Consider the following 144,179-nt stretch of genomic DNA (forward strand, 5'->3'; position numbering starts at 1 on the left):
TTAGAATGCTCAAGATAGGAAAAGGCTTTTCTTAAAAGTTAGAAATTTTTATTGGGATGATTCATATCTTTTCAAATATTGGCCATACCAAATCCTTAGATGGTGTTTACTAGAAGAGGAAATTCCTAGTGTGCTTACCTTTTGCCATGAGGAAGCTTGTGGGGGAACATTTCTCTTCTAAGAAAATGGAGGCTAAAATCTTTCAATGAGGGTTTTATTAGACAATCTTTAAGGATGCTCACAATCATTGTAGGGCTTGCTATCGTTGCCAAATGCTAGGGAGTGTTTCAAGGAGGGACATGATACCTTTGAGCAACATCTTGGTAGTAAGGATTTTTTACTTATGGGGTATTAACTTTCTAAGGCCTTTTCCCCTATCTTTTGGCTACCAATATATACTTGTTGATGTATAGAATACTTGACTAAGTGTGTTGAAGCCATACCAACTAGAGTCAACGACCATATGATTGTGTTAAAGTTCTAGAAAGAGCATGTGTTTGCTAGATTAGGTTTTCCTTGTGCCATTATTAGTGATAGAAGTACCCATTTTTGCAATAAACCTGTTAAGACCCTCATGAAGAAATATGGAATTACACATAAGGTTGCCTCTCCATATCAACACCAAACAAATGGTCAAGTAGAGTTGGCCAATAGGGAGATCAAGAACATCCTAACCAAGGTTGTTAACACAAATAGAGAGGATTGGTTTGATGTGTTTTGATCAAGAACATCCTAGCTTGTTTTGATGTGTTTCCTTAACTTTTCATTACTTTATATTCACATTAAGGATAATGTTGAGGTGGGTTGGGGGTAGGAAAATTTTGATATTGAAGGTTGACATCTATGGAAATTTGCATGTTGAATGTTGGTATAATGAGTGTTTGGAAATTTGTGGCATATAGAGTTAAGATATAGAGTGGTGTGTGTCGTGTGGATGCATTTTTGCAAAGGTAATGAGTTGAGTTTGGTTCCTATTAAAATCCAAAGTGAAGAATCTAACAGGATAAGAGCTTGGAATCTAATTTAACCTTAGGTTCAATTGTCACTCAACCTAGGAATCATTCCTCACTATGATTAGTCTGCACACACTACACTTAGCACGCAGGTGAATGGGGAAGGCTAAGAGGTCTAAGACCATAACACAATGGATAAAAGGGTGAAATTAATATATGCAAGTTGTGTCTACCTTAGAAATTTTAGCCTAATCATGTTTTTGCTATTAAAGAAAACAAAAAGTATATAAAAACTAAAAAAGAAAAATGAAAGTTGAATCCCAAGTTTTGTATTAATTAAGTAACTCGACCTCTTTTCCTAAGGCTACAGTTGAGATTCATATAAAAAGGCATGAGATTTTAGGTGTTAGTGATAAGGTGACTGAGCTTATGCAAGCTTGGAAACTCGGGTATATACTCAAAGCAGGCTTTCAATCCCTAGTGCCTTAAATCAATTGGTTGAGAATCCCTGACCTCAAGGCCTGCTATATGGGTAAGAAGGACTTAGCATCATGTATTGCACTACCCACTAGAAAAAAATAATGAGAATTGAATAAAATAATTGCAGCTAAAGTTAAAAGTCAAGTGTGGTGCTCCAAACATCCATAAGCTTCTTGACGTAAAGTGTGAAATCTAAGAACTTAATGGCAAAAACTTTTACATCTAGGTACTAATGAACCCTTCACCAAGGGTGGTAAGGAAGGTCTTTTAGTAGGGGTGATTTTTAGAGTTTTTTAGGGGAAATTTTGGGCCTTATACCTTGGAATGTTGGATTTTGAACAAATGACTGATGACGGAACTTGGACAAGGCAAATTTCCTAATCAAATATGTTTTTATAAGTTGAGCATCGTTAGTGTCAATGAGTAGGTTTGTTACGTGTAATCGGAGAAGGCATTCGGTTGATGAGATAAACTGCAACTTTAAAGGCTGAGGACCAATATTTGAGTGGCCTGAAAGCATGATGAAGCAAAGTAAGAGCATTTTTAACAATATGAAAATGTTTGCACTCAGTTGTACCAACATGTTCAGGAGTATGAGGACGGGATTTGAAGTGTTGTATTCCAACTCAAGAGAGGAAATGGCTAAGACCAGTGGCTTCGCCACTTCCATACATATAGATGGTTTGAATCGTTGTATAAAAGTAACGTTCAACAAGAGATTGAAACTGTTAAAAAACATGAGTGACATAAAGTTTATTTTTGAGCAAATAAAGCCATGTATATTTTGTAAAGTAATCCACAAAAATGACATACTAATGATAATTATCAAAAGAAACAAGAGGAGCAGGTTCCCAAACATCCATAAAGAGAGTTTCTAGAGGTCTAGAACAATTTAACAAAGAGATGCCAAAAGGGAGTTTATGGCTTTTATTACAAAAACATGCATTACAAGAATTAGGAGAAAAACTAGATTTAGACAATGATAGTTTATAAGAAGCAATGATCAGATGAAGAATTTTGGAGGATGGGTGGCCAAGACAACCATGCTAGAGGTTAACATTTGGAGAGAGAGGATTTGTCATGGTTGTCGAGTGAGCTGAGGGTTGTGGTAAGAGATTGATTCGCTCACTAAAGTTTGCCATTCATACATGTTTCCTCTACTTTGACCTTACACCAAGGATGCCCCCACAGTTAGATCCTTCACAAGTAAGAAATTAGGGAAAAATTCAATTGAGGTGTTATTATGAGAGCAAAATTGAGAAACAGAAAGAAGATTTTTCTTGACGTTAGGAGCACACAAAACATTATTCAGTTTGAAAGTGGAGTCACAAGATTTAAGAGTAGTGAATCCTATATGAGTAATAGGGATGTTATTACCATCTCCAACCATAATATCTTCATTACCACAGTACTCAGAGTGAATTGAAAGGTTCTATAAGTCTTAGGTGATATGGTGAGAGGCCCCTGAGTCAACTATCCAGCCTGCTTGATTACCCGGATTCTCATGAGTTGTGTAGTTGACTTGTGGTCAGGTGAAAGGTGGGGGGTGTGATCGGCACACTTTGGCAACATGACCAAGTTTGTCACATAACTGGAAACCCACTCGAGAGTCCTTGTTGAAGGGAGGTCACCAATTCTGATTTGACTAGTCGGACGAGAATCCTTGACCATATGAGTTGTTGGAGTAATTTTTGTTTCCACGGTTTCCATAAGAATTCTGTTGAAATTAATTGTTGTTGTTCCAATTGTAGCCATTGTTGTTTCTATATATATTGAGTCGTGATGAGGGTGTCAACTTTTGTTGGATTTCGACGCTTAAGACTAAATTCATAGTCTAAAAGCTTCTCTACTAATCCTTCAAATGAGATGGGTGACTCTCTGGCATGTAAGGCGGCTTTATGCTCTTTGTAGTGATTAGTGAGACCATTGAGCGTGCGAACCACGATTTCTCTATCACACAAATTATGCCCAATCATAGCAAGATCATCAATAATGGTTTTAATGGATTGCATGAACTCATAAATGCTTTTACCTTCTTGACTAACCTTGGTGAGAGAGTCAATCAGACCAACCATCTGAGTATTGAATTTGTTGGCATATATAGGTAGTTTTGAGTTTGTTCCAGACCTCCTCAACGTTTCTGTACCGTGACACAAGTGGCCCCATTGGTCCAATAACAACAATCTGGATGACAAAGAGTAGTAGTCAATCTTGACGAATCCAATTTTTGTACTTTGGATCATCAGCTAGTGGGCATCGATAAGTTCCATCCACAAATCCCATGAAATCATATCCGAGGAAGAGATTTGTCATTTGCGAGCTCAACATTGAATAGTGTCCTCCTTCTATAGTTTTTGAGGAATGAGTGTGACTGTATTGATTGAAATAACTTGTGAAGAGAAATGGGTTGAAGAAGGATTTGTACTACTAGACATAATCGTCGCTTTACTTGATTCAGTCATGATTGAGAGTTTAGACGAGATGAGGATGGAGCTCTGATACCATAAACAAACAAAGCAAGTTGAATGCAATGTTGTGTATTTGATTTTAAGTGATACAAGGCTTTATACAGTTGAAGTGCCTAATTAGATAAAAGGAAATTTATCCTAGAGATTGACTAAATATACACGTAATTGAATAGTGAATATTATATACTAATTACAAAATAAATTACAGAATAAGTATGAGATTATTTCCGTATATTCAATGAGGAGATTATGACTTAACAGAAGGAGAAATGAACGGTGTTGACCTATCCGAGTCAATATTGGTACTAAATGCTATATTATATATAAAATAAAATGTGTGAATAGCTGTATCGACAAGGTCAGTTAACTAATTTGTATTATGTGGCAGACATTGGATTTGAGTTTCTATAGAATGCCAAGCATCATGTTAGACGTGACACACAAAGCCAAGGAGAAGAAGAAGCAAGCACCAGAGAACCAGTTATGGATATCAATGTGTTGAGTTTATGTCCACAAATTCGATTAATTTGTACTAGCTGTGTATGATTATGTGGCTAGCATTGGATTTGACTTTGTATAAAATTCCAAGTATGAGATTACACATGCCACATACAAAGCCAAAGGGGAGAAGAACCAAGCACTAGAGAAACAGATTGTAACAACATGTTCTCAACTGTATAAAAATTGTCCGTTTTGGACTCAAAGGGACCCTCACAACTTTAAAATACATATATAGGGTTACGAGGAATCTATACTTATATATATAGCGCCAAGAACTTTTCTTTTTATCCGTTGTATTCCACGGGATTGTGGGGCTAAACAGACGAACACCTCTACGGGACCAAACAAACCCTTACATTGAGTTCAAAGATCGGTTCTGATACCATTTGTAACGACTCGCTCTCAACCATGCCTCTGATATCATTTGTAACGATCCGCTCCCAATCATATAGATTGAACAATATTTACACGGTTGGAGCGGGTCGTTACACTAATAATGACTGATGATCAAAAGTATATATATATCTCATGCTCCTTTAACAACAAGGATAATAGACAAAAACCCCTTTGCAACAGGCTTCCTTTAATTGGTAGCTCCTCAAATTTAGGTGGCAACATGCAGTAATTAAGGAGCTTTGGCGGGTGGCTTCGCCATAGAATTTTTTTTTTTTATTCCTTTATCTCGAATTTCATGAAGAAACTAACTATAATCTATTATTATAAATATCGGGCACCATAATTTGGTGCTGCGTAGGCATAGAAAGCATAAGCCTGGCCTTTCCGAGAAAAGATTAGATACTTTGTTACAGTGCTAAAATTTTACCTTTTGCTACATAGATGAAGGGATACCTTCTTTTTTTCCATTAGGACTTGAGTCTGGAACTTCCCACATCCCCTCCTAATCCTTTACCATCTAACTCACGGCTGAATTGCAACCACTTTGTTACAGCAAAGCTACAAGTGCTTGCACTTCACCACTAGTTATATATATTAAGTGGTTTCAATCAACTACTATTTTGTTTTTATTTTTATCATTGAGACTCCAAAATGGAACTTTTCACATACCCACCTACGGGACAAAACAGGTTAATTTTGTAAAAAGTTTTCATGGTACTCTCAAAACCTCCTTTTTCCTTTTCTTTTTTCCAAAAAATAAGGCTATATTTGTAAAGAACTCAAGGATGTCCTCATTTGAGTTTATCTAGAAATGAATTACAGGTATGAAAAAATTTTAAAACCCATGTTAAAAATCTAAGGTTGTGTTTACAGAAAATGTGAAAGAAAGAAAACAGAGAGAAAAAATAAAAAGTGAAGGAAAATAGAAAAATATAGGTTTAAAATCTACAAATTATTTTTATGTACTCTTTAAACTAATTTTACTTATTTCATTTTATTATATAAAGATTAAATCATTTGAATATATATAATTTTTTGATAAATTTTAATTATATTTAATTTTTTTCTATTTATGACGAAATCAAACACAAAAAAACTATTTTTGAAATATTTTTTTATTTAGTATTTCTTTGGAACCAAATATAATCTAAAAAATTAGACTTACACTTTAGGTGTTTTGTTCATGAATGACCTTTTTTTCACCGAAAAGACTTTTCAAATACTTATTTTAGTTTCTGTTTAAATAGTAGTTGATTCTTCATAGAAGTGCTTCTGATAAAAATTAAGATTATGGATAAAAAAGCTAGAAGCTAATTGAAATCCTATGATTTATTATGGATAAAAGACTTTTCAAAGCGATTGATTATATGATTTATTTATTAATGACATGGCTGCAATAATCGAAATCCTTGGAAATAAATATGCTAAGCCAAAGATACTATCGCGATAAGCATAATCCATGTAAAAGAAACTAAAAACAATACCAAGGACGTGATCACAATGATCAAAATCCATGGAACTAGAGAAAGAAAACTAAAGATGCGGTCGGTATTATTGAAATCCATAAAACTGAATAAGGAAAAAAGCCAAGAACACAGTCACAATGACCAGAATCCATGGAAATGAAAAGGAAAGCCAGAAGGGTAGTTGGAATGATCAAAATCCATGGAACTGAGAAAGGAAGGCCGTGGACATAGTATGACCGAAATCCATGAAAATAAAAAATGAATGTCAACGACACGATCGCGATAACACAAATCCATGAAACTAAAAAAGAAAAGAAAAACACAAGGACATAGTCATGATTATTAGAATTCATGGAACCAAAAAAGGAAGGCTAAGAATGTGGTCACAAGGATTGAAATCTATGGAAGTAGAAAAAAAAAGGACGAAGAACACGGTCAGAATGAATGAACTCTATGGAACTAAGAAAGTACACCCAAAAAAGTGATCCTAATGACTAACTAGGATTCGTGGAAATGTAAAGGGAATTTTTAGAAAAAGCATTTGTAAAGTATCAATCTATGAATAAAAATCTAGTGATTCTCTAAATTATTAAATTTGAAACTTTGCCAAACTTTTAATTTTTACTTCCAAGTGTTAGCTAACTCTACTAATCTTCTCAGAATTACTCCCATGCATGTACTTTCAAAGGAAGAATAAACTTATTTGTTGTACATAATCGCTTCTACCAGTTCACACTGTCCTTTTCTTTTCGAACTTTAAATCGCCATCAAACTCACTTGGAGTCAATATCGGTACTAAATGCTATATTGAATAGCTGTATCCACAAGATCAGTTGATTAATTTGTATTATGTGGCAGGCATTGGATTTGAGTTTCTAATGAATGCCAAGCATCGTGTTACGCATATATGACATACAAAGCCATGAAGGAGAAGAAGAAGCAAGCACCAGTCAACCAGCTATGGATGACAAATCCAAGAAGAAGCAGGAAGCACCAGACAACCAGTTATGGATATCAACGTGTTGAGTTTATGCCCACAAATTCGAGTAATTTGTACTGGTTGTGTATGATTATGTGGCTAGCATTGGATTTGAATTTCTACAAAATCCCAAGCATGAAGCTACACATGCCACATACAAAGCCAAGGAGGAGAAGAACCAAGCACCAGAGAACCAGAAAATGCCTGGTGATCAACAGTATGTATCTCTCTCTCTCTCTCTCATGTTCTTTTATCTAAAATTTTAGTATTACACACTTAATTCTTTTTTTCCATGCATGTACTCTTAATGTTTTCAAGGATAACAGACAAAACCCCTTTGCTTCAGGCAATCTTTAATTGTTGGCTCCTCAGGTTCAGGTGGCAACGAGAAGTAAGGAGCTTTGGGGGGTGGCCTTGCCATAGAAAATTTTACCTTTTTTTATTCCCTTTATCTTGAACTTCATGAAGAAACTAATTATAATCTATTATTATAAACATCAGGCACCATAGTTTGGTGCTGCGTAGGCATAGAAAGCATAAGCCTCTCACCTTAAGCAGACCAGAGCAAGGAGTAGGCCTTTCCGAAAAAAGATTAGATACTTTTTTAGAGTACTAAAATCCTACCTTTTGCTACATAGATCAAGGGATACCTTCTTTTTTTCCATTAGGACTTGAGTCTGGAACTTCCCACATAGAAGTATTGCAAGCACTTTGTTAAGGAAACTTCCCACATCCCCTCCTAACCCTTTACCATCTAACTTACAGCTGAATTGCAACCACTTTGTTTTTATTTTTATTCTACTCTCTTTATCATAGAGACTCCAAAATGGAACTTTCCACATGCCCACCCATGGGACAAAACAGGTTAATTTTTTAAAAATCCCTTCATATTACTCCCAAAACCTCTTTTTTTTTCCCCCCAAAAAATAAGGCTATTTTTGTAAAGAACTCAACGGTGTCGTCACTTGAGTTTATCTAGGAATGGCTCTTAAAGGGTTAGAAGAGCTTCTTAATTCTTCAAAATAACCTTTCTTAGCAAATAAAAGGTTTGACAAAATTTTGAAACCACTACTACATAAAGTTATGTTTGGTCCCTAGACAATTTGAGAAAAAATCTATAAAAAAATAAAAAGGAAAATATAGAAAAAAAATGAAAAAAAATAAAAAATAAGTTTTAACTTAATAAATTATTTTTATATACTTTTTTAAACTCATTTTACTTATTTCCTTTTATTATATAAAAATTAAATAATTTAAATATATATAATTTTTTCATGACGAAACCAAACATGAGTAAACCATTTTTTTTCTTTTCTTAATACTTTTCAAAAACCAAATATGACCTAAAGAATGTGACTTACACTTGTAGGTGTTTTTTTTTCATGAATGACCTTTTTTCCACCAAAAAGACTTTTCAAATACTTATTTTAATTTTTATTTAAATAGTAATTGATTCTTCATAGAAGTACTTCTTGATAAAAATTAATATTAGGGATATAATCACTTTAACAACTTTGTTGTAGTATGTGGCTCATATTTGAGCGAAAAGATATATGGAGAAAAAGGGGCGAAATGTCGGAGCGAAGTGGAGTGGAACGAGAGTATAGTGAAGTGGAATGGAGCGGAATTGTTCAAGGGTATTGTTGTGGGGTAAACGATAGGTTGGGGGGGTGCGGGGGGCAACACCCCCCACAGTATGGTTCAGGGGTATTTTTGGAATTTCATTCATAAGGGTTAGTATAAATACCCTTTTATGTAACCCTAATTTTAATATTGTGAATATCCTCTTTCCTTGTTCCCGTAGACGTAGGCAATTAACCAAATCATGTTAAATCTCCGTGTTCTTTCTTTTTTTTCTATTTTTTGCCATTAATCATTGCACCAATTCCAACAAACTTCTTCCAATTAGCTCCCTTTATACCTTCCTTCCAAAACTTTATATGAGCCTTGAGCTTTTACAAAATCCTCTCACTGGGTATCTCCACTTGTACTGAATGCATATATGCCAGAAACACCAACCCAAAACAACTACCTCCATGAGTATAGTTTACTAGCGGTGTACCATGGTGGTGGACATTGGATTTGAATCTTTTTATAATTCAAAATCTGGTGCTAGACACACATGCCAGTGTACTTAGCCAAGAGAAAAAGAATAATCACCATAATATCAGCCAAGGAAGGATAAGCTCTCTCTCTCTCTCTCGTATTTTTTCTTCTACACATTTCTGAGTTTTATAATGTTAGGCACTGATCCTTCCCATGTAACCGGTAGGTCATCAGAGATATCAAATATTACAAAAAGTTTCAAGGATGGATTAGACGATGTTATTCATGTGAACGCACTCTTCACCTCAGCAGTCTTCACTGGATTATCATTTTCCAGCTCAACTCCAACCCTTGAGACCAGAGAGGAGTGTAAGCCGGGCGTGGGGATTGAAAAATGGCTGGTGATATTCGAAATTATACCATTTGGCTTTTTCCTTGTATCCAGCCTGCTAGGCAAGGCACTGAAGATTCAGCTCCATATCATTAAGAACTCCAACTTCATACAAAATATATGCCGTGCGATGATGGTATTATGCGCTGCTTGTAGTATTCTTGGCTCTGTCTTCCTATTCCTTGCAATGATCAATGTCCTCCAGATGAGGTTAGGGAAGTTAACCTGCAAGGGGAATGTGTGGATTGGAGCTGGTTCACTGATTATTCTTTACTTTCTTGCTCTGGTGTTCTGGGTACCCTCGCTTGTATATGTTCAAATCATTTCCTGGGATATAGAATTCTAAACCCTCCGATAAAAAGGATGTGACCCTGCTTCCAAAGTCGTGGACTAAGCTCAAGAGTAGTAATTTGTAATACACCTAGTAGTAGTCCTCAACTGGTGAGACTCCGGTGATTAATAGTGCTATCAGCTTGTCTATGTTTGCTATGTTTTGTATGCTTGGAATCCTTGAAGTATGGTTTGAAAGTGACAGTCCATGTCTTAGCCTAATTCCAATGCTTGGAAATTCATGGACTAAGCTAAAGAGTAGTTATTTGTAATACACCTAGTAGTAGTCCTCAACTGGTGAGACTCCGGTGATTATTAGTGCTATGTGGAGGCTTCAATATATTCATAAATTACTACAAAATATAAAGAGAACAAAATTACAGAGTCACACACATAAGATTTTAATGTATCACATAGACACGTAAGATTTTAATGTGTCACTCAATCATGTCTACATCTACGAATGATAGATAATTATTTCACTGTGGATCAAGAAATATTATAGAGAATGAAAGAAAAAAAGACATTGAACTCTAAAATATCTCATATTTCACTAATTCTTAGCTAATATAAATAGAGAAATATTATAGAACAAAAAAGAAATATAATTATTTAACTCTAAACTCTAATCCTTATTCCACTCAGTGTTTCTTTCTCTTCCCCGTCTCTTTATTTACTACAAATTGCCTTCATTATAATCTGTTTCATTTCATAACTTTTTACTTTTATGACTAAAGCATTAATAGCTAGAGTGTAATTTTCTTATTTAATATGTTTTTTTTTTATTTTTAAAAGGAAATGTCAATGTATAAAATACTATAGTACTCTTTATAGAAAGGGATGCATGTCAGATAGGAACTGAAGATACTTTTCAATGAGATTGTACAACTTTGTTTACATGAACTCGGTCTTTATATGAGCATTTCTCTCAATGCCAAAGAGGAGTGTAAGCCAAGCATCAAGGTTGCAAAGAGGTTGATGATATTTGGAGTGTGTTTGACAATGATTTTAAGGAATGTTTTTAATATTTTTTAATACTTGAAACATAAAAATTTTTAAATATTAAAAAAATTAGAAACACTTCTTAAAATAATTGTCAAACTCGTATTCTTGATATTACATCATTAAGTGTCATTTGAATGTACTTGTTTTTTCTTTCTAAAAAACAGAAAAGGGTAAGTGTAGACCCCCATGTGGGGCTCATTTTCATGCGGCTTGTTTTGCCAGGTGGAGGGCTCTTTTGAGAGCCACCTGCTGCCTCAAGATTGGTCTTCATAGAATCACAATAGTGGATTTGAGATGCAATAAAATTGTGACATCTGTCAAGGAAAATCAGGGGAGCGTGTTTTCGGTTATAGGCAATAGGCTGTTGTCTGGAGAAGGGGGTGATGAGGAGGGAAGTTAGCTTGGGAGGCAAGTTTGGCTAGGGACGGAAGCAGACTGGAGGGGTGAGGTTTTTCTGGGGGGGGAAAGTTTGAGAGAAAGAGGCAAAGTTGCAGAGCATTTTTTTTTAAGAAGAGATAGCTTAATGAGAAAGACTAAAGGGAACAGAGTTTAAGCTTGAGAGGGGGGAGGCAACTAAGCTAAAAAGGCGGAGAGGTAAGCTGTGAGCAGAAAAAAACCAGAGGGAGAAGACAGGAAAGGTATGACTGCCATGGATCCTTCGATTTTCTTTATCAGTAAACAGTCTCATTCCCTTTTCTTGATATTTTCTGTGGATTGCTCGATTATACGTTCAGTTTATGGTTCATGTTTGATTCATGGATTTATTGTGGCTATCTCGTCTATTTTCCTTGGGATGATTTGAGAATAACATAGCTCTGTTTTAGTTTCACTATGCATCATATAGGAGTCTTGTTTTGTTCTTATCTCCATGGGACGCATTCTAGTTCACTCACCTACAGCCAAGCCTGTTGATCTAAACATGAAACATGGTTTTGGGTTGTCTTATTTGTTTCATTGGTGTGTGCTCTGTTTCGTTTTCCCATTCCCCTGTTCTTGGTATCCTACCTTCTTGTACATCAGGTTGTACATCCCTACCTGAGGGAGCCAGGTAATGCTATCACAGAACGTAGCTCGTGAATGTTGAGGATCAATAAAGCTCCTCCAGATGGTTTGGGTTTGCGCAAAGATCTTGGATAGGAAAGAAGCAGGGTAATGCTGAAGCTGTATCTTGTGAAAATACTACAGTTATGGTTGATCTGGATCAGTTTGTTACTAAGGATGTTATACCGATCAATGAGAAAGAAGTTGGTGCTCTTCCAGTCATGGCAATGAAGCTCTCTGTCACACCTATTGTTCACACTGCAGCGCAATGCACGATCGTATCTGACCATCTTACACTTGTTGAAGATTTGGAGCATTCTGTTACGCAGATTCTTGGTGGTCTATGCTATTGATGGATCTGGAGTTGCTCTAGTTGTTGCTTGAATATCTAAGGAAGCGAGTCGTTCACTTTGTTCGATCCATCTCGTGCGCTAAGCCGAAGCAATAAGCGACGGCGAAGACACTGATCTTTGTAGTCATGGCTTTTATACTGGTTTCGTCGACGCTCGGGAGCTCAGATGTTCCGTTCATTGTGACCCACAAGAAGGCCTCTCTCACCAGGCTCAAGTCCGGTGACAAGCGAGTCTCTGTGTCCATCGACATCTGCAATCAAGGACCCACGACCGCGTATGATGTAAGTCTCACTGATGATAGCTGGTCACAAGATGTATTTAATGTTGTCAGTGGCAACACTTCAACATCATGGGAAAGGCTTGATGTCGGTGGTCTTCTATCACATGCTTTTGAATTGGAGTCCAAAATGGAAGGAATGTTTTATGGTGCACCAGCAGTCATTACGTTCCACATCCCTACCACGGCTGCTCTGCAGGAGGCATATTCAACTCCAATATTGCCTTCAGATATCCTTGCAGTGAGACCTCCAGAGAAGAAGTTTGAGTGGGCTAAGAGGTTGTTGGCAAAATATGGGTCCCAAATCTCTGTGATCTCCATTGTGTATCTGGTCGCTAGTCCATCAAAATCCGGTGCTGGGAAAGGAAGCAAGAAGAAGAGTTAACCATTCAAGCTGGAAAACAAAACAATTGGGTAGCATATATGTGATTGGGTTGGGCAAAAAGTATCCCCTATCATGACTGTTGTCGCCTCGCGTATCCTGTGGTCCACATTGCTGCTAGATGGATGGACACGCGATTCTCAACACACAAAGGGTTCTTGATTCAGTGGTTGTACCTGCAAAAGGCATCCGGACAGGGTGTCCGGACACACCCTCCGATGGTTTTGTTAGCCATGGTAAGAGAGAGATATAAATCAGTTGGCCTTTTACTAGGTCTCAAGAGGTTACCAGGGGATCTCCCTTCTTCATGTGAAGGCATATATATATATACAGCTTCAGGGGTACTGTTCCTCTTGATTCATTCCCAGCAGCGGCAGTGGCAATGGCACCATTTGATTCGGGGTTCGATCCCCGGCAACGGCGCCATTTGATTCGTGCCCACTTGGTGTCTCAGCTGATTCGTGTCCAGCTGGTGTTCCTTGATTGAGGGAGTAATCAACAAAATTTATAACCTATTACACCATATACTAGGGTAGCAAAGACAAAGCTACTATAGCATAGTGGCTCTAGGATCGTTCACTGGGATGGGTTTTCACTTTGCAAATGATATTAATTCAAAGCTGAATTGGTGTCTTTTCATTTCAAGGTTAGCTTTAAAAGAAAACATAAATATGTTTGAAAAAGGATTGGTTTTAAGCTAACCAAAAATAGTAACTGATTTTAACTACAAAGAAAAGATGTTTCTTGGAGTTCAGATCACTAGGCTCAGATTCCTCATACAAAAAGGGAGTTCCGGTCACTTGTTTCTTTTCCTCGCATTAGAGAATTAACATATAGTTAATTCTCTAACCGGTGTTGTACAGATGCTTTCCATTAATGGGTTCAAACATTAAATCCCTCTCACTGATGCACTTTGCACTGGCTCATACCTCTCACCTAGCACTTGCCATTCAAGGTGATCTTTAACCTTGGACTTCCCTTCTCAAGCTCGCAAGAGATAACTAATGGATGTCTCCTTGGAGTCCAAAAGCTTACCAAGTGTTGGCTATTGTAGAAAATCCTACCTTCAAACCACCTACCAAAGGCTCGCAAGGGGTAAACTAGTGCATCTTCATGGACGGAGATCACTTGCCTTACCAAGTGTTGGCCCAGGTGATTTAAAGGCGTTTTAAGTTAACTAAAAACATAGAAATCACTAACGGGTTACACTTTCTCTTCATTAAAAACTAAAACAACAAAACTTCCCAATTATGCATGTGGAAACTTACCCGGCTTTCCTCACTCCAAGAGACAAAAAGCTTAGCCTCTCATCCTCTGTGGAAAAATCCTCAGAGTTTGGTTGGCTAGAAAATGAAAAGAAATGAAAAATGAAAAATGAAAGAGAAGGAAAAACAGAGCAAGGCTCTGTATATTCTATATATTGATCGATGGATTACATATTACATATATGATGATGATACAGTGGATGCAAGGGAGTTTATATAGGAAGGTAATTTACCCTTCCTTGGATACTTTCTAGCTAAGGAATTACATGAGTGGTTGAATACAAGGAGAAAATGGAAATTTAGACAAAAATATCTGAAGAAAAATATCCAAAAGAGTCGGTGCAAAAATATCGGGAAGCTCCAGGAACATTTCGCAGGTGAAAAATGGTGTCTGCGAGATTTCGCAGACACTCAAGAGGGCTGCGAAATATTTTCGCAACAACAAGTTAAACTCGCAGGGCTGCGAAATTGGCTTCCACCTTGAGGTTCTCAGAGTTCCATCTTGCGGCATGTATCGGGTAGCTTCAAGAGGAATTCCATAGCACTGTACAAAAAGGCTGCGAAATTCTCGCAACAAAAGGCTGATTTCGCAACACTTTGGAGTGATCTGCTTGCAATGGCTGTAACTCCTTCGTTTCAACTCCGAATTGCGCACCGTTTGAAGCATTGGATTCTTGACTTCCTGAGCTTTGAAATGGTATATAGAATGTAGAAAATAGACTTCGGGAAGTGCTCCAAAAGTGCGCATGAAGACTGCAGCTAGCTTTCCTCTGTTTTCTTCACTCTGTTTTTCCTCTCTCCTTGCTTCTCTCCTTGCATACTTTGAACGACTTTGGCAAAGGGCTATGGAGCTCCAAAGCTTGGTTCTTCATGAATTTGAGCTCTTCATTGCTTTGCCATGAACTATATACAATTCTCCCTCATTCTTGGATTGTTTTGGTGATCAAATTACTAACAAAAACACCAAAACTTACACAATTTGATTAGAAATGATTGCAAGGGTCCTTAACATGTTAATTGGGTTAAAAGGCAATAACTACTACTCAAAAGTGTTTAAAAGAGTTAATTACAAGCTATCAAATAGCATTTTTTGAGTAGTAATCACCTCTCATTAATGGCGAGGAGATATTTTATGTTTGTCATGATGACATTCGGAGGCAGTATGGCCATCACCACCCTACTGGCGGCTGTCAGAAACCGTGGTAGGTGATGCTGCTGTCTAGATATCGTAGGAAGTGAGTATGTAGAATGATCATGGGAAGTGACTAGTTGTCACTTCGACCCGTCCTTTCACTCTGCAGATGATGGGACGTGGGCCATGGCTGATTGTCGTGATAGCGTGTAAGACTCGCTTTACTTTAATTGATGATCCGGACGATTATGTCCGGGTGGTACGTACTAATTGCCCGGATGCATTGTGGAGCGGATGCATCATGAAGGTTGTCCAGATGTCTGTGTTTTGCCAGCGACGTTTGCTCTTCCTTGGATAGGAGAAGTTGAAACGTCATTTGCCTTTCCTTGAGGCGGTCCGGATGGGAGAACTGCCTCACGCATATCTTTAGGGGAATCCGGATGGTGGTGGTTTGGATGATGATGTGTGCCACGTGTCACTGTGAGGTGCGTGCCACGTGTTTCCCAGAGGGAGGGGTCCCTACATTGCCCCCCTTTTTAACTTGCCTATTTTACCAAAAAATGGGCGGGTTAAAAAAAAATAACTGTCTTTTTGAAATTTGAAGAGGTCTCTTCGTCTGACTGGGCCACGTGGCGAGTGGGGGTGCGGAGGCCAAAAAAGGTCTTTATGACGAGCCGCCGACTCTGGGTATTCCCAGGCAGCATGTCATTTCAATGATAACTTGTTTGGACGCTTGGCTTTCCGAGGGCCTGTCCCCCTATAAATAGCGTACTGTTCCTTCTTTTTCATTTTTTCTACTGCATTTTCCTGAGAGCCTTTCTTCTTCTTGCTTTTGTTGCGTCATTTGCTTTTTCTGAGTAAAGAAACTCGAAAACACTTTTGTACCGGTGATTTTGTGTCGCGATACTCGTTTGCTGCTGGTGTTCTTATATCGAAACAACGATCTTTTTTCTTCAGAGCTTCATTTGGTACGTGTACTTTTGCTATTGCTGTTCCTTTTGTTGCGTTTTGTTGGTTCTTTGGTTTTGGTTTCTGATTTGTTTGGGTTAGGGTTTGTGTATTTTCTGGGTTACTTGTGTTTTACCCATTGCATTTCTTGTGTGTAGGTTTGGGTTTGTGGTAAGAAATGGCTACAAAAAAGGCTGTTTCATCTTCCCGGGCTAGCGAAGTTCGTGGAAAGGCGATAGATAAGCTAGATGCGCAGGAATTCCGGGAACGGTTCTGTATCCCGGATAACGTGGCTATCGAACTGCTGAATGGGAGGGTGCTTGTGCCCTCCGAGAAAGCAGAAGAAAAAACTATCATCTTCTCGAAGGAACAATTCAATGTGGGGCTTCGGTTCCCTTTGCCAGCGTTGTTCAAGGAGTTCCTCCACTTCACCAAGATTCCGCCCGTCTTCATTCACCCCAACACTGTCCGGGTGCTGATGGGATGCAGCATCATAAACATGCTGTACAACCTCGATCTCACGCTGTTGGAGGTGTTTTTTGTGTATTCTTTGAAGAAGGTAAAAAATGACATCTTCAGCATGTCCGCACACCTGCCCTCCCTCCAAATGGTGACGGAGCTGCCAGATTCGACAAAGGGAGGGGCGACGGGACACGTGGTGGTCCGGGGTGCATGGGCAGGGCTTTTGGAGCATCCGACGAGGCCTTTCTCTCCCAACTACTCCTTGGTGGTTCCAGGTAGGTTTGCTTTGTGACTATTGTCCGGATTTTACTTTGTTGATTTTTTGTTGACTCTTTCGAATGATATTCTCATCTTTTTGTTGTTGTTAATATAGGTCCGGAATTGAGGGGCCACCTTGTGGATTGGGTGGAAAAGGCGTCTTTTAACCATCTCAGCAAACTTTTTGAGGTAGACGCCAAGGAGAGGCGATGTAAGACGCTGCTAACTGCGCAGAACCTAATGGCAATCGTCCGGGAGCCCCAAGAGTACATCATCAATATTCTCCCCAGGAAGATGCCGAAGGAGGTAGTGCCTAGGGAACATTATATTGTGAAGGACCTCCCAATTTACGAGGCGTCAAAAGAGGCTGATGCTGAAAAACGCCGACTTCTCCTGGAGGATCGGGAGAAGAAGAAGAACGAAGGGACCCTTCGGAAGGCTCCCGGACAAAAACGCGACGCAGATTCTCCTTCAAATAAAACTCCAGCGAAAAGGAGGAAGCTGGTGAAGAAGCATGGGAAGGATGTGAAGGAGCCCACTCCTCCCAAGGAATTTGCTCCTCCGCCCATCATTCATGAGGCGGAGGTAATGATAGAGGAGCCAGTGAACCCTGCCCCTCATTCCATCTCCAGCGGATCCGGACACCTTGCGGGGCTGAACCACTCAAGCACCTCCTTGGCAGCGGTTGCGCATCTAGTGAATTTGGCTGAGGAAGCTGCGTCTGTTAACCATCCGGACTCCCGCAACCCGGATGCTGATGCAGCTGAGGCCGTTTATGCAACCCCTATGGAGGAAGCGGGAGCAGAAAGTCAGAGTCAGCCCTCTGACGATCCGGACAAGCTGGCTCTTGTTCTGGTGACGGGGCCATTCTCAAAGAAGCCTCGCTCGGTGCGTAATTTGAGGTTCGGACTCGTCGGGCGGCTTCAAGAGTGGCAGCAAGAGATTGAAGTCAGTTGCTCAACCGCCCACGACGCTCATCCGGAGGGGGGTGAAGTGGGGATGCAAACTGAGACTGCAGCTGTCCCGGAGGTGATCCCGACTGAGGTTGCACCCGGGGAGGACGATCCGGACGTAAATGTTGAGGTTCTAAATCCAGAACAAGAGTCATCTTCTCGTGCCTCATCGGAGGGGAATCCTGTTAATGACGCATCTTGCACTTCTGCTAGCCCTTTTAGCTATGCAGAGTTGGAAGAGAAGCTAAAACAGATTCCACCCGGATTGCCCCTTGTCAAGCCTTCAGCCCAGATGTTCGAGATGGTGGAAACGGTAAAACTGTTTTTGTGCTTTTTGATTGTCATTCTGATGTGTGATTTCTAACTTTGCTTTTCTTGCTTGGCTATTTGTTTGCAGCTGGTGAGTGGTCTCCGTGGCATGGCAAATCAATATGATCTTTTCACTGACCTGCTGCGGACCACTGATTATATGAGGGTCTTCGCCGCTCGGCGCAAAGATGCTGAAGATCAGTTGCGCCTGAGACTGGCGGAGGCTGAAGCCAGCGTATCCGCCGCCCGGAAGGAGAATGAGTCCCTCCGGGCAGATTTGGCTGACGCAAAGGTCCGGGAGGAATCAATGGATGCCCGTCTGCTTGAGGCAGCAGATGAGATGGCTGGTCTGAGGGGGGAGGTGAGGCAACTTCGGACAGAAGTTTCTATCGAAAAGAAACAGAGGGAAGATTTGCAGCTGCGCTTGGTTGCACAAAAAGAGGAGCTAGAACGGGAGTTTGCTGCAGAGAAGGAGGAAATTGAAGCAGAATATCAAAAACAAGTGGATGATACGTTCATCTTTGGGTATCGGTGCTGCATGAAGAAGAACGGTATCAAGCGGGACGTGCCTTCAATTCCTCCGGGTGAAGAAAAGAAACTTTATGACAAGCCTGCTCCCTGATAGTTTATCTCTTTTTGTAACTTTTTCTGTAATCTTCCTTCTGTATTTTTTGTGGTCCGGAGACCTCCTTGTACATATTTTTAGCTATATCAATAAAAATATTTCTTTTTTCATCTGAACTTGTCTTGGCTTTCTTATTGATAATACTGCTTTAAATTCGACACATTCCACGGTCTAAGTAACGGAGTTCCGTCTAGCTTTTGCAAATGATAGGCTCCATTTTCGCTTGCCTTAGACACTATGTAGGGTCCTTCCCAATTGGCTTGGAACTTCCCTGCGCCTACTTCAACAGTATTTTCAAAAACTTTTCTAAGTACTAGCGTACCATTTTTGAAGTTTCTGGGCCTGACTTTTCGATTGTAATATGTTGATGCCCTTTGTTGATAATCTGCCATCCGGATGGCCGCGCTTTCTCTGACTTCGTCTGCCCAGTCCAAATTTCTTCCTAGTTCCGTGTTGGCATCTTCTTGTTTTGCTGCATCGGTCCGGATAGTAGGAAGACCTATCTCAGTGGGAATGACTGCGTCCATTCCATATGTGAGGGCGAAAGGAGTGTTTCCTGTCGGCCGTCCGGGTGTGGTTCGATAGGCCCACAGGACGCCGGGTAGCTCCTCCACCCACTTCCCTTTGGCTTGTTCAAGCCTTTTCTTTAAGGCATTAATTAGAGTTTTGTTTGTGGCTTCCGCCTGCCCATTGCTTTGAGGATAACGCGACGTGGAGTATGAATTCCGGATGTTCAGTTCCGAACAGAAATTCCTGAATGCAATGCTGTCAAATTGTGGACCATTGTCAGCTATGATGATTTGGGGAATTCCAAAGCGGCAAACAATGTTCTTCCATACAAATTTGGTGACATCTTTATCCTTGATGCTTGCATATGCTTCAGCTTCTACCCATTTACTGAAGTAATCAGTGGCGACAATGAGGAATTTCTTCTGGGCAGGTGCTGCTGGGAGGGGTCCTACTACGTCCATGCCCCACTGCGCGAAAGGCCATGGTCCTGAGACCGATTTCAATGGTGCTGATGGCATATGTGGAATGGGAGCGTATCTTTGACATTTATCACACTTTTGGACATATGCTGCCGCGTCTTTCTTCATTGTTGGCCAATAGTACCCTTGTGAATGAGCTCTATGTGCCAGGGATCGTCCTCCCATATGATTTCCGCATATTCCTTCATGTAATTCAGCTAGCACATATTGGGCCTCTGAATGCCCAAGACAGCGAAGATAAGGCCTTGTGAAGGATCGCTTGTACAGGTGCCCCCCAATCAGGGTGAAACGGGCAGCTTGCACCCGGATTTTGTGCGCTTGTTTAGGATCTTCGGGTAAAGTGCCTGTCCGGATATATTCTGCAATATCATGCGTCCATTCTTGATCATTCGTTTGGTTTGCCTCAATGGTGTTGCAAGTGGAATTTTCTGCGACAGAGGGATTGGCTTGCACATGTATGGGCAGTAGAATGGCTTCGTTGATAGGGAGGGAGGCAGCTATGCCGGCCAAAGCGTCAGCGTGCCTATTGTCAGCTCGCTTAATTTTTTCGATTGTCCACTCGGTGAATTGCTGTAAGGTGCTTCTTACTTTGGCCAAGTATCGCGCCATGCGTGAGTCCTTAGCCTCATATTCTTTCTGGACATGTCTTACCACTAGCTGTGAGTCGCTGTAGATCCGGAGTTTGGAGACGGATAGAGCAAGGGCGAGGTCCAATCCGGACAGGATGGCCTCGTATTCTGCTTCATTGTTAGACGCGGAGAATCCCAGCCGGATGGCTTGCTCCAGATGTTCCCCAGTTGGGGACTGTAGTAAGAGCCCAACTCCAGAGCCTGATGAGCGTGAGGCTCCGTCAACTCGTAGTGTCCACCACTCTTGTTCACTTGATTCGTGGTGCTGGTTGGGTCTTCATGAATATTCGAGCACGAAGTCGGCCATTACTTGGCCTTTTTTGGATAATCTGGGTTGGAATTCGATTCCAAATTCGCTCAATTCGATGGCCCATTGTAGCATTCACCCAGTTAAATCTGGTTTGTGCAGAATGCTACGAAGAGGTTGGTCGGTCAGTACAATCACTGGGTGGGCTTGAAAATAGGGCCGGAGTTTTTGGGCAGCGCTTCGAAGGGCTAAGGCTGTTAGCTCCATTTTTGAATACCTGGTTTCTACATCTGCCAATGCCCTGCTGACATAGTAGACAGGTTTCTGCTCCTTTGGTGAAGGGCGGCGGAATAGAACAGCGCTGATTGCCCATTCTGAGACAGCCAGATACATGTATAGCTTCTCCTTTGGGATGGGGCTGCTCAAGATGGGTGGATTCATAAGACAATGTTTAATTCTTTCCAACGCGTTTTGGCAATTGTCCGTCCACCCATGCGTTCCAGCTTTTCGTATCGCCAAGAAGAAGGGTCGCAACTCATCAGTGAAGCGGGCTATGAAACGTCCTAACGCAACGAGCTTGCCTGTGAGGCGTTGTAACTCCTTTTTGTTCCTGGGAGGAGGTGTCTCCATGACTGCTTTGACTTGATCCGGGCTGACTTCTATGCCTCTTTGGCTGACCATAAATCCCAGAAATTTGCCAGCACTCACGCCAAAGGCACATTTGGAAGGATTTAGCTTCATGCCATACTTTCGTAAGAGATAAAAAACTTCTTGTAAATGGAGGATATGCTGCTCTCGAGTTTTGCTTTTAACTACGATATCGTCAATGTATACTTCGACCGAGCGGCCTATCAGAGGTTTGAAGATTTTAGTCATCAATCTTTGATACGTGGCACCAGCGTTTTTGAGTCCGAATGGCATGACTTTGTAGCAATAGAGGCCGTGTGGCGTTATGAATGCTGTTTTTTCTTCGTCGTCCGGGGACATGGGGATTTGATGATATCCGGAGAAGGCATCCAAGAAAGAGAGCATCCCCTGCCCGGAAGTGGAATCCACAATCTGATCTATTCGCGGTAAGGGGAAACTGTCTTTTGGACACGCACTATTGAGATTGGTGTAATCTACACAAACTCGCCATTTTCCTTCTTTTTTGGGTACCACAACTACGTTTGCCAGCCAATCCGGATAAGAAACTTCTCTGATGAATCCGACTTCGAGCAATTTATCAATCTCGTTCCGGATGATTCTTTGTCTATCCGGGTGGAAGCGTCTGATCCTCTGTCGGACGGGTCTGGTAGTCGAAAAAACGTTAAGCCTGTGAGATGCAATGGAGGGATGAATTCCCTTCATGTCAGAATGTGCCCACGCGAAGATGTCATGGTTATGTCTGAGGATTTTTTGCATGCCCTGAGTTTCTTCTTGTGTCATGAGGGAACTGATGTTCGTGAGGTGATCATTTTCTTCTGAGATTTGGATTGTTTGTAAGGGATCTGCTGTCGGGGGATCCTTGTCCGCCGGACCCAATAATTGCTATTGGTCATGCGTATGGCTGGGCTCAGGGGGAGATGCATCCTCCTGGCTAGTTCCCGCTTCTCGTGCTATTTGATAGCACTGTCGAGCGGCCAACTGGCTGCCATATAAGTCAGTTTGCCCTTCGTTGGTGAGGAAACTCACCATTTGATGATATGTGGAAGGGATGGCTTTCATGTAATGAAGCCATGTGCGTCCCAAGATAACATTGAAGGGTGATAACTCTTGTACCACTGAGAATTGCACGTTGAGAGTGACTGGGCCAGCTTGGACCAGCAGTATAATGTCTCCTAAGGATGTGGTTGATGACCCGTTGAATCCGGATAAGATTCGTCCGGGGTTTTTGAGACCCGCGAGACTATGTCCCATATGGCCAACGACTGATGCTTGCACCAGATCAGCTGAACTGCCTGGGTCGACCAAGATACGTCTTACATCGAAATCTCCTATTTCTAGGGAGAGGATGAGGGCGTCGCGATGTGGCTGTAGCGTCCGGGTGGGATCTACTGGTGGGAAAATGATTGTCCCATCTATGGGGCGAGGGCCCTCTCCAGTGAGACCCGGCCGGATGGAATTAATGCGTTCGCGTATTGACGCGGCTCGCAGCAATTTCTGTCTTTTCCGCCTGGAATCGTATTCCTTGTCAGATGGGCCCCCGTTGATATAGTTTATGACAGCCTTGGGGGCGACTGGGGCCCTCGGGGCCCCAGAGTTATGATGTTGAGATGCGTCCCTTCCTCCAGTATCTGAGCGGAGGTACTGTTTTAAATGTCCTGCTTTGATGAGCCTTTCAACTAGATACTGGAGGGACCGACATGTCTCTGTTGTATGACCATGGTCTTTGTGGAAGGCGCATTTCTTGTTGCGGTCTCTCATGGATGGGTCCGTTTCGAGGGGTCTAGGCCACCTGAAGTCGGACAACCCTTGGATCATTGGGAGAAGTTTTTCGTATGATACGGATAGGGGTGTGATGGGCGGCCTATTCGGACGACTCGGCCCGTCCTGCTTCCGGTCAACTGGTTTTGGCCGGTCCGGAGGTTTGGCATGTCTGTCCGCGTCGTCTCTAGAAGCCCGTCCGGCAACCAAAACTTACTGAGTGGCTGCACATACGTCATCTTCGAGCATTGAATATTTGTTAGCACGCCTGAACAAATCGTCCATCGTTGTAGGGGGCTTTTTGGCCAGCGATTCGAAAAATGGAGTGCCTGGACAGATGCTTCTCTTGAAGATCTGTAGGACAGCATCCATGCTACAAGCCTCTATTTGAAGTACGGCTTGGCCAAATCGTTTCACAAATTCCCTCAAGGACTCGTTGTCTCTCATTTTTATATTCTGGAGGGTGCTGATATTCTGCTTGTGTCGAGCAGAGCATAAGTACTGTCCCACGAAGGCTTCAAAGAGGTCCCTGAAATTGCTAACAGAGTTAGGAGGTAGGCGATGAAACCATGAGAGGGCCTGCCCTTGAAGGCTGGCGGGAAATACTTTGCATAGCAATGCATCGTTGCCAATATCGAGCGTCATAAGTTGTCGATAGTGCATGATGTGATCGAAGGGATCGTTGGTCCCATCGTATGTGGAAAACTTTGGTACGAGGAATCCCCTTGGGGGCTCGTAATGGGTGATATGAGAGCAAAAGGGCATGGAGAGCATGTCATCCAGCCTTTTGCTGATGGAGCCAATGGGTGGCTCGTTTGGGAGGTTTCTCCCAGCTGGTCGTCCCGCTAGGTGTGAGTGAACGTTCCGCATCGCTGGAGTGACCATGGGGTCACGATACGGAGGTACGTTCTGTACCATGGGAGCGATCATCGAATCAGGGCGTGGCGCCCGGGTTGTGGCTGCTGGTGGCCTTGATCTCCTAGGCTCTTGTGGGCCTAGTCTTGCGCGCATAGAACTTGACAACTGTGATTTTCTATCACGTTGTCTTTTTGCTGAAAAATGAGTGGAATCTGAGCTTTCTTCACGGGGAGCTCAAGGCATAGGTGTATGTGGCTCATGGGGCCTTGCGTTGTATGCTCCTGGGACAGTTCCTATTGACCCAGGATATATTGATTCTGGCTCTGGCCTTGAGTTTGCCACCTGGCCTCTTGAACGCTGACGACAAGGAGGACCTAACGTTGAGGCTTGAACGCGTAACACAGCGTTTTCTTCCCTTAACCTCTCCGTCTCCTGGAGGAGAGTTCTTAGCTGTTTTTCGCTCGCCAACTGTCTTTTTTCGATGGCCTGACGCCATTCGAGATTATCTTCCTCCCCTCTACCAGATGATTGACTTTGGGAAGGTGTGGCCATCTTCGCTAGTGACTGAATCAAAATAAAAAGTAAAGTTTTCCCACAGACGGCGCCAATGTTGTCGCCTCGCGTATCCTGTGGTCCACGTTGCTGCTAGATGGATGGACACGCGATTCTCAACACACAAAGGGTTCTTGATTCAACGGTTGTACCTGCAAAAGGCATCCGGACACACCCTCCGATGGTTTTGTTAGCCATGGTAAGAGAGAGATATAAATCAGTTGGCCTTTTACTAGGTCTCAAGAGGTTACCAGGGGATATCCCTTCTTCATGTGAAGGCATATATATATATACAGCTTCAGGGGTACTGTTCCTCTCATTAATGGCGAGGAGATATTTTATGTTTGTCATGATGACATTCGGAGGCAGTATGGCCATCACCACCCTACTGGCGACTGTCAGAAACCGTGGTAGGTGATGCTGCTGTCTAGATATCGTAGGAAGTGAGTATGTAGAATAATCGTGGGAAGTGACTAGTTGTCACTTCGACCCGTCCTTTCACTCTGCAGATGATGGGACGTGGGCCATGGCTGATTGTCGTGATAGCGTGTAAGACTCGCTTTACTTTAATTGATGATCCGGACGATTATGTCCGGGTGGTACGTACTAATTGCCCGGATGCATTGTGGAGCGGATGCATCATGAAGGTTGTCCGGATGTCTGTGTTTTGCCAGCGACGTTTGCTCTTCCTTGGATAGGAGAAGTTGAAACGTCATTTGCCTTTCCTTGAGGCGGTCCGAATGGGAGAACTGCCTCACGCATATCTTTAGGGGAATCCGGATGGTGGTGGTTTGGATGATGATGTGTGCCACGTGTCACTGTGAGGTGCGTGCCACGTGTTTCCCAGAGGGAGGGGTCCCTACAATGACCTGTCACAGTCGCCGGAAAATGTATGTCAATTCCACCAACTATTTCACCAACCAACTGCTCCTATTCTCAGAAATGATCACAGTGAGTTTCGAAGCCATGAAAACTCAGTAAGAAAAGCTGGAATATCTAAGATATTGGATGGCGACATGCTTGCTCAGTTCTTAGAGTTCATGAGTATGCAACAAGATTCCCTCTTGAATCACTAGAAACGGTTACATCAGACTCAAAGCAGATTTTGCTTTCTACAATCTCTGTCAATTGTGTTGCAAAACTGCTTGTGCGGGTTTATTATGCGTTGAATTGAATATCCGTCTTACACTCCCAGGAGGTGTTGTTCCTTGATGACGTGGCAAGAAGAGGTCTTACCCTCTCCCCAAGAGACATGGGAAGATTAGGTGCAAGACTTATGATGTTGATCTCTCTGACCTAAAATGGACAGAAGTGGTTGATAAAGTCCATGAGAATGAAGAAATTGTTTGGCCCCAGGAACCCAAACCAGTGTCAGAATAATGCAAATTGATAACTGAGAAAATCCCTACTATGAAAGATGAGGATGACCCCTCTCCCTTGTTGGATGAATAGGCAGATTGGAAGGCTTGAGGAGCCAGGGTTTCCAATCGGACACGAAGGACTGCCGACAGCCTGAGAAAGTTGATCTTAATGGAATCCACTCAGCTCCACGTGGGAAATGAAATCGAGGTCACATTTGAAGTCTTCAAGGCACCTCATCTTAGTGCACCAGAAATGAGTTTTCTGAAGCACGTGGAAGCAATAATGTTCTCTTGATATCGGGTCTTCAAAAAAATAATGGGATTTGTCTGTCAAAGACTTTTCCTATTAATACAGCTCAACACAGTTGCACCCCTGGACCCCATCTTGCATGGTTTGCAAGCCACCTTTGGACCACGTGTCATCTTTTTTTTTTTTTTTTTTTTTTTTTTTTTTTCACAGACCACTTTTTTCGGAATAAGGAGTCATACTTATAGTTTTCTTTCTTATTTTGTTTACCCTTTAAAAATAAAATAAAAATAAGTGGCAATTCCAAATCATTTTTCTAAAAAAAAATAATCAATAAATCATTTTTTTCAAATAAAAATCGAGTTCGCCATCGAGTGGAAGCGCATGAGCCGAAATACGGGGTCCACAGTAAAACCTCCATTGTAAAATGTAAGAATTTTTTAATACCTATTACAAAAATAATAATAATAACTTTTAAAAACTATTTAAAAATGTGAAGAGTTAAAAAATTTACAATCTCAAATGTTAAAATTTTAAAAGTAATTTTAAAGACAAAAAAATAGAAAATATATTCAAACAAAATCTCAATTAATTAATTTCTTCCTTTAATTTTATCCTGCGTGCTGGTGAAACAACTACATCTTGACCCTACAAATCATTAAGAATGACTACAACAACATTGGCTTTTGTTTTGTTTTGTGTCTTTTTCAACTATGTTTGATTTGTGAGAAATATTAAGAAAAAAAAAATCTAAAAAGAGAATGGAAAATGCTTTGGAAGAGGGGCGAAAGTTGAGAGAAAATACATTCTTCATTAATAATTTTATTTTTTTCCATTTTGTTTTTCATTGACAACAAAACAATGGAGATTATTGTTGTTTTTCTTTCCTCTGGATTCTTTTTCTTTTCTTTTCTTTTTCCTTTCCTCAAATTCTTTAAAACCAACCATAATACTCTTGTTTTTTTGTTGTAAATGGACCAAATGAATTGGAAAACAAAAAATGCATCCAAAAAAAAGGCCGCCGAGTAGCGTAGCTAACAAAGAAGGCAGTAACAACGCCGAGAAAAACTTGATTTATATCAGCCGCCAGCTATCAGTCAAACCTAATTGTCAAACCATGAGCCAAAGAAATATTTAGTGTCTTTCATGTTTCAAAAGTAAACAAAATTGTTGTTATTTGGATACAATGGATGTTTTCTATCTACTACTACTATTACTATTACTAATAATAATAATAATAATAATAATGAGACATGTTTAATTAAAAATGTTTTTTAAAAAAACTTTTTTGTTTTAACTTGAAAAACATTTTTGGTAAATATTAATTGAAAATAAGTTTTTGAGAGTGTATTACAAAAACATATATTTTTTAATATAATGTTTTTAGAATAAATTTGAGATGTTTTAGGTTTTTTTTTTAAATATTATGTGTGTGTGGGGGGGTTAGTTATAGACAAAAGTGCAAAATGCCTTGAAAGAAAATAAACCAAAAAAACTATATTTCATATTTGAGTCCTAAGTTTTATCTTGTTTCTAAAAATAAATTAAAATTATTTTTGAAAAAGTTGTAAAATAAACCTATATATAGTTACTCCCATATAAAATATGGACACTACTCCTATACAAAGAGGGTGACTTACCTTATATTTTTTAAAATGTTTTCAAAGCTCTTAAATTTAAGGTAGTAAAAAAAATATTTTTAATACCTCTATTTTTTAAAAGTTTTTAATTTCTTTATTTTTTTAAAATAATTTTCTACTATTTGTATAAGTATTCCTGTTGGATTAATGGGCGTAAAACACACACAAACAATTATGTAAAGAAAGATAATAATTGAAAAAATTTAAGAAAAACTTATTATCTTACAGCCCTCTTATTTAACTATTACACAACCTCTCATTTATTAATATTCACCTAACAAAATTGAAACTCCTAACAACAACAAAAATATAAAAACATTTTGTATTATTCAACTACTTACATATAAAAATTAAGAATGTGTTCAACGATGTTTCTATTAGAAGTATTTTTAGTTGAAGTATTTTCTTACAAAATATTTTTAGGAATTATTTATAATTTTTCTAATACTTGAAAGATCAAAATAGAAATGTTAAAAACATTTTTTAGAATCATTGTCAAAAGCATTCTAAGTGTTTTTCAAAAAAAAATATTACAAGTGATTTTTTATATTTTTAAAAGTGTTTCCTAAATTTTGTCAAATACTTAATTTTCTTTTTCTTTTTTTTTCAAAAACACTTTTTAGGTTAAAAACACTTCTTAGAATCAATTCGAAATGAACTCTAAATCAATTGCTTTAAATGAAAATATTCTAATTAACTTTTTAAAAAAAACAAATTAAATTTTAACTTTTAAAAACTTCCTAAAATTAAGTTTACTTCCTAACATGCCCTTCGAAGTTGATTTGTAACTCTAAGTAATATCCTTAATCTTCTAAAATCTTTAAACGGGAGAAACTTTATAAAAATATCAATAATTTGATTGTGAAGATTACAAATTTTAATTACACTTCCATTTATAATGGACTCTCTAGTAAAATGATATATTATATTGACATACGTACTTGTTTCAATAATGGAAAAGTATATTTTGATAATTCAATCATTAATTCATCATAAACATAGATATTTGCTGGCTCATCTGGTATAAATTAAGCTTCTTCAACAAATTTTTGAATCAAACTACATAACATATACATGATGTTGTCAAAACAAATTTTGTTTCACAGGTTGAAAATGTCACAGTTATTGGTTATTTTTTTAAAGTCTAAGGTGGTGTTTGTTTTTTTACTTAATTCTAAATAGAATTTTAATACTTAATAGTATTAAATATTAAATTGTTTGTTTTTATAGTATTTTATTTTTATTAAGTATTAAAAAGTAAAGAAAAACCAATATATTTTTTTTTTTATTTAGAAAAAGCTACATATTTTGGTTTTTTCTATTCAGTAAAAAGTTTATAATAAGTCATGAAAAAATAGAAAAACAAACAACTTAAATTCTGAAAACAAATAGATTTCAGTAAAAAACCAAAAAAACAAACACCCTCTAAGTGAATACAATATCTCCCATAAAAGACACAAAGTTATTGGTGCTCTTTTGATAATCTATGTATTCAGCCTAATCACCATCTTTAAATCCAAAAAGCCTAAAATTGTTGGAAGTTGAGTAATATAAACCATAATTAAGTTACCTTAATTTGATGTGATGAAGAACTCATTTGATGCCCTTCATGTAAGTCATTATTCGTGTTTCTATATATAACAAGTCTAACTCTAAAAAGAATGTTCGGCCTTACACAAGTCAAGTAGAGTAGACTTCCAACTAAATTTTTACATTATATTAAATCCACTTTTTCTCACTTTTCATGTGTTAACTACTTAACTTCACTTTTTCTTTGTATGTTTACCGAATTGTACATATTCATATTATACTTCTTCAAAATTTCTTTTGCATAGCCTTATGGAGAAATAAAAATACCTTATTTTACTTTGTTTGATTTCTATGCCAAAATAATATGACAAGAGATAAATGTCAACCATCTCAAACTCTCTAGTCATTGCTTTTTTAAACTCATCAAACATGGTAGTTCATTTCTAGTAAAGATCAAATCATATACATATAAATAAGTAATAAATCTCTCTTATCATTCATATGTAGAGAGTGTGTTCATGAGGGCATTTAGGAAATTATTCTCTTGAAATATTTGTCAATATTACTATTCCATGATCTAGGTGCCTGTATGGTCCATACAAAGCTTTTTCCAATTTTAGAACCTTTTCTCCATGTCCTTAAACCACATAACCCATGGGTTGCTCCACATGACCTTCTTCTTCAAGACGCTTATTAAAAAAAACCAGGTCTTACATCCATTTGAAAAATTCTTTAATTGTTTTGAGCTACCACAGCGATTATTATTAGTCTTGTAGCTTCTAAATGAACAACAAATGCAAATGTCTTATTAGAGTCATTAACTTATTGCTTGTACTCCTTAGCCACTAGTCTTGTTTTGTTTTCTACGTCTCTTTTTGCATTCTCTTTATCTTGTGTGGATATCTTACTCCAATTGTTTTTTTTCCATTTTGGAAGAGTTTAATTTTCATTTGTTGTTCGTCCTTATTGCTTTTATTTCCTTATCCATAGCATCTTTTTTGTTTTATCTTATAATGTTTTTTCAAAATCTATTTATTCACAATTTACAAAAAGACAAAAAAGCGAGGGTTAAATCATTTTGATTTTCTATTGCTTCATAAATTTCTTGTGAACTTCTAAAACATGGTGTCCTTTTGCTTAAACTTGCTTAAACTTTCTAATAAAGATGATGTTATTGGAACTTTAAGAGTTGAAGGAGGTGATGATGAAGGTGCAGTAGGGATCTCTTGTAAGGTTTCTCTTATTTATTATTTTTCTTCATAGAAGGGAGGAGTATCATGATTGTCTTGTTGAGCACCCCAATCTCATGCATCTTCTTCATTAAACTTAATATTTCTACTAATGATGATATTTCCATTGTTTTTAAATCAATCCACCCTTGAAATGAGTTTCAAATGTCTTTGTGTGTACTTTGTTCACGGGTACCAATGATTTGGATGGTGCTTAGTTTGTCAACTCTATCACAACAAAGAAAGAATCGCTTAATAGATCACGGATCGAATAGATATCATGATCTAGACTATAAAAAATGATCTCGTTATACCTACTATCCATGAAGAAACCTTATCTTAACCTTCTAATCCTAATTGGCTCGAGTAAGGCACACTACTTCTTAACATTCTTTTGCACCAAATAGAAGTTGCCATTAATATAAGATCCCACATTTCTTGCTACCCAAGGTTTCGATATATTTTAGAATGGAATATTGATCACTTTTGATATGAAACATGAGCATATAAAATTCTTCCAATACTTACAGACATAAAATACTTATCTTTCTTCTATTCCAAGCTTGTTGTGGTGTTTTATTCTACACACTTTGATTAGGAGAATGATTTGACAAGTAAATCACACAATCAATAGCTTCAACTCAAATTTCTTTAGGCATTTTCTTACTTTTCAACATACTTCGAGGGTAGGCTTTGAGACCATGAAAATATTCTCTACCGTGCAGTTAGAAAGAAAAACTTTCATATTCTGTTATTGATTCTTTATGTATTTATACAAGTGAATTCCAATGCTAACAACTTCTAAACTAACAGTCAACAGTTGAAACCTCTCAACTGTTAAACACTCTAGGAGCTTATCTGGTGAGAGTTTGTTGCTGGGATTCTTGATGGTTATCATTTTCTCTTAGGACTTGCAGCTATGACTTCCCACATGCCTATCTAACTCGCAGCTGAATTGCAGACACTTAATAACTGGAACTTCCCCATTAATTCCCACCTAACTTATAGCTGAATTGCAATAACTTCGTTACAGTAAAACCAACAAGTGCTTGCAGTTCACTAATTAGTTATATTGTGTATGACTATCAAAAACAATTTTTTAATTTATATTCAAATATTGATTGATTCTTGTAAAAGTGCTTTTGATAAAACTTTTATGGACAGACATATTATGTCCTAAAAGCGCTTTTAGGATAATAAACCCGAAACGGTACACTTCATAATCACTTTACCAACTTCACCCACTCCCTAATTGTTCTCTTCATAATGACTTTACCAACTTCACCCTTCCCTTATCTCCCAAACCTTTACAGTGTCCTTTAAGAATTTTACAAAATACTCTCGCTGGATGTCACCATTAATTTGAACTGAATGCATATATGCCAGAAACATCTCTGTCCAAGACAACTATATCCACGAGGTTGGTTTAATATTATTACAAGACTATATATGTGGTGGACATTGGACTTAAATCTCTTTATAATCCAGGACCGGCTGCTGCACACACCTTACACTGAAGCAATAGAAGAAGAAGAAGAAGAAGAAGAAGAAGCAGAAGAAGCATCAGAATGTCAGTCACGGAGGATAAGTATGTCTCTCTTCTCTCTCCTTTGTTTTTCTTCTGACATATCTCGGAGCTTTATTAGGCACTGATCTTCTTCACCTGTTACTCTGCGTGTGTTCAAGGGCATTATCAAGTACTACAATGCTAAGCATTTACAAGGAAGGATTAGACGACATTATCAACATAAACACGCTCTTCACATCAGCAGTCTTCATCGGATTATCCTTTTCCAATACAACTGAAACCCTCGAGTCCAGAGAGGAATGTAAGCCGGATACGGGGATTGCAAAGAGGCTGGTGATATTTGAAGTTTTATCATTCAGTTTCTTCCTTCTGTCCACCCTGCTAGCCAAGACACTGAAGCTTCACCTCTATATCATTAAGAATAAGAACAACTCCAATTTTCTACTAATGACCAGGCGCCTGATGTTGGTAACAGCTGCAGTAGGTACTATTGCCGGCTGTGTCTTCCTAACGTTGTCATTGATAGATGTCGTTCAGATAAGGTTAGGGAAGTTAACATGCACTGGGAGCGCATGGATTGCGTCTGGATTTCTGGTTGCAATTTTCGCTCTTGCTTTGATCTTCTGGCTACCCTCGCTTTTATATTCTCAGTGCATCGCGTGGAAACTGGGCTAAACTGGAGAACAAGAAGGAAGTGATTGTGCTTCATATTCATGGGATAAGCTAAAGAGTGATAACCTAGAAGCTATTAGTCCTGAACTGGTGAAACACCTGTAATTAATTTTGAACTCAGCTTGTGTTTGCTAAGTTTTGTATGCTTGGATGGTATGAAAGTTCTGGTTAATGTGTGATTTGTCTGCAGTTACTGTTGCTTATGCATTTGTGCTTGATACCATCTCTATGGGGGACAGCATGTAAGGGTTATTAGAACATGATACATATTATGGGCTTGGCTAATTCCAATTTTTGTAGTTGAATTGACATTATTTGGTACGTACCTAAGTTAGGAAATTTTGTAGTTCTATTCATTAGCTTAAATCTGATGCTCAGCTAACCCAACTTGATGTCATTCAATATTTCCCCCTATATAGAATAGTTTTGCTGATCAATGATATATTTTCTTTATAGATGTGTTGTTCTTGAAAATTTGAGACAACTTCGTAAACTTTCCTTCACCAGTGCTAATGATCCAAGTTCGCGAAAGGCTAATTAGTTAAAATTAGGACTCATGGACAGTGATTTAAGCAAACAACCATTGTATGACTTGCAGTAGTAGCTCTGGTTTAAGTCTGGTTAAGTCTCAACTTTAGGTCTCTCTGTGTAGGTTATAGTTTTCCTATTTGTTGATCTGTAATATTTCAAAATCTATCTATATTAATGTTTCATCTCTGCAAACCTTTCAAGTGAAACCGGTAGTTTAACAAGAGTCATATTCCCATATATTTGTTTTAGAAAAGTTACTGATTTGACCACTCTAATAGACAAAAAGAACATTACAACCCACTAGTCTATTGTCAACTTGAGTCTTTCATTTTGTACCCAAACCTTTGTATGGTCTTCAAATTTCTAAGCATTGGATTTCAATTTCTTTAAAACCAAAGTGTACATAAAATCATGTAAAGCCAAAGAAGATGAAGAAGCACCAAAATATCAACAATGGAGGATAAGAAATGCCTCTTGAGTCATAGATACGGGTAACTAAATTCAAGTCGTTGAATAAAGATACAAATAAATAAATTAAGTTACAAAGAAAAAAATTTGCTTAGGTGGTGTTTGTTTTTTTACTTAATTCTAAATAGAACCTTAATACTTAATAGTGTTAAATATTATATTGTTTGTTTTTGTAGTATTTTATTTCTATTAAGTATTAAAAAGTAAAGAAAAACCAATATGTTATTTTTTCTATTTAGAAAAAGCCACATATTTTGGCTTTTTCTATTTAGTAAAAAGTTTATAATAAGTCATGAAAAAGTAGAAAAACAAATAACCTAAATTCTGAAAACAAATTGCTTTCAGCAAAAAGTCAAAAAAACAAATACCACCTTAGATACAAGCAAATAGAACTTCATACAAAATAGCACCTAGACGAAAATTAAGTAAAAAGGCATTTTGGAAGGAGGACTTGAGGGCCTTTAGGAAGAGCGGAGCGCACCATTGGGTGAGTCTCGAAGAGATAATGCAGTATTAAAAGAAGTAACTTTTTGGTACCATAGAATGACTTATAGCTCTATCTTATATCTTTGGTGTTCAAGAGAAGAGAAAGAGGCCCTCTTTCCAATCATTTGTTTATATAAACTCACTCTTGACATCAGGGGTCTTCATTTGATCAATATTTTCCAATCCAGGCCATAGAGGGATGCAAGCCAGACCTGCATACAGTTTCTTCCTTCTATCTAGCCTGCTAGCCAAGGCTCAAAAGCTTCACCTCGAAGTCTTTGAAAGTGTCAAAAATGTCAATATGAAAATATTATGAGAAAATTATCAGTATTTGAAAAAAGTGTCAAATTTCGCTTTCATTTTTGGTTGCAAATGAACTGAAAAACAAAGAATAGACCAAAAGAAAAGTCTCACTAGGACCCCACAAGGAGCTGGCAAACAAATAAAGCAGCTAGCACAGAGGCAGCAAGAAACTTATACAATATCAGCAACCAGCTAACAGTCAAACCAGCAAACCCAGAAACAAATCAAACAAAAATCAACACAAAACTAATCCTGGTGTTGAAATTACTAAAGAAAAGAATAAAATTAGAGAAAAAAGAAAAAAAAAACACTCAGAATAAAAAATAATCAAATATTAATAAGATTTGATTCTCTAAATTTAAAAAATAATTTTTTTTTTCTTAATTTTAAGATATTTATTATTCTCTCCCCCGTATTCATAGTACAAATTTATGAAAAGAAATAAATTGTCAAATTATCAAATGATTGGTGCATTTGATGGGTTAATTACTTAGAGGAGAAAATGAGTAGGAAATTAATGATGGGAGGAGAAAGAGTGAGAGGAAATAGTGGGTTCACATGAGGGGAAGATGAAGATGATGGGAGGAGAAAATGAAAGGAAAATGATGGAAGATGGAAAGAAAAGAAAAGGATGACCTTTTCTCTTACATTTAAAGGACAGAAGCCATTAATGGTGGGCTCTACTGAGGAGAAGATGAGAGAAAAAGCGCAAGAAGAAAAGTCTTTGGGCTTTGTCCTCTTTCACAGCTGGGAAAGGAGATACAGCATAAGATGATTGCTTTCATGGACCAAACTAGCATCCATCTTTTATCAAAAAAAAAAAGTATCTAATAACATATCCCATGGATTTTTCAGATATTATCAGAAAAGTATTTTGTAAAATATTTCATGGATTTTGATGGATTTTTGGGTATCCATCTTTTATCCAAAAAGCATCTTGTAAAATATCCATAGATTTTTCGGGTATCCACCCGTCACACAAATTTGGGGAAGGATAAATGGTTTTTGGTGCTGTGAGAATTTTATTTTATTTATTATTTTTTTAATATAGATTTGGGATTTTTTTTTAGAATTAATTAATTAAAAATGATGAAAATAATCATCATATATGTGAATTTAATTTCTTTTATATTTTTATTGGAAGAATAACTCATTTTTTACATAAATATCCTTAACTATTTCAAGTATTTATATATAGGTTTTAAAAGAAATGGTTATTTTTATAAGAAAATAATAGAGACACTTTTATCAAATATGACCAAAAAAATAATGGATGATTAAATTTCCAAAATTGGGTTTCTAATGGTCCTTTTAATTGAATAACCATTTTTTTAATCCAAGTTATTTTCGGTTATTGTCTTATTTCATTTTGATTATACATGTATATAATTTAATTTTTAATTTATTTTCTTTTGAACACATAAAAAAAATTCTACTTCTCAAAAAAATAAATGATAAAAAATTTATAAATTATATTTATTTTTAATATAATTAAATTTTAAAAAATAAAAAAGTGGATATTTAATGATAAAAAAATTAATTGGAGGAAATTCTCATAAATGTGTGTTTTAAATTTTTTTTTTTTTTAAATAAGGATGATAATTGGTGTAAATAGTCTGAAAAGGATAAGGTGGGGACCATACTAAACCTCCACATGGACCACATTGCCATCCTTGGAGGAAGTTCAAAAAATAAGACTAACAACAATATTATCATTAGCCTTCTTAAACTTAAGTCTAAAAACACTAATATCATAATATTTTTAAAAGTTTTATAGGGAAAAAAAAAAAAAAAGTTTAAAAACACTATCATTGGCATGTTCAATTTTTCAATGTTTGGCCACAAACTTCATCCCAAGACTTAAAAGTGCTCCATTATATCAATGATCCTTCGAATCAAAGAATTCTTCGATGCACATTTGGTTTTTCGTGTCCAATATACCTTTACAAGTACACATCCAAAATTTAAAATCACTCCATCACTAAATACAATAAATATGGAATTAAAACAACACAAAAACTAGCTTAGCAAGTAGTAATACAATGAAAACATAGCTAATCTCAAGATGTAATGAATAAGGCATATTTTATATGAGATTTTTACACAATATAAATGTGAGGCATATTTTTTCGTTGGACCGATCAATTGGGCCAGCTATTTTGTATGCATTAATTATACATGTGACTATTAGAAAGTTCTAGGTCAATCAACTATAGTATCGAAACCAATCAAGGCTCACCCCAATCAATTGAGCAACTGATAGCAATAATTTATGGTGTCTTATAAAATTAACAAAATAGTAATAATTATTTAAAGTGTTTGTTTAGAAAAATCACCATATCCAAATGCATATTCTAATTTTCCAAACATTTAAAAATCAAAATATAAAAAAAATAAGAGAATAAACATCTTAAAGAAGCTTTAAACACCACCATCATAGTCATCATAAAAATTAAAATTATCATCACTTCCATCAAAACTAGATTGATAACTCTCCATCTCATTATCATTTTGATTAATAAAATAATAATGCACCTTACACTTTGTTTAATTTAATGTTATATTGAATTAAATTACAATTTAAGTAAATTTAATGAAATATTTGGTTAAAATGAATGAAATAATCCCCTATGAATTTAACTATTTTTATATTTTTTCTTAAAAAGTAACTCATTTTTTACTTAAATGTCATTTTTCATTTCAAGTATTTACATATAGGTTTTAAAAGAGATACATTTTTATAAGAAAATAATAAAGGTATTTTTGTCTAAGTGAAACCAAATAAGGATAAGAGGTTAAACTTCAAAATTTGGGTTTTTAAATACCTTTTTAATCAAATAACCCAAATTTAATCTTAATCCATGGTTAAAGGCAACAACCCCTATGTCTTGCACCTTATCCTGAGACAATCGCCTAAGTGTTGCTGCTTTGAATCTACCTTGCATGGGTCTTCAAGAAACAACTTTTATCTACCCCGCCTAGGCGATCCAAGTGATTGCCTTTGATAACACTGCCAAAGACTAGGATTGGCAACACGTGAGTTTGGGATTAGACGCTCATCCCTATTATATAATTGTTTCTCATTCCCTGCCCTATCAATGCAAACCCAAACACCAGATTTTTCATGGATTTTAACCTTTTTCATGGTCAATCCTTGAACCAAGACCTCTTCAAATCTTCTGCTTCATCTTCGAGTTCAAGGCTTTCGAGGTCTTCCCAAGTTGTACCTTTGGACAAAGACTCTTATTTCTTTTACAATTATGAAGAGTTCAATGCAACCATGAAGGAAATTGCAACCACAAGAGCAACGCTCCAGATGATTAGGTCATCTAAGCATATTTGCGATAGGGAAATGGTGTACCTTGAAGACACCAATGACAAGTACGATTGGGTGGTGGATGGTAACGATGAGGCCTAGGATTAGTACAGTGCTGTTGCAGAGGAGTTTCAGTTGCTAAAGCTAAAGCAAGAGCAATATGGAATGAGGTTTCAATTAGTCGGTGGGAGGAAGAAGAAATGGGGGAAGAAGTGGGTCCATATTCCAAAATGAGGCCCGGCTTTTTGTGGGTTTTAAAATGTATTTGACAATGATTCTAAAAAGTGTTTCTAACATCTTTAATATTTAAAGATAAAAATTTTAAAGTATTAGAAAAATTAAAAACACTTTCTAAAATCACTACCAAACACACTCTTAATAGCTCTTTACATGCGATATGTTTCATCAATGTTAAGGGGAGTTTTTTGGTATTTTCACATTCAGCAAGTTCTGTTTAGCTACCAGAAAAACAGAGGAAAAGAAAAGAAGAGAAAGGAAAACCTGGGAAACTTACATCTTGGAAGTAAAGGTGTGACAAATCGGATGATATTACTCTACCCGCAACCCTACAAAACTCAAACAGCTAATGCATAATAAAACCCAATAACAGTTTTTATCAGTGAAGTCTTATGGACATTGTCAACTGCAACCATGTATCAGACAGTTCAAATAGAAAGTTTACAGGTATGAAATTATTCCAAACCTAAGTACAGCAGCAGGGGATGGGGTCTGTTGTGCACTATTTGTCAAAGGAGAGAAAAACAAGAACCTAATGCAAAGTATAAAGTCAATCCAAGCGCAAAAGTCTCATGTCAGAAAAAGTTTATGATGCTATCTTTTCTAAAAGGGGGATAACATAGAAAATCCCCAATTACTCAGCCTACAGACTTCTCAATATAGTTCATGATAGCAAAATGGCAATCACGCTTGATCACTAACATTTTCTGCCATTCCAAGAACCATTTGATCTGTCTCAAAATTTCCGTTCTGCAAAGAATGATACAAATAGAGAGAATGAGTTAGAATGAGAAGAATGCAAACCATGTTCATACATGATATAGACAGTTGACAGGTTTCTCACTTCTCCAGTCTGGTTCAAGGAAGGACTTTGTCCAGCCTCTGGTGCTGCCTTTGAGAGGTCCCTGAGGGTACCCTGCAGTTCATAGACATTAGAGACCGAATAGATATTCACACCAACATGAATCCCCGATTTGGATCAGGTTTCCTTCCATGTCATACATTTTCCTTTATTGAAATAAATAAGTAACAACTCATAAGAAAATCTGCAATGATGATACTAACAGAAAGGTAACTGAAAACCAAGTGGGAAAGGGGGAGATTACATTAAAAGTCAACAAAAGAAATCACCAAGCTTTTATCAATGTGCATATATGAATCTTTTTTATCCAATATTACTTTCTGATTACATGTGTAAGAACACTCAAAAGGGAGCAATACACCATATTTCTCTGTTGCTGTTCTAAAGTGGGGCTTCAAAGCAAAATTATGAATAAAATATTGGAAACAGAAATTGTTTCAGATTTTTTTTTAAATGTAAAAATTAGAAAACAAAAGCACAACCAAATGGCACCAAAGGATGTCAACTTTTCCCCCATTTCAATTTATCTCCAGATATGACTTGTGATATACAGAAGCCCAGGGGAGTAAGGTTCGTGTCACCTATCCCTGACATTTAGCTATAGTTCCCATATTCAAAGGTAAAAAAGATCCATACCATATGATATCCAAAAACAGGCTTCAATACACTCCCCATTCCTTTCCTATATATTCTACGGATTATTTGCATGACCCATGCAACTACACCCAACATCACCACCACCTATGTTCCCCCCACTGCCACCACACTGCAACCCCCACACCCACCACAACATTTGTTCACAAGCATTGCATGTGCCCAACCATCAACAATAATTGCTACACCATCCTTGCACAAGCATGGCAACCAACATCCTATTGTCCTCTGAAAACACTTCATTGAGTTTGAGGTGCAAAGAAGCATTTTGCTTCCTAATTCCTTTAGAGTGCGTTTGGTAGTGATTCTGAGAAGTGTTTTTAGCATTTTTAAAACTTGAAAATATTTATTTTTCAAGTATTAGAAAAGCTAGAAACACTTCTCAAAATCACTGCCTAATATACTATTATTTATTTCTAGTCATAGCACCCAAGAGCTTTTTCAAACGTGGCTAAACTGCACAGCAACCATATCACATATAGATCGATATGTAAAACAATAGCTTGCACCAAAGCAGACTGATGATTGTCATCTAAACTAAAAGAGATATGATCTGGTAAGCTTTGTCACAATTTAGAATGGTGCATCCAGATCAGGAACACAAATATTGGAACAAAGGTAAGACAGGACTCTAGTCTGATAGAACTTTGATCTTGGAAAGGACCAAGGATTAAAGCATTTAACCAAAAAAAAAAAAAAAAAGCATTATAGTGTTCTTTTTGAAATGGCATCCACCACAAAAAATAGTGTCTTAAGAATCATAGGAGATAGTAATGAGATCAATCAGAATAGCAGCTACTTCCAAATTTTGATGTATAAATAAGCCTCTAATATTCACCTTGTTTGCCCACATAAGTCCACATGCATTGCAAAGTGTCCTTGGCCCTTCCGGTCCACGACGCATCATTGGAGTAGATTTCTCACTGATGCCACAGTGGCGACACCTGATGAATTTGGAAGAAACATAACATAACAAATCAAAACATCAAAAATTGCACATAATAAATTATGTAAGTTTAAAGAGAAGCTCTTTTATGCTATAAGATGGATTCCTAATACAAAAGTGTGCTCCCAATTCAATTTGGTTCATAAAGTTGAGATGTTATTAAGTATCCATCATGGCTATGCTATAAGATGGATTGCTAATAGCTACTTAATGAAAACCCTGGGAAACCCACAAAACGTGAAGCTTAAATATGATAACTCAGAAATACAGTTTGATTTCATTGTGTAACCCCACTGGCCCCAAGTATCTAACTACAACTTTATTTTAGAACCCAAGAGAATGCATCTGCAACACCATCCAACATGCCCAACATTTCAAGAATTTCTTTTTCTCTTACATAGATGTCAAAAACAATACCTAGAAACTGTCATTTCAGAAATTCAGCATGCAATGTTATGTATAGTTTAAAATTTTAGCATAGCAAAAGTCAGATACTTTTCTGTTGTTTTACAAACTTATCTTCTAGATTTTAGTTGTTCAGGCAGTTGCTTTTACTAAGAAATGAGTATTTGCTAAATGAATAGCTTCAAAAGAAATTAAAATTTGACTCATGAAAACTAGTGTGGGGTTTAGCAGATGCCAGGGTGGTGAAACATTTGTCCAACCAGAAGAGACAGTGCTTGTGAAAATGCAGAAGCCACCAACTTACTTCATGTCTGCATTTATTATTCTAGGGTCGGGTGAGAGGCACTGGAGCAGCTTCAGAAGAACTCCCTCTGGGGTGGATTGGAATGAAAACGCATTTTATAAAATTGGAGGTGGCTTGTATGCTAACAAAAGCATGGAGGGAGACGCGAGGGGAGAGAGACAGACACACACACACACAGAAGAGCTAGAAATTACAAACTACTGAAAAATATGTGAACTTACACAATCTCTTGATTTATGGGTCCATTGCCAGCCATACCCCAGCTTGACTCCCAGCCTGGTGTCGTTGATGCAGAATCATCATGATTGGACTTTGAAGATGTAAATTGACCTTTATTCCGTTGCATCCTACAATATACAAACACAGAAGTAATCAAGAAAAAAGGAAAGATAGCACTCTTGCTGCCAACAAAGCATCAGAATTCTAGTAAATGAGAAACAAAATAAATAAATAAAAAGAAAAGAAGATCACCATAAAAGACAAAGCAGAGGTTGCGGATATGAAAAAAGATTTGCAAAGTATATAACTACCATCACAAAACAATAGAGGATGTTGAATATAATGAATTTATAATGTACAATCTTTCCTTTTTTTAATATAGGTCACATGTATGGTAGTTAGAACTCCTAGCCTTGTATATATATATTTTCTCAATTGTAAGTAGATACTACATGAATGAAAATTAAGGTTTTCTTCTCTCTCTCTCTCTTAACATGGTATCAGAGCCAAGGGAGAAAACCTAATTCTTTCCAGTTTCCCCGTGTCATCAATTCCGAGAAACCTTCCTGTGACCGTGTTTCATTCCGGTCACCTTCCCTAGACCCCAAAGCTTTCCGGTCGGTCGAATCGCCGTCAGAAAACATTCACCGCCGGCGACTTTTCTAGCGACGTCTTTTTTTCGACACCGCAAGGAGCGCCTGGAGGAGATCTCCAATTTTTCCCAAAGCATCAGAGCCAGAAAACCACCCACGCGCCGGCCACGCGCGTTTTTTCGGCCGGCGACTGCATCTCATGCGCCAGCGCGTGAGGGCGCATGAGCCACTTTCCAGCGACGCGCTTCCTCCTCCAGCCTTGCCTGACGCCGACTAGCCACCCTTCATACCTGTTTCTGCCATCCGAGCCCTGCACATGCCTCTTTTGGGGTTCTTTTGCCTCCGCCGGCCCTTCGAACAGTTTTTCTGGCGTCCTCCGACTATTTTTTCTCAACCCCAATCCCTGCACGTGCCTTGGGAAGTGTTCTTCTACCTTTCCGGTGGTGCCACGGTTGTTTTTCTTTTCTATTTGGTCTCTCACATGGGCGATTCTTCGGTTTTTCCTTCTTCAGCCGCATCTGAAGCCGTATTAGGGCTCTCTTCGATCCAAATATACTTCATTCTCCAGATAAGTGGATATGGCTACTAAAACTTCCATTTTTTCCTCTGTCATATCTGGATCTCCTATGATTACTTCGGAGAAATTGGTTGGCAGTGAAAATTATTTTTCTTGGTCTGCCTCTGTTGAACTTTGGTTTATGGGACAAGGATATGAGGATCATTTGGTTACACATGAGGCAGATATCCTTGAGGTTGAGCGCGTACAGTGCAGAAAGATAGATGCCCAGTTATGTAGTGTATTATGGCAATCAGTTGATCCCAAGATCCTTCTTCATCTTTGGGCCTACAAAACTTGTTTTAAATTTTGGACTCAGGCCAAAGGATTATACACGAATGATATCCAGCGTCTTTATAAGGTGGCTTCTGCTATTGTCCATATCAGCCAACAGGACTTGGATCTATCTACTTATATTGGTCAGATTGTCTCTCTTAAGGAGGAGTTCTTGACTGTGATGCCTCTTACTCCTGATGTTGGGGCTCAACAAACACAGCTTGATGAGTTCTTCATGGTCCTTACTCTTATTGGCCTCCGTCCGGATCTTGAGCCTGACCGCGATCAAATTCTTGGTAGTTCATCAGTTCCGTCCTTGGATGATGTGTTTGCTCGCCTCCTTCGTATCTCGTCCACTCAGACTTTGCCATCTGATAGCATTTCAGATTCTTCTGTGTTAGTTTCTCACACTACCTCTCGAGGAGGACGCAGTGGTAACCGAGGTAGAGGCCAACATCCTCATTGCACCTATTGCAATAAACTTGGCCACACTCGCGATCGTTGCTATCAGTTACATGGACGGCCTCCTCGCACTGCCCATGTGGCCCAGTCCTCTGATTCTCAGCTTCCTCAGCCTCCGAGCTCCTCCGCATCTCAGGCATCTCAGGCTTCTGTTGCCTCTGTTGCCCAGCCTGGAAATGCTTTTGCCTGCCTTACCCACACATCTTCTATTAGACCCTGGATTCTAGATTCTGGAGCTTCTGATCACCTATCTGGTAATAAGGATCTTTTCTCCTCTATTACTACTACCTCTGATTTACCTACTGTTACCTTAGCTAATGGTTCTCAAACTGTAGCTAAAGGTATTGGTTTGGCCCTTCCTCTGCCTTCTCTACCTCTCACTTCTGTCCTTTATACTCCTGAATGTCCTTTTAATCTTATTTCCATCAGCAAAATCACTCGTACTCTTAATTGCTCTATTACCTTTTCTGATAAATTTGTGACCTTGCAGGACCGGAGTACAAGGAAGACGATTGGCATAGGACGTGAGTCTCAAGGCCTCTATCACCTCACCTCGGATTCATCTCCTACAGTTTGCATTTCCACTGATGCTTCTCTCCTCATTCACAGTCGTTTGGGCCACCCTAGTCTCTCCAAGTTCCAGAAGATGGTCCCTCGTTTTTCCACTTTGTCGTCGCTTTTGTGTGAGTCATGTCATCTTGGGAAACATACTCGTGTCTCGTTCCCAAAGCGTTTGAATGATCGGGCAAAGTCTCCTTTTGAGCTTGTCCACACTAATGTTTGGGGTCCTTGTCGGACTGCGTCTACTTTAGGATTTCAGTATTTTGTCACTTTCATTGATGACTATTCTCGATGTACTTGGTTATTTTTAATGAAAAATCGAGCTGAGTTATTCTCTATTTTTCAGAAATTTTATACTGAAATCCAGACCCAGTTCAATATTTCTATTCGTGTGTTACGCAGTGATAATGCCAGGGAATATTTTTCAGCCCCATTTACTTCATTTATGTCTCATCATGGGATTCTTCATCAGTCTTCTTGTGCTCATACTCCTCAACAAAATGGGGTAGCTGAACACAAGAATCGACATCTTGTTGAGACAGCTCGTACTATCCTCCTCCATAGTAATGTTCCTTTTCGTTTTTGGGGGGACGATGTTCTTATCGCTTGTTATTTGATTAATTGTATGCCCTCCTCTGTTTTACATGATCAGATTCCTCATTTCCTTCTCTTCCCTGACCAACCACTTTATTTCCTTCCTCCTCATGTCTTTGGTTGTACTTGCTTTGTTCATATTCTCACTCCTGGACAGGACAAGCTTTCCGCCAAAGCCATGAAGTGCCTCTTCTTGGGATATTCCAGACTTCAGAAGGGTTATCGTTGTTATTCCCTTGAGACTCATCGATACTTTATCTCCGCTGATGTCACTTTCTTTGAGGACTCACCATTCTTTTCCACCACTTCTGAGTCTCTTCCTGTTTCTAAAGTCTTGCCCCTTCCCATTGTCTCCCCATCTGATGTTGTGCATCCTCGACCACTTCAGGTTTATCATCGTTGCCCTCGTGTCGCTGCTTCTCTCCCTTTTGTTGAGGCACCTGTTGACTCACTTCCTATCCCTTCGGCTTCTCCTGCCCCGGCTCTGCCTTCTCCTGATGATTTACCCATTGCTATTCGGAAAGGTACTCGCTCTACTCGTAATCCTCATCCTATTTACAATTTTTTGAGTTATCATCGATTATCTTCAACCTATTCTGCTTTTATTTCTGCTATATCCTCTGTTTCTCTTCCAAAGAGCACCCATGAAGCTCTTTCCCATCCAGGCTGGCGACAGGCAATGGTGGATGAAATGGCTGCTCTGCACTCTAATGGCACTTGGGATCTTGTTGTTTTACCCTCTGGTAAATCTACAGTTGGCTGTCGTTGGGTCTATGCAGTTAAGGTTGGTCCTGATGGTCAGGTTGATCGCCTTAAAGCCCGCTTAGTTGCTAAAGGCTATACTCAGGTTTATGGTTCTGATTATGGTGACACATTCTCCCCTGTTGCCAAGATTGCTTCTGTCTGCTTGCTTCTCTCCATGGCTGCTATGTGTTCTTGGCCTCTTTATCAGTTGGATATTAAAAATGCCTTCTTTCATGGTGATCTTGCCGAGGAAGTTTATATGGAGCAACCTCCTGGTTTTGTTGCTCAGGGGGAGTCTGGTTTAGTGTGCAGGTTACGTCGTTCTCTATATGACTTGAAACAATCTCCTCGAGCATGGTTTGGTCATTTTAGTTCTGTTGTTCAAGAGTTTAGCATGCTTCGCAGTACAGCAGACCATTCAGTTTTCTATTATCATAACTCCTTGGGGCAGTGTATTTATCTGGTTGTTTATGTGGACGACATCGTCATTACAGGCAGTGATCAAGATGGTATTCAGAAACTAAAGCAACATCTTTTTACCCACTTTCAGACCAAAGACTTGGGGAAACTCAAGTATTTCTTGGGAATTAAGATAGCTCAATCTAGTTCCGGTGTGGTCCTTTCCCAAAGAAAGTATGCTTTAGACATCCTGAAAGAAACTGGTATGTTAGACTGTAAACCGATAGACACACCTATGGATCCGAATGTCAAACTTGTACCAGGACAGGGGGAGCCTTTAGGAGACCTTGGGAGATATCGACGGCTCGTAGGTAAATTGAACTATCTCACCATTACTCGTCCAGACATTTCTTTTCCTGTGAGTGTTGTTAGTCAATTCCTACAGTCACCATGTGATAGCAATTGGGATGCCGTAATCCGCATTCTTCGATATATCAAAAGTACACCAGGCCAAGGTGTGTTGTACGAGAACAGAGGTCATACTCAGGTTGTTGGTTACACAGACGCAGATTGGGTTGGCTCACCCACAGATAGACGTTCCACTTCAAGGTACTGTGTTTCTATTGGAGGTAATCTAATATCTTGGAAGAGTAAGAAACAAGATATAGTGGCCAAATCTAGTGCTGAAGCTGAGTATTGAGCTATGGCTTTGGCAACATGTGAACTCATATGGTTGAGACATCTTCTTCGAGAGTTGAGATTTGGAAAGGATGAACAGATGAAACTCATCTGTGATAACCAGGCCGCATTACATATTGCATCCAATCCAGTCTTTCATGAAAGGACCAAACATATTGAAGTTGACTGTCACTTCATTAGAGAGAAGATCGCATCAAGATGTGTTGCTACAAGTTTTGTTAATTCAAATGATCAACTAGCAGACATCTTCACTAAATCTCTCAGAGGTCCTAAGATTAAATACATTTGTAACTTGGTGCATATGACGTATATGCTCCAGCTTGAGAGGGAGTGTTGAATATAATGAAATTATAGTGTACAATCTTTCCTTTTTTTAATATAGGTCACATGTATGGTAGTTAAGACTCCTAGCCTTGTATATATATATTTTCTCAATTGTAAGTAGATACTACATGAATGAGAATTAAGGTTTTCTTCTCTCTCTCTCTTAACAGAGGATAATTTAACTAATAAATGTTGATGCTGCAAACATGCATGCACACAATGCACAAATCTTTTAATTGAAATCTATAACCAAGTGCTTCCTTTTGTACAAAATGTACCATTTTAAACTTTACAACCAAGTACTTTTGTATAAATACCATCCTAAAATTTGAAGTCACGGATTTCATGAAAGAGGTTTAGCCACCAAACTTAGGCAACAACATACACTTTATCCAACATGATAAAAACAATTTCAAAGAGTATGCCTCTACAAAACATATCCATGAAATCAATCCATCCACTCTCTGAAAAAATTAATGACACCCAATAGCAAATATGTAATACAGCTTTCTTACACGACAAAATCAGGGTTACTTTGGGAATACAGAAAGGGTACACCATGAACTCTGGTTCCCTTGATATAAAAAATAAAAAATAAAAAGATAAATAGTTTGTTCAAACATCAAAAGAAATGCAAGAGGCTGGAAGTGAATAACAAACATCTGGAATCCAAGAACAAATATCTTTTTACCCCCAAAGACAATGAAAGAGAAACTAATGCATTTGAAAGGAGCACAAAATAAAGCAGCTATTCAACATCATACAGCTTTCATGTACTTTTAAGAAAAGGCCACAAAATTGACCTAGTTTGATGTGTCATCACAATCTTAATTATTCTAGATTCAAATACTTAAATTAATACTTGTTATTCAGCTCAAACCATCTAAATATTTAGTACATAGAAATAACAGAAGATGCTAACCATTCTGTCACCATAACTGCAAAGACATAACTTGTATGCCATGGCTTTTGCTCAAATTGATAAAACTGCACATCTAAATTAATGAAATCAACTGATGCTTTTCCAAATGGACAATATTTCAGATTCAAATCATAATAGTAACAGTACCCTCTATGAACTAATTAGAAATGTAAGGAAAAGAATCCATAAAAAGGTTTATACATGTTGCAAGGGACTGAAGGCAAATGCCATACCTAAGTGCTACCTCTTTACGGACCGTATAGCGAATTTTCTTGTCAAAATTACGTTCTTTACGCTTTTCTCGGAATCTAATCAGTGAGGCCAATCTATGAGGGACATTGTACCGTTGTGGAGTACCAGGTAGTTCCTGTTAGAATGCTTCATTCATGAGGTACAAGAAGAAACCAAAGACATTAGTAAATCAATGTGTTATTCAATTAACATTGTGATACCCTATTATGACCGGCTATTGACAAAGCAGGCATGGTTGGAGGTACTTCACGGCCACCCAATAACAGAAGAACAGCTTGGACCTGCAGAAAAAATTACATTAAAAAGAACTCAAGCCACCAAGAAGAAAATTTGCCTGTGGATAAAGAAATGATACTTCACTAATCATTATAAAAAATGTATTCCATTTCATGGGAAAGAAGTGAGATGTTAAAAACAGCAAATGCTGCACTTTACCAATAGTTACATCTTGGGTACCCATCAAAAAACAACATATGCTGCACAGCTTGCATATGTTTTGCACTTCATAGGTCACAACATCATAATGACTAAAATTAAGTGTGAATCAAACATCTGTCCTATATCAGAATAAGGAACAAGAATATTTATTGGATGTCATATCAAGCTGATATTAATAGGGATTAGCAAAAATTACCAAAGTAGTAAAACATGAAAACCTTTAATGTAACTTTTGGGAAAATTAAAATAGAATGCAATGATCAATATAGAGTCACAATAAAAAAATAAAAATAAAATAAAAAATAAAAAAATGTCTCTTTGGTGTGGAGTGGGTTCTCTCTGGTACAGTTAAGGAAACTCTCCTTGGGTGGCATGGAGCGTTTGTGGGGAAAATCCGTAAAAAGGCGTGGCAAATGGCCCCCTTATGTATATTTTGGTCAGTTTGGAAGAAAAGAAATTTGTTGGCTTTTGGGAATGAGGTGTTGTCAATCCAAAGGTTGAAACATTCTTTTGTATGTAATCTGTGGTCATGGGTTAGGGTGTTTATAGTTTTGAGCCCGCGATCTCTTGTTAGCTTTTTTTAGTGGCTAGGCTTTAGTTATAGGTAGGGGTTTCGGCCCGCTACCTTGGTTTAGAGTCGAGGGGCTGCTTTTGTATACTCCCTGTATACCTAGAGGGCACTAGTTTGGTGTCTCCTCTTTCATTTTAATATACTTCTCTTTACTTATCAAAAAAAAAATATTACCCAAAAAATGTAAGAATATATAGGGTACAACAACAACCAATTAGGATATAAAGAGCATTCATCAAATTGTTGCATTGATAAATTCATTCACCATCTTAATACAAACTTTCATTAACTTAAACAATATGCATAGATTCCCTCTTCTTTTTAGGCCTTTGGTGCCTTGTATACATTGTGTATACTTTTGCACCCCCTACATTAGGTGCGCTTTTAATACAACTGCTTTTACCTACCAAAAAATAAAATAAAAAAAAACAATATGCATAGATATTCTAAGGGCTAGAAATCATCATCTCCATCTCTAAGAGGATGGGAACCATAATACAATTTATTTACATATTTTCTATTTGTTTCCAACTTTTCTTTTTGATATCATATTCCACAACATAATATAATTTTGTTAATACATTTTTCTAGTGGATAAAATAAGTCTATAATGATTTTTGCTATCTTGTGCTATTAGATAATAATTTGATAATAAATTATCATTTTTATGATAAACATAAATAGAAAATATATAAAAATAGTGAGGTAAAAAAAAAAAAAACAATTCCCATTTTATTAACTTTATCCCACTTATATAGTTATGACATTCTTGACATCATGAAAATATTCTCAAAATTCTTGAAAAATGTTGCTGACATCTATGAGTTATCATAACACCACATGATTATAATTTTGCAGCCTCAATAAGAGTATCTCTTGTGGGTCTCAAGAAGTGGTGCATTGACCAATAATAAAAAATAAAAATAAAATCTCATTCCATGCAAGGAGCTTTCAAAAATCATCTTTGTTTGCCAACACAGATTAGAAGTTTTAAATAAGATCAGGTCCCCTTCCATTTCTTGACAAGAAACAAGAATTTATGAATAAAAAGAGAGACTAGAGGATGAAATATCCTTCACGATCTATATATATATATAAACAGCAATGAGGGAGGACAAAGTACAAAACAGTCACTCTAGGCCTCAAAATGGTCAAGGAGGGTAGTAAACCCATTGAATATATCTATTGATCTAGCACTCCTTTTGCCAGACAGTCAACCGCCTGATTAGCTGATTCAGGTCTCCAATTAAAAGAACAATGCCTCTACTAAGAGCATGAGTTCTAATCCATTGTTTATCTTCAGTGGCCCTAATCTCCCAAGGAGGTGCATGAGATAATAACCCAGGAATCACCTTCCACAAGAATGCCAATATCATACCGATAGATACTTCAATATGACATTAGAGATTTGGACGATTATATATCAACATTGAAATTTTATAGAAACTTGTAATATTATAAATATTGAAGGATGTGTAGATATATTGATATATTTCATGATTGAATCCTATGCACAGAAAAGGAAGTATTTGCATTTAGTTATTTTAATAGGCAAAAGGAAGCTTTTACATTTATGATAATGTATCTACCAACAGCATCTCATTTCTATCTTTTTCTTTGCTTTCCTTTTTTCCTATCCTCCTTGTATTCCAGAACATTTTGAAGAATTGCACTAAGACCTCAGATCCATAGCAGACGCTGCATTATTTCGTTTGGGAGATGCTTAGTGAAAAAAATCATATCCTCATCAGACATATGTGTCCTTGTCACATAGAATTATAGTTCAAAGGCACAAGATGCACCTAAGGTACAAAGTTCTTCTAGAGCTTAAGTTAAAATGCAACCCAAGGTGCACACTTGAGCAAAGTGAGGTGCAACTTAGTTGTATCAATTTTATAAAACATGGTAAATTTGAACTTGCAAACATTTTTCATTAACTCATTTATCACCAAATATAATTCATAATTTCAATCCAAGCAACAAAAAAGAATCAAGATTCCAAGTATTTAAAATAAGCATGAAACAAAAATAATGCAATTATTCAAAATTTCAATATACAATTAGAAATTTCAACAATTAAAGTGAAATAACAAAATAGACAAGGTGTGCCTCTCTAACAAGGTGTGTGCCTTGGCAGGCAAAGAGCTACAGTTAGGGAATCATTGTGCCTCAGGCCTAGGCATGCATTTAACACTTATGCATGGAATATACTTTGCATTCCTTTGATCACCGCAAAGGAAAAAGCAGCCACTGTCTTTACGAATAGAGAATCATAAGCTCCATAGTTTAAGAATTGGAAATTAGTTAGATTCTTGTTTCCTTTGGCTAGAACATATGGAAAGAATAAAGAGAAAGAAACAAAAGGGAGGATGCCCTGTAATTATTCCCAAGTTCAGACAAAAAAAAAAATCTTAAATCATATTATAAGCAGGTCGTGAAAGGAGAAGACAATATTCCAGCCAAAGAGATTTGGGACACTAATGTGCCCACAAAGATTGATTGGATCTTTCATGATGGCAGCACTTTGAGTTAAAATTTTAACATGGATCAGTTAGTTAAAAAGATAGAATCATTCCAATATGGGTGTTGTACATGGATTGGACAGGGAGCATGCCAATTATTTGTTGCTCCACTGTCTAGTGGTTTGAGATCTGTGGGCAATTTTTTTTCTATTTTTGGAGTTCAATAGGTTATTCTGAAAACAATGAAGTAGATTACAATGAGTTGGCATTATATGTTGTGGTGGAAAAGGGGAGTATACGGCAACAGTTACATTATGGATTGCATGGGAACATGGAAATGGTGGAACGGAAAAAACGTTTAACGGCTTACACTTTTTCTTTAACATCTGACTCTACTGCCTATGTGGCAAGATCTGACAAACTAATTTTCCCTGAGTGTCCCCAAAACAAGGCATCATCACAATCATTAATTCAGCCAGTGAAGAGAACTAGTAGAACTACCTTTTCTGTTTTCCGTTATAACATCAACAAAAAAAATCCATGATAGGGATATTCCTCCCTACATTTTCCATTCTACCAATCAAACAAGAGAAAGGAAATTTACTTTATTTTCTTTTCACTTTTCTCTTGTTAAATTTCCTTTCCTTCCAATTCTCTACTCCAAATTGAGTATCATCATTAATTCACCCATTGAAGACAACTAATGATAACTACCTTTTCTCTTTTTCTTTAGAGCATTGACTAAAATCCATGTTGGACATATTTCCTCCCCACATCTTCCTTCCTACCAATCAAACAAGCCGAAAAAATTTACTTCAGCTCTTTGCTCTCTTTTCTTTTGTATAATTTTCTCACCTTCCAATTCTCAGTTCAAAATTAAGTATTATTGTAAATTCACCAGTGAACAAAACTACCTTTTTTTCTTTATGATTACAACATCAATGAGAAATACCCATAAAAGCATATTTCCTTTATGCATTTTCCTTTCTCCAAATAAAATAAAAAATAAAAATAAAAAAGAGAGGAAATTTACTTCACTGCCTATTTTCCTTTCACCTGCTTATTTTCCTCTCCCTCCAATTCTCAGTTCCAAACTTCATATTAACATGAAAAATTGAAGAACCTATCCCACGTCCCTTAATACTTATAAAGAAAAATCATTTGCAAAGAAACTTGAACTTTTGTAAATCCAAAAAATTCCATGCATGCTTAAGATAATGAAATTCAAAACAGCGTTGAAATTGAAAGAAACCTGCACAAAATGGAGATTTGCTATTGTAATTCAAAGACTGCCAAAAGATCACCTTGAGTTTCAAAATTACCCACCATTAATGCTTTATTGAATAAAGATTTTCTATTTATCAATTGAATTGAACTTATATAAACACAAAAGAATTCATGCATGATTAAGGTTTGACGTTCCAAACAGAAACAATATTCAGATAAACCCACTAAAACGGAGATTAAATATGGGCACATGATTGCCTGCAATTTAAAACCTAATCACCTGCATTTAAAACCTATCCACTATCCCTTGATGCTTTACTAAATATGAACCAGTTACTTGTCCATTAATCAGGACTTTTGTACAGCTGAAACATTATGCATGTATAAGATATGAAGTTCAAACAGCAATAATATTCAATGAACCCCATGAAAATTGGAAACTAGAGCGGGCACAAAATCACCTTTACTCTATGACCAGTCCACTACACTTAATGCTTAATTACATAAGAATCTGTTATTCATCAACCAACTAGAATTTGCGTAAATTTTGTGCATGCATAAGACTTGAAGTTCAAAGTAGTAACAAAATTCAAAGGAATACTGAACTGAAGACAAAAAAAGGGGCAAAAAAACAATAACCTTTTCCGGTGACACAGAGTCAAATACATAAACCTGACCCTGGAAAGAGAGAGTGAGCTGATTCTGATTATCGCTGCCACCGGGCTGAACAGTAAGTGCACCCCGACTATCAGCAAGATTTCCAGGATCAGCCTGCACATCCCCTTCCATGCCCTCACCGCTACCGCCCTCATCATGATCTTCATCCATAGAACCACCATTGCTCATATGGTGCATCCCATGATCATGCTCTTGCATGTAATGCTGCACATGGATAGGGTGATGCTGACCATCTGGTCTGTGGATTCCCGCATTGTTTCCATGGATTCCATCCATCTATTCAGCTGCTCCACATTCAGATCAGTTCAGACCTAACAATTCAAACAGAAGGAAAAAAAAAAAAAACGTAACTTCCTGTATGGCTGCTGAGAAAATTGAGGAAAAGTATTCAAAACCCCAAGCCTTATTTTCTGTGTGCGGCTGTTTCGCATTTGTCAGTTCAGAACAGTCATCAATTCAAACAGAACAAATAACCCATCCACCGGTTTGGCTGATAAGAAAACGAAGGAAAATAAAACAAAAATTTTTACAGCCTAATTCTTGGATTCTCCCTTAAGTAGTTTCACATTGGAAGGAGTTCAGAACTATCGTTTCGAATAGATCGGATGGCTGGCCTATCCACCTGTTTTGGCTTCCGAGAAAGTGTGAGAAAACGAGAACATAAACTTTCAAACCCGATTTTTAAATTCTGTGTTTAGCTGCTTCAAATTCGTGTGATATTAAAAATATCAGTTCAAATAGATTACAAAAAACATCAACCCGTTTTCCTGTCCAGAAAATGCAGGAAAATAACAAAAACTCAAACCCAATTTTAGATTCTCTCTTCAGCCGTTTCACATTCAGGGTCAGTTAGCACTGCGAAGTCGAATAGATCTAAACCTGTTTGGCTTCCGAGAAAATGCGATAAACTAAAATCCAAAATCAAAACCCTAGTTCCCGGATTCTGCCCTCGCACAATTTTCCTTACTTTTCTCAGCAACCAAGCAGAGGTTAACGGATCGATTCAAAAGATAGAGAAAAGAAAAACAAATTACCATCAGAAGTTTGAATTTCAATGGATCGGCGATGAGAAGCTCTGGCCGTTGGATGAATGCCTCTTTCGATTATCAACGGCGAAGATTCTCAGAGATAATGTTCTGAGAGAGAAAATCCTTTTTTTCTTTTATATATAAATATATATTTCCCTTTTTTTTTCCTCTTATTTGTAGAAAAGGGTGTTTTAGGAAACTTGTGAGTGAAATTTAGGACTTTTTTGCACTTTGGAGTCGATTGATTTTGTGGCTTCCAGGGAGTTCTGATATTAATCATAATATTGTTTGGACCTTTTTGCCACTATGAAAAATTATTTTTAATATATAACAATTTTCTTCATACTTTTATTATGAAAATAAATAAATAACTAAATAAAATTCAGTCAAATTTAGCTTGAATTTGGATATATTTTTTGTTTTTTGTTTTTTCAAATAAAACAATATTTTCTTAAATTTGAAATTTAAAATCACAAAATTTTAAAATTTGAAATCGTAAAAATTTCACTATACCTCTTTTTTTTTAAAAAAAACACACTTTTTAAAATCATTATTTTTAATATTTTTTAAAATTTTATATAAGATACAAGAATTTTTTTAAATATATATATATATATATATATATATTCAAATTATTTAATTTTTATATAAAATGATTAAAATAAATTTAAAATAGTATATAAAAATAATATGATGACTTTAAATCTATTTTTATTTTTCTTTTTTCTATTTTTCTACTATACAAGTTTTTTTCACCAAAATTTCAAGAATCAAATATTGATTGTGTTTTAAAGAAGCACATTTGGGATTATGATTAATTTTTGTGTCTATTATAATTACTACTTATAGTGTAAGAATTATATATTTAGGAACTATATTCTATAAATACATCTATAAAAACAATTATAATATTTTTAAGAGTTTTAATTAAATAAAAATATGTTTCTTACATGGACTAACTTCTGACTTCTCCAAAATAAATCATGGTGGGAGAATCAAAAGTTTTATTCAAACATTAACCCAAAAAAAATGACTTTTTTTTTTTTCCTAAAATGGAGTTAATTTGGGCATTTTAAAACAATTTTAATTTTAAAAAATATTTTTTATACCACAATAAATAAAAAGCATAAATCTTTCTACTTTTTAAAATTATTAATAAATCGCTAAATCACATAGAATGTGATGTTCTTGTTTGAAAGATTTGTTCAATCGCCTATGTTTCATGTTCATCATGATTTATCTATATTTTTTAAGCCCATTAAATTAGTCCAATTGATTGGGACAACATTGGGAAATGTGGTCCCAATAAATGACATATGATCCTGTATTTGAGTTTTGTCATTAATAATACCTTAAATTTATCTAGTACTAGTTGTTGTGGGACAGTCAGTACCCCGAGATTTTGGTCCCCATGAAGAGTCCTAAAGACTTGGTTGTGCAAATTTCTTATGATGATATCCTAAATTTATCCAATACTGATTGTTGTAGGATGATCAGCACCCTAAGGTTTGGGTTTTCATGAAGAGTCGTAAAAACTTGACCATGCAAATTTCTTATATATATATCTTTATTTTTATGAAAATATTTTTAAAATGCAATTCTCAAATATAAGATATAATCCCATTAGAATAGTTACTACTTTGGTTTCCATTTCTTATATTGTTAAACATAGATGATGTCCTAGACACAACTTATGAGAAATTTATCTCTCAAAGAAGTTACTTATTACATATTTATATTAAAAAATTAAGTATATGTATGTAAAAATAATATTTAAACCTTTTTCCCCTTTTTAAATTGGGTTATTTAAAATTTATTAAAAGAATCATCTTTAAATTCAAAAAAAAAAAAATCAACAAAAAAATTAATATCTCTTGTATATATATGTATATAATGAAACAAAAATATTAATTTATTTTTTCATTTTTTCCCTTTTTAGAATATGAAATAAAAACAAATTCATTTCCCATGAAAATAAATTATAAAAAATGCTTAAATTTTATTCATTTATTTATCTTTAATATGATTAAAATGTTTAAAATAAAATAATATATATATATATATATATATATATATATATATATATATATATATATATATATATATATATAGGGTACCGAAATAGGCTATCCTCCAATCCGAGTCATCTCACCTTATTTAAATTTTATTTAAAACAAAAATGAGAAGAGATTTAAATAATCAAGATGGGGTCGGGATTAGGGTGACCTGTCATAAACCTAATCCTTTACCAATGTATTCATATGGTGTAAACTTTGAATTGTGGCATGAAAAAAAAAAAGTTATTAGTACATATTTATTTGTTGCCCACAATTTATATATTTAGTTTAAATAAAACATTAATTCACAATTTAACAACTATATTTTATGAATATGTTGAATATCTCAAAGAGACTTGTAGATGAGGTTGTGCGCAAAAGCATTTAATATAATTGCTTCTACATCAAGTATGTAATTGTACTTTTTCAATATTAAGCAAAGTTAAAATTCAGTGTTTAGAATTTTTTATAATTAACTATAAAATTAATTATTTTTAAAATTAATATTTAGCCTACAATATTTAGCACTACATATTGCGCCTTAATACCTTGTAATATTAAGAAAACCTTGGGTGTAAAATTAGGGTTGTTTTAGGAATTTTGTGGGAAATGTTGTTGAAAACTTTATGGGATATTAGGGTTTATTTGTCTAAAGGTTCTTCTTTTTTATGATAACAAATTATGGTTCATCTATTAATTGTTTAAAATCAAGATGAGTTTCATATTTTATTTGAGAAATTCAAATGGAAATTCAAGATAATCGTGAAATGATCAAACAAATGCAAATCTAAGTAAGCATAAAAACCATTCAAGTTTAGGAATCCTTTATAAGATGAATACTTGAGTGCACATGATTTTTATGTAAATCATGGATCACTTCATACTCATTTATGCATTAAACTTAAAATTGTATTAAAACATGAGTATTTCTACTTGAACCTTAGGCAAAATTTATTTAAACTCGATCTACTAAGATACCTAAAGGTCTTACCTAAGTGTTAAAATTAAAAGAAATTGAAAAAGATAGATTTTCGAACAAAAAATGGCCAACTGGACAGGGTAAGCCCAATCAGCTTAACCGGTTGGAAACCAGTTAAGTTAGTTGCATTTTCCTAATCGATGACCAATTAAGGGGTGCACTAACCTTCTCTCTCTTCCAAAAATGTTGTTTTCCTGATTAAGATGAGTCATTGCCCTGAGCAAGGGACAACCCTTTCCTGGTCAAGGTCCAGTCAAGTCTTAACGATCATCTACCAAGCATTTAATACCCAACGACTAGTCGGTTAATCAAGTTGGAGCTATAACGAGAAAGGTCGGTTTGAGATCTTTTTTATGTATGAGGTTAGAAACTTATAAATTGAGAGTTTTACTTTATTTATCGAAAAAAGTACACCTACTATCATCTTTTTACCTAATTGTTTCTTATTAAAAGCTCTTAACTTCTCTTTTGGTGCACTAAACCATCACTTGCAAATCATCCTAGTGCACCCTTATCATTCATCCTAACTTCCATTGTATTTGCTCATTAAATGTGCTAGGTTGAGTGTTCTTTTGTTCATAATCATTGAAGAAATATTTTGAATGTTAAGTGCATCAAGTTGAGGTATACTTGAAGAAAACATAGTGCTCTTTGAAGCCAAAATTTTAAGTATAAAGGATTGAAAGTTTGACTAAAACTTCAAATTAGTGGAACTTTCATTTGGTTGGAGCTTGAGAAAACCAATTATAAGCAAGTTGAACCACTATAAATCTTGAATTTGCTTCCTTTATTCATTATTTGTGTTGCATTCATTGTTCTATATTTTGCTTGAATTAAGTGTGTTTGTAAAAGTTTTCAAAAACCCAATTCACTCCTCCCCTCTTAGATGATTTTCTTAATTAATTAGCCTTTAAATTCACTATGTTGTTGCATTCGGATTGTAAAAAATATAAAAATTTTAGTGTTGGTTTGAATATATTTTTTGTTTTTAAAAATAAAAAATAATAGCAATTTCTATATAAAATATATAATATGTCTAATATAAAAAGTATAAACTTATTTTATATCTTTGGGAGTCACTTTTAAAATTTGAGATAGTAAACTTTTTTTTAATACTTAAAAGGTTTTTTAAACAATCTTAAAAGTCATTATCTTTTTAAAGTAAATATCAAAGCATTCTTGCATTTTATATAAAAATTATTATCATTTTTCCTTTTAAAAATATAAAACAAGAATTGTATCCAAAGAATAGTTTAGTGATATTTGGATATATTTCTTGTTTTTTATTTCAAAAATGGAAATATAAGACACTTTGTACAAAAAGTAAGTACACATCTTGTATATTTGAAAACACTTTTTAAAAATTAAGAAATATAAAAAATATCCTCTTCAAATTTTTTTTTTTAAATTTGAAAATAATTTTTTTTAAATTTGAAAATAATTTTTAAAAATACAAGATAAATTTCTTCTTATATTTTATAGAGGGTTTCTATTTTTAAAAACAAAAAATTAGAAAACATGACATAATATTTAATCCAAGCACTATTTCTCTAAGTAAGGAAGCGTTTAACGATATTTTTACTTGAATTATTTTCAATAGAATTATTTTTAAAAGAATCATCGATCAAATGTTTCACTATTAAATGATTTTTTCATAATTTTAAAAATATTTCCTAAATTTTTCCAAAAACCTATTTTTTTTTTTTCCAAAAACAATTTTTAGATTAAAAATATTTTCTAAAATCACTATAAAACAAACCTTTATAACACATTTATTATGGATCATAATATACTTGGATTAGGTAAGGACTCACATGGATGATTACATTATTTTTACCTAATGAGTTATTATTTTTGTTTAGATTATTTTTTATTTTAAATCTTAATTACATTAATTATTTAATTTTTTTAAAATTATAAGATATTTATGATATTGAAATAAGTGAAATTTAAATTTTATACCTATTTTTAAATTTTAATTATAAAACAATTTTAACCTTTATGATTTCTTAAATTTATATATATATATATATATATGGGGCATCTGAATTTGCTCTATATTCTTACCCTTTTTTTTTTCACATATAACTTTTGATTAAATTTTTTAATAAGCACAAAAATGTGAGGGCAACCATGTAATTTTACAATCCATATTTGAATTTGAAAAATTAATGGAATATGAAAGGGAAAGAGTGAAGTTCAAATAAGATTTTTCCTCCATCTCTTTTTATAATTATTTTCATACCTGTTCTGTTCTGTTGGTTTTTTTTTTTTTTTTTTTTTAACCTTTCATGGCCAAGCTTTAGAACTCTTAATGAAGACCCAAACCTTGAACCTAGGACCATGTAACACAGACCATACTTCCCAATGTTCACCAATTGGGCTACTCTAGCAAGAACATTGTTTTCAATTAAAGTCCTCTTTGTCATTATTAAAAATAAAAATAAAATAAAATTAATTTAACATTTTTTTTCAATATAAAAAGATTTTTTATGGTTCCCATATTGGGTTCATAAAAAAATTTAAAATATATATATTAAAAAAAAAAAGTGAATGAAAAAAAGAAAGAAAACTGCAAAAGAAAAAAAAGAAAAGTTTAAATAAAATATATTCATCAATAATTTAATTTTATTGCTCCCAAATCATCATGGATAATTAAATAAATACAAATTTTTTCTAATTTTTCCTTTTCCTTTTACGTCAAACTGATATCATAAAAATTCATCTGTGAAATTTTCATAGATTTTAATAGCATCCAAACCTTATGACAAAACTGTAGTTTATTCATAATGGCATGAATGATAATATAAAATATTGACACCAATCTCAATTTATAGCTTATTTCTAATGACGTGAATAATGATCTAAAGGATTAACACTAACCTAAAATTTGTAGCTTTTCCCAAATTTTCATTTCCCTTTCTCCAAAGAAGAAACGAATGAAATCTGCAGTTCTGATATTTAAAGTAGGTTAATGAATTACCAGAACTGATTATCGTTACGTTGTCATTTGTTCGGAGAGGATGAAGGCTTGAACAAGGCTCTGAGCGGCTCGAGTTTGGTCTGGTGTCCCAGATACCACAACTACACCTTCAGAACTTCCAGTTCTTGGGTCTTGAATGACGACCCTTGCACCAGAGATCTAGGTTACCGACGTGGGAAGATCCAAGCATATGTTAGGAATTTAATGGTAGTACTGGGTTATTGCAAATTTGATTCAGGAAACCGAGAATTAATGGGAAAAATATTTCGACCCACCTGTCTGATCTGGTTCAGATTGCTGTTATTCTCTCCATAGACATGGCTCAGCAATGCTTGAGGGACAGCGACCTCAACAGTTGTGGTAGTAATGTTCGGTGCCTGACTTCCACTGCAGAGAGAAGAGTTTCAGGAAATGGTATAAATGGTGTTCAAGAGGCAGTGAAGAAGAAAAAGGGATCAGTGGGATCAAACTGATGTGGATAATATTCACAACCAGGCATCTCTCAGTGATATGTTGTAACTAAGGTATCCAGTCAATTATGTTTGAAATGCATATAAAAATTCAGGTAATAGATCTGCAGAAGAAAGAGATCACCTTCCAGGAGGTCCGTTTCTTGAAGCCAAGCTGCCTGAACCAACGTCTGTGCCCCTGAGGTTCCCACTAACACCCTGGAAAGGGTAAAAAAGAAACGGGATTAAGGAACAAGAAATGATAATGGTAGCAGCTAAATTTTTGATTCATTCAGTTTGAGGGCAGAGTAACAGTTTCCCACTGAAAGAACAGAGCGTCAACCTGAGTCCACATTCTTGGAGAAGAAGATGGTCTGTCGAAGGGTGGACCATGTCCTGGTCTGTCACCACCATAGGGATAGGGAGCTCGGTCCAGATTGGATGGACCTATACGATCCACACCGTGTGAAAATGAGGACTGGTGATCAAGGGGGTGGCCTGGAACAGCAGAACGATCAATCCCATGCGGCACTCCAACAGGGGAAGAGTAATGACCAGGAGATGCTGGGTCATGCCTTGGCCTAAACATAGGGGGAGGTATTTCTGGAAAAGAAGACATGTATGGTGGGCCGTTAACATTTGAAATGGATGGTTTCAGAGGGAATATGGTTTCTCGAATCCTGCTTGTAATACGAAATAAAGCATCCTGTACAGACTGCAAACTACCAATAACCTGCCAAAATGCAGAGTCCTCAAAAATATAGAACTTCATAATGGAAATCCGCATAAAGTTGATGTAATCAGCTAATTAGATAAAAAGCACACCCAACACATTACAGTGTAATTTGAGATAGAATATCGGCATGTGTATAATAAGTCAAAGTAAAATGTAGTACACCTTAATAAGTTGAATACCAGTTAAAAGTCTAACAACCAATCACTTCAACAAGTCTGATGACAACATTATCATTAATACTAAATGGCCCATAAGGGACGTTAACCCTTTATAATTAAATAATCATGGGCAACAATTTATCAATTAGTAGGAGGATTATAATGTTGAAGTTTTTTCCAACTTTCATTGACCAAAAATTTCCTATACACAAAGATATCTCATATTCAAGTATATTCATGAATTCTAACAATAATTAACTCTTCAAAACAACCAAAAACACACACACACACACAAAAAAAAAAAAAAAAGGCCCAAATAAAAAACAAAACCTTCACATGGTGCACACCAGCGCTCCCACATGTGTGCACATGAGAGAGAGATAGAGATAGAGAGAGAGAGAGAAAGCATGCTTATGTGGAACATAACAACATTACAAGATAGCATTAAGGAGGTAGGTGAAGCTTTTGAGAGATTAGGGCTGTGTTTGGTTCCCGGAAAATTGAAAGAGAAAGAAAATAAAGAGGAAAATGAGAAGGAAAGAAAAAAAAAATAGATTTAAAGTCAATAAATTATTTTTATATGCTAATTCAAACTTACTTCACATATTTTTTCTCTTCTATATAAAAATTAAATAATTTAAAAATATATAAATTTTTAACCAATTTTAATTATATTTGATTTTCTTTCATATTTTTTATAGTTAAATCAAATATGAGAAAATAATTTTCCTTAGTATTTTTTCTTTCCTTACCACTTTCTGGAAATCAAACATAACCTAGAGGTTATTAGTGGGAAGCATGGAAGGACCACTTCCAATGATAAGCATGGAAATAGGAAGTAAGCAAATACCACAAACCACAATACAAAGGTATATTTGCTGTACCAGTCCCATCCTCACCTCATAGCCTTCAGCAGTACCTCAGCAATTGCAGCTAGGAGATGCATGATCTTGTGTGTAAACCAGTTCACCCAGTTGCTCCGTAGTTTCACTTCCCTAACAGTAAATCTAAGCATGTGTGTTCTTTCACCAAGATGATGATGATTGGTTGAGAGGAAGTTAGATCTTTGATGACTAAACATATTTTTAGACAAATCTTATAAGCGGTGAATTCTTTGTAGGCACATCTAGGGTTTGATGAGATACACTCCTATATATACGAATAAACCCGGGTTCTACAAGCAATCAACAGCAAATTTCATGGATAATTCTTATAAGCAGGCAATCACTTTACTCATTATCTACAGATGACCACACAGCAACACCCTAAAAAATTCCATAGGCTCAGTAATTAAAAACCAAAATACCTTTAGCAGGAAAAGAGAAATATGTTAATCTATTTATAAAAATTTCAGAACTCGTTCAAAACAAGGGACTACTTCTCTGACCTTATAAACAGACAATGCCTAAAGCAGATGTTCTAGGCACAATAAGCACGACTTTTGAACATATTAAAAGAGGTTTTTCAGTAACAGAGAGTTACATCATGTCTAAAACTATGAATTACCTGGACGAGTTCATCATTTTGGGAACCACACTTTGGAACTTGTTCCTTAGCAAAAATGCGTATACTAGCACCAGTAGCCCTTCTCATTTCACTAATAATGATACCTCCTTTACCCAATAAACAACCTATCTGCTGTGAATGAACAAGAAGCCTAGCAACAACGGCAGCACCAGGTTCAAATCCAATCTCTGCTATTCTACAATGCACTCGTATAACAGCATCCTGTGCAGGTGAATGTTTCTGCTCCAAATTCTGCAATTGGTTAAGACAAAATAACTTGTAAGAAGCAAAGAATTATTGCTTCCTATTAAAAAAAAAAAAAAAAACAGAAAATTTATGTCGTCAATCAATTAGGTAGTTATTTAGGACTCTCCTTAGTGGCAAGAATCCAGTTTAACTGGTCCAGGAAGCAAAGAAAGGGATTGTCCAGGGAGACGACCCACAAGGTGGATAACCATCATCGTATGAACTTCTCACAAATCCACTGAATGATGGATCCCAGACTAATGCACATGATCCACAAGAAACCAGGTCATAGCAAGAGCATAACTAGATCCTAAGTGGTCAAACATTGTCCTCAAAGACAAATTTACATTAGCAAGGCATCAATTGATGGTCCAATGAAGAAATTGATAGAACCAGAAATAATTTTGATTAGACAAACTGAATTACTTAAAAAGTAAATTATTCCTCAAAAAAAGAAGAAAAAAAAAAAAAAAAAAGGAGTTCCAGTAATTTTTGTATTTAATAAATTTGGAATCACAAGAAATTATATACTGTCAATTATCCTCTGATTGGGTTGTTTGTGTCCAGGATAGACTGCTAGAAAGGGCCATTTGTTTGAGGTCCAGATCCATGCTATACGTGACGTTGTCAAACAATTGGGCAAGAAGGTTCACATTATGTGTACGATAAATCTAAAACAAAAAGTTCCCTTTACCAAATATGGGATAAAACTACAGCTCTCTATAAAATACTAATAGGATTGTAGTTGAGATACAGTTAAGGTGCATGCCTCTCGTGCAGATATCACAACAACCCGTTCATCTGAGTCAGGTGCAGCATCAGCAATCTTGATAGATGCACCAGTTTCACTTTGCAAAAACCTTATTATAGAACCGCCTTTTCCAATCAGACTGCCAACTTTCTCAAAATGGCACAATAATTTAAATACCACCTCCTCTTCCAGTACCATTCTGTGATTGGCACCAATATTTTCAGGGCCTGGCATAGAAGAATAGCCCCTGGAATGATAATCAGGACCATGAAGACTAGATCCATAACCTCGTTGAGGGAATGAGTCCAGCTGTCCAGGCATACCATTTCCATGAAGCATGCCTCCAGTTGGCTTGGCTGCCGCCGAGTTGGTTGCATCTGCCCTAGGGTTATCCTGAAGACAACTTGAAACCAACAAAAGTGCTTTCCTTACAGCTGGAAAGGTTCCAGTTATCTGCATATGAGAACCACCATTTATAGTAATAAGAAACAGAGTAAGCAGAATATAAACATATAACAAATCGAAACACAAACATGATGTGGTTCATAGAAGATCATTAAGGACATTAAGTGAAAGATTAAATTATATAGAATTAGCAAGCAATTGAGGAAGTATATCAGTACATAGAACACATGTCATTTAGTGTGAATGAGATATAAACCTGTACAGACGTATAGAAGCTGCATGATTGCAGGCTGCATTCAGAGGGAATTCGGAAAGTAACATAATAAATAGCACATCCCCTCACAACATAAATGATTATGGCACCATGTTGAGCACTTGCATAGCCACTATTTTGAAGCAGTTAAAAGTATTTCCTCAGAACCATGAATCAGGTAGAACCTAGTTTACCCATATGAAAACAAAACTTCTGTGAAAAATGTAGAGCATGCAACTTCAGTCTTCCATAAATATTATTTGATGCTGGGGGAGCGGTTTAATGCTGTTTACAGTGATATCTTGGAAATTAACTCCATGTTTATCAGGGCACAGTTATTTTATTGAATCACTATCTGAGATTATGATTTACTGAGAAGTTGTTCACTCATTTAATCATAGTATCATACATTATTTATTTTTCCTTCCATCTTCTTGCATTTACATGATTCATATTTTACTTAATCCATTTTGCGTTGAGAGGATTTAACATGCCTTTGCGATTTTATTAGGCTTATTGTTTCCTAAGTATTACACTTCAGGGCATTTTGCACTCATAGATCCAAAAGTTCAATATCTGTAACTGGTAGTCAGACATTGACTTTCTCCCCACCATAATTCTTTTCTAAATAGTAGGTAAATAGACAATATATTAGAAACCACCTAAAAACAAAGGAGTAACCCTGATATGCATGAAATAGACAAGGAGCACCTGTCAAAGCATAAAACCAAAACAATATGGTCTGGACCAACACGAAGAGGCTTAGGTCTTTCCTTGGCCTTTCAAACTCTGTAAAAGATGACCTCACAACTGCTAGAGAGTCCCTCAACCAGACAAATATAGACTTCAAGGGAAATATCTTTCAGTTCCAACTCTGACAGTTCCTATCCTTCACTGACTAAGGCTAAGAACACAAACCACCATAGAAATAAATATGTGACTCTGTGTTCTGAATGGCGCAAGGTGCAGTAAGGCACAAAGGTCATCTAAAGCCTCAGTACAAGGGCACCCTATGGTGTGTGCTTGATAAAAGTGATGCATGCTCTAAGGCACATATTTGAATCACCAACTATGATCCAAGTTTCAGTCCAAACAACAAAAAACATTAAGATTCAAACATTTAAAAGAAATTTATGACAGAAAAAAAAATTGGAAAGCTTTGTATACCATGCTCATGTGGTTCAATAATTTAATAAAATATGAAAAAATCAAAAATAAATTTAACACATCTTGATAATACAAGTTCAGGAAATTTCAGATGAATTAATGCCATCCTTAATTTAACTAAGTTCAAAATGATATTATAAAACGTATAAACTTTTAAACTTATTTATCTTAATAACTATTTTTTCATGGACAATGTGAATCTCAAAAGAAACAAAAAAGAAAAAGAAAAAAAAAAGGAAGCCATGAAGCTAGGGGAGCTAGTTGGGGGTGGCAGGTGTGGGGGTGTTGGGGGCAGGTGGGTTGGTTAGGGTTACATGGGTATGGGGACAACAGTGTTGTTTGCCTAGTGTTTACTCCAAAACACTATAATATTGGGCCAAGGAGAAAAAGGGGAAAAAAAAATAGGCATGTTGAATAGCCTCTGGGCACTTGGCTGCAAGGCAAGCACTTAAGCAGCATCTTTGCTCATGATGCTCTGGTGACTGCCGCTGCACCTGGCGACACTTCTAAGACATGCTTTTGACAACATAGAGGTGATTAGTCACCACACAAGAATTCCACCCTTAAATCAATTCGTAGATGATTAAGATCTTCTCCCTTGCTCGTCAATATGAAGAATCCTACATTGGAAGCAACAACAGAACCAGACACCACAACACCAGAAACTTCTTTACATCTGCTAAAAGGGCCTTATAACAAGAGTCAACAGAACAATAACCCCTCTAGAGAGCTTCTAAACTAACTTATTGTCTCTATCATGTCTATATTTTGCAGCATAACCAACTCTAACTCCCAACTATGAAACCTTCTGTAGTATCTTATTCTCTTATATCACAGTTATGACTTACATTCTTTTTTTTTTAAGATAAATATACACACACAACAATGCTCATTCTTTTTTTGCCATTTTAATAACATTTTTTCCTCCTTTTGTTCTTGGGAAAAGGGGAACAATTCATAGTAGTAGTTTCAACTTGAACCTAATGACAGCAATTGATGGAATTCATCACTCAGGACCAAGCTATCATTACCAATTCTCACATTCCACCTCAATTGGAGCTCCTTAAATTCTGTGGTATAATCAACACTCTCCCATCACATCGGAATGGGCTTATTTGTCTTTGGCTTTTTAAAATAGGCAACAGTTGGCAGTGGCAAACATGTTTCCTGTTTAGAAAAAACCAAGAGCATAATAGGAAAGAAAGAAGAAAAGCCAAAAGTTATCCAACCGCACCTAAAATAGCAGGTTAGGCACATAGCTTCCTTTCATGGAACCGCCCTACAAGTGAAAGAAATGTGATCATTGGAACAGAAAACAAATAAAAACCTAGCTGCCCACTAAGAAAAATTGAGTTACACCCAATAGTTATCCAGTTAGGACCTTTGAAACCGCTAAATCCATACTTTCACCCGTTATAGTCCAGATAGCTCTTTTTATCATACCAAAAATGTTATAAATAGATTAAATACTTCTCATGTTCAAATGGTCATCACATATTCATTTCCACAAGCATAACAGTAATAATGCATAATCCATGAATCCCAAACTATACAGAGTGGAAAAAAAGAGCACATGCAGGGCCTGATTGATATTCAAAATGAAAATGGTATTTTCACAAACAGTCACATTTTCAAAAATAAATACAGTAAACATGTTTGCATTCACACCATTATATCATTAAAGTGTTTGCATTTCTGGAGACAAGAAAAATAATGTTTTATGGCCTGTTTGCGGTGAAATAGAGAACTGTTTTTTCTTTTCCAAAACAGAAACAACAAAAATCTGACACAAATCATATGTTTTTTTTTTTATAGGTAAAGCAATTATATTAAAAGCGCCTAAAAAGAGCCCAAAGTATTTACTATGTATACAAGGCCAAAAAAAGCGAGGGATACACAAAAAACAACACTCTTTCCTCCCTTATAGCCCAGCCAATCTATAAAATCAAATAAAGACAACGAACTAGACCCTAAACGAACCCCAACCCCACTTAAAAAGCATGCACATAAGGAGCTTACAAATGAGTTGCTTTCTAGGCCTTCTTTCTTTTCTTCCCAACAAAGGCAACCCCGCCAGCTAAGGAGGGCATCCTTGATTGAGAAATGCATTATCCACTGTACATCAAAAAGAGCAAAAATAACATGTCATATTATGGTTGCCCGTTGCCTTAGGACAATGAAGGAGGATATGCTTTGCTGACTCCTCTTCACCCTTAAACAAATAATATCTACTTGGAAGACACCAAAACCTCCTTTTTAGCTAATTTAGGGTTAGATTTTTTTCTCAAACTGCTTCCCAAGCAAAAAAACTGACTCACATTAGGACCCCAAGGATTCCACATAATGCTTGTGGGGAATCCTTTCAGAAAGCGACTTGCTAAGGAGTAAAAGGATTTAACTGCAAAGGAGCATCCTTTTGACAAGCGCGAACCCATGATATCCTCAGCACCTCCTTTGATCACTTGCCCTTGCAACCTTCTAAGCAGTGTTTCCACCTCTCCCAATTTCTAATCATTTATTTGTCTAGTGAACACTGGATTCCAACAACTTATTTCCCCAACTTGTTCCCACATCCGGTCTACCTAGGCTTCTTTATCAGTGGCTATTGAAAACAACATTGGGAAAGCCACAACCAAGAGCTCCTCCTCACACCACCTATCCTTCCAAAACCTTACTCTCCTGTCATTTCCTACCCTAAAACCAACCCTATTGTTGAACTCCTTCAACCCACTCCAGATTACCTTCCAAAGGACCACCCCATAGCCTTCCCTCAAAGCTCTAGAACAACAACAACACCCCCCCACGACCCTACCAACCCCTCCTTTCCTCTTCATACTTCCCTACAATCACATGTTTCCAAAGAGGTTCATTCTCAAATGCAAATCTCCAACACCATTTCCTAAGAAGGGCCTTATTCAAAGAAGATAACTTTCTAACACACAAACCCCCATCATTTTTATCCAAGCCAACTATTGACTAATTCACTAGGTAAGGCCCTCTTTGGAGCTCTCCTCCCCCTAAAAGGAAGTCCCTTTGGAGCTTCTTCAATCTAAGACTCACCTTATGAGGTATTACAAATAAAGACATGTAATAGATTAGCAGACTAGATAAAGTGCTCTTTAATAAAGTCAATCTCCCTCCTTTTGACAAGTATTATCTCTTCCAGAAAGCAAATATTTTCTGAAATTTTTCCTCCACTACATCCCACATAATGTGTCATATGTTTAATGACACATTTTTAAGAATTCTATAAAAAATATTTCCGCAAATTGAGTCACTTTTGTTTTTAAAAAATTCAAACACTTAACAATGCAAACAAACCAAAAATGAACATGTTCATTGCTTTCATTTGGAAAAGAAAAACTTTTATGGAAAAATCATACTCATTTCCACTACTGAATAAGCCTTAACATTTAAGATGACTTAAAAATATGTTATCAAAAATGTTTTCTATATTGTTTTCATTTTTTTTCTACTGTACCAAAAAGAAATGCAATCCTTATTTCTGCAAAGGAACAGTTTCAAAGTTTCTGAACCTAAACATTATGCATGCTCTCTAAAAACAGTAAATTCGAACCACCAGCCATCATAATTGAAACAAAACATGTTTTCCTTCATCATCATAAATACATATTTCCCAGGATTCATCCCCTCAGAGTATCACAAAATGCACAATCCATAAACCACAACCTCACTTTGAAACATTTCCATTTTTGGAAAATGAAAACAACCAACACATTCACTTCACATAATTTTCAATCTTTAAGGTGATTGCATTTTGGAAAACATGGAAAATAACATTTTTGTAGATGACATGTTTTAAGGAACATTATGGGTAACAGTTTTTGAAAACCAGTTACCTAACATCTTTTGTTTCTATGTTATTCTCATTTTCTTTCCTCATATGCAGCAAAATACTATTAATAAGGCCCCAATCGATACAACCAGAAAGAAAAGAAAGAAAAGCATGCAATGACTATCCTGGAAATGAAACTAGATTTCTTTCTTTTCAGAAGTGTCATTTTCAAAAAATGAAAACAATGATCACGTTCATCTCTGCTTCAATTTCAATACCTAATATGTACATTTCAGAAGAACCAAAAAAACAATATCTTCTGTTTCCTAAAAATGACCTATTTCTAGGAAATGCTTTCAAATTACCACATGTGTCTGTGTTGTTTCCATTTTTTATGTTATCAAAAACTGAAAACAATTCTCATTTCTTCTAACCAACAGGCCACAAATTCCTCAAAGCCTAGCTAAATCATATTCATTTATGCTCACAAACAGGCCCTTTATATTTTCATTTTTTTTCCTTGAAAATGGAAAACAGATCTCATTTTTGCCACCAAAGACATTCTAAACTACACAGAGACATGCAGTTTCTGAAAACCCTACCTGAATCACTCACTTTTAGAAAACATTGTAATGCTGTTTTCAGTGTTTTCAAAACCGCAAAACCGCATTTTCTTTGACAATGAAAGTCTCTGAAAACATAATTTTCGTCTTTGTCACCAAACACGCTCTTACATCATTCAGAAATGACCTAATTATGTGTTACAAACATTTTCTTTTGCATCATTTGCATTCTTTCTTGCTCCCCAAACAGAATTCAGTCATCATGTCCACTACCAAACAGGTCACATTTACCGAAAATATAGATCTTTCATCATCCCAAATATGTTCAAATGAAATCAGCATTCAAATGATCATCACATATTCATTCCAACATGTATAATCCATCAGCATTCAAATAATCAAAACATATTCATTCATTTCAAAAAAATGTGTGATGAAAGTTTTAGTGTCAGTAATTTTTTTTTTTTTTGGGGGGGGGGGGGGGGGGGGGGGGGGGTGGGGGTGTGTTCATTCTCATTTTATTTTTTTCTCGAGAAAATTAATCCTCGTTCAGCAACCAAACAGCTTATGCACTACCTGAATCAACTCATCTCCAGGCGAAGCACAAGCTGGGATGTGATCTTTGGGCAAAACCCTAATCTGAGCTCCACTCTCCTGCCTAATCTTCTCCACAATCTTCCCTCCTCTCCCGAGCACACAACCAACCTGATTGCTCGGCGCCAGCAGCCTACAACAGACCGCCACATTGCCTAAATCTTCCTTCTTTTCCTTCTCCTCCCTCTCCTCATCCACCTTCAAAATCCTCTCAAAAACCCTAACCAGCGCCTGCTGCGCCGGCGATGACTCGTCATCGTCTACTGCCACTGGATTCGGACTGGAGTTGCTCAAATTCGCCGATTCTTCACCATCATTCGCCTCAGCACCGCAGATTGCCGACGCTTCCCTTTTGGACTTCACGGCATCGGCGACGATGAGAATGACGCGCTCGTCGCAGCCGAGGACGGAGTCGTCGATGCGGATCTTCGCGCCGGTGTCCTCCCGGAACTGCCGTATAATGGCGCCGCCCTTTCCGATGACGCCGCCGGTCTTGGTGGCGGGGCAGAGGATGCGGAAGAGGACCTGTGGTTTGGCCGCCCCCGCCGCAACCACGGTGGGAGGAGATGAAGTGGCGGCGGAGGCGGCGGAGGTGGCGGTGGGCTGGTTACGCCGCTTGGCAGTGGGCTCGGCAGAGGCGGCAGTGGAAGAGTCGGCGGGGAGGCGCTTGGGGAGGGAGGAGGAGTCCATTGGTGTCAGAGGATACTCAACTGACTGACAACAGAAGTACAGAACACATGAAAGGGCAAAGAAAGGATTGGTGTATTTATTTTACTTTTTTGTTTTGACTTTTGTGGATGTTTTGTCATGGGCCTCATGGCCCTTGTTGGACCGACTTGGGCATCGGGCTTGGCCTCGTGGCTGGCCTTCATCTAAAATAACAGGCACCCTGACCAATTGAGAAGGTAAAATTACAATTCTACGTGGTCATTCTTGCCCTTTAGTCAAACCTCTTTTTCCCTTCACTTTTTATCTAAGACTCTACAATATAAAGGTCAAGGTCTCATTCAACATTGTTGAATTTTGCTTCAATCATGCTATTGATTAGGGTTTGAGTTTTGGGGTTGTTTGGTTAATAGAAAAATATTGGAAAATGAAATGGTTCGATTAAGTGGTATTAACAATAAGGTTGTGATTGCAGAGATCAAAGAATTTGAGATTGAGTAAAAAGATTCCCTTGTTTCTAATTCTTTCTCAAATTATTAGTTAAGGTTTTGAATTATAGGGTTGTGAAATTGTCGGAAAGTGGAAACTAGAATTTTAAATTTTTAAATATAACTTTTGGGTTAAACTTTAGATCTTTGAATTTGAAAAAATAGTTCTCACTGTTAGGAAGTGTCCCAAATTCCTAATCAATATAGATTCCTTTTTTTTGTAAAGAATATTATATAGAATATTTCTAAGTTGATATATTATTGTAATATTAGACTTCCTTATAGAATAAGGAAGGTTGTTGGAAATATCTTTATAAATATTCTAGGTCATGAGAGGAAAAAGTCATGAGATGGAGATGAGCCTATAGAGACTATACGAGGTGGATAGAGATGTGAGGAAGAATGGGAGGTACCTGGTGGAGCGAGAGGGCTCGTAGTAAGGTATGGATACAAGGAGTGGGGAAACATGGGATGTTTCGAGAACCCAATAGTTGTATCTGGTTCTATCCTCTGTAATATTCTCTATTGTATAGTGGAATTATTCTCTCTCATCCGTGGACGTAGGCATGGTTGGTTGAACCACGTTAAAACCTCGTGTACCGTATGTGTGATTGTTTTATCTTTGTGTTCTTGAACTAACATTGTTGGCATCAAAGCTTTCGCTGGCACAACAATTGGTATCAGAGCTTGGGTTGAAGATTTCTGGAAGAGTAAAAGATCACAAAGCACACAAGATGAAAACAAAAGGAATTTTCACTGAAGGTGGAGTCGATTGCTCTTTCGTGGTGATATGATACAAAAAGGTTTGTGTCATGGAGAGATTGAAGATTAACTTCATGTAATTTGGTCCAAGGTGGAGATTGTTAGGAAGTGTCCCAAATTCCTAATTAATATAAATTCCTTTTGTTTTCATCTTGTGTGCTTTGTGATCTTTTACTCTTCCAGAAATCTTCAACCCAAGCTCTGATACCAATTGTTGTGCCAGCGAAAGCTTTGATGCCAACAATGTTAGTTCAAGAACACAAAGATAAAACAATCACACATACGGTACACGAGGTTTTAACGTGGTTCGGCCAACCATGCCTACGTCCACGGATGAGAGAGAATAATTCCACTATATAATAGAGAATATTACAGAGGATAGAACCAGATACAACTATTGGGTTCCCGAAACATCCCATGTTTCCCCACTCCTTGTATCCATACCTTACTACGAGCCCTCTCGCTCCATCAGGTACCTCCCGTTCTTCCTCACATCTCTATCCACCTCGTATAGTCTCTATAGGCCCATCTCCATCTCATAACTTTTTCCCCTCATGACCTAGAATATTTATAGAGATATTTCCAACAACCTTCCTTATTCTATAAGGAAGTCTAATATTACAATAATATATCAACCTAGAAATATTCTATATAATATTCTTTACAAAAAAGGAATCTATACTAATTAGGAATTTGGGACACTTCCTAACACTCACATATATTCATTGGAGGCGGACGAAATAGGTGTCTTGGCCAACACTTTGCATACCTACAAGTGAAGGCTATGTGGAGCCATTTGCTTTGAAACTTTGAGTTGTAACCAATCTCACCATTTTCAAAGATTAATTGGAATGCCATGGTTGTGGGTGTAATAGATTGTATGGTTTTTGCAATTTGTGTAGCTAATTGTATGGGTTTAATTTTTAAATGAACTTTGGTATATTCATTGTTCCATGAGCAGAAAACCATTGGCCTTTGACTGTTAGTTGGAGGATGTTATTCAGTGGTTGCATATGGCGGTAATTAGCTGTTTTCGGTTTATCTCTTTGTTGAAATAGTCAACGTATTGCTTTGATTATTTTTAAGGTTAAATCTTGTATTTGTCATGTTTGACCCATTTGGGATTTTGATTTCATTTATTTGTTATTGATGATTATTAAGATGTAGATGGCTTGAGAAACTCGGATTGGTTTGATTCCTAACCTTGGATCTCGTAGTAGGGTGTATGCTATCTATTCTTAAGCTCTTTAGATTTAATGCAATAGAAAACAATGGCGACAAACCATTCTCGAATATAGACCTAAATATTAGAATTTTCATACCAACAATCTAAATGTTCTCGGATTGAATTCAAGTGGATGAAGATATCAAAATGTCATAGAACCTATCTACCTAATGTTCTTCTACCCAATCTCTCCTCACGTCGGCTTAGGCATGAGAAAAGTGTAGACTTTTCTTTTCTTGCTTAAAGGTGATTAAGGTTTTTTTTTGGTGGCTCTCTAAAAGATAAAAAAAAAATAAAAAATGGTAAAAGCTTAAACCCCACAAAGCTCTGAGTGGGCTTAAGTGACTTATATAATTTAATTTTATATTTAAAATTAATAATTTTTAATATTTTTAATAAATCAATTATATATTTGAGTTTATATTTGAATTCAATAATTAGATTCAAAAATAGTTAAATATTAATAAAAATAAATATAGGAAACAAATAATAAATTTATTAAATTATTATAAAACTTGATTTTGAGCAAAAAGTTAAATATCAATAAAAATAAATATATGAAATAAATAAATAATTTATTAATTTATCATAAGACTTAATTTTAATTTTGATTTGGATTGTTACCATCATTTCTAACTAGTGCAAATTTCTCTAAAAATATGTTTTATATTTTATTTCCTTTCAATTTTTTATTTATCTTATCATTATTTATTTATTTTGATTTTTAATTTTTAAAATTAAAAAGTTTGATATATTGTCATGTCCTATCTTTTAATAATGTTAGCAATATACTTATACTATCTTAAATTAGTTTTATGGTATACACTCTATTTCATTTTTTTGATAGAGAATTGGAAATATAAAATTAAAATTATATCATTAAATTAAAGTTTTAAGTATTGTTCTTTTTCAAAACAATGAATGAAATTAGCGTCTATAATATACTCAATATATTTTTTTTTTATATAACTAGCTAATATAATTTACATGATATCTTATATTCTTTATGGGGAAATGAATATAATCTTAACTGTTAATATTGATAAGAAGGTAATATCAACAAATTATTAGGTTATGTTTGGTTCCCAGAAAATGTAAGGAAAAATGCAAAGGAAAGAAAATAGAAAGAAAAAAATAGAAGGAAAGAAAAAACGAGGAAAAATAAAAATGGATTTAAAATTAGTGAATTATTTTTACATGCTACTTCAAACTTATTTTACTTATTTTCACTTTCCAATATAAAGATTAAATAATTTGAAAATATTTAAAATTTTAATTAATCTTACTTATATATTATTTTCTTTATTATTTTCTATAAGACAACCAAATATGATAAATTTATTTTTCTTAGCATTTTTTTTTCTTTTCTTAGTATTTTCCGGGACCAAACATAACCTTAGAGTCTCTCACCCCATGTGATGGAGTTAGATGATAGTGGTGTAATTGAAACCAAATAGCAAAGAGAACAACTATGTGCATAGGATAAGTACGGTTATGTAAATCTGTTAGTCAATATATTATAACAACACCTTTTCAATTGTCTGCTGTGTATATAAAACATATCAAAATAGTGTAAAAACATAAGAAGAAAAAAAAAAAAGAGGAAAAGATACTGAAAACTCTTCTATCATATTTCTTTTTTGGTTATATTCTCATCATGGTATCAGAGCTCCAAGTCTTGAACGTGCTCAGTTCCTATCCATAGTAGAATCTTGTAGTCCAAACGATTGAAGGAAAATAGCATCATTGCACCAACTTTCTCCCTGGCAACTTCAAATGTCAGAGTTATCTGTTTCAAATCCTAACTAGAAATATCATCTTCGGAGCATTCAGCCACCCCCTTGCCATGAAATTAGACAGAAATAACTTTCTGCTATGGTGCCAACAAATGATGACAGCCATTAAAGTCCATGGACTTTAACGTTTCATCTTGCATGGATTTTCCCCAAGAATTTCTCAAAAATTTGATCAAGAATGTGGCCAAATTAATCATGCTTTCATCACATAACAAAAGTAAGATCAACTCCTCATTTGGTGGCTTTTATCACCCATAAGTAGGAATATCCTTTCACACATGGAAGGATCCAAAATCTTGTTTGAAATCTTGCAGAAATTGGAAAAACTCTTCACCTCTCAATTTAAAGCACAGATCATGCAGCATAAAATGACTCCAAACCATGAAGAAAGGAGGAGCAAACATGGTCGAGTATCTTCTTAAAATGAAAGGTATTATCGATGCCCTAGCCTCTACTGGTCATATTGTCTCTGAAGATGACCAAATACTTCACGTTCTTACTGGCTTGAGCCCTGAGTATGATGCCCTTGTTGTTTCCATTACTCAAGAAGTGTCTCACTCAAGTTTGAAGATGTTGTTGCTTTGCTAATGGCACATGAGACCAGGTTAGAACAACATCATCACAACTTGGTTGAGACCGACCCTTTGGACATTAATATAACCACATCGCAATCTACTATAACACCTTATTCTGGTCAAGGAAGAAGACTATATTATAATATAAGAGGAAGACATCCAAGCTATACACCTCAGCGTAGAAAAGAAAGAGGTTGCCATAGATCTCTTAGAAGCTCAAAACCTTAGTTAGCCTATATGGTTTCCATATGAGAGCCACGATAAGGCCACCATGTCTAAGGAGTTCCATAGTTACCAACAACACACCTAATAAAACACTATGTGCTACCAGTCATGGTTATTTTGCAAGACAAGTATTGTTTTCAATGCTTCAAAATGTACTCAAATATTGCAATATCCCTTACTCTAAAAATAATATGGAGTCTTTGTGCACTGCATGTCAGATGGGGAAACATTATAAAATCTCATTTCAGCCTTCGGTCACTAAATATAAGCAACCTTTAGACCTAGTTCATGCAGATTTGTGGGGGCCTGCTCCTTGTTTGTCATCAAGAGGTTTCAAATATTGCATTTGTTTTATGGATCATGCCACCAGGTCTCATGGTTGTATACACTTCATATAAGATTCGAGGCTTTACCTTGCTTTATCAAATTCAAAAAGCTTGTAGAATTCACAATATTCAAACCCTTTCTTCAATCGTGTGGAATTCTACATCGCACCTCTTACCCCCACACCCATGAACAAAATGGCTTTAATTGAACGTAAACATCGACATGTTGTGGAAATGGGTCTCACCCTTTTAGCTCAAGCCCACTTTTCTCTCAATCTTTGGGACCATGCCTTTCTCACTACTATTCATCTTATCAATTGTTTGACCACCCCACTTCTTAACCACTAATCTCTTATTGAGGCTCTTTTTCATCATAAATCTTTATATTTTTATCTTTGAGTTTTTGGTTGTAGGTGCTACCCTTATATTCGCCCTACAATGCACCCAAAATTGTCTATCATTCAATCCCATTTATTTTTTTGAGGTGCCTTGAACACCAAAAAGGATTCAAGTGTCTTACACCAAATGACAAAATTTATATCACACCCTATGCCTCATTTGATAAATTACAATTTCCTTTTCTTAAATCAATAGCTTCCCCACACACTGTTCATTCTTCTTCGTGTCCACGTTCTCACATTCCTCTTGTTGTTCCTAGTTCTCCTTCAACTGTTCCCTCTTCTCCCATGTCTTCTTCACCTACCTGTAACCCATCCCATACACAACAACATATATCCCATTCTATTACTCAGAATCATCACCCCATGATTACTAGATCCAAGAATGGCATGCTGCTATGGACATGGTGTTTCAAGCTCTTTGTGCTAATAACACTTGGTTCTTGGTTCTACCTCTTCCCAACTGTCAACTTGTAGGTTCTAAATGGGTCTTCAAAGTCAAGCAAAATTTTGATGGCTCAGTAAACAAGTACAAATTAAAGCTCGTTTAGTGGCCAAGGAGTTTCACCAAGTTCCAGGGTTTGACTTCCATGATACCTTCAGTCTGATTATTAAACTTACAACAACTTTCCTCAATGGATTTCTCAAGGAAAACATTTACATGGAACAACCTCTTGGCTTTGTTAGCCCATTTCATCCAAATCGGGTATATAAGCTTCATCGAGCTTTGTACGGACTAAAACAGCCTCCTCAGGCTTGGTTTGAACGTCTCCCTTCTAAGCTTCTCAGTCTTGCACTACTACAAAAATAATTTATGGTGTCACAATTTATTCTCACTTTTAAAATAATGACACTATAAGTTTATAATTAATAAAGGTGACACGTCTTATAAAAAATTTTCAATTGAGGTAGTTAGATGATATTAGTTTTATATTTATAGTGCCATTTTTTTGGGAAGTGACATCATATAAAATAATTTTTTTTAAGTATTATAACTCAATGAGCCTACTTGAGCCCACTTTTAGAATTAATAACGAGGGATAATATATAAAAAAACCCATTGTTTCCACATGCCACCCATTATCCAAAAAATCTCAGTATACAAACCCTATATATAAAACCATAATATTCTTCTACCTTTTCTCTCACTCATGGTCAACACGTTCACAACCAACATTTTTCACTTTGTGGACTCCTAGGTAACCCAAAATCTCTTAAATTTATCATCTTTTTTTCTTTTATTAATGTCATTATATCAATTGTTTTAGCATCTTTATATTATGGTTTTTGTGAACTGCGTTTTCTTGAGTTGTAGGGAAGAAAAACTTAGGTTTAAACTTTTAGCATAGAAGAAAAACCTGTAGATTAATTGATTTTTTAATCTCAACCAAACACATGGTCGTCTCCTTAAAAACAAGTGACAAAAAAAAAGAAAGATTTTTAACATGTATTTGTGTGAGAATGACCAGCTTTCGGTACCAGGATGCCTTGTTTAGCAATTCTGATGGCTGCCTTGAGTTTTCAAAGTGACTATAGGGGCCCAAAATTGGGCCCAAAATTTGGCCCACTGCTTGAGCCCATTCTGATGGCCACGCGCTATACCATCTTCTTCTTATTCAATATGATTATCGTTTCAGCAATTCAGATATCTCCATTTAAATTCCTATATCTTCATGAAATAATCTCAATTTGATAATCTGGGCATGTATTTGACTTAACAATAAATTTCTATTCTATAGGTCAAAGAATAAAATCATTTTTGAAAATTATTCTTAAAAACTTATTTAGAGCAAAAATAGTTTTCTAACATAAAAATAATTTTTTAACTTAGAAAATATATTTGAAATTATTTGATAGAAAACTGGGCATGTATTTGACTTAAAAATAAATTTCTATACTATAGCTCAAATAATAAAATCAAATTTGAAAATTATTCTTAAAAGCTTATTTAGAGCAAAAATGGTTTTCTAACGTAAATTATTTTTTTTAATTTAGAAAATATATTTGGAAACATTGGATAGAAAACTGGGCATGTATTTGACTTAAAAATAAACTTCTATTCTATAGATCAAAGGATAAAATCATGTTTGAAAATTATCCTTAAAAACTTATTTAGAGTAAAAACGGTTTTCTAACATAAAAATACTTTTTTAACTTAGAAAATATATTTGAAACCATTTGATAGAATTTTTTTTTTAATGTCAAAAAGTTGTCTTTTTCTTAATTTAATTGCAATCAATTTTGCATATATGCATTTTAAAATATATATTATCATATTTAACAATATTTTGATTGTTAGGCAAATTATCATTTTTGAGAGGAATTTTTGTAGCTCTCATAATTATAATTTTATTTTAATAACCATTTCCAATAATAAAAAGTTAGAAAATTATCAAAATCTGATTTTTAGGATTTTTAAAAAACCTACAAGCTAAAATTATTTATAATTTTGACTATGTGAGAACACTTCTTTTTTAATTAATACTTTGAGTTATTTTGTTTTTTTTTTCTTAGTCGTTAAAAGTATAAAAAAAATTTCTTTTATCATATTATATATGTTTAATATTAATTTTTAACAATAAATTTATTAAATTATTATAAGACCTCATTTCAACCATTGAATTTCAAAGGAAAGAAATATAATTATATGGGAATAATATTTTACATGTTTAGATTATATGTTTGGTATAATAGAATCCCATGAAGTGGTTTATTTTGTTTGATGCTCAAGATTATTATATTTATTAACATATCTTTATATTTTATCAAATAGCATAAATAGCATTATTCTAAATTACTTAATAAAGTTAAAGTTATTTTATAAATGATTAACCTATGCGGTGTGTTGAAATTAACCTCTTTTATAGCATGCTTGCATTTATTCTATATGTTAATTTATATAGGTTATGTTTGGGTCTAGAAAGTCATCCATGAAAGAGAAAAAAATATTAAGAAAAATAATTTTTTTTAATGTTTGGTTTTCTTATGAAAAATATTTAAAGAAAATTAAATATAATCAAAACTAGTTAAAAACTTATGCATTTTAAAATTACTTAAATGTTATATTAATGAACTAAAATAAATGAAATGAATTTGAAGTAATAAATAAAACTAATTTATTTGTTTTAAATTTTTTTTTAAATTTTTTTTTTTTTTGTTCTTTTACTTTTTCTTTCCTATTTTTTTTCCTTTTCATTTTCTCTTAAATTTTATAGGAATCAAACATAACTTTAATGTATATCTTTTTATGTTTGGTTATTAAAAAATTTGAGAGAAATGTTATGTTTTGTTATGCTAGACATTAGGTTGCTTTAGTGGGATGTTGGTGGGCTATTGCCAATCTCTCAATAAATCCCTATTGTTAAGGGTTAGTTGTTCATTTGAATTAGTCTTACCACGTTATTAGGAGCTCTGAAACGTGGGCTGTTATTTTTCTTGTTTTTCAAGTGTTGCTCTGTAAGGCTATAAGATAGCCAGGTTTACTTTTCAATGAATAACAGAGATTTCTCCCAAAATTTCCTTATTTGTTTCATAAGTTTTTCTGATTCCTAACATTTGGTATCAGAGCGCCATCACGGGGCCTGGTTAAAATTAGAAGCAGCATTCTTCTACGTGTGTAGTGATTGAAGTACGATGACAGAAAATTCTTTTGAAATTTGATGGGCATTATGATCATTGGGCAATGCTCATGGAAAACTTTTTGCGTTCTAAGGAGTACCGAGGCTTAGTGGAGAATGGGATTCCTGCAGCAGCAAAAGGTCTCACAGATGCTCAGAGAAAGAACATTGAAGATTAGAAGTTGAAAGATTTGAAAGCAAAAAACTATCTATTTCAAGAAATAGATCGTTCGGTCCTGTAGACAATCCTCAACAAGGATACAACAAAGAACATATGGGATTCTTTGAAACAGAAGTATCAAGGTACAACACGAGTAAAGCGTGCTCACTTGCAAGCTCTCCGGAAGGAGTTTGAAATTCTTCACATGAAGGCAGGGGAATCTGTGAATGAGTATTTTGCACGGACTCTTACCATAGCCAACAAGATGAAAGCAAATGGTGATGACAAGGGAGATGTTGCTGTAGTTGAAAAGATTTTGAGATCCATGACTCCAAAGTTTGATTATGTTGTGTGTTCCATTGAGGAGTCTAAGAATATAGACACCTTAACCATTGATGAGTTGCAAAGCAGCCTACTTGTGCACAAACAATGCATGAGTTCTCATGAGGAAGAAGAACACGCTTTGAAAATTACACATGGAGAACAATCTGGAGGAATGGGTTGAGGTCGTGGAAGTTTTAGAGGAAGAGGAAGGGGACGAGGCAGACAAAGCTTTGACAAAGCCGTAGTGGAGTGCTATTACTGTCATAAGCTTGGGCATTTTCAATGGGAATGTCCAAGCAAGGAGAAGGAAACCAACTATGCTCAGACTCAAGAAGAAATGTTACTGATGTCTTATGTTGATATAAATGAGGCAAATGGAGAAGATATGTGGTTCCTTGACTCAGGATGCAACAATCATATGTGTGGAAAGAAGGAATACTTCTCGGATTTTGATGGAAGTTTCAGAGATTCGGTAAAGCTGGGCAACAACTCAAGTATGGTTGTGATGGGAAAGGGCAATGTATGACTACAAGTTAATGGAAGAGTACAAATTATCACAGGAGTGTTTTATGTGCCGGAGCTAAAGAACAATTTACTAAGTATTGGGCAATTGCAAGAAAAAGGGTTGAACATTCTGTTTCAAGGTAAAAAGTGTAAAGTGTTTCATCCTGAGAAAGGCTTAATAATGGAGACGAAGATGGCTTTGAATCGAATGTTCATACTGCATGCTATATCTCAACCTATAGCATCTGCTTGTTTCAACACAATCACGGAAGATATGGTGCAACTTTGGCATTGTAGACATGGACACTTGAGCTTTAAGGGCTTAAAGACTCTTCAGCAGAAGAAGATGGTGAATGGTTTACCACAACTCAAGTCTCCCTCAAGGCTGTGTAAGGCTTGTTTGGTAGGGAAGCAACAAAGGTTCTCATGTCCAAGGAAAAGCACCTGGAAAGCTTCATAAATTCTTCAATTAGTGCATGCTGATATTTGTGGACCAATCAAGCCCATCTCAAATGGCAAGAAGAGGTATTTGATTACTTTCATTGATGACTTTAGTAGAAAAACATGGGTTTATTTTTTAATGGAGAAATCAGAAGCCTTTGCTGTTTTTATGAGTTTTAAGATACATGTTGAGAAGGAGACAAACTCGTTTGTTAGAATGTTACGTACTGATCGAGGGGGAGAGTTTACATCACAAGAGTTCATCAATTTTTGTGATGTAAATGGCATACGAAGACAATTGACAACTGCCTACACACCACAACAGAATGGTGTTGCAGAACGAAAGAATAGAACTATTATGAATATGGTTCGTAGTATGATTTCCGAAAAGAACTTCCAAAAACTTTCTGGCCTGAAGCAGTAAATTGGACAGTGCATGTCTTGAATCGAAGTCCAACAGTGGCAGTAAAAAACAAGACTCCAGAAGAAGCTTGGAGCAGAGTTAAGCCTTCAGTTGAGCATTTTAGAGTTTTTGGATGTATCTCCCATGTTCATGTGCCTGACAGTAAAAGAACTAAGCTGGATGATAAGAGCTTGAGTTGTGTTTTGTTGGGAGTTAGTGAAGAGTCCAAGGCTTACAGGCTTTATGATCCAGTTTCACAAAGAATCATAACAATTAGGGATGTTGTATTCGAAGAAGACAAGAATTGGGATTGGGGTAAGAAATATGAAGAATCCATTGTGAGTAAGAAATATGAAGAATCCATTGTGAGTGAATTGGAATGGGGTGATCTTGAGGAGGAAGCAACTATGTTTGATGACAATGAAGAGGAAAATGAAGTTGATCCTAATGAAGAGGGGAGCGAATCTGAATCTGATCCTAAAGCTAATGTAGAAGCAGCTGAAGGTAATTTTTCCTCTGATTCCTTGACCGAAGAAAGCTCTCCTAGCTCAAATGAAGGGAGGAATAGGAGACCACCAATCTGGATGAGAGACTATGAAACATGGGAAGGCATTTCTGAAGAAGATAATGAAGCTCATTTGGCTCATTTGGCTATGTTTGCAACTATTGATCCTATTCACTTTGAAGATGCTGTGAAGAGTGAGAAATGGAGGAAAGCTATGGATTTAGAAATGGAAGCAATAAAAAACAATGGTACGTGGGAATTGACGGAGTTACCTAAGGAAGCAAAGAAGGTTGGAGTGAAATGGATTTATAAGACCAAGTTTAATGAAAATGGAGAAGTGGACAAATACAAGGCTAGGATTGTAGCAAAGGGGTATACTCAGCAGCATGGGGTAGACTATACTGAAGTATTTGCACTTGTGGCACGCATGGAGACAATTCGATTGGTGGCAGCACTTGCAGCTCAAAAAGGATGGACTATTTACCAGTTAGATGTGAAGTCCGCATTTTTACATGGTGAGTTGAATGAAGTAGTTTTTGTGGAGCAGCCTTGTGGTTATGTGCAAAAGGGAAATGAACAGAAGGTTTACAGGTTAAAGAAGGCACTTTATGGGCTTAAACAAGCACCACGTGCTTGGTACAACCGTATAGAGGCCTATTTCATGAAAGAAGGCTTTGAGAAGTGTGACTATGAGCATACTCTATTCATCAAGACAAGCAAAGAAGGCAAAGTATTAATTGTAAGTCTTTATGTTGATGATCTCATTTTTACTGGAAATGATGAATTGATGTTTACAGAGTTTAAAAATTCCATGAAGCATGAGTTTGACATGACAGATCTTAGTAAGATGAGGTATTTCCTTGGTCTTGAAGTCTTGCAAAGATCTAATGGTATTTTTATCAGTCAAAAGAAGTATGCTTTGGAGGTGCTGAAACAGTTTGGAATGGATAAAAGTAATTTTGTTCATAATCCCATTATTCTTGGCTTTAAGCTCATGAAGGATGAAGGTGGAGTTAAGGTGGACAAGACTTACTATAAACAGATTGTGGGTAGTCTCATGTATCTAACAGCTACTCGACCTGACATGATGTTTGTGGTGAGTCTTATTAGTAGATATATGGAGAATCCTATTGAGCTTCATTTATAGGCAACAAAAAGGGTGCTAAGATATTTGAAAGGAACAACTGAGTTTGGAATTTTCTATAAGAACGGAGGAGATGATGAACTTGCTGCATACACCGATAGTGATTATGCTGGAGATTTGGAGGACAGAAAGAGTACTTCAGGCTATGTGTTTTTATTGAGTTCAGGAGCAGTATCATGGTCATCAAGAAAACAACCAGTAGTGAGTCTATCTACCACAGAGGTAGAGTTTATTGCTGCTGCTTCATGTGCATGCCAAGCAGTATGGTTGAAAAGGGTGTTAGGAAAGCTGAGTCAAAATCAAGGCAAGTCAACCACTATTCGTTGTGATAATAGATCTGCAATCAAACTTTCAAAGAACCCAGTAATGCATGGTTGTAGTAAGCACATAGATGTGCGTTACCATTTTCTTCGAGAGCTCACAAAGGCTGGTACAGTGGAGCTGGTGCATTGTGGTACACAAGAACAGTTGGCTGATGTGATGACTAAACCACTTAAGCTGAATGTTTTCTTGAACCTGCGAGGGCTATTGGGAGTTTGTTTTGAGATGGATATAAACTGAATGCTTGTAGCATTTAGTTTAAGGGAGGAATTGTTATGTTTTGTTATGTTAGACGTTAGGTTGCTTTAGTGGGCTGTTGGTGCGCTGTTGCCAGTCTGTCAATAAATCCCTATTGTTAAGGGTTAGTTGTTCATTTGAATTAGTCTTACCACGTTATTAGGAGCTCTGAAACGTGGGCTGTTATTTTTCTTGTTTTTTAAGTGTTGCTCTGTAAGGCTATAAGATAGCCAGGTTTACTTTTCAATGAATAACAGAGATTTCTCCCAAAATTTCCTTATTTGTTTCATAAGTTTTTCTGATTCCTAACAAGAAAATATAAAGGAAAGAAAATTCATATGAAAAGTAGAAGAAAATAAAAGACTAACAAAATAAAAAATAAAATTAAAATCAATAAATTATTTTTATATGTTTCTTTAACTCATTTCACTTATTTTTCTTTATTATATAAAAATTAAATAAATTTAAAATGCATAAAATTCTAACTAATTTTAATTATATTTAGTTTTTATTTTTTTTATTTTTTATAGTGAAACCAATTCGAGAACCAAACAAAGTCTTACTCTTTGATTGACATGTGTTCATGTACACATGTCATTGATGACTCCAACCGTTTAACACCATAAAATGAAAGCATTTTTTTTTTTGGGGAATAATAAAATAAGAAGTTCAAATTTTACACCATCTCATATATTTCACACATGATCTTCAACAATTTCTTAGGTAAAGCATTAGTTCAAATACTATCTTTGTTGAATTTTTGATATTTTAACGAGTTTTCAAGGAAAATATTACAAAAAATAATAGTAATAAAAATCATTTGGGATATATGATAATTAAGAAATTATTTTTAAATTTATGGTAATTTGTGAGGTGTCAACCAAAAAATTATTTAAATGGATTTAATACAAAATTTAAAGTTTGAAATTATTTGTTCAAGAAATGACTTCAGAATTCAATAATTAAATTAAAGTTATTTCTTCAAATGATGACTTATTATTAACATTTTAAAAATTGCTATATATTTGTGTAGACCCCCATTTAGGCATGGGTCACTTTTTCTCTATTTGTTTTTGCAGATCACATTTTTAGCCAGGTGTCACTATCCCAGCGGGCCACGTGTCACATCCTTAGTGGCCATAAGGAATTAACCTCGCTTTTTGAAGCTGCAGTAGGACTTTGACACGTGGAGGAACTTTCTGGAGGGAGGTCCCGCAGGCAGAAAAGGTGGCTGCAGAAGGAGTGGGACAGAAAAAAGGTGGCGGCGGCAGAGATCGTTGAAAAGACAAATCCAAAAAAGAGAGACAAAAAGGGGGGAAGAGGAAAAAAAAAAAAAAAAAAAAAAAAGGAAGGGGGAAGAGAGATGAGTTTTCTGAGAGGTTGGGGAGGAAAAGAGTATTGGTGGAGCTTGAGTCGGAAGCTAAGGACAGAGGAGCGTAGAGTTGCTGGGAAGAGTCCAGGACACGGAGCTGAGAAGGGGGATTTCCAGGTATGACCATTTGTTTTTTTTTTGATATTTTCCATTCTTTTCATACTGTCCAGGTTTGATTCTCAGTGATTTTTCATTTCTGCCTGTTGGGCTGTTCTATTTTGGTGATCATTGATTAAATATTAGAAGAGCTTGCTGTGTTTTATGCCCTATTCTGACGAGTATTTTCCATCTTAACCCACTGGATGTTGGACCCACGAATGAAATGATGAAATGGGTCCGATATACTGGTTAAAGTCTTCATGTTCTTCTTCTTGTTGCTATCCTGTTATCTCCTTGTTTTCTTTTCCTCCCTGAGTGCATACCTTACCCATAATTCATCTATCTACCTCTCTCTCTAGGTCGTCATACCCATTTCCTCACTCAAGCTTGCAGGAATCAAGCATCCTCCACCACACCCATTTTCCTCTCATTTATTCTCCATCCCACTCTGTTGCTTACATGGAGTCTCATGGGTGCATGCCATCCTTCACTCCTTCACATACTCATTAAAACCACTCACCCAAGCCCCCATATCCATACAACCCATACTTATCCTTCATGCTACTCACAACCACGTTCTACCTTATCCGGATGTCTCACATCCGAAATTCTTCTCCGTCGACATTCCACCCGGACGCCTCACATCCGGAATTCTTTTCCGCTGACATTCCACCCGGATGCCTCACATCCGGAATTCTGTCCGGCCAACATTCTACCTTATCCGGATGTCTCACATCCAGAATTCTTCTCCGTCGACATTCCATCCGGGCATCTCACATCCGGAATTCTTCTCCGCCGACATTCCACCCGGATATCTCACATCCGGAATTCCGTCCGGCTAACATTCCACCCGGATATATCACATCCGGAATTCTTCTCCGCTAACATTCCACCTGGATATCTCACATCCGGAATTCTGTCCGGCCACCGTTCCACCTTCTCCGGATATCTCACATCCAGAATTCTGTCCGGCTGACGTTCAACCTTCTCCGGATATATAGCATCTGGAATTCTGTCCGACCGACGTTCCACCTTTTTCTTCATCCTTAGAGCATTTTCTTTAGGTTCCAAAATCACATTTTTAATAAAGCTTTGCTGCCACTTTTATTTATGGCAAGCAATTTTCATACTTCCTCTATTTTTAAAATGTTTTGAAATAAGAAAGGAATCAAATTCCGTAATTCCGAGTGATGGAGTTCACGGAATTAATTCATGCAAAATAAACGGGCTTTGGTGGGGGCCCTACATCAATAAATTTTCTTCAAAATAAAATGAATTTGAATGAAATGTCATGCGTGCTATTGTTGATTCTTTCTGTTTGGTGATATGAGTGACATACTTTGTGTTCATTACTATGCACTAACCCTATTTTGTGATAGAGCGTTGCCGTTCGCTGATCAGGTACGCATCCACTTCCACTTTGGTTATTCTCTATGCATATTCTGATACTCATACGTGCATGATAGATTCGGGTACCCATTGATTTCCTTATTAGATGCCATGATTGTTTCATTTTATTAGTAGAGACTCGTTTCTAGGGACTTAGAGGGGTGCTACGGTCTCCACCGTACCTTCCCGATAAGTAACCTGACCCCCGAACCCGATCTGATTTTTCGTAGACCGACCTTTTCCAAAACCAAGAGTTACACTTAGAGTTTTTCTTTCTTATTTTGTTTACCCTTAAAAAATAAAACAAAAATAAGTGGCGACTCCAAGTCATTTTTTTAATCAATAAAAATCATAATTTTTCAAATAAAAATCGAGCTCGCCATCGAGTGGGAAATGCATGAGCACGAAATGCGGGGTCCACAATTTGATAAATTTTTTTTTAAAACTTTTGTATTTAAAAAAAATTCTTTTAGGTTATGTTTGATTTCAGAAAGTAGTAAAAAAAATGTTAAGGAAGATAGTTTTTTCATATTTGATTTTACTATGAAAAATATGAAAGAAAATCAAATATAATTAAAATTAATTAGAAATTTATATTTATGAATTTTAAATTTATTTAATCTTTATATTATGGAGAAAAATAAGTGAATAAATTTGAATAAACATATAAAAATAATTTATTGACTTTCAATCTATTTTTTCTTTTCGTTCATTTTTTCTTTTATTCTACTTTTCTTATTTATTTATTTTTCTCACATTTTCCCTCAATTGTTTTTTTGAGAATCAAACACAACTTTAAGGACATTATATTTGGTTAAATATTCCATATTCTAACCAATATGAGAAACAAAATTTATTAAAATAAATCTAATTGTGATAAAAACCAAATTAATTTTTAAGATAATGTGCATGAAAGTGATAACATCAAATGGAAACTTCAAAAATTCTACTAATAACATCAATGATCACCTTTGTATCTCCTTGGGCAGCAATTAATTTCTTTATACTCTTAACATGCCTAGTTTATTTATTTCCCAAAATTTCACGTTCAAGTAGGATAGTAGAAGTATTATCCATGAATTTATTTCAAATAGCTAAAATTAATGAGTTAAAATTATTTAAAAAAAATTCATGTAATTTAATTCTAATGGAATGATCTAAATACTTCAAGAACAAACATAAAAATTAAAGGACAAATATATGCTTATCATATGTCCCATATCCTAAAGAGACATTTTAGAAATATCAAATAGTTTAGGCCCATTATTTTGCATAATATAAATTATTAAATTTATAGAAAAGTTTCAACTTTTAAGATGAGGAAAGTGAGGGGAAATTATATCAAATTTTTAATATGCTATTCTTTTGGACAGAAATTCATAATTTGAAAAATATTGTTATTTATAACAACAAAATATGCTATGCACTCTTATATTGTTATGGATTATTAGGTTTAATTTCTGGATTGAATTAATCAATGGGTATAGTTCATTTTTTTTTTTCATTTAAAAAGGAACTAATTTTTTTTTAACAACTTGATCTCTTCCATGTAACTCATGTAGCTATTTGAGTTTAATAGATTTTCATGGTTTTAAAATGCATCTACATGATTAATTAAAAGGAGTCCACTTATATATAATTAGATTTTTTTTTAATAAAAGTACAGTCATTTAGAATTTTTTAAAATACAATAGATTGAAAAATATTTCCAAATTTATAGTAGTTTATGCCATGTTGGATTATGACATGGAAGGTGTCTTTTCATCATTTTTTTTTCAATGTGTGGTTGATAATAAAATAGTGGAGAGACGTATTTAATATAAATTTAATTTTATGAAATTATGGAAAATGTCTTTTTTAATAGACACCTTTAACATCAATTCAATTTTTTTTTCAACGTGGGGTTGATATGAAAATCGTGGAAAAGACACCTTTAATATAAATTTAGTTTTATGGATTTTTGGAAGGTGTCACTTCAAGAGACTTTTAGTATAATTTTTTTTTTTCAATGTGTGGTTGATATGAAAATTGAATTTTTACAAAATTGAATTTATACTAGATGTGTCTTTTGAAAAGACATCTTTCACAATTTCACAAATTTGGATTTATATTGAAGGTGTCTCTTTCAGTAAATTTCATATCAGTTATACATTAAAAAAAAGTTAAATTTATATTAAAAGTGTCTTTTCAGGAGACATCTTTCACAATTTAAAAAAATTGTATTTACTATAAGTTCATTTTTTTTTTCAATGTGTGGCTGATACGAAATTTATAGAAGGTGTCTCTTTAAAATATATCTTTAGTATAAATTCAATTTTATGGAATTATGAAAGGTGTCTCTTTAAAAGATACATTTAATATAAATTCAACTTTTTTCAATGTATAACTAATTTGAAACTTGTGGAAGATGACTTTTCTAAAGATACGTTATGATGTGACAGAAATTGTCGTGGATTCCTCGATAGTTTCATAAGTACTTTTTTAAAGAATTTTTTTTTATAATTAATTGTAGAAGTTAAAAAAACCCTGTGTAATGCTATGAATTTTTTCTGCTATTTGATTTGAGATATCATAATTACCTTTCATGTGTTGGAATATGTGCCCATAAACAAATGAGATGTTTTTTATTTTGCTGATTATTAATATATTTTTTAAAGGAATTATTTCAATATTATTGTTGCATGCATGTTTTAGATGCTTTATAAATATCGAAAACCCTAGATTATTTAATTATAACTTTAAATATTGTATATAAGTGTTATATACAGGAGGATAATATTTAAAGTAAAATAATCTAATATGTTCGTAATTAAAAATTAAAGTTGGGATCTTTAATTTAAAATTACTAGCGCGGTTCATTACATTCTGAATGAAATGATCTTATCCGGATTGTTAATAATGAGATTATTGGAATGAAAGCGTTTTATATAATTTGATTATATAGGACTGGAACACGATTAATTATGAATCTCTGATAAATTCCGTTATAATATAGAGCATTCAATATTAATCAATGATGGTCATATATGCATTGATCTTAATTCTGAGTAATTAATAGACTCCTATTTATTGTATTGTATTTTTTGACATACCGGGTAATGACACAAATATATAGTGTCAAATTCTTGGTGTATTGGAAGTATAATAAAATAAATAGCCGGGAATATTAATATACAAGATGAAATCCATTCCTTCGTTAAGAAGTCAGATGGACGGTTCCCATAAGTATTGGTTCGGGCCTTGAATGATAAGAGCGCTCAATTTATGATTAGACCATAAATATATTATTCATTAGAGAACCAATGGCACTTAAGGAGAAAGATATAATTAAAGAGGTTAACGGAAAAACCTAGCTTTAATTATGAACCGTTTATGGAGGATTGACTCATATGTAGTGACTCTATCAATGGGCATCTTTTCCTTCCTTTTAATCATTTGAATATATTTAATTTTATAATTTTAAGAGTGCAATTCCAAATTTTTAGTGGAGTAATTTTGGAATTAATAATTTTGATTTTTTAATTAAGTTGTTAATTAATTGTCAAAATTATTGGAGCTTAAAATTATAATGTCCATAATTCCTCTCAACGGCTCCATTAAAATTATATGAACATTTTTTTATGTTGGGTTGATTTTATTAGTTTGGAATTTTGAATTCTAAATTAATTTCACACAATCTTGATTTGATTTATTTATTTTATAATTTGATTATTTAAAATATTTTTTGATACAATGTGGTGAAGACCACACTTACTTGTATTCCCTAAGAAACACTTTTTAAGTGGGATCATGGGGAGAGATATTCTCTCCCATGTTTTTCAAAATTCAAAATATGTCAGTTATTTTTTTCTTCGTGGTATTAAAAAGTTTTTTTTTTCTCAATGTTTTTCGGATGATGGGATGAGAATACAAGTTTTCAATATATTAAGTTGTGTGATAAAAAAACCTAAAAAAAAAAAAAAAAAAAAAACGCCCACTCGTTTTGAGTTCATCATAATTTGGAGAACGTTAGAGAAAGATCCATGGTGCTTTAGAGGATTTGGAATTCTAAGATCTTTTTGGTGGAGTTCAAATTTATCAGCCTAATCGCAAGGTACAATTCTAAATTACCTATATTTGTTATTTCATTAAATTAATACAAGTATTGATCATTGAGAAAAAAATTTGAGAAAATTTTTCTGGTTTCCGTTTTTCTTTTATTTATTTGGTTTCAAAACCAACAATTGGTATCAGAGCAGGTTGATACTCTGTATTAATTTAATGAATGATTATTTGATAATCTTTGCATGGTTTTCGGTAGGCACTTTTGCATATTGATGTTTGTTTATTTTTATGTTCCTGGTGATGAATGTTTGTGGGAATGGATTGGTCGTTTTTTTTTTATTGGTTCCATGGATTTTGTTATTTTTGTAATAATTATTTTATTAGATCTTTTGTAAATAGGATTCTTGCTGTAATTCCTATTTTATAAGATCTTTTGTAAATAGGTTTACTGTTGTAATTGTAAATCGGTTTTGGGTTGAATTTTATTGAATTTGAGAAATTCAATGGAGACAACCACAATTCAAGGAAATTTGAATTTTATTGAATTTGAGAAATTCAATGGAGACCACCACCTTTCAAGGAGAAGATGAAGATGTAGATTTACAGGAAGACCTAGTTTTATTATTTGTTTTATTTTTATTTTTTTATTTGGGTTGTATTTAACATCCATGGAACCCGACCATTTCCGTTTTTATATTTATAAAGTTGATAATTACTTTGTCCTGCAAGGGGTGGAGCCAGGGGATTCAAACCCATGAAGGATGGGTATTCCCTGCTAGTACCACCAGGCTATGGCTCCTGGCTGGTTATGTATATGAAGAAGGTTTATTTCACGTTGCCCCTCAACTTTATCCCTGGCTCCACCACCACCCTTATTTTAGCATGTCATTTTAGTTAGAAAAGTGCCTACCTATTTTTGCATGTCATGCATTCATGCGTTTATTTTTATTTTATTTTATATAATGTCACAGATGACTTAATTTATAATTTTAAATTGTTTAAAATTATAAAGGCTTAGTAATTTAAAATGTTTAAATTGTCTAAGGTTTATGAAACAATAGTTGTTTTATAAATTAAATACACCTTTTGCAATATAATGAGTGGGAGCGGGTAATATTACAATATAAACCCTAGGTCTCCACCATTAATACAACACTGTGAGTTTTTAGTAGCGCTTAGAGACGCTTTGATTTTGTCCTCCCTACAGAAAGTGTCTACTAATTTCAATAACAAGGTTGTCTTCCATGAGACAGGATTTTAAGATGTATTTTAGAATCGACCTACCCTACGACAGCAATTTCTAAATTAAGTCTTAAAAATCTGATATGGTGGGTTACACTCACAAAGATATAATTAAATTGGTTAATTATTTTCTTGACCGAACTTAAAGGAAATTAATAAGTATTAGAAATATGAGATATTTTGGATAATATTTATTAATTGAGAAAGTCTCATTTTAATTAGCAATTATTTGACCTACCCTACGACGACACTTAGTTGTGGTAATTAAAATTCCTTAGGCTGTTAAAGTATAATTTTTGGTGTATTTTATCATGAGCATTCTTGCTTCATATTTACTTTGCCTTTAATTTTCTTATGATATTTATGCAATTATTTATTGAAAATATTTCTTATTTTTGTTCAGCAAATATGTCAAACCCAATTTTCTCACTTCTCGCCTCTCAAGTTTTAACTGGTGAAAACTTTGTAAAATGGACAAGCAACATGAACATTCTTCTCATTAATGAGAACTACCACTTTGTCCTTAAGGAGGATTGTCCTCCAGTGCCTCCAGCTAATGCCTCCAAGGCTGTCTCAGAAGAGTATAACCGTTGGATTATTGCAAATAACAAGACCCGCTGCTACTTGTTAGCAGCAATGAATGAAGTGCTTAGAACTAAGCACGAGGGCCTTGAAACTGCAAGCGAGATTATGGAATCTCTATAGCAGATGTTTGGACGCCCCTCTGAGCAGGCCGGCCACGAAGCTGTGAAAGCTGTTATGAACAATAAAATGAAGAATGGTTCTTCAGTTCGTGAGCACGTCCTTAAAATGATTCATCACTTTAATGAGATTGAAATCAATGGAGCTAAAATTGATGAAAAGACCCAGGTTGGCATGATCTTAGAGACACTTTCTCCCTCTTTCCTCCAATTCAGGACAAACTACATCATGAACCATAAGAAATGTAATTTGTCAGAACTCCTGAATGAGCTGCAATCTTATGAGACCCTTATAGATGATAAGGGAGGCAAGGCAAATATTGCTGAGGCTAATGCAGTTGTGGGAAAGGCTTCTTTTTCAAGGAATAAGAAGAAGAGAAATGTGAGAAATCAAAAGGACAAGAAGAAGATCCAAAAGAAGAAAAGGAAGGCTGTTGAGCCTAAACTTAAGGGGAAATGTTTCCATTGCAATCAAGACGACCATTGGAAAATGAACTGTAAGAAGTACCTTAATGAGCTGAAACAAAAGAAGAAACAAGGTAAATTAGATTTATTAGTAATGGAAACATGCTTAGTTGAGAATGATTTCTCAAGCTGGATTATTGATTCAGGAGCATCTAACCATGTTTGTATTTCTTTGAAGATGCTTGAGTCATCTAAGGATCTTGAAGAGGGAGCTTTCATGATGAGAGTTGGCAGTGGGGCAAGAGTTTCAGCGACAGCAGTTGGGACAGTACGACTGTCATTTGCTAATAATAAATATTTGTTATTGCACAATGTTTATTTTATTCCGGATTTCAAACGAAATTTGATTTCGGTTTCAAAGTTACATGAACAATTTATTTCTGTTTCTTTTGATATTGACTCTGTTTCAATCTATAAGAATGGAATGAATATTTGTTCAGGTTATGTTGATAATGGTATATATTTTGTTAAACCAATTTTCAATAATTTACTTCAAACCGAAATGTTTAAAGTCGCTGAACCAACCCCTAAAAGAAGAAAGATTTCTAATGATAAAAATGACACATATTTGTGGCATTTAAGGCTTGGTCACATTAACATAGATAGAATTGAAAGACTAGCAAAGGATGGTCCTTTGAGAGAGCTAAAAGTTGGCACTCTACCAGTTTGTGAATCTTGCCTAGAAGGCAAAATGACCAAAACGCCATTTTCGGCTAAGGGTGAAAGAGCAAAAGTACCTCTAGAGATCATACATACTAATGTATGTGGACCTTTGAATGTCAAAGCAAGAGGGGGCTATGAATATTTCGTCACATTTATTGACGATTATTCAAGATACGGATATGTATACCTGATACAAAGAAAATCTGAGGCTTTCGAAAAGTTCAAAGAATTTCGTGCTGAAGTAGAAAAACAACTTAGCAAATCAATCAAAACTCTTCGATCAGATCGAGGAGGAGAATACTTGGTTTATGAATTCAAGGACTACTTGATTGAAAATGGAATATTATCACAGCTCACGGCACCTGGGACACCTCAGCAAAATGGTGTAGCCGAAAGAAGAAATCGCACTTTGCTTGACATGATGAGATCAATGATGAGCTATTCTTCTCTGCCAACCTCATTTTGGGGATATGCATTACAAACGGTAGTATATATTCTGAACATAATTCCATTTAAGTCAATCCCTAACACTCCCCTAGAGTTATGGAATGGTCGCAAACCTAGTTTGAGACATATTCGCATATGGGGGTGCCCTGTGCACGTGTTAAAGGGAAAGACTGGGAAACTAGAACCTCGCTTTGAGGTATGCATGTTTGTAGGATATCCTAAAGGAACAAGAGGAGGTCTGTTTTATAGCGCTCAGGATAACAAAGTATTTGTGTCAACAAATGCTACGTTTCTCGAGTATAACTATATGACAGATTTTAAACCTAGAAGTAAAGTAGTTCTGGAAGAGTTGCTAGCTGATGAGATCAGCCCCACGCCAACAACAGTTGTTGAACGACAAAGAAAAGAAACCACTGCTCAAGATCTAACACCACCGCCACCACGACGTAGTGGGAGGGAAATAAGATTGCCCATTCACTATCGTGAAAATGGAGAAGCACAAGTTGCAGTCACTGATGGCAGTGATGATAATCCATTGACATTCAAAATGGCGATGGATGATGTTGATCGAGAGAAATGGCAGGAAGCCATGAAACGAAATAGAGTCTATGTACTCAAATTCAGTCTGGGAGCTTGTAGATCTACCAGAAGGCATTAAGCCTATTGGTTGCAAATGGATCTATAAGAGAAAAAGAGGACCTAATGGGAAAGTAGAGACTTTCAAGGCAAGGCTGGTGGCAAAGGGTTTTACCCAAAAGGAAGGAGTAGACTATGAGGATACTTTTTCACCAGTCGCCATGCTAAAATCCATTAGGATTCTCTTGTCCATTGCTGCTTATTATGATTATGAGATATGGCAAATGGACGTCAAGACAACATTTTTGAATGGCCATCTTGAAGAGACTATTTATATGGTCCAACCAGAAGGTTTCGTGGTCAAAGACCAAGAGCAGAAAGTGTGCAAACTACAAAGGTCCATTTATGGACTTAAGCAAGCTTCTAGATCTTGGAATATCAAATTTAACGAAGCCATAAAGTCTTATGGTTTTGAACAAAATCTGGGTGAACCTTGTGTCTATAAGCAAATAGGAGGAGATAAAGTGGTTTTCTTGGTTCTTTATGTGGACGACATTCTACTCATTGGAAATGATGTAGAATCTCTATCCAAGGTAAAGAACTAGCTAGCCAGCCAATTCCAAATGAAGGATTTGGGAGAGGCAAGCTACATTCTTGGTATCCAAATGACTAGGGATCGTAAGAATAGGCTTCTGGCATTGTCTCAGGCAGCATACATTGACAAGGTGCTTGTCAAGTTTGCAATGGAGAACTCTAAGAAAGGGAATTTGCCTTCTCGACATGGAGTTCATCTCTCTAAAGAGCAGTGTCCAAAAACACTACAAGATGAGGAGAAAATGAGACGAGTTCCCTACGCATCAGCAGTTGGTAGTTTGATGTATGCAATGTTGTGTACAAGACCTGACATATGCTTTGCAGTGGGAGTGGTTAGTCGATACCAGTCAAACCCAGGATTAGATCAATGGGTAGCAGTCAAGCATATACTTAAATATTTGAGAAGGACGAGAAACTATATGTTGGTATACTCTGGTAGGGAATTGATTCCTATCGGATATACAGATTCTGATTTCCAATCAGATAGAGACTCTCGGAAGTCTACTTCTAGGGCCGTTTTCACTTTGGGAGGTGGAGCCATTATATGGAGGAGTGTCAAGCAAACTTGTGTTGTTGATTCAACCATGGAGGCTGAATATGTAGCGGCTTGTGAAGCAGCTAAAGAGGCAGTCTGGCTTCGCGAATTCTTGAAAGAACTGGAAGTTGTTCCAAATATGCATGAGCCAATTAGACTTTATTGTGATAATAGTGGAGCAGTGGCTAATGCCAAAGAACCCAGGAACCATCGCAAAGGAAAACACATAGAATGGAAATTCCACCTGGTAAGAAAGGTTGTCAGTAGAGGAGATGTTTCAGTTGAAAATATCACATCTGCGAACAACATAGCTGATCCGTTCACCAAGACTTTACCGGCTCGGAGTTTTGAGTAACATCTTGAAGGGATGGGACTTAGAGACATGTCACATTTGCTTTAGGGCAAGTGGGAGATTGTTGGAATATGTGCCCATAAACAAATGAGATGTTTTTTATTTTGCTGATTATTAATATTTTTTTTTAAGGAATTATTTCAATATTATTGTTGCATGCATGTTTTAGATGCTTTATAAATATCGAAAACCCTAGATTATTTAATTGTAACTTTAAATATTGTATATAAGTGTTATATACAGGAGGATAATATTTAAAGTAAAATAATCTAATATGTTTGTAATTAAAAATTAAAGTTGGGATCTTTAATTTAAAATTACTAGCGCGGTTCATTACATTCTGAATGAAATGATCTTATCCGGATTGTTAATAATGAGATTATTAGAATGAAAACGCTTTATATAATTTGATTATATAGGACTGGAACACGATTAATTATGAATCTCTGATAAATTCCGTTATAATATAGAGCATTCAATATTAATCAATGATGGTCATATATGCATTGTTCTTAATTCTGAGTAATTAATAGACTCCTATTTATTGTATTGTATTTTTTGACATACCGGGTAATGACACAAATACATAGTGTCAAATTCTTGGTGTATTGGAAGTATAATAAAATAAATAGCCGGGAATATTAATATACAAGATGAAATCCATTCCTTCGTTAAGAAGTCAGATGGATGGTTCCCATAAGTATTGGTTCGGGCCTTGAATGATAAGAGCGCTCAATTTATGATTAGACCATAAATATATTATTCATTAGAGAACCAATGGCACTTAAGGAGAAAGATATAATTAAAGAGGTTAACGGAAAAACCTAGCTTTAATTATGAACCGTTTATGGAGGATTGACTCATATGTAGTGACTATATCAATGAGCATCTTTTCCTTCCTTTTAATCATTTGAATATATTTAATTTTATAATTTTAAGAGTGCAATTCCAAATTTTTAGTGGAGTAATTTTGGAATTAATAATTTTGATTTTTTAATTAAGTTGTTAATTAATTGTCAAAATTATTGGAGCTTAAAATTATAATGTCCATAGTTCCTCTCAACGGCTCCATTAAAATTATATGAACATTTTTTTATGTTGGGTTGATTTTATTAGTTTGGAATTTTGAATTCTAAATTAATTTCACACAATCTTGATTTGATTTATTTATTTTATAATTTGATTATTTAAAATATTTTTTGATACAATGTGGTGAAGACCACACTTACTTGTATTCCCTAAGAAACACTTTTTAAGTGGGGATCATGGGGAGAGATATTCTCTCCCATGTTTTTCAAAATTCCAAATATGTCAGTTATTTTTTTCTTCGTGGTATTAAAAAGTTTTTTTTTTCTCAATGTTTTTCGGATGATGGGATGAGAATACAAGTTTTCAATATATTAAGTTGTGTGATAAAAAAACCCAAAAAAAAAAAAAAAAAAAAACGCCCACTCGTTTTGAGTTCATCATAATTTGGAGAACGTTAGAGAAAGATCCATGGTGCTTTAGAGGATTTGGAATTCTAAGATCTTTTTGGTGGAGTTCAAATTTATCAGCCTAATCGTAAGGTACAAATCTAAATTACCTATATTTGTTATTTCATTAAATTAATACAAGTATTGATCATTGAGAAAAAATTTTGAGAAAATTTTTCTGGTTTCCGTTTTTCTTTTATTTATCTGGTTTCAAAACCAACATCATGGCCTTATTATATTCCATAGAATTACGAAGTTAAATAGAAAGATATCCCTTGCAAGGTTGGATGAACAAAGAGGGTTGAGGATTGAATTTGATAACATTTTGTAACAATTTTCTTCTTTCCATGTAAATATTATTGGTTTTATACCTAATAGACCCTCATGGTTTTAAAATGAGTATATATAACGGAAAGAAATATATATTTTACCCATATACAATGTCCTCATCATGTTCTTCAGAATTGTAGAATCAAACAAACAAACATCTTTTATGAAATAGAACAAATAGAAACCCACATCAAGGTCAGAGATTGATCATTTTATGCAGGTATCATATGTTCTAAGTCCAATATGCTTTTATGACTTTAAAACATATCTATATGATTAATATATATATAATATTCATTTCTCGATACCAAAGACATTCATGGCAATGAAAAGCTATATATTTTTTTTCCAGTATTATAGCATGAGTATAACAGGAATGACAATAACAACTTTTCTCTTGACTTATAGACATGACAATAAGAAGTGGTCTTTGGGTTACCCTTATTGTTCACTTCTAAAATGGATTCTCTTGTGCATTGGCCAAGCACTTCACTAGATTTTGGTTTTCAACATTTAGAATTTATGCTTTCAAAGAATGATATATAAATTTACAATTACTTAATATATATATATATTTTTTAAATATGAAATCACTATTTCTGAATGAAAATTTTCCCACTTAGAAAATGAACCAAACTATTTGATTTCCTCTAGAAAATGGGATTCTTAAATTTCAAGCTTAACAGCTTCATAGAATTCTTTTTTTTTTTTTTTTTTTGGGCTAAATTTGGACAAAGCTTTAAATTGGGTGAAATTAATTTAGTGGTCCTGCAACTTAATTTAATCCCCTTAATGAAATTCAGGCTCTGCTGTCTTGCAGGCTTTGAAGATTTGTAGGGACCCAAACATAATTGAAAGCTAATAATAGATGCCCTACAAGTTACAAGTGCCTTAAAAATAGAACATTAAACTATAGTGAATTAGTACTTGATTGTGGCCCACTCTCATAAGGGCTCATTGCCCTTATTAATTTATAAAAAAAAAAAAAAAAACCTTCATGGCTCCAAACCAATTTGAAACCTCCAAAAAATCCAACCTAAAACCCATGGGTGATTTTTTTGGTCAACCCAAGCCCAATCACAAGTTCGATCAGAAACCTTATATAGGCTCCATGTTATAAACGTTGAACCTTTGTTCGTTTATTTGTTTTTTTTTTTTTTTTAAATTTCTCACCTCAATTGCCTTGTGGGGAAATTCTTTAAGTTGTGTTTGGTTTTTGAGAAAATTTGTGAGAAAATGTGACGACTAGAACCTCCAGAAAATCCAACCTAAAACCCATGGGTGATTTTTTCTTTGACTTGACCCGGAAGCTCAACCTAAGCCCAAGCACAAGTTCCATCGGAAACCCTATATAAACTTCATGTTATAATTGTTGAACCTTTGTTGGATTGTTTGTCTTTTTTAATTTCTCACCCCAATTGCTTGATGGGGGAATCCTTTAAGCTATGTTGGGTTATTGGAAAGTACTAAGGAAATTAAAAATGATTTTTTTCATGTTTGGTTTCAACTTAAAAAATATGAAAAAAAAAAATATAATTAAAATTAATTAGAAATCTATACATTTTTTAAATTATTTAATTTTTATATAAAAGAGGAAAATAAGTGAAATGGATTTGAAGTAGCATATACATAAATTTATTAATTTTAAATTTATTTTTTTATTTTTTCTTTCTTTTGACTTTTCATCTCTATTTTCTTTCCTTTGCATTTTCCTTCACATTTTCCGGGAACCAAACATAGCCTTAGGTTATGTTTAGTTTTCAAAAAATTTGAGAGAAATAAAATATAAAGGCAAAGTAGAAGAAAAGAAAAAGTAAAAAAAGAAAGAAAGTAGAATTAAATTATTTTTATATAATTCTTTAAATTTATTTAATTTATTTTCCTCCATTTAATAAAGATTAAATAAATTAAAAATGTATAAATTTCTAACTAATTTTAATTATATATTATTTTCTTTTATATTTTTTATAGTATAACCATAGATTGAAAAATCTAGAAAAATCGAGCGTGAAGTGCGGAATAGTAGAGGAAGCCTTTGACATCCTTTGACATCCGAGATGTATCTGGGAAAAATTGGAGATATTTTTGAAAGTTTTTTTTAAAAAATATTTATTCTTTTTTTTTTTATTTTTTAATTTATTTATTATTTTAAATCTATATTATCATTTTATTTTTGACTATTTTTTATATTTATCTCATTAATGCTATTTTAAAAAATTAGTATCACTTGATTCTTTTTTTTTTTATCCGTTTAATTTTATTTAATTTTAAATGTTTTTATTTTAAAATATTAAAAATATAATTTTACTCAAAAATTGCTACAATGTAAAAAAAAATAATGAAGTCCTAATATTCTATAAATTAAAATTAATTTGATAAGATAAATGAGTAATAATTTTAATTATTTAAGTAAATTAATGTTAATAGAAAAATTGTCACTTGTAATCAATTTTTAGAAATCAAATTTCAAATAAAATATTTCAATAAATCAATTTAATTTTTTATTTAAAATGTAATAAAATATGTTTTAATAAAAATATTTTAATTTTAAAAATAAATGAATATAAATATATTAAAGGAATTTATGCTATTTTTTTTATAAAAATTTGATAAATATTATATGTATGAGATAATATTTATCAAATTTTTATAAAAAATTAACATTACTTATTTTATTATATTTTTTTGAATTTTCTCAAGCATTCTTGTGAATTTTGAATTATTATTTTTATTTTTTTAAGTACTTTTTAGAAACCAAACATAACCTTTTTGAAAAAAAAAACTCATCTTATACAATGAATAATAATAATAAGGTAAAAAAATATACAACTAATAGTTTATTTTATTTTTTATTTATTTATTTTTTATTTTAAGTATCCAGATCCAATGCTTCCTTTTTATATATTCTCCTATTTTATCAGAATTAATTGACTATAAAATAAAGAAAATTATAAGTTATTTCATTAAAAATGAAATTTCAAAATTTATTTCCCTTCAAAATTTTTTGTCATTCCTTAACCTTCCCTTTTTACTTATTTTTAATTTTGAGACGATAAAATATGGATGAATAATTGTAACCAAACATCTACAGGCATTTATGGGGCCTCCATACAAGTAATGATGCAAAAGCCTTTAATTTGCTGAGTTCTGCATGCAGAAAAAAAAATTGAATTTGAGGATGAGAGAATGTCAAATCAAACTGTGAACGTATCATTAATGTTTTCTGATAATTTCCCATTTAATTTTGCTGTAAACCCTAATTGAATTCTGACCTGCAAATTCAATTCCAGAAGATGGTGGTAAACCCTAATTCTATGTGTATATATATTCCCATACATGCAAAGCTGTGAAGCAGAAAACGCAGAAACAACAACATTAGAAGCTAGCCATGGCCATGGCTTCTTCTAGGGTTTCCTTGGCTTTCTCTCTTCTGTTAGGCACAACTCTCCTTCATCTCAATCCTGCCTTCGCCGATGAGTTCTCTGGCGAGCTCTGCATAGGCCACAAGTGCCAGAGACCTCCACCGCCACCTCCTATCTCCAAACCTCCTGCTCCATCTCCTCCTCCACCAACTACCCCACCATCATCCCCACCAACAACCCCCTCAAAACCACCAACATCCCCGCCACCAACGGCCCCCTCAAAACCACCAACATCCCCGCCGCCAACGGCCCCCTCAAATCCACCAACATCCCCGCCGCCAACGGCCCCCTCAAAACCACCAACATCCCCGCCGCCAACGGCCCCCTCAAATCCACCAACATCCCCGCCGCCAACGGCCCCCTCAAAACCACCAACATCCCCGCCGCCAACGGCCCCCTCAAATCCACCAACATCCCCGCCGCCAACGGCCCCCTCAAGTCCACCAACATCCCCGCCGCCAACAACCCCCTCAAGTCCTCCAACATCCCCGCCGCCAACAACTCCCTCAAGTCCTCCAACATCCCCGCCGCCAACAGCCCCCTCAAATCCACCAACATCCCCGCCGCCAACAACCCCCTCAAGTCCACCAACATCCCCGCCAACTTCCCCTCCGCGTGCCTCGCCCCCGATTTCACCAGTCGTGCCACCAGTTTCGCAACCAGTTTCACCTCTACAGCCACCAGTTTTGCCTCCAGGCATTGCGGTTGACCCGGCCTCCAGGCCAGGTCCTCCGCCGCAGCTGCCTCCTAGTCCTCCCTCAGTGGAGGAGGAGCCACCCTGCCCTCCACCACCACCTATCCTTCTGACCCGGAAGCTTAAGCTTTAATAGAGAAGCATATAGCTAGCAATAGTACTACTAGGATCCTATCAATAAAAGTAGTTAGTACGCAGCCGATGTTTAATTAAGAGAAAAAGAAGTCCATGGAAGTACTGCTTGTATCATGTTTTTCTATGAGGATATATGCTTCTTTTTCTCTAAGTTATGGAGGTATTCCATTTCAACAAAAGCACTAATGTTTGCATTTGGGAACATGTCATTTTTTAATAGTTTTTTTTTTTCGAAATATCAGTTAATGTTTTGATATAAATAAAACAAAATATTTTTAATCATATGATATAAATAAAAAATGATTAATTTTTGGAAGAAATATCTATTGACTGTTAGTCTAAAAATCAATTTAAGAAGGAAAAGGAATGCTCTTATCATCCTTCCATAATCATTTCTAAATACATTCTTAATCACAACAAATAACTAAATACAAATTATTTTGTTTGGTTATGTTGGGAAGTTAACACAGAATAATGAGATGGACCTTGTCAAAGCCCACACCCATTTTTTTTTATACCAGAAATTCAATGCATAATCTCAGCATTCAATGTGTATTCTTGAATAATCTCATTTTTTAATTATTAAACCATTTTATTTTACCAAGTTCAATGTTAGTCAAGTTAGTCAATATTTATATGTTTGGATGCAACAACAAGATGTTATTTGTAACAAGTAGTTTTGTTGGTTGGTTAATTGATCACATTTTATTCATGAAATGGGTTGGATTGGTATTAGTCTGGATATGACAAAATCCTTCTATTAGATCTAATGTACTTATTGGATCTAATAAGTAATAAGTACTTTATGTCATAATTAAGAAATTTTAAATGAGAAGCATCATTAATCTAATTAAAAAGTATAGGAATGATGAGACATCTTTAGCAAAAAGACAACACTAAACCTCAAACCATAGGTGCTAAAAGCTTTCCAATACAAGAGTAAAATACTCATGGAGGAAATGAATGACTACAAAATATATATACTTCATGTCAGTCCCAAATTACCCAAAAAACAATCATCAAAATTAAGAGCCTATTTGGTAACTATTTTTGAAAATAGTTTTGAAAAACAGTTTTTGAAAGTCATTTTTTTCTGATGTTTTTTAGAACAAAAATCTATTTGAAAACCTAAAATATTTTTAACTTATTTTTAATATTTTTAAATATGTTTTAAAAATATTTTTTATGTTTTGTGTTTTATTTTTAATCATTCTACATGTTAATATAATTATTTTTTAGAAAAACCCATAGAAAATAAGTCAAAACAACATAAAACAATCAAACCCAAGAAATCAAAATGTCTATGCAATAATTATTCAAACAAATCACACTATGATGAGAACTAGGTGAAAAGGTGTTAGGAAACTCATCTCTCAGTTTTTTAGGTCTTCCTATGTAGGTACCTTTTTTTTTTTTTTTTTTTTCTATGCATTTTTGCTTTACTAAAACAAGGATAAATCCATTAATATCATAGATATATAGATATGCTTCCAAATACAGAGATGGATGTATGCCATGAAATATCACCTTTACGGAGGGATAATTTCAATGAAAAAAACACTTATATCATTTACCAAAAAAACCCTTAAATTGGAGTGCAAAAATAAAAATACATAAGAGACAAACATTACATGAATACTTTGATGATAAGTTTCAAATGCTTCTCTCTGCTTAATTTCAAACATGAGAGGACAATTTTACTTTGTTTTTTAATCTATAAAATGAAGAGTTTTTTATGCCCTAATCACGGGTTATTCGGTAAAATATATTTTTTAGGCCAAGGATGGCCTCCATCCATGGTCCCGGAGGGTGTTAACCATATCACTATTTTGCCACGCTGCAATGAAAGTTTGGTTTTTGTATACTTTAGACGAAAACCCTTATAATATACTTTCAACAGCGCGTTCATATATGGTCGAAACAAAGTTGGAGTATGAGATTTGCTGAAAAGTTAAAAGCAATTATTCAACTATCCTTATAGCAAGACTTAAGAAACCGATTGATTTGTGTATTGGATTACAAATCAAGAGGAATTGCAAATATAGTATGAAAAGGCCAAATAACTTTCAAGATGGAAGTTATCCTATAGATACTGTATTCATGTCTGTTCAAAATGCGAATCATAATATTCATTTTTATGGGAATGTGAATGAAAGACAAGAGATACTTTTTCTCAAACTATGGACAAATAAGAATTTAACTCCTAAAGAAGCATTTCATGAAGCCTCTGGGATTTGATTGAGTGATTCTTTGTATACTTAAATTACAGTACTAATAATAAGTTTTGATATATATATATATATATATATATATATATATATATATATATATATTTGTTTTTTTTTCTATTATGATAACATGATTTTAATTTTAGGTTTAACTAGAAAAAAGAAGAAGAAGAAGAAAATCGAAAATTGCCTATGGGAATATTGAGGAGAACCAAACCCACAAGGAGATCCATCTTAAAATAATTGGCTGCCATTGAAAGTAATGACTCAAAAGCTTCTTGCAGCTGTCTTTGCATGCATGCAGAAATTGAATTTGTGTCATTTGCTTTTGGAATTAATGCATACAAAATAAATGGGAGTAAAGGAAAAAATAAATATTGCTGGCAACAAAAAATTAAATGTTTCTGAAAAAATTTCCATTTTTTTGTATAATTTCTATTGAATTCTCCAGTACATATTTAACACTATAAGAAGGTGGCAAATCCTCAGGGTAATTTCCATGCACGACGGAAGGAACACCCGAAGCTAAAGAAAGCTAGCCATGGCTTCTTCTAGCATGACCTTGGCTTTCTTTCTTTTTCTGTGTGCTTCCCTTCATCTCAACCCTGCATCGGCTGATGGGCTCTCTGCTGAGCTCTGCAAAGGCCACAAATGCCCCCCTAAACAAACACCACCACCACCACCTTCCGTTGCCAAACCTCCTGCTCCATCGCCGCCTCCTTCCCCACTGGTGACCCCTCCACCGACCGGCTCGAATCCACCACTTGTCCCTCCAATTGGGGTTCCACCAATTGTTCCTCCCCTTGGATCAGTTTTGCCTCCAGTTGGGGTTCCTCCAATTGTCCCTCCAGTTGGGGTTCCACCAATAGTTCCTCCTCTTGGACCAATTGTGCCTCCAGTTGGGGTTCCACCAATTCTTCCTCCCCTTGGACCAGTTGTGCCTCCAGTTGGGGTTCCTCCGGTTGTCGTGCCTCCAGTTGGGGTTCCTCCGGTTGTCGTACCACCTGTTGGGGTTCCTCCGGTTGCCGTACCACCTGTTGGGGTTCCTCCCATTGTGCCTCCAGTTGGGGTTCCTCCGGTTGCCGTTCCACCTGTTGGGATTCCTCCCGTTGACCTGCCACCAGTTGGGGTTCCTCCAGTTGTCGTTCCACCAGTTGGGATTCCTCCGGTTAACCTGCCACCAGTTGGGGTTCCTCCCATTGTCCTTACTCCTGGCTTGCTTCCACCAATTCTGGATACACCAATTGTGCCTCCAGTTGGACCAATTGTTGCTCCAATTCTCCCTTCACCCCCAGGAAGCATCGTGATTGACCCGGCCACATCTCCTACTCCTCCTCCTCCATCATCAGACGATACACCCTGCCCTCCACCACCCTCCACAGTTCCCCGGAAGCTTAAGCTGTGATAGCAAAGTTGGGACTTCTATAATAGATCAATCTAGGATATCCTCTAAATAAACAGTATTAGTAGTATCCAGCTGTGTGCATAGGTCCACAGTTTTGTACCGCAACGTTTTAGGGAAAAAGAATTCTAAGGATGTAATGCTTATATCATGTTCTGCAATAAGAATATATGCCACTTTTTCTCTAACTTGTGCAAGTATCTCATTAATTTCATCTAAAAGTACTTCAGAAGAATAATAATTTACTTACAATCTTGTTGAACCCCACTTTGATAGAAAATGATACACACACTTATATATGGCATCCATTGGAATCATCAATTCTCTGATCAAGTTGCATGTATGTATATCCTCTCAAGTTATCCATTGACCAAAAAACCTGAACTATAAGTTTAAGGCCTATCACTTTGCCTCAATGGTACCATTCTTTTTCTTCCATGAATGTTCAACAAATTGAGAAGAATAAACATGGGGTGAAGTTTGAACCCATAACCTCTCAAGTCTCACAATATAGGTTAGTCTTTTGTTCTAGTTTATTTTTCCATATATTTATAAATATGAACAATGTGCCACACATGCATGATTGAGTCTCGACCAAGGTTTGTGAATCTCACTACTTTAAAGAAAAAAGATCATTATCGATCATGCCTATTTTTGCGGCATTGATCCCTTGGTATGCTAGGCTAATTAGAATAAGCTTCCTTAGAGAATGTACGGTATCATTTTTTGTATAAACTAGGTTGCATGAATTAATTACTTCTAAGGAAAAGCTGAATATATCTGAAAAGCATCTATACTAACTAGTACTCTTCCAACTTCAATGATGAAAAATTCTAAGAACTTTTTCTGCATCAGAACACATCACTGTGCAATCAATAATTGTTATATTAGAAGAAATTCATACAGATTACTGCAAACCAGTCACTTTTTGGCTGCATTGCTGGCAAAATGGCCATACCACACATAATCAAGAGATTCCTGGGATGCATTTTGTGAAAGAAGAAAAAAGAATGGTTTGAAATTTCGGAAATAAGAACACCGTGTTTACAAAGAACATCAATGAGATTTACTGAATTATGGATTGAATTCTACGAAATGATAAGTTATGATATATCTTTATCACTAACATGGCATCATTTCATTGTTGGAACTATGTTTAAGAACCTTGAAAATTATATATTTGAATTGGGTGAGACAAGAGGGATCTGCACGATAGGTATCCTACTGAGGCCATGCAGAAGTTTTAATTTACGCTTTTCTACCTGTATGCATATGCAGAAATTGAATAAATTGCAGTAATTGAAAGAATAAATATACAATAAATAGATAATGTACTCTCTGGTCATTTCCATTTAATACTGTAGTAAACCCTATTCAATTCTTCCGTACTAATTCAATCCAGTAGAAAGGTGGCAAACCCTAGTTATTCCCATGCAAGCATACCCCCCCCCCCCCCCCCCCCCCCCCAAAAAAAAAAAAAATAAAATCTGTAAGTAGGAATTTCTGAACTAATCGATAGTTTAATTCTTATACCATTGATTGGGATTCCATTATTTTATAATTGTGTGCTTCTTCCTTCATCTCAAGCTTCCATTTGCCTGCATCTCCCTACCGGACCTCTGCAAAGGCCCTTAATTCTTCCCCTAAAAGGACTTCACAACCACCGCCACCACCGCCCACCCACTATAAAAATGATGAATAAAAGAAACAATTACACAGGGTTTTCTTTGTATGAGTTCCAGAAAATTTTCTGGACTCTTGATCTTCTTCAATTTTTGTACTTGGATGTAGATAAAACTAGATAATTTTAGAAGCATAGAGAACCTACTATAACAGAAAGTTGCTAGCTCTATCAACTGATAACGAAGTTTGCTAAAACTAATTAACAACTTATTAAATTGATGACGGAGTTTGCCAAAACTAATTGACAACTTAAGAACTTGCTTCAACTAGCTCCATCATGTGATACTATGCCTTGGCAAAGATGAGCTTGTTATGAAGTAGTTCAAACGGAGCAGTAGTTAAGGGCTTAGTCAATAGGTCTACAGGTTGTTCTTTAGTTGGCACATACCTTACATCTAGCTCCTTTGCAATGACTTTTTCTCTCACAAAATCAATGTCAATCTCTGTGTTTTGTTCTTGCATGAAACACATAATTTGAAGCTAAGGATCCTGCTCCAATGTTGTCACACCACAACATAGGACCATGCGTAGATTTTAATTCACGTTCAACAAACTTTATAGCCAAACTATTTCAATAGCAGCTTGAACTAAAGCTCAATACTTACTCTATGTACTTGACCTCGCTACAACCTTTTGCTTTCAAGAACTTCATTGAATCAAATTTCCTCAAAGAAAAATACAATAGCCACTAGTAAACCTCCTGTCATCAATATTAGGACCCTAGTCTACATTGGTAAATCCTTCAAGGACCAAGGCTTTTGCTGGTTGAAACTTCAAGCCATATCCAACCATGCCTCTTAGATACCTCAATACTCTTTTATAGGCTTGCCAATGTTGAACTGTAGGTGTATGAAGAAATTGGTTGAGTTTGTTTATAGTAAAAAATATATCAGGTCGAGTCGTAGTCAAATATTGAAGCCTCCAAATGATTCTTCGATGCAAGAAGGGTATGTTGCCCAAACAATTTGCTATCATTTGAGTGTAACTTAACTCCAATTGAAAGGGGTGTTGGACTTGGATTAGCACTTGTTATCATATCCTTCTCCAAAATGTCCAAAGTATACCTCATTTGAGTTAAGCAAATCCTGATTGATCTTTGTGTGTCTTAAAGCCAAGAAAATAATTCATAGAACCTAAAGTCTTTAATGCAAGCTTTTCATTTAAATCCCTCATTACTTGCTAAATCATGTTAATGTCATCACTAGTTATCAAGATGTCATCTACGTAGACTAACATGAGCAACAATTTGCTTGCAGGTTTATGTACAAAGAGACTGGTGTTAGATTTAGAATTTTCAAAACCCCAATGTAGTAGAGTAGTTTTAAGCTTGTCAAACCAAGCTCTTAGCGCTTGTCTTAGACCATATAGAAACTTGTGTAGCTTGCAAACATAGTGTGGAGCATGTTGGTCAACAAAGCCAACTGATTGAGCCATGCACATAGTTTCTTGTAGATCACCATATCAAAATGCATTGTTGATGTTGATCTATTGAATATCCTAACCTTTTGTAACAATAAGAGTAAGCACTACACGAATGGTTGATAACTTGATAGCAACACTAAAAATATCAAAATAATTAAGCCCTGTTATTTGATAAAAACAGGGTTCAAAAAATTGGCCGAGTTTGATACGACTCGACGTCGGGCGCGACGAGTCTGATACTAGATACAATTTATACCTAGACTCGGCCTTGAATTGATTGGACTTGGATGACTCGACTGATATTCCGAGTTAACTCTGTCGACTCGATAAAAAAAAAATCAATCAATAGATTCCCTGCAAAAGAAACCCATCACAACAAGAATCAAAATTTTCAGAGAAATCAGAGATTCCTTTGCAAAAGAAAACCCATGAAAATTTGAAACAAACTCGTGACCCTTTCAAAAGCCTTTAAAAAGAGACACGGTTGAAGAATCACTTACTAAACCCTAAATCCACGATTGTTGGAGTGTAAAATTTTCATCTTTGGTGCGCTGCCGGTGCCACAACGGTGACTGGACGCCGACAAGGCAACCCTCCTCCCTCTGATTGTGGTTGTGTAGTAGCAGTGGGAAGGTCTGAGTCGTCTGAGAGGTTGTAGATCGTGGTCATCGTGGTGTGTTGGGAAAGAAGATAGCGGACAAGGGTTCTTGGGGAAGAAGCCAACAGATAATAAAGGTAAAGTTTGATTTACCTTATTTAAATCAAAACACCCCTACACTGCCATAGTCAAGATTATATTTTTAAAGTAAAGTTTGATTTACCTTATTTAAATCAACACACCTACACTGCCATAGTCACACCAGATTATATTTTTAATTTGCTGAATCTAATTATATAAATTGGTAAATTATATTTTGCTGGCTAATTTGATTCATAATTTGAGATTAGATTAAAAAAATTACATAATTTGAATCAATTAAAAATATATTTAAAATTTGATTTACCTTATTATGTTGAGATTATATTTTTAATTTATTAAATTATGTGATTTTTTTATCTTATAATATTAAATTGGTTCACTAAATTCTTTTTGTATGATATAGAAATATAAAATACATTTATATGGTACAAATATTGTATTTTTAATTTATGTTTTTATCTTATAATATTACAAAATTAAATTACATTAGAAAATTAATAATTATTTAAAACATTTTTTTTTCAAATAATCATAAATGATTTAATAATACGGAATGAAGGATATGTATTTACATGGTATAGAAAAATTACATTTATATTTGAATCAATTTTACTTCATTATATCATGTAGAATTTTTATTTTATAATATTCTACAATTAAATAGGAAATCAATAATTATCAAAACAATAAATTGGTTCACTAAATTATTTTTGTATGGTATAAAAATATAAAATACATTTATATGGTACAAATATTGAAAAATTATTTATGTTTTTATCTTATAATATTGAAAAATTAAATTACATTAGAAAATTAATAATTATTTAAAACAATTTTTATTTTTCAAATAATCATAAATGATTTAATAATACAAAATGAAGGGTATGCATTTATATGGTAAATTACATTTATATTTGAATCAATTTTACTTCATTATATCATGTAGATTTTTTATTTTATAATATTGTACAATTAAATTACAATAGGAAATCAATAATTATCAAAACAAAAGATAATGAACTTAGGTGAGATCGTGTTTATTATTTTTTTAGTAGAATTTATTTTTATATGGTAACAATATGAAACATATAAGTGAGTGGAAAATTGAATATTATAATTCTTATATAAATGTGTTTATATATATTTAATTTGAAAAGTAAGTTGTTTTCCTTTTATATATGGTTAGGTTAAAATTTCAAAATGACTTCAAAACATGATATTGGTTGGGAGCATGCAAAACTTGTTGGTGATAGTAGAAGAATTACAAAGTGTAAATATTGTGGGAAAGTTATACATGGCGGTATAACAAGATTAAAGCAACACATCGCACATATATCCGGACAAGTGGAAGGATATCCACGTGTACCGGTAGAAGTGTCACATAGTGTTAGACAACATATGTCTGATGCTTCAAAAGAAAAAGCATAGTTAAAGAAAAAAAAATGAATGACTTTTGAGTTCCTTAAATAAAAAAAATTTCTATGAAATCGATGAGGGTGATTCTGATGGTGAAATTGAGGAAGTTGCTATGGCTGATTTTGAAAGAAGACAAATGAAACAAGTAATGAAAGAAAGTCGTCGAATTTTTTAAGAAGGTGGACAAGAGCATCATAAGGGTGGTAGTTCTTCACAACCTTCTAATGCTAGGATTAAGCGCGGATTGACACGTAGCTTTAGTGTAAGAGAAGGAGCTAGCATACATCTAAAAGGAATTGATCCCTACATGTTCTCATCAAAGCAGAAATCAATAAAAAGCTTGTTTTCTACTGAAGGCGTGAAGAAAGTGGGTAAAGATATTTCTAAATTCTTTCTCTTTAATGCAATACCCTTTAATGCAACTAATAGTGGGCCTTACTATCAATCAATAATTGATACCATAGTAGAAGCATGTCCAAACATCAAAGGTCCCACGGGATACCAAATTGAAATACATATTTGGAAGAGGTGGTGCAAAAGCTTGAGGTATATATAACAACATTGAAGGCTAAATGACCTATATATGGGTGCACAATCATGTGTGATGGTTGGAGTTCTAGGACTAGAAAGCCTATCATCAATTTCATGATTTATTGTGATAGAAGTATGATATACCATTCTTCAGTTGGCATTACCAACATACCTAAGATAGCAAACAACATTTTTTCCCTTATGGATAAAGTTGTAGAGGAGGTTGAGAAGGAAAATGTTGTTCAAGTAGTCACAAATAATGAGGCAAGTTTTAAAGCAACTGGTATCTTGTTGATGGAGAAGTAGAAGCATTTGTTTTGGTCTCCTTGTGCAGCCCACTGTATTGATTTAATGCTTGAAGATATTACAAGTATGAAGCAGATTAAGGAGACATTAGATCAAGCTAAGATGATCACAAGATTTATTTATAATAGCTTGAAAGTAGTGAATTTGATGCAAGTGTTCACCAAGGATAGAGATTTGTTAAGGCCAGGAATAACCCGTTTTGCCAATGAATTCATTTCACTTGAGAGTCTTATACGTTATAAGGCTGATTTGAAGAGAATGTGCACAACAAATGAGTGACGTGAATTCAATAAAGATAGGAGCAAAAAAAGTCTAAGAGATAAGGTATCCAACCTTATCTTAACTGATCGATTTTGGAAGAAGGTAGGGAAAGTTCAAACCATCATGGAACCTCTCGTCAAAGTATTGAAATTGGTTTATCAAGATAAAAAGCCCATACTATCAATCATTTATGAAGCAATGGATAGAGCTAAATTGGCTATCAAGGCATCGGTCAAGCAATGGGAAAAGTATTGGGAAGTCATTGATAGAAGGTGGGAAGGTCAATTGCACAGACACTTGCATGCTGTAGGTAATAAAAAAATTCTTTATATATTTTTTGTTATTTTTTTCAAGTACAAATTATTATAAAATGATCATTATTTAACTTATGGCAACATATTTTTTAAATCCAATGTTCAAATATTCAAAACATTTTTCCAACCATTCGGAAATTAAAATTGGATTAAAGGAGGTTATCAAGATATTAGAGCCAAATTTGGATAGACAAACAAAAGCTATTAATGAGGTATAATAATAGTTTGTGACCTTTATATAATACATTTTGTATATGTAATGTGCATTAACAAAAAAAAATGTTAATGATGTAGGTGAAATTATTTGTTGATGGCCAAGGAGAATTTGGAAGTGCACTTACAAAGAAAGCAATAAATCAATCTCTTCCAGGTACTCAATACATTTACGTATATTACAAATATGAAATTATCATAATTTTTTGTTAAATATATCATAGTGATTAATAAGTATGCGTTTTCTTTATTATAGCTGAATGGTGGAACAACTATGGTGACGAAGGTCCACATCTACAAAAGATTGCTATTAAAATTTTAAGCCAAACTTGTTCTGTATCAGGTTGTGAAAGAAATTGGAGCACATGGTCATTGATTCACACAAAGTTGCACAACCGTTTGGCAATGAAAATGTTGCATAAGTTAGTTTATGTGCACTACAATATGTGACTTCGAGTTAAGAATTTGATGCAAGAGTGCAATGAACATTTATACAATCCAATTGATCTGAATCATATCTTTAATGATGATGATATATTAGATGACTAGATATGAGAAGGAGATGAGCCTATTTTATCATCTGATAATTTGGATTGGTTGGATAAAGGTCTTCTCACTAATGAAGAAGGTAGAGAAACAGTTCATGAAGATGATGGTGCCACAAATCATAGAGTTAGTAGGCATACAAGTAATGCTACACAAGAAAGAGATGTTGATTCCCGTTGTAAAGGTAAGGCTCCTAGAACAATTTCTTCAAGTTCTAGTAGTGATGATGGTGACAATGGGGGCAGTAGGCGGGATGGTGGCACTAATGGGGGCAGTAGAGGAGTTAGTGGCACTGGTGAGGGTACTGGAGGAGATGGTAGCATTGGGGGTGGTTATGTTAGTCAAGTAGATCCTGGCATGTCATGGGCACAAGGAGGTGAAAATTACTATGCCACACAAGATATAGATCATGGATATCGACCAGGGATATGGGAACAATGAAAGCATTTGGAAAGACTAACTACATTTCCCAGCGATGATGATTATTCTAGTGGGCATGATTATCATAGATCAAATTATCACCATATTGATGAGCACTTACAGAATTTGGGTATAGGATCAAGACTGTATTTCAGAGGGGTAGATGATAGATCATATCACAACTTTAGAGACCGTGATAGCTCTTTTAGTACTTTTAGTAGAAATGATTTTGATTGATTTCCAATGTTGCATCTAGAGGGATATTCAAATACTGGAACATGAGCTGGTGATTCATATGGGTATGATCAATCTTTGAGTAGCAGTAGCATTGCTTATCGAGGTTTTAAAATACTATCAATATGGTGTTGATCCTAAACAACCTTTGAAACAATATTTTCTTGATTATGGATCATCAAGCCAATCATCTCATCCAACATATTCGAGTTATGAACAACTCTTTCAACCATATCCTCACTATGGGAATTGCCACCCCAATTTGTATACTCGTCATAGGACTAATGATGATGATTTTGAACCTCCTCGTCATTCAACATGGAATTGATTATTGTATTGTATGTTTGTTAGTAAAAATGTTATTATATTTGAAATAAAATAATTTTCTTTTATTAGCATTATCATAAATAACTTTGAGCAGATACTTTTATAACTATTTAAATAATGTTAAATGTGAGACAATTTTATTTTATTAATTTTTTGAGCCTATTTAATTGTATATATTTTTATGATGATTTACATAATTTTTTGAATTTTCTAATTAAATTATTTTACGTATTGCCCGATACCAAATCTATACACCGAGACCGATACGCCTCGGGACCCTTTGAGTTAGTGACCGATACTGCGACTTTGAACCATGGATAAAAACCCTTAGCAACAAGTCATGCCTTGTATCTCTGAATAGAGCCATCGAGATTATATTTTACTCAAAAAACCCATTTATTATCCATAGTTTATATGTCTTTTGTATAAGGTATTGGGCTTCTTGCACTCATTATTCATTGCCTTTGTCCAATTTGGATCCCAAAGAGCTTGTTCTATACTTGTAGGTTCAACAACTAGAGCATTTATTTTCTGTTTGACAATGAAGACTTTTGGTTTGAAAATTCCAAACTTGGATCTAATTTGCATAGGATGAGTACTTTGAACAGATAGAGAAGCGACATTAGGTGACTGTGAGATAATAGATATAACAAGTTGGTAATTAATGTTGTTGACATGGTCCTTAGAGTGTAAGATTTTTTGATCCTCAGTTGTGGCTAGGGAGTGAGTTGCAGCAGGTTGTAATACTCCATTTCAATAGGTACACTAGTAAGAGATGATGATGATGAAAGTGTTTTTTTAGTGAAACAGATGTAGAAGAGGCTTGAGAATCATTTTGTGAGGGAACATGCCCCATAACAAAGATATATGGGTTTATTTGTGGTAGTAGAAATAAAATTAGAAGCACTGGATTTTATTACTTGAAAACCAAAAGCGAATGGGCAACAATCTTTAGCAAATGAGATACTCTTGGTATTATAAATATGACCAGAAGAGTTGAGACAATAGTATCCTTTATGAATCAAATTGTAACCAAGAAAGACACTTGGTAGTATGAAAAGCAAACTTGTGTTTATTATAGGGCCTTAGATAAAGAAAATAAGCACAACCAAAGACCCATAGAAACTTATAATTTGGTTTTCTATATTAAAGAGACTCAAAAGGAGAAATATGATTAAGAGCTTGAGAAGGCAATCTATTTATAAAAAATACTACCATCACAAAAGCATCTCACCAAAAGTAAAGAGGCATATATGTTTGTGCCAAGACTGTTAATCTAACCACAACTATATCTCTATGTTTTCATTTTGCTATTCCATTTTGTTGATGAGTGCGAAGACATGGATGCTTGAAAACCATACCTTGTTGAGCTAGAATAGGCAAAAGAGGTTTGTATTCACCTCCTCGATCAGTTTGAAGATATTTCAATTTTCTATTGAATTGTTTTTCTAGTAGACTTCAAAATTGTAGAAAATGGCTTTGGCTTTAGATTTAAACCTCATTGGAAATATCCACATATAGCAAGTAAAATTATTAACTAAGTGAATGTAATATCAATAACCTTCCGTAGACAAAATAGGCGAAGGTCTCCAAATATCATAATAGACTACTTCTAGAGGAGCATAAGTTTTATTCAACAAGTTTAGAAAATTTATTTGACAAGCTTTTCCATACTGACAAGCATCATAGAATTGAAGGTACTTAGTTCTAAGAGTCAAATTTAAAAGTTTTAGTACATTGTCTAACACTTAAGCATGAGGATGACCAAAGCTACTATGCCAAATGTTCACAATCTTGGTAGAAGCCTCATTAGATTTGACATGTGCTAGAAAATTGAAAGAAAACTAAAACTAGAATTTGAGACAAATTTTAAACTTCTCAAGAGAATTGGAACATCAAGTTGATAAGGCCCTCCTTTAAGCTTACCTTAAATCAAAATCTTCCTCTTGTTCTTGTCTATAACAAGACAATAATCATCATGGATTCAACAACTACATTGTTGTCCTAAGTGAATTTAGATATGCTTAATAATTTTTTTTTTTGTAATTGTAGGTATGTGTAAGATATCATTGAGATATAGTGGTTGTGATGAAAAACTAGATGGTATAGTTGAAGAACCAATAGGATAGATTTTTAAAGTATTACTATTTGCCAATAGTAAGTGTTTCCTTGCCTTTTTAGCTTATCTTGAGAGTTAGATTATTAAGATAAGCAAAAATGTGATTTGTAGCTCATGCATCCATATGCTAGTTAGGATCATCGATAGTGACTAGCATGATAAAGTAAGCTTGAGATTGTCTTGTGAATGAGTGCCTTGTGGTTGAACAAAATTTTTGTATTATGGATTTTGTTGTTGTTGTTGTGGTCTTGTGAAGCTAATGTTGAACCGATGATTAATAAATAGGCTTGATTTGGCTTTCTTTTCCTTGACCACCATGAAAAGAACTATTGCCTGGAGCTCTAAAGAATTGATAGTTATTTTTTTTGTGGCATTGTTTGGCAACAAGATTAGCAGAGGGACCAATATTGATATTTTAAATAGAGTTAAGTTTTTGAAGTATCATCTCATAATTTTAGACAAGGAATTGAGCTTCTTCAAAAGAAAGAAAATCTTTCCTTCACTGAAGATTGACAATTACAACATCAAATTCATGAATCATAAAAAATGTGCATTAACAATTGATCATTGGTGATAGGCTCACCAATTGCAAACAAAATATCAACGATGATCTCTTTTATTTGCAGCAAATAATAAGCTATACTCGGGGAGCTCTTTGAAGCTTCTTACAATGTACTCTAAAGATGTTGCACCTGAGATTTGGAGTTGATGAAGAATACATGATCAAAAGTATTCCACACTTCAGTAGCAGTTTTACATCAAACAATATGACCAAACATTAGCTCTGAAAGAGAAGAAAGAAGCCAACTCAAGATGAATTGATCTATTCTAGTCTAGATCACAAATTTTGGGTTGATTATTGAGGAATTTTCATCTTCGTTCAAGATGAAACGAGGAGGACACACTATTGTTACCAGCAAATAACCTTCAAGACTGAGAGCTCCAACAACCGGAAGAATTTGTGAGCGCCTGAATCCAGAGTTGTTTCTTCAGAGTTTTAAAGATTGCAGAGAAAGTGTAGATGAGAACCTCAATGAGGGGGCTTCCATCAATGGTATTCCATTTGTGCTGAAGATGCTTGATGAAAAGACACTAGTAGTCATTGTTGCAGCTTAAGCTATAGACAAAAGTCAAATGACTCTGGTACCATATAAAAATGATGAATAAATGAAACAATTACAAAGGGTTTTCTTTTTATGAGTTCTAACAACTGTTCTGGACTTTTGATCTTCTTGGACTGTTAGACTACGTAGATACAACTAGAGAATTCTAGAAGCATAGAGAACCTATTATAACAGAAAATTGCTAAGAAGTTGCTTCAACTCCCATCGACCCCACGACCGCCTCCAATTTTTACAACCAGCTGTCTTCTCTAGTTGATAAAAAGAATATTGTAAGAATTTTTTATTGGGAAAGTTGTGTTTTCATGTACCAATTTGTTAAATATATGGTTTTTGGAACCCAGATTTATGGAATATGAAAAATATCTTTCAATGTAGAAACTTATATCAGATTCATGCACTCTGAGCCTGCTGTATTTTTTCTACCGAAATTGCCCCTTCAGGTATCCACATCAGCAACCCATCTCAGCACGGGTTGAAACTGAACCGGTTGAAAACTCCAAAATCAAATCTTGAGCTTCCCACAAAAACACCCTAGCCGACGGTTCTTTCTTCCCTCTTTCTCATTTGATACCCATTCCTCTCAGTTGTCTTCACTCCGTCACCAAGGCGATTTGAGATTCCTAGAAAAACGGTGTAGCCGACGCTTCAAGACCCTTACCGACGGTTCTTTCTTCCTTCTCTCTCATTCCATACCCATTCCTCTCATCTGTCTTCACTTCGTCACCGAGGCGATTTGAGCTTCCAGAAAAACGGTTAGTTCTTTCTTCCCTCTCTCTCATTCCTTACCTGTTCCTCTCATCTGTTTTCACTTTGTCACGGAGGCGAAGCAGAGAACCGTGTAGAGTGTTAAAAAAGTTCTGTCATTTCAGTTGAGAAGGGCTTAATCCCATTTGTTTCACCTCAGATTTTCTGTCTCGAGGTAACGCATTCCTTCCTTCTGTTATTTCAGTTGAGAAGGGCTTAATCCCATTTGTTTCATCTCAGATTTTCTGTCTCGAGGTAACCCATTCCTTCATTGTTTTGCATTCGCATTTACATTCATGTAAATATGTTGTTAGTGTGGGTTTTTTATGAACTAGGTGTGGCTTAAATGTTGGCATTTAGGAGTTGGTACTAAATTTTTAAATCTATTCGTAATAAATCATCATCATTTTTTTTCAATTCCATGCATTTTCTGAGTTTTTACTGTTTTTTTTTGGATTGGCAAATTCTGGAAAATCTGTTGTTTTGATATAAAATGAAGGCAAGAATATGGGTTGGGAATTGTTTTTGTTGTGGTTTAGAATTGGGAAAAACATATTTTGAATTGGTTTGCCAAAAAAGGAATTTTTTTTTCCCCAAACTGTTTTTGGGTATTGGGAAACAATGCATTTTTAGTGAAACCCATTTATTGGATTGTGTTTTTGGATTGGGTTATGCAATGGATTACCAAAATGAAACACTTTTTGGGGATGATGTATTTCTTTTGAGAGCGAAATAAGTGCTTCTGAAATGGTGATTTATAGATTCGAAATTACTCATGTTTTTGGGTTTTTGTGATATTCATGGTTGGTGGGTGCTAACGTTTTCGTTGTTGTTTTTTTATTTTTTTTTTGTATTTGTTTTATATGTATAGTTTAAATTCACGACCCATTTCTTCAAATATTTTTGGTTAGTATATGTTACTCTTCTTGTTGATTAGTAATTGATATTGATTTAGAGATCTCTTTTAGAACATGGAAATAGGAAATGCTATATAGGAACTATTGGTATTATCTATTGTTCTCGTTGAGTCCTAATTTCAAGATAAACGCACTATCTATTGCTCTCGTTGTCATATATCTGGCCACAACAGAAAAACCTGCAGGAAACCTTTGCCCTAAATGCATATTTGTCACCTTATTGCATTATGTAGATCTTGTCTTACTCTATTTCAAGTATCTTTAGTGAATTGGTTGTCACCAAATCAGTGTTACTATTTCAATATTTTGTACCTTTGCCTTCACTTGCTATGTTCATTGAGTTAAGTTATATTGCTTTGATTATTAATTTCTTTCACAATGTCCGAACTATGGTTGCACCACATCTTGTTTTATTGGTATTTACTCCAACCGCATGTATTGCCTCCCATTACATTGCTTAAACCAATTTAACCAAACTGCAGTATATGTTTCCATGTATAAAGACTACTGCTTTGTTGTACTATATAGTACGCCTACGCAATAACATGAATTGTATACCATTGAATCAATGTATTTTGTTATTCTTAGTTTTTCCCTCATTTCCCCTTTCTCTCGCCGCCACAACTTATCTTCACTTACTTGTTAGTCTTCTCATAGTTTTGACAATTCTGATTTGTTCATTAGTGCATACTGACTTTAAACTAATTGTACAGGAGCGTGTTGAAAATTTGGGAAACATTTTTTTCCATCACTGTTCATAGTTTTCTTCTTCATGTTTCAGAGCTGTTGATCTTGTGCTAAACCAATGACATTAATATATATCACAATAATCTATTTGAAGTCATACGTGTCTCATTTTTACTCCTTTGTAAAACTTTCATATCCATAGGCTTCAATGTTCATAAGGCCATTGATTACTTTGTAGGTTTCGAAACTCGCCGATTCAGTATCGCCATCCAAACATACTGATTATACACATGGCAACAGAAAAGAGAAAAAGGAAGGAGCATGTTCCACCAACATGCACACAGGTGGGTAAAACAGATTTCATTGAACAATGGCTCCAATCTTCAAATTCAGCTTAATTGGAAATTTGCATATATTGGATTTTTTTTGTCAGACCCATATTTCATTTTAACTGTAGGTTAAGCTTCCTAAGTCTCGATGTTCTGGGAAGAAATTCATAACTGCCATTGCATGCCTAGCCCCTGAAAAACAGCAAGCCATTAGAGAGATAGGCTTTGGGGGCCTATTGACTTTTGCTTGCCGCGAACCAAGATATGAGCTATGCGGGTGGCTCATATCTCAATATGACTTTACCTACCATAGACTTAATATGGAAACCGGCAATGCTATCACTATCAATGAAGAACATGTCAACAAAGTGATGGGCATCCCTAACTCCGGGGTAGACGTGATTATCCTTAAGAGAACAACCCCGTCCAATCGCACATACACTCTCAGGGTACTAGAGCAAAACCTTGAGAACTTGCCCGTGTGTGATGAATTTTTAAAATCATTTTTAATTTTTTCATGTGCCACTCTACTGGCACCTAACTCAAAGCTTGAAGGAAGCCATGGCCTTTGGGACACCATATGGAATGGTGATGTTGGTGTCCAAAGGAATTGGGCAAAGTTTCTGTTGAAACACTTAGAAGATGGAATCAAGGAATATCGACAAAAGCAGCCTACTTACATCCGAGGCTGCCTCATGTTCCTCCAGGTACAGTTTAGGCTCCAACCCCTTTTGTAATTAGTATGAACTTAGTTTACATTTTAATTTGAATGTCATGCTTACTGCAATTTGCTCTTTTAATGCTCCTTGTTTCGTATACTACCCTTGGACAACTGTTCTACATGGCATACTTCTACATGTCATCAGTCAATGTTGAAGTGACCAGCCCGCTAGCTGCTGCATGGACTGACGATGTAATGAAACGCCGATTAGCAGCTGAAATATCAACATTCGGTGGTTATGGATATGTGCATGTATGCTTTAACTCAACAAAGCTTTCCCTACTAGTTAAATTACCATATTAGCATCGCACCAGTAATAACCAATTTGTTGATTCCCTCATTGAAATAATGATGCAAGACACAGGCATAGGAGCGAGCACAAAGCCTAGCCAATATGAATGTACCATCAGTAGCCTCAACCTCTACAGCTGATGACGATGCTACAGAGGTAGTTCTTTTTCACTAACCACTCATACAAGTTCTTCTATACAATGCATACAATACTATTCTAAAACTATTCTGTTTTCCACTATGTAATAGGTTATTAAAGCCCGTGTCATTGACACATCGGAGAGTATGCTACGATTAGCTTCCTCTCTGGCGCGGGATGTTGCTGCACTATGTTCTCGCCGAAGTGGACCAGAGGAGATATCTTCAATCCCTTGCCCAAAAGCACAGCACCACGCTGAATATCAACCAATGCGCGAAACACCGGGCAAGCAGACGTCAGCTGACGAAATGGAACCACAAGATAACCTCGCACCAACCCCCCATTCTCCAATTGGAATGGAACCGTCACCAGAAGCCAGTCATTCCGAGCCAATGGCCCCACAGTCTCATGCAGAGGCATCGCTTCCACCACAAGTGACAATAGAAGAAGCGCGAGAATGTGATAGGGTAGGTGGGAGTGGTGATCAAGCCATTAAACCTTCATCTATCAAGAGATTTAAGCGGACTTGTAAGAGGATAGTGAAGCGTCTTCCCACTTGCAAAAGTCCATTTGTCACCCAATGTGTTAAACAATTCCCTAAAATCCCCCATGCTCATCGGGTAGTAGCAGATTACGCTTTGGCAGAAATTGGTGATTCTAGGTACATTTCATTTTTCTAAAAATAATTCTTGCAATCATTTAATATGTGAATAACTTTACATCATTATGACATAATTCATTTTCAATCATTCTAGCGAGATTTTATGCGAGATGTATGGGATGTACATTACCCGAGAAGAAATTTCTTGTCTAAATGCAGGACGGTGGGTTAATTCAGTAGTAAGTTACTTATCTTTATGTTGAATTAAATTCAAAAGTAATTGGTCATATAATGTATAAAGTGTTGATGGGGTTGTAAAATTTGTTCATTTCTACAACTTTGCCAGATTGTGGCGATTGTCTCTCGCATGATGAATGGACAACAAGCACCACCAGCGCGCACACACTATTTTGATCCTTCGTTCTCGGTGAACCCTCTAATATCCTAAATTGACATAGTCTCAAAATAGAATAGCATTTGTTGATGTTTGTATTGATAACCCCACCCGTGAACAAGTGATTCTGACCAACTTGAAAACAAATGCAACCAGCCAGGTGATCATGGATAGATGTCGCATGTATCTGGATGCTGGTATATTGGGCCATGATTTGGGGACATGTGACATGGTAAATAACGGTTGTTAAATTTCATTTCCATAGTAATATATGCAATGGCATTGGACATGACTATTATCTTATAACATAAAAGGTAATAACTCTTTTATGATAATGTAGATGTTCATTCCAGTTTGTGAGAACAATCACTGGCACATGCATGTAGTTAATTTTGCAGCTGCACGAGTTGAAATTCTTTCATCTTTGCCCTTGAGGCGAGGAAACAGTATTAGTGCTGCAACAAGGCGATTATCTATGGCAATCAATAAAGCACTACATGCATATGCAATTCATATGGACGTGGATGTCTCGACTTTTGAGCATGTCCAACCACACCTTGTGCAACAACTGAATGGGTAAAATATTCATATATTCTAACCAAAACGGACATTTGAGGTGATTTTTTTTTCTTAGATTTCTATGATATACATGACAAGCCTAAATGTGATGTGTTATAGGTTTGACTGTGGTATCCTTGCACTAAAATTCATGGAATTTTGGAATGGGGCCACCTTAACTACTTCAGTGGCAGAGGTTAGAGCTAGTTTACATCCTAATTGGTTTTGTTTTTTTTTTTTTTAAAAAAAAACAGTATGAGATAAGTTTTTCCCATTTCTGTAGGACAAGCTCAACATGTACAGACTCCAGCTAGTTGTGGAATTAGTGCTCAATGAACGCAACATTGTTAGAGATAAAATTATGGTCTCCTGTCATTTGTGACTTCATGGTTGATGATAAGTTTTTTCCTATCTAAAGCTACTTACCATATAAAGCAATACTTGATTGTAGTTTGTCCACAAATGACTGAATTCATATCCTGTTATGTGATGATGTGATTTTGTTCCCATTCTAAAACCATTATTTATGTTCTATATTTATTGTATCTTATTAAGTATACCACATCCCATTGTAACAGTGACAGTATGGTGATGCTGAATGTCAGAACTTTATGTACAACAATGGGCAACACGTAAGGGAAAGAAAGACTGCATGGTGATGCTGTTGCTATAGCTTACAAGAGGGAGTAATATCAGAATGAGTCATATGTTATCCTCTTTCTTCGGATTGTATGAAGCAAACTTGGTTTACCATATGATCAAAATTAGGTTTCTTTGGTTTGTTGACTACATTAGAAACATTTTGCTGATGTACACATTCAAAGGACTATGTTTGTGTTTTGTTTTATACAGGAAATCCTAATAGAGATAAGGCATTTGTTACATATCCTTTCAATTTTTTCCCTGTTCCATCCCAATGTCCTCTCCAAATATAGTTAAAAAAATAATGATCCTTTGTTGAAGTAGAATGTTACAAACCATGGTGACAAATTCAGGTGTCATGGGTGATGGTGAAGACATTGGATGGTATTCGTAATGAATCATTGAAGACTATTGGCACTGGTAATTTTTTTAGATTGTCGTGTGCTGAGATAATTCTTTGTTACATATCACGAGTTTTTTTTCTTTTAGTTAATAATATTAAGTGATGATCTGTCATTTCATCATGTTCTTAATATTTGGCTTAGCTCTTACTCATGAAGAATATTTGCAAAAAGTTATACAGGGTTCCAAAATGGTTTTGCATGTAGCATGTTTTGCTTCCAACAATCTATAGGTTGTGATAGGCAAATAAATATATGTTACAAAACCAAAAAATAAATGGTTCACATGATCACATTCCATATCCAACCACAACCCTTCAAAATCTAGATGAATACCAAAATGGGAAAACAACTGTTTACTTAAATAAATAGTCACAACAAAATATTTGTAAAAAGAACAACATTTCTCGAATCTCCATTTAGGTAGTACATGAGGTACATTAAGGTAGTACCTCAGTGTCTTAAGGTCGTACCTCATGTGCATTAAGGTAGTACCTTAAATTTCTGATGATTACATAAGCTATCGAATGAGTCAGCAAGAGGAACATAACAATGGCATGCTGTAATATGTAATGCAATGAACTAATTGTAGCTTAAGTTATAGAAGAGCAACATTTCTCCAAGGTGCCTTAAGGTAGTACTTGAGGTACATTAAGGTAGTACCTCATGTCATTAAGGTAGTACCTCATGTGCATTAAGGTAGTACCTAAAATTTTTTATGATTACATAACCTACCGAATGAGTAAGTTATAAAAACATAACACATGGCATGTTGTTATATGTAATGCAGCATGACATTGTTATGTTCTCATAGGTTACCTTATGTAATTATAAAAAATTTCAGGTACTACCTTAATGCACATAAGGTATTACCTTAATAGTCTTTAGGTACTACCTTAATGGTCTTCAGGTACTACCTGAACGCACCTGCGAGAAATGTAGCCATTTTGTGGCTTCAGATTTTTATTAGTTAATTTCATGACCTATTGCAGCATGAAATTGTTATGTTCTCATAGGTTACTCCAACGGTACCTTATGTAATCATAAGAAATTTCAGGTACTACCTTAATGCACATAAGGTACTACCTTAATGGTCTTCAGGTACTACCTTAATGTACATAAGGTACTACCTTAACGCACCCGCGAGAAATGTAGCCATTATGTGGCTTCAGACTTTTATTAGTTAATTTCATGACCTATTGCAGCATTACATTGTTATGTTCTCCAACGGTACCTTATGTAATCATAAGAAATTTCAGGTACTACCTTAATGCACATAAGGTACTACCTTAATGGTCTTCAGGTACTACCTTAATGTACATAAGGTACTACCTTAACGCACCCGCGAGAAATGTAGTCATTCTGTGGCTTCAGACTTTTATTAGTTAATTTCATGACCTATTGCAGCATTACATTGTTATGTTCTCATAGGTTACTCCAACGGTACCTTATGTAATCATAAGAAATTTCAGGTACTACCTTAATGCACATAAGGTACTACCTTAATGGTCTTCAGGTACTACCTTAATGTACATAAGGTACTACCTTAACGCACCCGCGAGAAATGTAGTCATTCTGTGGCTTCAGACTTTTATTAGTTAATTTCATTACCTATTGCAGCATGACACTACCTTAAACCATATTCGATAAATTTTACTCTCCCGACAATTTTTCACTCTCAATATTTATTTATTTAATCATACTGTTGTTTTCTCATTTTTCTGGTTATGTCAAGTTACGATGGTTGTGGTTGGATACGGAAGGTGATCATGCGAAGCAAATATTTATTGGTTTTCTACCACATTTATTTTTTCTATAACAACCTGTACATGGTTTGAAGCACAAAATTAGCAAAATGCACAATCATTTAGGAACCCTGAGTAGCCCGTGCCAATGAGAATGTGCAATAGTCCTGAACCCTGGTAGATCAGGATTTGAAGGGCGCCATTGCAAACTATTGGTATACCAGCAAACTGTTTCTAATGTAGTAAATCAAACCAAACAAACCTCCCAACTTACCAATAACATTAACAGAAGATGATATGTAAAAGCTTACACAATAACTAAATATGAAAGGAAAGTCGTCAAACAATTTACTAATGTGAGTATGAAAGGATAAACTGAAACTGCATCAGTGTACAAACAAATAGGTTCCAGTCTATGTTTGTTGTTCTCTTATGAAATTAGTACCATACCCCATAATAAACCTATCACTGTGGATCACATCTTACAATCACAGTTGTTGTCCAATCAGTCGCCAATACAACACTGACTAGCACCCTTAACTATAATAAAAGAACAAATACTGAGTGTTGTCCATGTTCCTACTCCCTTACTTTACAATATTGAAGGAAAAATGAACAGCCCTATTACATTGCTGTGATTGCATCCCATATGCTCCAGCAGCAGCATTACCAGGTACTCTTCCTTTCCCTTACACGTTGACCATTCTTGTACATAAAGTCCTCATATTCAGCATAACCTAACTGCCACTGTTACAATGGGATGTGGAATACTTCATCAGATACATCACATATAGAACATAAATAATGGTTTTACAATTGGAACAAATCACATCAGCACACAACATGATATGAATTAATAAATTTTGGACAAACTAAAATCAACCCTTGGTCATTTTGGTACGTAGCAGCAGATAGGAAGAAACTTATCATGAACTATGAAGTCACATATGACATGCGGCCATGATTGTATCTCTGACACTGTTGCGTTCATTGAGGACTATTTGCAGCACTAGCTGGAGTCTGTACATATTCGTCTTGTCCTACGGAAATGGGAAAAAATTATTCCATGCGGTTGGGAAAATAACACTCAAATCAAAGGACAAATATGCAGATAATTAAATGAAACAGGCCAGCTGACACTGATATTAGCAACCAGCCTCTGAAAAATGCCACCAAATGATTCCACTCATGCAAAGTATTTATTTTTGGATAATTAAATGATGCCACCAAATGATACATGGGAACACAAACTGCAGTATGGTTGACATGGCTTAAGCAATGTAATCTTACCAAATACATGGGATTTGAGTAAATACCATTAAAACAAGATGTGGTGCAAACATAGTTCGGACTTTGTAAAAGAACTGAATCAGCAGAGAAATATAATGTAACTCAATGAACATTGCAGGTGAATGGAAAGGCACAAAACATTCAAATAGTAACGATGATTGGGTGACAACCAGTTAGTTGAAATAGAGTAATACAAGATCAGCATAATGCAATAAGTAAACAGATATGCATTTAGGGCAAAGGATTTTTGCAGGTTTTTCTGTTGTGGCCGGACATATGACAACGAGAGCAATAAACAGGCCGTTTATCTTGAAATTGAGACTTAATGCGCTTCTTCCTTGGCCTTCCAAGAGGGCGCTTTGTATGTGGAGGCTTTAGAGAGAAGAACACCTCCCCGGTGATAGATCGAACCAAACCATCATCGTCCACAGTAGACATGTCATGGGTCTCTATGCCGGAGAAAGAGCCCCCATATATCAACTCTTGCATTGGGTATTTGTAACAATCATCGACGAAATCAGTAACATTTTGACCAATGGAAATAATGACGGCTGTGGCATGCTCACAAGGGATTCCCAACATCTGCCAACCCCTACAAGTGCATGTATGGTTCAGAATGTCTACATTCAACAAGGCTCTCCCCATACATACCCCAAATACTCCATTCTTGAACGGTGTGACTGGATATACCGCACCCTTTGCAATATTTTCCTGCACCTTAGCTTCAATTTTTGGCCCTATACACCCTTTCCAATTCTTAGACTCTTCTTGATGCTTCACAAGCATAGAAGCTAACTTGGACATGTGCTCCAATAAAAAGTTACAAATAGAGTGATGTCTTTCAATCTGTAACCAAGCATTAAATGACTCGGCAAGGTTCGTAGTCATTTTATCCCATCTTTATTTTGGGAATTTTGACATGGCCCAATGGTGCGGCGCATTTTCTTCAACCCATGTGGCTAAAGCCTCGTTGTATTTTTTTAGTTCAACCATGGAAACGTTATAATCATGTTCTAGCCTTCCATACGCAATGCTATCTAGGAATTGCAATGCATTTTCTTTACCCTTGTTCCCTCGTGTGTTATGCTTGGACAAGAAACTACTAAAATTCTCCTTTAGGTGACGGTAGCAATAAGCATGGTTTTCAATGCCAAACACCTCAGGGACACTACGAAGCAAAGCATGATGTCTATCTGAGATAATAATAACTTCCTTGTTTCCCACAACTATCTTCAGTTTTTCCAAGAACCATAACCAATCTTTATAATTTTCCAAGCTCATCACTCCAAAGGCTAAGGGGAACATGGAGTCATTAGCATCGTAAGAGGTGGCTGAAAATAGAGCACCGCCATAAGGCCCACTCATATGGGCCGAATCAATTGCAATGATTGGTCGACACCCCCTTACAAACCCTTCGATAGATATTGAATGAGCAACAAAAAGCTTCTCAAAATGGTCATCATTGGAATAACTCAGCTCAACACTCGATCCCGGATTTGTTGCAAGCATTCTTTCACACATCCATGGCAACAATTTGTAATAATTCTTGGGTTGTCCATAAATGCGCTCCTTAGCCTTCTCCTTCATTTTCCATGCTTGTAGGTAAGTTAATTGGATGCCATGTTGCCTTACAAAGTCCTTACAAATTTGGCGTGGTTGGTATTCAGGAGTAGATCGAATGACATCATCAATGACCAACGATGCACGAGTGGATCTCACTAAAGGCTGAGACAAGACAACATCTTCCAAGCAATGGTTATGCACATTTCGGAATGTGTGTACTTGAACAATGTTTGAATCCCCTATTGCACGCGCAGTGATTTTCCAAGGACAATCTTCAATTTTGCATACTACGGTCATGTGTTTTGGACTATTCCTTTTGTAAGAATATCGAAATTTTCCAGCCAAAGACATCAAATAGATTGCATCTCGAAACTCCGACGCATTTGGGAAGGTATGTCCACTACCTACAATTGAATGTTCGAACCGGCTTGGTTGAAGTTGAACGGTATTTGTCATAGCACATCTTTGGGAAAACCCAACTGACTGAATTGTGGGCGACTCATTAGAGATGTGTAATGGGGGCTCGCCAATAGAGGAAACATGAGCTGAGTTTGAAGCAACAATGGGGGTTGGGCCACTGCAAAAAACATAAGGAAAGAATTTGATCATCCATCAATCTAAGTGTGAAAAGCGATTATACAAAAGGGAACATTATTGTGGAAGGACATTAGGTACCTAGTAGGGCAAATGAGGTCATCACCACATTCGGAACACTGGGAGATGTAGACATGACAAAACATGTCGTTGAATTTGAACATATTGACTATGTCGCCATCATTATGCAGTGGCAATAGACATGATGGGTCAAACTTGACTGTGAATTCCAATTTAATGGAATTGGAATCCAAGTTCAGTACACCACATACTTTTGAAAAGAATTCAGATTGTGAGATATTCTTGCTAACAACACTGCAATTGGTCCGACCTCCTTTATATTCGACGGACCCAACAGCAGTCTTAACAAGCTCACCACCTTCATGAATGTAACAAAACATCTCCTCTTCCATTTCCTTATTGACATAAAGATTTGTTAAAAACAATACAACAACGAAAGATTGAGGAATTATGCATGTTGATTCCATAGAATTTAAGGTTCAAACATGCTAATTGGCTGATGCACACAATTAAGGTTCAAACATGCTAATTGGCCGATGCACACAAGTAGTGTACAAGTCCAACTACGGTAGTACCTAAGGATATCTAACCTAGTACTTAAAGATTACTAAGGTTAGACCTAAGGTTAATTAAGATAGTACCTATGGTACAGTCTCAAGTAAAGGTACGGGGAACCAAATGAGCAGAGTAGTCAAACACATAATGTCATGATAGCTTGTATGTGGAAGTGAATACAATTTAATTTATGCATGACTTGAAAACAGCCTGTAGGTCCTATGTTTGACAAACTGAACCCCATTGGGTTAACAATAAAGACAACTTTTATTCACATATGAATTATTTGAATATTAAAAAATGAAGTTTCCAGTCGTCACACAACTTGTACCCAAGGTTGGCTCAGGTAGTACCTGATGTTGACTAATGCAGTACATACAGTCGATTAAGGTCGTACATTCAGGAATAATGAGGTAGTACATAAGCTTAACTTACCAGTACAATAAGGTTAACCAACTGATCACCAAAACAAACAATATATAGATAAAAATGCATTTCATCCATTCTGACCAGCATTCCCTATTTTCTATTTATGTTATGAAGGGAATTAAACCAATGCATGGATACCAATAGTTCCTATATAGCCTTTCCTATTACCATATTCTAAAACGGATCTCTGAATCAATATCAATTACTAATCAACAAGAACATTAACATATAGTAACCATACATATATTACTATATGTTTGAAGAAATGGGACGTGATTTGAAACTATACATATAAAACAAAAACAAAAAAACACAACAAAAACTTTAGCACCCATCAACCATCAATATCACAAAAACCCAAAAAACTGAGTAATTTGGAACAACTTTCCCATCTAAAAATCACCATTTATTAAGAACTTTTTTCGCTCTCAAAATGAAAACTTCATCCCGAAAAAATGTTCCCTTTTGGTCATCCACTGCATAGCTCAATCCAAAAACACAATCCAATAAATGGGTTTCACTAAAAATGCATTGTTTCCCAATACCCAAAAACACCACTGGGAAAAAAAAATTCCTTTTTTGCTAATCAATTCAAAATATGTTTTTCTCAGTTCTAAACCAAAACAAAAACAAATGTCTTTTTCAACGAAACAATTCCTAACCCATATTCTTGCCTTTACTTTATATCAAAACAACAAAGTTGGGATAATTTGTCAATCCAAATAAAACAGTACAAAATCAGAACAAAATCAGATTTGCAAAAAGACGATGATGATTCATTACCAACAGATTTAAAATTTCAGTACCAACTCCTAAATGCCAACATTTCAGCCACGCCTGGTTCAGAAAAAACCCACACAAACAGCAGATTTTCATGAATGAGAATGCGAATGCAAAACACGGAACGAATGGCTTACCTCGATAGAGAAAATCTAAGATGTGACAAATCAGATTAAGGCCTTTTCAACTGAAATCTGCTTCGCCTCGGTGACGGAGTGAAGAAATATGAGAGAAATGGGTATCAAATTAGAGAGAGGGAAGAAAGAACCCTCGGCTACACTATTTTTATGGGATTTTCTGCTTCGCCTTGGTGCCCGAGTGAAGACAGATGAGAGGAATGGGTGCCAAAATGAGAGAGAGGGAAGAAAGAACGGTCGATCGACTAGGGTTTTCTTGTGGGAACCTCTGCTTCGCCTTAGTGACGGCCTGCAGAAAGATGAGAGGAATGGGTACCAAATGAGAGAAAGGGAGGATGAACGGTCGGTCGCCCAGGGTGTTTTTGTGGGAAGCTCAACATTTGATTTTGGAGTTTTCAACCGGTTCAGTTTCAACCCGTGCTGAGATGGGTTGCTGATGTGGATACCTGGAGGGGCAATTTCGGTAGAAAAAATACAGCAGGCTCAGAGTGCATGAATCTGATATAAGTTTCCACATTGAAAGATATTTTTCATATTCCATAAATCTGGGTTCCAAAAACCATATATTTAACAAATTGGTACATGAAAACACAACTTTCCCTTTTTTATTTCTTGTTCTTCTTTTGTTTGTTTGTAAGAAATTTCTTTATTTTCTCTTCTTCTTTTGTTTGTTTTTTCAATAATAAGTTGGGTTGGTCTTGTGAAACCCAATTATCTTGTCGTATTTGTACAATGAATATCATTTTGGTAACATGATCAAATTGTTTAGTAATGTTAGGGAGTATTATTAATTAGGAGTGTTCATCTTAAACTTGTTTCTCCTATTTTTGCACTATATAAAGAACCAAAAAACTCGACCGAGGGGAGTTGTTATCCATGGTTTCATTAGGAGTCTTCTTCATGTTTTCAAGTGCCTCCCCTTCTTATCCACATTATGAATGTCTCCACCACCAACGAATACATTACTAGCATGAATAGGAAAACTCAAAATATACGCGAAGTCAAGACTTTTTGTATAATAATTTTGGAGATAATAAATGCATTAATTTTGTGGTATCCAGACTTTTCAGGGTGGATCAAAACCACTCATGTGGTTTCTAGGACGCCTGCATAAGTCAACACTATCGTAAACTCCCTCTCATTTCGAAAAACAAATTTTCTAAAAAATTAATAATAGGATGGCAATATCATGGGTTTTTTCAAATACCTACCCAACCCTACCCCACTCCTAATGAGATAGGTTTAAAATTTAAATAAATAAATTAAAAGTAGGTTTAAATTTTTTTTTAAAAATTTAGAACAAATTTGAGATGGGTTCAGAAATTACCTTATCTCATACACTCTTTATTATATATAAAATTAATTTAATTTAATTTTTATTTTCTTATTTTTAATATATATATAATAATAATAACAATAAAATACTTTTCAATAAAATAAGTTATAAAAAATTATAATATTTTAATTATTTATAAATTACATTTATTTTAATGTAATTAAAAAATTTTAAAAACAATTTTTTCAAAAAAAATTCAAAAATTTTCGGAAAAAAAAAAGGTAAAAGGGGCAAAGTGGGAAGGGATGAGTTTGGGAAATTCTCATACATTACTTACCTGTCAATATTTAATTTTTTTAATGGGTTAAGACAAAAATTATTTTGAGTAAATAGAGTAGGGTTAAGATAGAAGCGGTTAATCTTAGACCTATCATGTCGTCATCCTAATTTTCTCTCACCTTTTCTATTCAAAACTTAATTTATCAAAATAATAATAATAATAATAATAATAATAATAATAATAATAAAACCCATTCTCTTTGAATAATTTACTGCAACCATTGTTTTTTGAAACAGTTATGGAAGACCAATAAAAGTTACTACAAACAGTATTTATTCCTTGTATGAATATATAAAACTTTATTTGAAAACTCAATTCTTAAAATCAAAATTTTCAAGTTATTCTTAACAAAGTATCATGTACTAGTGTTTAGTGCAATTTTATTGACTTATTTTCAATGTCTCCAATAGTTTTTTAAACTTTGTTCTAAAAATTCACCCAATTTTTCATAGTAATTTTTTTTTAAAAAAAAAGAAAACTTATTTCAATCCAAAATTTATCAAATCCATTTTTAATTTTATGTTTTTAATTTCTCAAAAGCCCAAAAATGAAAAAAATTGAATGCCTTATGAAGGTTTCTGCAATATGCAGAAATTGAATGCCAATTAAATAAATTGCAGAAAGGGAGAGAATGAACATACCCCCACACAAAACATTGACTTTCTCATAATTTCAATTTCAATTTTGTAATAAACCCTATTCAGTTCCTACGTACCAATTTAACCCTGTAAAAAGGTGGCAACCAAACACTATCATTCCCATGCAAAGCATACCACGAAAACCCAAGCCATGGCCATGGCTTCTTCCACCTTCACCTCGGGTTTCTTTCTTTTTTTGATTGCTGCTCTCTTTCATGCCACTCCTGCTTGTTCGGATGAGTTCTCGTCTGAGCTCTGCAAAGGCCATGGCTGTCACCCTAAATATCCACCTCCACCTCCACCTCCACCTCCACCGGAGCATGTTCCACCGCCAGTGGATCCACCAATTGTGCTCCCTACTCCTTACTATCCCCTCCCACCACCACCGGATTCCCACAGCAAAGTTCCTCCGCCGCCGCCAGTGGATCCACCGATTGTGCCCCCAACTCCTTATTATCCTCCTCCAACACCTCCACCACCAGAAGCTGCAACACCACCGGATCCCCACGGCAAGGTTCCTCCGCCACAAGAACCTGTACAAGCACCACCACCATATCCCAATGGCAAGGTTCCACCACCACCCTGCGATGATCTAACCTACAATTCAAGGAAGCTTAAGGCCTAATCTGTATTCAAATCTAGTTACTTGCATGAGTACATGAGTGCCCTAATCCTCTAAATAACTAGCTAGTACTAATTATGAAGGCGTGTGTCAGAGAAGAATAAACCCCAAAGCTGTAATGCGTAACTGTAATATCTTGTTCTGCTATTGAATTATGCTACCACTTCTCTGTAATGATCTGCTATCAATGTATGAAGCTATCATGAACTAATGTCTTAACACTACGCCTTAGAGTTAGAGAGGGTCCTTGCTCAGCTTACACATGGACTTAGAGCTTGTTTCACAGAGATTTTAGGAAGATTTTCTACTATTTGAAAATAACTCTTTTGATAAAAGTTTTCTAATGTTAAAAAAATTAAAAACATTTTTTTAAATTACTATCAAACTCGGATTCTTAATCAACACGTGAGTTCGAGATCATGGCATGGCCCAAGGGGTTAATTGCCCCCTGAAAAAACATAAAAGAATCTATTACTTTGAGTTGTGTTTCAACGCAAAAATATCTAGAGTATTTAGAGTCGCTATTAATTAAAACCACATACAAGTACAAAAGTAAGAAAAATATGAAATTTTAACTTGGTTCGACGCTCAATATGATCTCTACGTTTACGGAGTGCACCTAACACTCAATAATTCATTAATCAAAAGAAAAAAAAAGAGTACAATGGTGAAGGTCCCGAAGAAAAATCCTCTCAATTGTGGCCCACTCTTTAAAAATAACCCTAAAAACATAACATGATTAAATATATAAATGAGACAAATTCGTAATTCATTACATAAAAAAAATTCTTTAGGGGACACTGCCCCCTCCAATCCTTGCGAGTTGATCGGGTAGCTTGATCCACGCGAGTTGAACAAAAAGCTCAACTCTCAACATCCCGAACGAAGTATAACAAAATTGATTTAGTTTTCATAATCTAACAGTTACAAGTATTACAATTAATTCAAAATTAAGCATATATAATATTCTCTAATCAGACCATGAAATTGGAGGGATAACCAAGAAACCTTAACATGCAACAGTGTTGAGTTTTGATTTTATGTATATAAATCTTAAGAATTTTTTTACTTTTGCTTGTAGGCTAGGTTTTATGATGTGAATGGTATACATAAAAAGATATTTCAAATAACCCTTAAATGAGAAATGAGAGGCAAAAACTGATCAAAAGCTCTTTCTAATTAAATGATAAATAGTTTTTATAAAGTATTTGGTTAAATAATGGGTCCGAATATACAACCAAAAACACGATGAATCAAGTCATACCACATGGGTATTTTTTTGTCTCATTCCTTTGTAGCTTCTTTTCATTATTGAAGCACTGTGCTTATTCTTTCGATCTCGTTATTTGTAGGTCCGAATATTTTCGCAACACCTAGATGATAGGTGAATGAATACGTAGAAAATAAAATGTCCCATCAAATAATGAATATTGTTTTTTTAATTATTATTGTTGGATTGTGAAGCTTGAATTAGTTTTGTTGCACTTTACTGAGGATGCTAGACATCAAGTTCTCCATTGAGCTTACTAGGATTGAGCTACTTGATCAACTTCCAGAGGTTTAAGGGGGTAATGTCCCTTATTTATTTATTTTATGAATGGCAAGTTTGTCCCCATTGTATATTTAACCTTTTTATGATTTAGGGTTTCATTATTAGAGAGTGTGACCACAATTGAAAGGAGAGTGAGAGTCTTTATCATTATAACCATTCTCTTTCATTTGATTAGTGGATTCTTGAGTATTGGAGCACTACGTGGATATCTAGGGATCACTCCGTGGATCTAGGGGTCACATTGATTGCTAAATCATGTTAAAAGTCTCTTGTCTTTCATTTATTTATGTTCATGTGCATGATTTGATTAATTAACTAGTATATATAATATAATTAATTGGTTAAAATGGATGAAAGAATCCCCAAATTTGTGAATCTAACCATTTCCATGTTTTTCTTGACAGGTAGCTCATTTTTAACATAAATGCTCTTTACCATTTCAAGTACATACATGTAGGTTTTAAAATAAAGAGTTATTTTTACAAGAAAATAGTGAGAGCATTATTGTCAAAATAAGACCAAAAACATTATTGAGGGTTAAATTTTTAAAATTGGGTTTTCAATAACCTTTTTAATCAAATAACCCTATATAATATGTATCCATGCAAAGACCCCTTTTGAGGAGCCTTCAATAGATCATCTCTTTATTCTCTTACTTCATTTTTATTTTCTTAACAATCTTGGTGATAAACACTAAGCAATATACTCCTCCTTAACAACATCAATCTAAAAGAGCATGGTAGATTTGTTCCAGGGTTCGAAGTATCAGTCGAGTCCAATATGACCCAACCTAGTCGTATTTGCCTCTACAACTACTATGACGAGTCCGATATCAGTTATGATATAATGCATGAACTTGATACTAAATTAGTGAGACTTGGTTGGCTTGGTTGAGATTCCAAGTTAACTTAGTTGACTCGATTAGGTTACATAGAATTTTCTAAAATAATACGGAGATTCTCTTTTCTTTTCAATCTCAACAAAAAAAATTAGAATTTTTTTAGAAAAGCATGCACCTATGATTTTGAAATTGAATATTTCAATCCATCAATAAGAAAATCAAAGAAGAAGAAAAAGAACAAGAAAAAATTAACCCAACTCGTGACCCTTTCAGAAGACTATAAGAGGAAAATCCACCAAAGGATGAGGACATAAACGATTTAGTATCTACTTACCTAATTGTTTTAAAATTAAGCATTGTCGGAGTGTAGGAGCTTTGGTACAATGCCAGTGATGTCGTGGTGGTGCTCATCAAGTGGATTGAAACCTTCAGTCCTTCACTAGTGAGGCAACCCTCCCTCACAATCATGGAGTATATTTCTTAAATTTGTATCATAACGATTCCAGGTGTTGCTTATCTTCTCCTTTCTTAAATGCCCATATAAGAAATAATGACAAACATTAATACTAACGTGGAGATTTCTACATTGTACGGAGAAAGTGAGTTCACAACGGATGTCACTCTCTTATCCAAAAGTGATCAACCACCGGTTTATAATCGTACACCAAGTACTTTAGGTCATGTTTGGTACGTAAGAATAAAAAGTGATAATAAATATCTCATTCCTTTTCTTATTTATTATCATTTTGAAATAATTTTACTCAAAACAAAAATGAAATAAAAAATGATTTCAAATGAAATGAAATCTCACTTATTCAATGATTTCAAAGGAATTGAAATTAAGGAATTTTGATTTATCTTTGAGAGGTATTTTGATTTCATAGAGCAAATTATTTTTAAAAACTCTTCTCAAAATAAAAAATTAAAATTTTTTTTTGAATAAGTTGTTTTTAATAATAATTTCTTTTATCTTGATTTTATAAAAGGAAAATTGTAAATTAAATTTATGTAATATAAAAAAAAATTAATTCAAGTCTTATTAAAAATAAAAATAATTTTATAATTATAAATAAATTAAAATTTGGGTATTAATGACAAACATTAATACTAATGTGCAGATTTCTATATTGTAAGGAAATTGTGAGTTCATGACGGATGTCACTCTCTTATCCAAAAGTGATCAACCACCGGTTTATAATCGTACACCAAGTACTTTGCATGGATACATATTATATAGGGTTATTTGATTAAAAAGGTTATTGAAAACCCAATTTTAAAAATTTAACCCTCAATAATGTTTTTGGTCTTATTTTGACAATAATGCTCTCACTATTTTCTTGTAAAAATAACTCTTTATTTTAAAACCTACATGTATGTACTTGAAATGGTAAAGATCATTTATGTTAAAAATGAGCTACCTGTCAAGAAAAACATGGAAATGGTTAGATTCACAAATTTGATGATTATTTCATCCCTTTTAACCAATTAATTATATTTTATATATACTAGTTACTTAATCAAATCATACACATGAACAAAAATAAAAGAAAGACAAGAGACTTTTAACGTGATTTAGCAATCAATGTGACCCCTAGATCGACAAAATAGTGATCCCTAGATCCACGGAGTGATCTCTTGATATCCACGGAGTGCTCCAATACTCAAGAATCCACTAATCAAATGAAAGAGAAAGGTTATAATTATAAAGACTCTCACTCTCCTTTCAATTGTGGTCACACTCTAATAATGAAACCCTAAATCATAAAAAGGTCAAATATACAATGGGGACAAACTTGCCGTTCATTAAATAAATAAATAAATAAGGGGCGTTACCCCCTTAAACCCCTACAAGTTGATCAAGTAGCTCAATCTTGGTAAGCTCAATGGAGAACTTAACGTCTGGCATCCCCAGCAAAGTGCAAAAAAACTAATTCAACCTTTACAATCCAATAATGATAATTAAGGAAACAATATTCATTATTTGATGGGACATTTTATTTTCTACGTATTCATTCACCTATCATCTAGGTGTTGCAAAAATATTCGGACCTACAAATAACGAGATCAAAAGAATAAGATCAGTGCTTCAATAATGAAAAGAAGCTACAGAGGAATGAGACAAAAGATACCCATGTGTTATGACTTGATTGATCGTGTTTTTGGTTGTATATTCGGACCCATTATTTAACCAAATACTTTATAAAAGCTATTTATCATTTAATTAGAAATAGCTTTTGATTAGTTTTTGCATCTCATTTCTCATTTTAAGTGTTATTTTAAATATCTTTTTATGTATCAGATACCATTCACATCATAAAACCTAGCCTACAAGCAAAAGTAAAAAATTCTTAAGAATTATATACATAAAATCAGAACTCAACATTGCTGCATGTTAAGGTTTCTTGGTTATCCCTCCAATTTCATGGTCTAATTAGAGAATAATATATATGCTTAATTTTGAATTAATTGTAATACTTGTAACTATTGGATTATGAAATCTAAATCAATTTTGTTATACTTCGTTTGGGATGTTGAGAGTCAAGCTTTTTGATCAACTCATGGGGATCAAGCTACCTGATTAGCTCGCAAGGATTGAAGGGGGCAGCGTCTCCTAAAGAATTTTTTTTATGTAATGAATTACAAATTTGTCTCTTTTATATATTTAATCATGTTATGTTTTTAGGGTTATTTTTAAAGAGTGGGGCGAGAGGATTTTTTTTGGGGACCTTCAACATTGTACTTTTTTCTTTTTTCTTTTGATTAATGAATTATTGAGTGTTGTGTGGTTTTAATTAATAGCGACTCTAAATACTCTAGCTATTTTTGCGTTGAAACACAACTCAAAGTAACAGATTCTTTTATGTTTTTTCAGGGGGCAATTAACCCCTGGGGCACATATATGCCTGTTCCGTCAGTGCTTGACATGCCATGAGCTCGAACTCGCGTGTTGATTAAGAATCCGAGTTTTATAGTAATTTTAAAAAATATTTTTAATTTTTTTAACACTAGAAAACTTTTATCAAAAGAGTTATTTTCAAATAGTAGAAAATCTTCCTAAAATCTCTGTGAAACAAGCTCTAAGTCCATGTGTAAGCTGAGCAAGGACCCTCTCTAACTCTTAAGGCGTAGTGTTAATATTTTAGTTCATGATAGCTTCATACATTGATATCAGATCATTACGGAGAAGTAGTAGCATAATTCAATAGCAGAACATGATATTACAGTTACGCATTACAGCCTTGGGGTTTATTCTTCTCTGACACACGCATTACTAACTAGTTACTTAGAGGATTAGGACACTCATGTACTCATGCAAGTAACTAGATTTGAATACAGATTAGGCCTTAAGCTTCCTTGAATTATAGGCTAGATCATCGCAGCGTGGTGGTGGAACCTTGCCATGGGGATATGGTGGTGGAGCCTTGCTGTCGGGATATGGTGGTGGAGCCTTGCCATCGGGATATGGTGTTGGAGCCTTGCCGTCCGGATATGGTGGTGGAGCCTTGCTGTCGGGATATGGTGGTGGAGCCTTGCCATCGGGATATGGTGTTGGAGCCTTGCCGTCGGGATATGGTGGTGGAGCCTTGCCGTCGGGATATGGTGATGGAGCCTTGCCATCGGGATATGGTGGTGGTGGTGCTTGTACAGGTTCTGGTGGCGGAGGAACCTTGCAGTGGGGATCCGGTGGTGTTGCAGCTTCTGGTGGTGGAGTTGTTGGAGGAGGATAATAAGGAGTTGGGGGCACAATTGGTGGATCCACTGGCGGCGGCGGAGGAACCTTGCTGTGGGAATTCGGTGGTGGTGGGTGGGGATAGTAAGGAGTAGGGGGCACAATTGGTGATCCACTGGCGGTGGAACATGCTCCGGTGGAGGTGGAGGTGGAGGTGGATATTTAGGGTGACAGCCATGGCCTTTGCAGAGCTCAGACGAGAACTCATCGGAAAAAGCAAGAGTGGCATGAAACAGAGCAGCAATCAAAAAAAGAAAGAAACCCGAGGTGAAGGTGGAAGAAGCCATGGCCATGGTTTGGGTTTTCGTGGTATGCTTTGCATGGGAATGCTAGGGTTTGGTTGCCACCTTTTTATAGGGTTAAATTGGTACGTAAGAACTGAATAGGGTTTATTACAAAATTGAAATTGAAATGATGAGAAAATCATTCTCTCCCTTCCTGCAATTTATTTAATTGGCATTCAATTTCAGCATATTGCAGAAACCTTCATAAGGTTTTGCATGCAACATGATTACATTGGATCCCACGCATTTGTCTTTTATTTTTATTTTTTCATTTTTAGGTTTTTGAGAAATTAAAAACATAAAATTTAAAATGGATTTGATAAATTTTGGATTGAAATAAGTTTTTTTTTTTTTTTTCTAAATTTTAGTATGAAAAATAGGGTGAATTTTTAGAACAAAGTTTTAAAAACTATTGGAGACATAAAAAATAAGTCAATAAAATTGTACTAAACACTAATACATGATACTTTGTTAAGAATAAATTGAAAATTTTGATTTTAAGAATTGAGTTTTCAACTAAAGTTTTATATATTCATACAAGGAATAAAATACTGTTTGTAGTAACTTTTATTGGTCTTCCACGGCTGTTTCAAAAAACAATGGTTGCAGGAAGGTCTAAGATGGACAACTTCCATCTTAACCCTACCCTATTTATTCAAAATAATTTTTATCTTAACCCATTAAAAAAACCAATTGTTATTCACAATACCATTTTTACTAATGTAATATTTTACATTCCTAAACTACCCTCCCTTATTCATTCCTTCATCTCTCTCCTTTCTCCCCCCTCCCCAACCTCACGTCCCAACTGCACCCTTTTTTTTTTTATTTTTTTCCCCCAACCCCCATTAGCATTCTTTTTCTTTTATTCTTATCTTCCTTTTCAGCTCTACCCACCCAAGCCCCCACCCCACGTAAACTTTGTTTTTTTTTTTTTATTTCTTTTCATTTTTATTCATATTCTTCTTATATTATAAAACAAAATAATTTCTTTAAATAATAAATTATAAAATGATTTTTTCTCCAAAAGTATATCATGTAAAATGATTTTATTATATTCAATGTTTTAATGTGAAATTCATAACTCAATTTTTTTAAATAAAAATTATTATTAAAATTTTAAAATAAACAATATTTAATTGGAATGGTTTTTTAAAAAATATATTTTTTATTATAAGCAAAAAAATTAGCCCAACCACTGCCGCTGGTGGTGGTCGACTTCCGTCCTTGCTCTAAACCCTAACCGTCGCTGCTGCTGCTGTCGCTTCCCAAGAAGTCGGAGCCCCACCTGGGTCGCTGGTTTTTTTTTTTTTTTTTGATAAACATATATATTTCTTCATAAAAAAAAAATGAAAGTTATAAATCTTACTTGAAAATTGTCATAAGATAATTGAATTTCGTCATTCATTGTATTTCGTATGTGATTCACAGTCTTAATCAATTAGAATTTAGGTTTAATATGTTGAGAGGAGGTTAGAAAGAGTTCTTTATTAAAAAGGGTATATGTGGAAAAAATATAACAAAAAAATGTTACGTTTAGCAAAAAGGATGTTGCGAATAACAACCCCCTAAAAAATTAAATATGACAGGTAAGTATGCAAATTTCCCAAACCTATCCCTTCCCACTTCGCCCCTTTTACTTTTTTTTTTTTTGAAAATTTTTGAACTTTTTTTAAAAAAAATGTTTAAAATTTTTTTTAATTACATTAAAATAAATATAATTTATAAATAATTAAAATATTATAATTTTTTATAACTTATTTTATCGAAAAATATTTTATTGCCATTATTATTATATATATTAAAAATTAAATTAAATTAAATTTTATATATAATAAAGACAGGGTATGGGATAAGGTAATTTTTGAACCCATCTCGAACCCATTCTAAATTTAAAAAAAAAAATTTAATCTATTTCTAATTTATTTATTTAAGTTTTAAACCTATCTTATTAGGAGTGGGTAGGGCAGGGAAGGGTAGGCATTTGAAAAAACCCGTTTGCCATCCTATTATTAGTTTTTTAGAAAATTTGTTTTTCAAAATGAGGAGTTTACGCGTCCTAGAAACCACACGAACGATTTTGACCCAGCCTGAAAAGTCTAGGACAAAATTAATGCATTTATTATCTCCAAAATTATTATACAAAAAGCAGTTGAATAGATCGGCCTTCGACAAGAAAGCACAAGAAAATGGGTCCAATGAGGGAAAAGTTTCAGTCTCTCCTGCTTTCAGATATGAGTGTTTCAAGTCGCCTAGTTTTCTTCTTGGGCAAACCATTGAGCCATATCGTTCAGTTTAGTGCGCTTAGCTGTAGCTTCTACTTCATCAAAAAGCGCATCTTGGCTCATGGCGGCTGGGGGGTTTCAAGAACAGGGCGCCCTGACTAAGCGGA

General features: G+C 35.2%; 11 protein-coding genes across 15 annotated transcripts; 6 read left to right on the forward strand and 5 right to left on the reverse strand.

Moving 5' to 3' along the window:
* The first annotated feature begins 7,217 nt into the window (after window positions 1-7,217).
* Window positions 7,218-10,334, forward strand: LOC109123183 (uncharacterized). The gene is made up of 2 exons (XM_019222140.2): window positions 7,218-7,460; window positions 9,516-10,334. Exons 1-2 carry the CDS (start codon window positions 7,444-7,446, stop codon window positions 10,024-10,026), a joined length of 528 nt encoding a protein of 175 aa, XP_019077685.1. The 5' UTR covers window positions 7,218-7,443; the 3' UTR covers window positions 10,027-10,334.
* A 1,228-nt stretch (window positions 10,335-11,562) lies between these two features.
* LOC100244388 (uncharacterized) lies at window positions 11,563-13,165 on the forward strand. Its single transcript, XM_010657001.3, has one exon. The coding sequence runs from the start codon at window positions 12,535-12,537 to the stop codon at window positions 13,069-13,071; it is 537 nt and encodes a 178-aa protein (XP_010655303.1). The 5' UTR covers window positions 11,563-12,534; the 3' UTR covers window positions 13,072-13,165.
* Window positions 13,166-32,196: 19,031 nt separating this feature from the next.
* Window positions 32,197-33,097, forward strand: LOC100246222 (uncharacterized). The gene is made up of 2 exons (XM_002263528.5): window positions 32,197-32,296; window positions 32,395-33,097. Exons 1-2 carry the CDS (start codon window positions 32,277-32,279, stop codon window positions 32,909-32,911), a joined length of 537 nt encoding a protein of 178 aa, XP_002263564.1. The 5' UTR covers window positions 32,197-32,276; the 3' UTR covers window positions 32,912-33,097.
* Window positions 33,098-38,622: 5,525 nt separating this feature from the next.
* Window positions 38,623-54,663, reverse strand: LOC100251358 (GATA transcription factor 24). Of its 5 annotated transcripts, none has more exons than XM_002263671.5 (8): window positions 54,432-54,663; window positions 53,359-53,681; window positions 48,222-48,302; window positions 48,003-48,136; window positions 41,642-41,767; window positions 40,604-40,709; window positions 39,094-39,165; window positions 38,623-38,999 (listed from the first exon to the last, which is right to left on the reverse strand). In XM_002263671.5, exons 2-8 carry the CDS (start codon window positions 53,671-53,673, stop codon window positions 38,934-38,936), a joined length of 900 nt encoding a protein of 299 aa, XP_002263707.1. In that variant the 5' UTR covers window positions 53,674-53,681; window positions 54,432-54,663; the 3' UTR covers window positions 38,623-38,933. The 5 variants fall into 5 exon arrangements, with proteins under 5 accessions (XP_002263707.1, XP_010655300.1, XP_010655302.1 ...); XM_010656998.3 differs by having other exon boundaries at window positions 53,359-53,708; window positions 54,432-54,581; XM_010657000.3 differs by lacking the exon at window positions 54,432-54,663 and adding an exon at window positions 53,749-54,420.
* A 5,509-nt stretch (window positions 54,664-60,172) lies between these two features.
* Window positions 60,173-71,826, reverse strand: LOC100251267 (KH domain-containing protein HEN4). Its single transcript, XM_002264089.4, has 7 exons — window positions 71,051-71,826; window positions 64,309-64,743; window positions 63,294-63,545; window positions 61,237-61,626; window positions 61,039-61,112; window positions 60,720-60,831; window positions 60,173-60,603 (listed from the first exon to the last, which is right to left on the reverse strand). The coding sequence occupies exons 1-7, from the start codon at window positions 71,756-71,758 to the stop codon at window positions 60,460-60,462; spliced, it is 2,115 nt and encodes a 704-aa protein (XP_002264125.1). The 5' UTR covers window positions 71,759-71,826; the 3' UTR covers window positions 60,173-60,459.
* Window positions 71,827-81,263: 9,437 nt separating this feature from the next.
* On the forward strand, window positions 81,264-81,811 carry LOC104880441 (uncharacterized). The gene is made up of 2 exons (XM_010657028.1): window positions 81,264-81,287; window positions 81,389-81,811. Exons 1-2 carry the CDS (start codon window positions 81,264-81,266, stop codon window positions 81,809-81,811), a joined length of 447 nt encoding a protein of 148 aa, XP_010655330.1.
* Window positions 81,812-102,919: 21,108 nt separating this feature from the next.
* Window positions 102,920-103,591, reverse strand: LOC132254299 (glycine-rich cell wall structural protein-like). Its single transcript, XM_059739606.1, has one exon. The coding sequence runs from the start codon at window positions 103,589-103,591 to the stop codon at window positions 102,920-102,922; it is 672 nt and encodes a 223-aa protein (XP_059595589.1).
* Window positions 103,592-106,454: 2,863 nt separating this feature from the next.
* Window positions 106,455-107,538, forward strand: LOC104880417 (repetitive proline-rich cell wall protein 1-like). The gene is made up of 2 exons (XM_059739850.1): window positions 106,455-106,982; window positions 107,040-107,538. Exons 1-2 carry the CDS (start codon window positions 106,490-106,492, stop codon window positions 107,351-107,353), a joined length of 807 nt encoding a protein of 268 aa, XP_059595833.1. The 5' UTR covers window positions 106,455-106,489; the 3' UTR covers window positions 107,354-107,538.
* Window positions 107,539-128,656: 21,118 nt separating this feature from the next.
* Window positions 128,657-129,229, reverse strand: LOC104880439 (uncharacterized). The gene has a single exon (XM_010657026.1). The coding sequence runs from the start codon at window positions 129,227-129,229 to the stop codon at window positions 128,657-128,659; it is 573 nt and encodes a 190-aa protein (XP_010655328.1).
* A 96-nt stretch (window positions 129,230-129,325) lies between these two features.
* Window positions 129,326-130,995, reverse strand: LOC104880438 (uncharacterized). Its single transcript, XM_059739607.1, has 2 exons — window positions 130,664-130,995; window positions 129,326-130,565 (listed from the first exon to the last, which is right to left on the reverse strand). Exons 1-2 carry the CDS (start codon window positions 130,993-130,995, stop codon window positions 129,326-129,328), a joined length of 1,572 nt encoding a protein of 523 aa, XP_059595590.1.
* A 3,914-nt stretch (window positions 130,996-134,909) lies between these two features.
* LOC104880437 (leucine-rich repeat extensin-like protein 3) lies at window positions 134,910-135,383 on the forward strand. The gene has a single exon (XM_010657024.1). It carries the CDS (start codon window positions 134,910-134,912, stop codon window positions 135,381-135,383), a length of 474 nt encoding a protein of 157 aa, XP_010655326.1.
* Window positions 135,384-144,179: the final 8,796 nt, after the last annotated feature.

Source organism: Vitis vinifera, chromosome 9 (assembly GCF_030704535.1).
Source record: "Vitis vinifera cultivar Pinot Noir 40024 chromosome 9, ASM3070453v1".
Classification (NCBI taxonomy): Eukaryota; Viridiplantae; Streptophyta; class Magnoliopsida; order Vitales; family Vitaceae; genus Vitis; species Vitis vinifera.

Bases quoted from the DNA above. Each gene is read 5' to 3' on its own strand.
- LOC100244388 (XM_010657001.3), top strand. From the start codon at position 12,535: ATGGCTTTTATACTGGTTTCGTCGACGCTCGGGAGCTCAGATGTTCCG.
- LOC100246222 (XM_002263528.5), top strand. From the start codon at position 32,277: ATGTCAGTCACGGAGGATAA. The intron at 32,297-32,394 runs GTATGTCTCTCT...CGTGTGTTCAAG, and splicing joins ATGTCAGTCACGGAGGATAA to GGCATTATCAAGTACTACAA.
- LOC100251358 (XM_059739762.1), bottom strand. From the start codon at position 53,673: ATGGATGGAATCCATGGAAACAATGCGGGAATCCACAGACCAGATGGT. The intron at 40,710-41,641 runs GTAAGTTCACAT...CAAATTCATCAG, and splicing joins CCCATAAATCAAGAGATTGT to GTGTCGCCACTGTGGCATCA. The intron at 39,166-40,603 runs GTGAATATTAGA...TATGAACTGCAG, and splicing joins GACTTATGTGGGCAAACAAG to GGTACCCTCAGGGACCTCTC.
- LOC100251267 (XM_002264089.4), bottom strand. From the start codon at position 71,758: ATGGACTCCTCCTCCCTCCCCAAGCGCCTCCCCGCCGACTCTTCCACT. The intron at 64,744-71,050 runs GTAGTGCATAAG...TCTCATATGCAG, and splicing joins CTGGAGATGAGTTGATTCAG to ATAACTGGAACCTTTCCAGC. The intron at 61,627-63,293 runs GTAATTCATAGT...GCATTTTGGCAG, and splicing joins AAAATGATGAACTCGTCCAG to GTTATTGGTAGTTTGCAGTC.
- LOC104880441 (XM_010657028.1), top strand. From the start codon at position 81,264: ATGGGATTCCTGCAGCAGCAAAAG. The intron at 81,288-81,388 runs GTCTCACAGATG...TCGGTCCTGTAG, and splicing joins GATTCCTGCAGCAGCAAAAG to ACAATCCTCAACAAGGATAC.
- LOC132254299 (XM_059739606.1), bottom strand. From the start codon at position 103,591: ATGCCTGGAGGCAAAACTGGTGGCTGTAGAGGTGAAACTGGTTGCGAA.
- LOC104880417 (XM_059739850.1), top strand. From the start codon at position 106,490: ATGGCTTCTTCTAGCATGACCTTGGCTTTCTTTCTTTTTCTGTGTGCT. The intron at 106,983-107,039 runs CTGTTGGGGTTC...TTGCCGTTCCAC, and splicing joins TCCTCCGGTTGCCGTACCAC to CTGTTGGGATTCCTCCCGTT.
- LOC104880439 (XM_010657026.1), bottom strand. From the start codon at position 129,229: ATGTCCAAGTTAGCTTCTATGCTTGTGAAGCATCAAGAAGAGTCTAAG.
- LOC104880438 (XM_059739607.1), bottom strand. From the start codon at position 130,995: ATGGAAGAGGAGATGTTTTGTTACATTCATGAAGGTGGTGAGCTTGTT. The intron at 130,566-130,663 runs GTACCTAATGTC...TGTTTTTTGCAG, and splicing joins GACCTCATTTGCCCTACTAG to TGGCCCAACCCCCATTGTTG.
- LOC104880437 (XM_010657024.1), top strand. From the start codon at position 134,910: ATGGCCATGGCTTCTTCCACCTTCACCTCGGGTTTCTTTCTTTTTTTG.